Below are 144,179 nucleotides of genomic sequence, written 5' to 3' on the forward strand. Positions count from 1 at the left end.
TTGAGGAACAATAGCCTTCTGGAATTGGTCTTTACTATTTGTTGTTTGGATTGATCTTTTAGGTGAGTTAACCTTTACCTTTGGTAAAACTATGTCTCTGAGGAGAGGTTGTCCTGTGCTAATTGGTCAGGGCATATAAAGATTTAAAGACTGACACTTTGCCCCTATAAACCTAGGGTTTTTTGCAACGTGTTCACCTGCATTCACATTTCTTATGACCTTATTTACTATTTTGGATAATAAGGCTCTTTCTATATATAGCAGTGCGGAGGTCATTAATGAATCTGTAGAAGAGTATGGACCCTAATTGAATATCTTCTTTTCTTCTAGTTCCACTTTATAATTGAGGAACAATTGCCTTCTGGAATTGATCTTTACTACTTGTTGTTCGGATTGATCTTTTTGGTGAGTCAACCGTTATCTTCAGTAAAACTATACCTCTGAGGAGAGGTCGTCCTGTGTTAACTGGACAGGGCACTTAAAGATTTAAAGACTGATACTTTGCCCTTATAAAAATAGGTTTTGTAACGTGTTCACTTGCCTTTACACTTTTCATGACCTTATTCACAACTTTGGGTAATAAGGTTCTTTCTATATACGCTTGTATATATACTGTTCACGCTGTGGTAACTCATTATTCTTGGATTCTCTCTCTTTTCTCTCTGGAATTTGGTACCTTTACTTTAAACATGTTCACTCACTCTCAGCATTGTATCTGATAGGTGTGCTGTAGATCCTCATGTGACTTCTTTCAGTATCTACAGATCTCCATTTTTTTGTAAATCTTTATAGCTTTAATTCTTGTATTCTGTTGGTATACATATTCACTGGTGAAGGATTGTTTGTGTATATAAAGAGAATTGTATACATTATGGATTTGTTTATTCTGTTGTAGCCCTGAAGAAGTCATTTGGGTGACTGTACCCTCTGACGAAACACGTGTTGGCTACCTCTGTTTGAACTAGATGAAGACTATGAAGAGATTTGATGTTTTGAAGAGAAAAGAAATGGAAATTAAAGGAATTTAATCTGATGAACTTTGAAAGGACATTCATTTGATTGTGGTTACCTTTTCTCTTGGAATAACATAAGAATTGGCATATATGTGCTCGGGGACAACTTACCTTTTATTACTGAATTCTCTGGTTGCAGAGGACTTCTTTGGGGACGCAAGTGGCCGCTTTCCCCTGTTCTCTTGAGCCTTCATATGAGGAGAATACTAATTTAGTTATAGTTGCGCAAAAGTTACCCAGCCACTATCTGTTCTGTTTTGTTAATTTGGGTTTTTGCTGCAAATTAACTATTTACATCTGTATTGCGATAACTTAGGACTGAAAATGAGTTCTAGGCAGGACCGTGAGAAAGTTGCTGAGGATCTCTTTAAGAACCTGACAGCAGGATTACCTGTGAATAGAGCAGTTACTCAGGGAGTACCGAGTGTTAATGAGGGACTAAAAGCAAAATTTATCCGACTAGAGAGATTAAGGAAATTTGAAATCTCTAAATGGTGGGACGGAGCGACCCTAAAACAGTATATAAAACTGAACAGAGTGCCTAGGGGATTACGGACACACATTTTCCCTACTTACGATGACCTGGAGGCAGACTTACTGCAGGCCTGGGAAAAGGAATTGGGTGACAATAGTTTCAGACTAATGAATATCTTAATTGAGAATGCGGACCGCAAAGTGACAAAGACAGCCCTGGAAATAGACACCCTTGAGAAAGAAATTGGTGATCTAAACCTCCCGGAACCCACAAAGAAAAACTTTGACATCTTGGAAGAGATATTGGGGAGGTATGAGGATGATATTAAACAACGTAAGGCACGCCAACTAAGGCGCGATGAGATAGACTATGCCAATGGCAGAATTTTCACGTTTGCTAAAAAGTTCGACGATATTGTCAAGAGGGATCAATCAAGACCAGGGTCTAAAAACCAGACACCCAGTTGCACCAGTATGGGGTCATCTAGTAATCTCTCTAGCGGTAGCGAGGAAAATGTAAACAGTAACTCCCTTGTGGCACTACCCGATAATGCTTTTTTACGGGAAGTGCAGAGAATACGGATGGGGAACAAAGGAAGCGAAAGGAGAACCAATCAGGAAACACAATTAAAACAAGGAGAGGAAAAAGGGGAGGGAGGAGAAGCAAAGAGAAGAGAGGGGATGCATACACGCTCCTACAACAAGTCCAAGAAATAGATCATGATGAGTCTAATGAGATCCAGGTGGTTAATCTGTCAAGCAAGAGTTTGTCTAGTGAATTGAAATCTGCTTTACAAAAGGGAATGAATTACTGTCCAACTACTGTATATGATGTAACGGATGTGAAAATTGACTTATACAAATTTGTACGTCATTTGAAATTAAAAAAGTTCTTTGCAAATAATCCTAAACCTCCTGTTTCTAAATCACCTGGTGGGCCCTTTGGGGATGTTTCGATTGATGTCTTGCAGAATACTGCTCTTCTACTTTCATTGAATGATGATGTTGACACGGTCACACATCTGTCTGAGGTTGCAGCTGAGTTAGATCTCTGCACTAATTTGAGTGAAGACAGTGGTCTTAAGAACAAGTCCCGCTGGACCCCACAACTAACTAGTGGCAATAATATTGATCTGTTCCATAAGACTGTAATTATGGAAATTGATAAGTGGGACACTTACATGACTAAACATAACTTTACTCCCAGAGCATTTAATCTGACATCAAAGGAACGTAAGGCACTCACTAGTCTATCTCAAGATCCTGATATTATAGTGAGAAAAGCAGACAAAGGGGGAAATGTTATAATTATGGATAGGTCCAAATACGATGCTGAGATCCTATCCCAACTTGATAATCGGACCTGGTACAGGAAATTAGACAATAACCCTATGTTTGTGATTGTTAAGACAATAAACACTGAGCTGACCAGATGGCGGGATCGTGGGTTAATATCAGATGATGAATATCTATTCTTGAAGACAGATAAACCTCGCTACCCATGCCTGTATACTCTGCCAAAGATTCATAAAGATCTAGTAGCACCCCCGGTAGACCCATCATCTCGGGTATCGGTGGACCGACCGAGAGAATGTCCGAGTTTGTTGATGGATTTTTGCAGAGTTACGTTATCAACTTACCATCGTACATTAGGGACAGTAAACATGTACTAAATATCTTGCATGACCTAACCTGGGACCATGGGATGAAATTTGTTACTATGGACGTCTGTTCATTGTACACTAACATATTACATGAACAAGGACTGGAGGCACTTAAAAAGTTTCTATTCAGACGTCCGGTTGAACTTTTAGAACACTCAGAAATGCTACTAGAAATGTCTAATCTTATCCTTACAAATAATGCATTCCTTTTTAATGGAGATTGGTACCTGCAAACATGTGGGACTGCGATGGGTTCTAGATTTGCACCGTCCTTTGCCTGTCTCTTTATGGGATGGTTCGAGGCGGGGCATGTCTGGGGCCCATCGGGGGCTAGGTGGCAGGAGTATATCCTGTACTATGGTCGTTACATCGACGACTGTTTACTAATCTGGACAGGTACAGATGAGGACCTATCGGATTTTTTTGCCCACATGAATAACAACGCATGCAATATGACTTTTACTATGACTTCTGATCTAAATAGCATAGTGTTTCTTGATTTGGAGCTTTTTCATTGTGAGGGCAAGATACAGAGTAAAATGTATCGTAAATCTACAGCATGCAATGCTATTCTGCATGCTGATAGTACTCACCCAAATAGTCAGAAAAATGCTATCCCCTATGGGGAGATGCTAAGGGCAAGGAGAAATTGTAGTTTGGAGGAAGATTTCAAGAGGAATGTATTGGACATTGAAAAGAGGTTCAGAAATAGGGGTTACTCCAAAGATGTACTAACGAAAGCTAAAAAAAGAGTGACTAAATTAAAACACACAGATACCCTGAAAACTGTTACAAAACTAACCTCAGGTAAGGGTAATAAAATACGTCTTGTGACGAACTATCATCCATGGTCACATAAACTGTATTCGATCCTGAAAAAGAATTGGCCTCTTCTTCTAGCAGATAAAACCTTATTGGAATACATCTCCAATTCACCAAGTATTACATACAGAAAGGGTAGAACCATTCAGGGCATTATTAGCCCTAGCTACCCAAAACAAAGAGGTACACCTAAAATGTGGTTGAGGGATCTCAACATTGGCTCTTTTCCCTGTGGTGGTTGTAGCATGTGCCGGATGGCGAGTAAGGGGATTAAGGAATTCAGTTATAATGGGTCACGCACTTTTAAGATTTACCAGCATATGGATTGTTTGACAAAATTTGTAGTTTATGTGATTATCTGCAAATGTAAAAAGATCTACGTGGGTAGTACCATCCGCCCATTGAGAGAAAGAATGATAGAGCATTTTCGTGCCCTTAAGAATATGGACCAGAGATACCCGATAGGTTACCATGCAGCAAACTGTGTAGAACATAAGAAAAGTCTAGGGTTTCAATTTCACGGCCTGGAGACTATACATGGTGACTTAAGGGGTGGGGACAGAGAACAGAAATTGAGACAATGTGAAGCGAGGTGGATTCTCAAGCTTCGTGCGGTAGAATGCGGAATAAATGTGGACCAAGAACTACACTATTTCCTGTAATATATGGGCATTCATTTCTGTAATTGTGCATTGAAACTGTCTGAGATCTATTACTTCATCAGAAGAATTATCTGCTGTCTATATGTACAAACCAATATGTGTGTTAGAATGCAATTTATGTTGATTAACTGTGACCTATAATCCCTTACATCCTTAGACTTGTATATAAATGAAAATTACAATTTCACTTATGGTATTATGGAAATATGTATTACTGTAAGGGAATTGAATTATAAATTGTTTATTGGATGGGTCGAAAAGAGTGGTGTGGATTGAGGATTCAATCTACCTGAACAAATAGTTTATCTTTGCATTTATCTTCATATGCAAACCCATCTTCCTGTGTGTTTTTCTCTCCTACCTATTTTTCTTCCTTTTCCTTGTATCACCTAGAAAAACTTATGAATGGGTTTGCTTTTGTATGACCCTTTCTTTTCTAATTTGGGCACAGTGGTTCCCTTGGATACCATATGTTGGTATCAGGATACTCGTTTATGGGTTAAAATTGTTGGCTTAGCAGAGCTTACAAAGATAATAATATTGACTATTCACTCCTTCTTTTGAATCTGAGAAATTTTAAAACCTAATAGGTGTTTTTATAAATGAGTTGCAATGGTTTAAACTTTTTTCTGTGAATATGAATATGGTATCTACCTATATTGGCATTCATGCAATACCTGGATTATTTTCACGACCATCGATCTCTACCACGTTAAGATGTCGGCTGTTTAGGGTAGTATTACTCACAGTAACTCACTACGTCACTCTTAGAACTGAAGTGATGTTTTTTGCCGGAGTAGGGCACTGAAACACCGTTCAAGGAAAACGTAGAAATATAGATTTCCTTTTTTAAATGATTGTCGTCTTATAATAATTTAACTCTAAAGATTGCAGCATGTGTAACGAATGATATCGCGTTCGCCACTTTACCATTTAAAGATGGCGACCATATATTTCTGATAGAACATTAGAAGTGTCCTATGTCTATGTTTATGCCCAAAGTGAATGCACAGGCGGGCTCGTGTATTTAAACTGCCGCGTAAGGATGGCTCGGTTGTGATTGCAACGGAACCCCTTTGAAGACGTGAGGAGTACTCTCCTGGGTAAGTTCAGAGGCGCGTATATGGGCTCTTGTGGTCGATTAAGTATGCCGAGTGACTGATGGTTTCCCGGCTGGGATTCCGCCCGGTTAGGTAGTGTTTTAAACGTCGATATTGTTCGGTATGTAGATTACCGGTTTGGTTCTTCTTTTTCTTGTTGCTTTTGATTATTACGAGTGTCTATACTGTGTTACCCGAGACTGGATTACGGGTCACAGTATACTTTTGGGTTACTACAGCAGGCACGTTATTGAGTGTGACTCACCTCTATTTTAGCGGCATTTATAGGCTTAACACTTTGAGGTATTTTCCTAATGATAGCCTAGCATGGATTAGCCAGGTTTTCTTAATACGATCTTTCTCTACATATATATGAACTAACTACTTATCATGCGTATGGCTATTTGAATATATTTAGAAACACAGATTTTAATGTGATGGTTTAAAATTGAAAATATATATGGGTTTGTTTCCCTCAGATCTGAACTATACATTACCATATATGAAGAACTCAGATATATATAATGGAATGAGGTAAATGACCTGAACCTTTTATTGAAGATAAGTTTTTATTAATTTTTCCTAGCTCAAAGATATGTAATATTTATATTACATGAATAGGATGAGCCTGTGTTGTTTTTAGGCGAAATGTGTACCGATATAGCAGTGCGGAGGCTAATAATGAATATGCAGAAGAGTATGGACCCTAATTGATTATTTTCTTTCTTCCAGTTCCACTTTATAATTGAGGAACAATAGCCTTCTGGAATTGGTCTTTACTATTTGTTGTTTGGATTGATCTTTTAGGTGAGTTAACCTTTACCTTCGGTAAAACTATGTCTCTGAGGAGAGGTTGTCCTCTGCTAATTGGTCAGGGCATCTAAAGATTTAAAGACTGACACTTTGCCCCTATAAACTTAGGGTTTTTTGCAACGTGTTCACCTGCATTCACATTTCTTATGACCTTATTTACTATTTTGGATAATAAGGCTCTTTCTATATAAAGCAGTGCGGAGGTCATTAATGAATCTGTAGAAGAGTATGGACCCTAATTGAATATCTTCTTTTCTTCTAGTTCCACTTTATAATTGAGGAACAATTGCCTTCTGGAATTGATCTTTACTACTTGTTGTTCGGATTGATCTTTTTGGTGAGTCAACCGTTATCTTCAGTAAAACTATACCTCTGAGGAGAGGTCGTCCTGTGTTAACTGGACAGGGCACTTAAAGATTTAAAGACTGATACTTTGCCCTTATAAAAATAGGTTTTGTAACGTGTTCACTTGCCTTTACACTTTTCATGACCTTATTCACAACTTTGGGTAATAAGGTTCTTTCTATATACGCTTGTATATATACTGTTCACCCTGTGGTAACTCATTATTCTTGGATTCTCTCTCTTTTCTCTCTGGAATTTGGTACCTTTACTTTAAACATGTTCACTCACTCTCAGCATTGTATCTGATAGGTGTGCTGTAGATCCTCATGTGACTTCTTTCAGTATCTGTACAGATCTCCATTTTTTTGTAAATCTTTATAGCTTTAATTCTTGTATTCTGTTGGTATACATATTCACTGGTGAAGGATCGTTTGTGTATATAAAGAGAATTGTATACATTATGGATTTGTTTATTCTGTTGTAGCCCTGAAGAAGTCATTTGGGTGACTGTACCCTCTGACGAAACACGTGTTGGCTACCTCTGTTTGAACTAGATGAAGACTATGAAGAGATTTGATGTTTTGAAGAGAAAAGAAATGGAAATTAAAGGAATTTAATCTGATGAACTTTGAAAGGACATTCATTTGATTGTGGTTACCTTTTCTCTTGGAATAACATAAGAATTGGCATATATGTGCTCGGGGACAACTTACCTTTTATTACTGAATTCTCTGGTTGCAGAGGACTTCTTTGGGGACGCAAGTGGCCGCTTTCCCCTGTTCCCTTGAGCCTTCATATAAGGAGAATACTAATTTAGTTATAGTTGCGCAAAAGTTACCCAGCCACTATCTGTTCTGTTTTGTTAATTTGGGTTTTAGCTGCATATTAACTATTTACACCTGTATTGCGATAACTTAGGACTGAAAATGAGTTCTAGGCAGGAACGTGAGAAAGTTGCTGAGGATCTCTTTAAGAACCTGACAGCAGGATTACCTGTGAATAGAGCAGTTACTCAGGGAGTACCGAGAGTTAATGAGGGACTAAAAGCAAAATTTATCCGACTAGAGAGATTAAGGAAATTTGAAATCTCTAAATGGTGGGATGGAGCGACCCTAAAACAGTATATAAAACTGAACAGAGTGCCTAGGGGATTACGGGCACAAATTTTCCCTACTTACGATGACCTGGAGGCAGACTTACTGCAGGCCTGGGAAAAGGAATTGGGTGACAATAGTTTCAGACTAATGAATATCTTAATTGAGAATGCGGACCGCAAAGTGACAAAGACAGCCCTGGAAATAGACACCCTTGAGAAAGAAATTGGTGATCTAAACCTCCCGGAACCCACAAAGAAAAACTTTGACATCTTGGAAGAGATATTGGGGAGGTATGAGGATGATATTAAACAACGTAAGGCACGCAAACTAAGGCGCGATGAGATAGACTATGCCAATGGCAGAATTTTCACGTTTGCTAAAAAGTTCGACGATATTGTCAAGAGGGATCAATCAAGACCAGGGTCTAAAAACCAGACACCCAGTAGCACCAGTATGGGGTCATCTAGTAATCTCTCTAGCGGTAGCGAGGAAAATGTAAACAGTAACTCCCTTGTGGCACTACCCGATAATGCTTTTTTACGGGAAGTGCAGAGAATACGGATGGGGAACAAAGGAAGCGAAAGGAGAACCAATCAGGAAACACAATTAAAACAAGGAGAGGAAAAAGGGGAGGGAGGAGAAGCAAAGGGAAGAGAGGGGATGCATACACGCTCCTACAACAAGTCCAAGAAATAGATCATGATGAGTCTAATGAGATCCAGGTGGTTAATCTGTCAAGCAAGAGTTTGTCTAGTGAATTGAAATCTGCTTTACAAAAGGGAATGAATTACTGTCCAACTACTGTATATGATGTAACGGATGTGAAAATTGACTTATACAAATTTGTACGTCATTTGAAATTAAAAAAGTTCTTTGCAAATAATCCTAAACCTCCTGTTTCTAAATCACCTGGTGGGCCCTTTGGGGATGTTTCGATTGATGTCTTGCAGAATACTGCTCTTCTACTTTCATTGAATGATGATGTTGACACGGTCACAAATCTGTCTGAGGTTGCAGCTGAGTTAGATCTCTGCACTAATTTGAGTGAAGACAGTGGTCTTAAGAACAAGTCCCGCTGGACCCCACAACTAACTAGTGGCAATAATATTGATCTGTTCCATAAGACTGTAATTATGGAAATTGATAAGTGGGACACTTACATGACTAAACATAACTTTACTCCCAGAGCATTTAATCTGACATCAAAGGAACGTAAGGCACTCACTAGTCTATCTCAAGATCCTGATATTATTGTGAGAAAAGCAGACAAAGGGGGAAATGTGATAATTATGGATAGGTCCAAATACGATGCTGAGATCCTATCCCAACTTGATAATCGGACCTGGTACAGGAAATTAGACAATAACCCTATGTTTGTGATTGTTAAGACAATAAACACTGAGCTGACCAGATGGCGGGATCGTGGGTTAATTTCAGATGATGAATATCTATTCTTGAAGACAGATAAACCTCGCTACCCATGCCTGTATACTCTGCCAAAGATTCATAAAGATCTAGTAGCACCCCCCGGTAGACCCATCATCTCGGGTATCGGTGGACCGACCGAGAGAATGTCCGAGTTTGTTGATGGATTTTTGCAGAGTTACGTTATCAACTTACCATCGTACATTAGGGACAGTAAACATGTACTAAATATCTTGCATGACCTAACCTGGGACCATGGGATGAAATTTGTTACTATGGACGTCTGTTCATTGTACACTAACATATTACATGAACAAGGACTGGAGGCACTTAAAAAGTTTCTATTCAGACGTCCTGTTGAACTTTTAGAACACTCAGAAATGCTACTAGAAATGTCTAATCTTATCCTTACAAATAATGCATTCCTTTTTAATGGAGATTGGTACCTGCAAACATGTGGGACTGCGATGGGTTCTAGATTTGCTCCGTCCTTTGCCTGTCTCTTTATGGGATGGTTCGAGGCGGGGCCCATCGGGGGCTAGGTGGCAGGAGTATATCCTGTACTATGGTCGTTACATCGACGACTGTTTACTAATCTGGACAGGTACAGATGAGGACCTATCGGATTTTTTTGCCCACATGAATAACAACGCATGCAATATGACTTTTACTATGACTTCTGATCTAAATAGCATAGTGTTTCTTGATTTGGAGCTTTTTCATTTTGAGGGCAAGATACAGAGTAAAATGTATCGTAAATCTACAGCATGCAATGCTATTCTGCATGCTGATAGTGCTCACCCAAATAGTCAGAAAAATGCTATCCCCTATGGGGAGATGCTAAGGGCAAGGAGAAATTGTAGTTTGGAGGAAGATTTCAAGAGGAATGTATTGGACATTGAAAAGAGGTTCAGAAATCGGGGTTACTCCAAAGATGTACTAACGAAAGCTAAAAAAAGAGTGACTAAATTAAACTACACAGATACCCTGAAAACTGTTACGAAACTAACCTCAGGTAAGGGTAATAAAATACGTCTTGTGACGAACTATCATCCATGGTCACATAAACTGTATTCGATCCTGAAAAAGAATTGGCCTCTTCTTTTAGCAGATAAAACCTTATTGGAATACATCTCCAATTCACCAAGTATTACATACAGAAAGGGTAGAACCATTCAGGGCATTATTAGCCCTAGCTACCTAAAACAGAGAGGTACACCTAAAATGTGGTTGAGGGATCACAACATTGGCTCTTTTCCCTGTGGTGGTTGTAGCATGTGCCGGATGGCGAGTAAGGAGATTAAGGAATTCAGTTATAATGGGTCACGCACTTTTAAGATTTACCAGCATATGGATTGTTTGACAAAATTTGTAGTTTATGTGATTATCTGCAAATGTAAAAGATCTACGTGGGTAGTACCATCCGCACATTGAGAGAAAGAATGATAGAGCATTTTCGTGCCCTTAAGAATATGGACCAGAGATACCCGATAGGTTACCATGCAGCAAACTGTGTAGAACATAAGAAAAGTCTAGGGTTTCAATTTCACGGCCTGGAGACTATACATGGTGACTTAAGGGGTGGGGACAGAGAACAGAAATTGAGACAATGTGAAGCGAGGTGGATTCTCAAGCTTCGTGCGGTAGAATGCGGAATAAATGTGGACCTAGAACTACACTATTTCCTGTAATATATGGGCATTCATTTCTGTAATTGTGCATTGAAACTGTCTGAGATCTATTACTTCATCAGAAGAATTATCTGCTGTCTATATGTACAAACCAATATGTGTGTTAGAATGCAATTTATGTTGATTAACTGTGACCTATAATCCCTTACATCCTTAGACTTGTATATAAATGAAAATTACAATTTCACTTATGGTATTATGGAAATATGTATTACTGTAAGGGAATTGAATTATAAATTGTTTATTGGATGAGTCGAAAAGAGTGGTGTGGATTGCGGATTCAATCTACCTGAACAAATAGTTTATCTTTGCATTTATCTTCATATGCAAACCCATCTTCCTGTGTGTTTTTCTCTCCTACCTATTTTTCTTCCTTTTCCTTGTATCACCTAAAAAAACTTATGAATGGGTTTGATTTTGTATGACCCTTTCTTTTCTAATTTGGGCACAGTGGTTCCCTTGGATACCATATGTTGGTATCAGGATACTCGTTTATGGGTTCAAATTGATGGCTTAGCAGAGCTTACAAAGATAATAATATTGACTATTCACTCCTTCTTTTGAATCTGAGAAATTTTAAAACCTAATAGGTGTTTTTATAAATGAGTTGCAATGGTTTAAACTTTTTTCTGTGAATATGAATATGGTATCTACCTATATTGGCATTCATGCAATACCTGGATTCTTTTCACGACCATCGATCTCTACCACGTTAAGATGGCGGCTGTTTAGGGTAGTATTACTCACAGTAACTCATTACGTCACTCTTAGAACTGAAGTGATGTTTTTTGCCGGAGTAGGGCACTGAAACACCGTTCAAGGAAAACGTAGAAATATAGATTTCCTTTTTTAAATGATTGTCGTCTTATAATAATTTAACTCTAAAGATTGCAGCATGTGTAACGAATGATATCGCGTTCGCCACTTTACCATTTCAAGATGGCGACCATATATTTCTGATAGAACATTAGAAGTGTCCTATGTCTATGTTTATGCCCAAAGTGAATGCACAGGCGGGCTCGTGTATTTAAACTGCCGCGTAAGGATGGCTCGGTTGTGATTGCAACGGAACCCCTTTGAAGACGTGAGGAGTACTCTCCTGGGTAAGTTCAGAGGCGCGTATATGGGCTCTTGTGGTCGATTAAGTATGCCGAGTGACTGATGGTTTCCCGGCTGGGATTCCGCCCAATTAGGTAGTGTTTTAAACGTCGATATTGTTCGGTATGTAGATTACCGGTTTGGTTCTTCTTTTTCTTGTTGCTTTTGATTATTACGAGTGTCTATACTGTGTTACCCGAGACTGGATTACGGGTCACAGTATACTTTTGGGTTACTACAGCAGGCACGTTATTGAGTGTGACTCACCTCTATTTTAGCGGCATTTATAGGCTTAACACTTTGAGGTATTTTCCTAATGATAGCCTAGCATGGATTAGCCAGGTTTTCTTAATACGATCTTTCTCTACATATATATGAACTAACTACTTATCATGCGTATGGCTATTTGAATATATTTAGAAACACAGATTTTAATGTGATGGTTTAAAATTGAAAATATATATGGGTTTGTTTCCCTCAGATCTGAACTATACATTACCATATATGAAGAACTCAGATATACATAATGGAATGAGGTAAATGACCTGAACCTTTTATTGAAGATAAGTTTTTATTAATTTTTCCTAGCTCAAAGATATGTAATATTTATATTACATGAATAGGATGAGCCTGTGTTGTTTTTAGGCGAAATGTGTACCGATATAGCAGTGCGGAGGCTAATAATGAATATGCAGAAGAGTATGGACCCTAATTGATTATTTTCTTTCTTCCAGTTCCACTTTATAATTGAGGAACAATAGCCTTCTGGAATTGGTCTTTACTATTTGTTGTTTGGATTGATCTTTTAGGTGAGTTAACCTTTACCTTCGGTAAAACTATGTCTCTGAGGAGAGGTGGTCCTGTGCTAATTGGTCAGGGCATCTAAAGATTTAAAGACTGACACTTTGCCCCTATAAACTTAGGGTTTTTTGCAACGTTTTCACCTGCATTCACTTTTCTTATGACCTTATTTACTATTTTGGATAATAAGGCTCTTTCTATATATAGCAGTGCGGAGGTCATTAATGAATCTGTAAAAGAGTATGGACCCTAATTGAATATCTTCTTTTCTTCTAGTTCCACTTTATAATTGAGGAACAATTGCCTTCTGGAATTGATCTTTACTACTTGTTGTTCGGATTGATCTTTTTGGTGAGTCAACCGTTATATTCAGTAAAGGAGAGGTCGTCCTGTGTTAACTGGACAGGGCACTTAAAGATTTAAAGACTGATACTTTGCCCTTATAAAAATAGGTTTTGTAACGTGTTCACTTGCCTTTACACTTTTCATGACCTTATTCACAACTTTGGGTAATAAGGTTCTTTCTATATACGCTTGTATATATACTGTTCACGCTGTGGTAACTCATTATTCTTGGATTCTCTCTCTTTTCTCTCTGGAATTTGGTACCTTTACTTTAAACATGTTCACTCACTCTCAGCATTGTATCTGATAGGTGTGCTGTAGATCCTCATGTGACTTCTTTCAGTATCTGTACAGATCTCCATTTTTTTGTAAATCTTTATAGCTTTAATTCTTGTATTCTGTTGGTATACATATTCACTGGTGAAGGATCGTTTGTGTATATAAAGAGAATTGTATACATTATGGATTTGTTTATTCTGTTGTAGCCCTGAAGAAGTCATTTGGGTGACTGTACCCTCTGACGAAACACGTGTTGGCTACCTCTGTTTGAACAAGATGAAGACTATGAAGAGATTTTTGAAGAGAAAAGAAATGGAAATTAAAGGAATTTAATCTGATGAACTTTGAAAGGACATTCATTTGATTGTGGTTACCTTTTCTCTTGGAATAACATAAGAATTGGCATATATGTGCTCGGGGACAACTTACCTTTTATTACTGAATTCTCTGGTTGCAGAGGACTTCTTTGGGGACGCAAGTGGCCGCTTTCCCCTGTTCCCTTGAGCCTTCATATAAGGAGAATACTAATTTAGTTATAGTTGCGCAAAAGTTACCCAGCCACTATCTGTTCTGTCACGTATTAACACAGTCGGTCGAGAGACGCATGTACACTCCGGTTCCCCACCAGTGAATGAAGGCACGTCTACTCACTTCAAGCTGAACTTGTAAGTACCTCTTTATCACAGGAGGACTGCGTAACAGCGCGTTATTGATGAGAGATGGTCCACGGAACTACTTTTGTTTACTTATAGCGTTTACCCTTTTTCACACAGGCGGATCTCGCCAACGCTAGCCTCCATGTAAGTAACCCATGAGCAAAACGGGTTGCAACTTTGCACATCACAGCATGCAACGATATGAATAGCCCATTGTACACGCGTATGTTCACATTTTTAAAAAAATAATCACCACAAACCCACATTCAATGAGCACAGCTGTCAATATATTGAGCACACACCTAGTTCGCTTTCGCGCACTTAAAGAATGTTTGTAATAACTAATCTCATGAATCAAGCACGTAAATCGACACACGTGAACGTTATCTTTTCAGACACTGTCACCAAACGCTAGAGTTGATTCGATCAGAGATGATACTCTTGTATGAACAGTGGTTCAGGTATAGCATGCAGAACTCTAACCCTCATAGCATATTGATACAGTCTTCTTTAGCATATTGGAGCTCAAATATGTACTTTCTTTATTGTTTAGAATTGACCCCCTGATGAAGGGCAACAATACAGCCCAAAATGCATTGGGATAAACAAATATGGTGTTGAAAACATTAGAAGATGTATTAACCATTTGGATGAAGCTATTCAAAGCAAAAAAAGCATGAAAAACAATGATTGTGAATTAACAACATTGACAACCCGAATTTTTTGAAGACTTTATTGACATTCAGTTGAACAGAATAAACACTAAGGGTAACCCCACAGCTGTGCACGCAGGCAGCTTCCTCTATCGCAGAGGTTGCTTTGTATTAGCTTTAGGCGAAGAGGCCATAAATTCTCAGACTAAAGTGGACAACCCTGGTTTAATAAAAGACATCCCCGCTTCTGAGGTTGGGGACACCTCTGGTCCTGCGAATTGCGTTGGTGCGACAAGTGGGGCATATGTGGAGGGAGTAAAGGGGGCTGGGAACTCACTCGAGGCCCTCCTAACATCTATGAGGGAGGAAATAAGGAGCGGCTTCGTGGTCTCCAAATTAAACCAGAACGAGATCAGGGCTGCTTGTGAAACTCTCGAGAAGAAAGTAGACGGTCTCTACGAAAGAACAGAGTCCCTGGAAGGCTCCGTGGTGTCACTGAAAGCCAATTTAGAGGCAGCTGAGACCAAAATCCAAACTCTAAGGAGAGAGGGGGACGCCATGCGAGAAAGGGTTGAGTCACTGGAAAACTATTCATGTCGGAACAATCTTCGGCTCCTGAAGGTCCTAGAGGAGAAAGAAGAGGGCGACATTAAAGCTTTTGTGGTGTCATTGTTAAAAGAGTCACTAAATTTAGATGAGGCAGATGACTTTCTAGAGAGAGACATTCAGCGAATACACCGAGATCCCTTCAGTTTAAACCCCGGCAGAGTTAAACCCAGAAAGATACTAGTGAACTTCCTTACATATGCCCTGAAGGAGACAATCCTAAACCTCGCATCGAAGGCTAAATCGTTAAAGACCCCAGACTTTTCCTTTGAAGTTCGTTCAGATCTTCCTAAAATCTACTTTAGACCGACAGTGGGAACTGGGCAAAAGAATGGAGAGGTTTAGAGCATTGGGTGCAACAGTGTAGATGAGGTTCCCCCCGTTTTTGAGGGTGATGTACAACAATAAAATGTATAACATCCGATCCCCTCTCGAGGCTGACAAATTGCTGGGGGATTTTCCACGGGGGAGCAGGGGTGGGAGGGCACTGGGTGGTAGGGGAATTTTTTTTAAAATCCTCATAAGTCGGAACTCTGTAAGTGTTTTAAATGTCCTAATAAAAGTTGTTTCCAAGCCATGTGTTGTCTGAAAACGTGCCTAAGTGGTCCATGCATTAGGGAGTGTGGGTGGGATGGAGTAAATGAAGGAAAGCATTGATATGGCTTCCCTTCAATACTTATCCTGGAATGTCAATGGCCTGCACGTAAGGAGCAGAAGACATCGTATTCTTCAATATCTGAGAGACTACCCCACGCAGGTCATTGTCGTACAGGAGACACATCTCCTCAAGGCAGAGGTTACCGAAATGTTAAAAAAGCAGAAATGGATTGACAAATTTATATGCACAGACCAAAATGCAAACATAAGAGGGATCCTTTTTATTTTTAAAAAACAGGCGAAAGTCCAGATATATGACTACAAAGAGGACCACAATGGGAGATGGCTCTTATTAAGAGTATCAGTAGATGGTCTGATTTGCATATTAGTGGGCTATTATGGACCAAATCAAGATGACCCATCTTACTCACTAGGACGCATATTACCGATCGGAGCGGCTGTGAGTTCTGGCATTAATCCCCGCCAGCCACATTACTTTAAAAAACGTTATACCTGTTTTAAACGTTGACCTCTCTGTGTTGTGAAATTGATTGCGAATTTTGCACACTTTTATTCTATTTGTTGTATGTTGTGCTTTTAAATTGATTGCTAATTTGCACACCCTCATCTCACTCTACCTTAAAACTTCCTGCCGTGTCTTGCTGCCTGCACCTCGGTCCACCACGGGTTTACCCGATTGCTGTAGAGGGTGCAGGCTCACACAGGCAACAGTAACTCTTCCATCGTAGTTGGGGGCGGAGTCCCGCGACTAGTGCGGGCTCGCTGCCTATAACTGCAGACTCATTCTCCTTCCTCGCACTAGGACGCATATTACCGATCGGAGCAGCTGTGAGTTCTGGCATTAATCCCGGCCAGCCACATTACTTTAAAAAACGCTATACCTGTTTTAAACGTTGACATCTCTGTGTTGTGAAATTGATTGCAAATTTTAAACACTTTTATTCTATTTGTTGTATGTTGTGCTTTTAAATTGATTGCTAATTTGCACACCCTCATCTCACTCATCTTCTTCGGCTGCCGATCTGATCCTAGCTGGCAGGACTGGTGGCCTGTAAATATGTTCCCTCCATCGGCGGCATCTACGATGGCCAGGAATCTTGGAGTTAAAATCGATAATGGCTTAACGCTGAATCCCCAGATTCTTGGTTTAGCAGGAACATGTTTCGGCCTCCTTAAGATGCTCCGTAAGTTCCTCCCCTTGCTCTCGTTGGCACACAGGAAAACTACGGTGCAAGCCCTTATTGGATCGCGGCTTGATTATGCCAACGTCCTGTACTTGGGCCTGCCTGAGTATTTTCTTCAACGGTTACAGGTGGTTCAGAACTTTGCGGCCCGGGCCATTTTTGGCCTACATAGGCAAGCCAGAGTGTCTGACCTCCTGTACACTCTCCACTGGCTGCTTATCCGGAAGCGGATAGTCTTCAAGGCACTTACTGTGGCCTACAAGGATTTTCATGCTACGGGGGCCAAATACATTCAGAAGCGGCTGGCTTTCTATCAGCCTGCCAGATCGCTGAGGTCAGAGTCACTGGCTCTGGCTGTGGTCCCAGCTATAAGAAAAGTACGGACTGGGGGCCGATCTTTTAAACGTCTAGTGCCTCAGTTCTGGAATTCCTTGCCGATTTCTCTTCGCAGGAATACCAAACTGTTGGCCTTTAGGAAGGACCTTAAATCCTGGCTTTTTTTGATCAGTAGGCCTGCCCCCTCGTCGCCTGCCACCCTGCTACATTTGTAGGTCACTTTAAGCGCCAGGACATTCCTCGGAGTAGCTGAGCGCTTTACAAGACAACCTATCATTAACATTACCTTAAAATTTCCTGCCATGTCTTGGTGCCTGCACCTCGGTCCACCACAGGTTTATCCGATTGCTGTGGAGTGTGCAGGCTCACACAGGCAGCAGTAACTCTTCCATCGTAGTTGGGGGCGGAGTCCCGCGACTAGGGCGGGCTGGCTGCCTATAACTCACTATGTGCTACCCGTCGCGCAGCGGACGCGCGCAGCGGGCGTGCCGCTGGCGCACCGAAGGCGCCCCTAAGACAAGCCCGTCTGCGCCCGTCTGCGCCCGACCGGGGCCCGGGGCCATGCACTCTGCCCAATCCCCCCTGCACTACTTCTGTTGTAAAATGCTAGCCCTGCAAACACATCAGGCTATTTCTCCTCACACCAGCAATATCCTTAAGAAAACGATCTATTAGTTTCCAATGACGCGACTAGACCAGCCCTCACCCCCCTACCGGACCCTCCCCGACAAACTAATCCCCGTAGGGATCCCTCCCCTATGCCCTCCTCTCTACAGTCGAGTCAGTCACACAACAATTTGGATATCTGGTATCTCACACCCGATCCATGGTTAAACACCAACTTGAGATCTTCATGCTATTAGGCTCCCATAAACCAGATATATTATTTCTCACCGAAACTTGGCTACACGACGAATCCTCCCCATATTTATTGGCGGCTATTCCTAACGACTACTATGCGCTCCTCGCCAACAGAGCAGAGGCAAAAGTGGGGGGTGGAGTGGCAGCCATAATCCGGAAAAACCATAAATTCAGCTCCCTTTCTTCACCTGGTATTCCCTTGGTGGACCTTCTAGTGTTCAAACTCCACTCTTCAACCTCTCCTATTGTCTGTTCGGTAATCTATACACCCCATAGCTATATGCCCACCTTTCCTCAAGCTTTAGAAAACATTGTTGCCGAACTTTCCATCACCCACGCTAGACTTCTTGTTATTGGCGATTTTAATTTCTGGCCCGGTGATCCGCGTGAGTGCCCAACATCGACTGCTCTTACTGAACTTCTAAACGGGATGAATCTTTCACAACACATCAAGCTTCCCACTCATATAAAGGTCATAAACTTGACCAGGTCTGGTCTTCCAACGCTGATATCTCTGATCTACTGATCAGTCCGTGCTCCTGGTCAGATCATTACCTTATTTCTTTCTCCCTCCCTGTCCCCTCTCACGTCAAAACCCCGTCCTCAGGGCGCAGCAAAGTTAGAAATTGGAGCCGGGTCGACACCGCTGAACTCTGCTCCTTTCTAGCCACGTCTAAACCCGCTAGTTCCCCCCTTCCTGACTCCCATCTATCTCTCCACGCCCAAGCCGAGAACCTTAATACTTGGCTGGCCTCTGGTAGAGAGAAATTTGCCCCACTTAAGAATTTGATTCAGAAAAGACCTCATGATGCCCAACGCTGGTTCACCCCCAATTTGAAACAAATGAAACTTTCCCTGCGCCAAGCAGAACGAAAGTGGAGACAAAATTACTGTCCCACATTGAAATCCTTATTCGCAACGGCTCTCTATCAATATAAGGCTGCCATCCTGAAAGCAAAATCTGATTATTTTTCACTAAAGGTTCTCAGCGCCGATAACAAAGCCAAAGAAATATTCTCTATCATGGATGAGTTGGCCAAGCCCAATAGGATTACCCCCAAACTAGCGCCATCCCAACAGCTCTGCGACTCCCTTAATACTTATTTCTTTGATAAAATCGCCACGATTAAAGCAAGTATTCCCAAGGCCACAACCCCCCCCTACACCTGCTGAAATTTCTCATAACACATCCTCATTTGACTCATTCCCCCCTATCACACAAGACACCTTCTTCTCTCTCCTCAAAAAAGTTTGTTCTGGTTCCCCCATGGATAGCTGCCCCCCCCACATCGCTCGTGATATTTTTCTTCAGTTCCCTGAAATCCCCTTGTCTCTCCTCAATAATTCACTGTCGTCAGGCATTGTTCCCAATTGCATCAAGATGGCAGAAGTACGACCCATTCTGAAAAAACCTGGAGCAGACCCTTCCGTGCCCAGTAATTTTCGGCCCATTTCACTTCTGCCATTCCTTGCCAAGATCTTGGAGGCATATGTCACAAGTTGCATCAGCACCTTCGTGGAAAACTCACACTACCTGGACTCTCACCAGGTAGGTTTTCGACCTGAGCACGCCACGGAATCCATCTTATTAGCCGTCCATGACGAGCTGAGACTAGGCGCGGATCATAACATCCCACAGGCCCTTGTCTTCCTGGATCTGTCGGCTGCTTTCAACACTGTCGACCACAAACTTCTGGTCGAACGTGTCGAAAGCGCCGGCATTCAGGGTATCCCCCTCAAATGGATATCCTCTTTCCTTTGTAATCGTCACCAAGCTGTACGTCTATCCAACTTTACGTCCAAAGGGAAAGAACTCACCTGTGGGGTCCCTCAGGGCTCCTCCCTTTCCCCGCTTTTATTCAACCTTTACACCCGTCCACTAATATTAGACCTGCGAAAGAGAGATGTAGCCATCTTCAACTACGCTGATGACATCCAGCTTGTTTTTAACATCGACAACTCTCCCCCTGCAATTGAATCCTTTCAGTCCACTCTGACTTTCATTCAATCTTGGATGAATACAAACCAAATCAAATTAAACCCAGATAAGACCGAGTTAGTTCTCACCAGGTCCACTTCTAATCCCTGGAACCCCGACTTTTGGCCACCCACCCTTGGTCCCCCACCCATCCCTGCCGAAGCGGTCAAAAGTCTTGGTGTCTACATCAGTAGTGACCTTACCCTTAAAACTCAAATTAACTCCGTGGTATCCTCCTGCTTCTTTCACCTGCGTAGGATTAGAAATATTAGTAAATTTCTCCCCCATGAAGCCCTGGTTCAGGTCACATTGGCCCTAATAATGTCACGTATTGACTACTCTAACTCTCTGTATGCTGGGATTCCGGCCTACCTGATCCAGAGGCTTCAGCTGATCCAGAACCAGGTAGCCAGACTGGTCCATGGCCTGCACAAATTACATCAAGTCAAACCTCCTCTTAAGGGCCTTCATTGGCTCCCTGTGGTGCAGCGCTGCCTTTTTAAGATCGGCTGCCTAACCCACAGAGATTTTTCCTCTCACGGACCAATCTTCATCGCAGATAGAATCCAGTGTTACATCCCCCGCCGGACCCTCCTCTCGGCCAACGCTAATCTGCTGACTCCCCCTGTCTTCAAGTGCAAAAAACTCGGGGGTTTGAGATTTGCGTCAATCAAACCCCCCAGTTCTGGAATTCCCTTCCCTCGACGTTACGTCAAACTGAGCCCTACTCCATGTTCAGGAGATCTCTCAAAACTTGGCTGTTTTCCCAGGCTTATGACCAATAACTCCCAACTCCTTCTCATCTGCTATGCTCCTTACCATAGCGCCAAGAAACAGTCGGTGTACGAGCGCTCTATAAAACCCTTCTATCATATCATACTTGGACACGATTCGGAATCACCTGGTTACCTCCCAGGATCTGGTTATTTGGGTTGTTGATTTTAACTTAGTGCTAAACCCTAAACTTGATAAGTCACCTAACTCTAGAGCAGGAGTGCTCTCTAAATCAAGGCAAACCCTAGTATCAATAATGACACAGTTGGGCCTTGCGGATTTATGGAGGGAAATGGCAGGTTACAAAGTGGGGGGTCTCCTTTCAGAATCTGACATACAAGCATAAGTCGAGAATCGACTATGCATGTTTAGTTAATGTCTGAAAGAGTCACTGATGGAGTTAGTATACCTCCCTTCCCATCTGTCCGACCACTCAGCTATCCTTTTTACTGTAAAATCTGGCCAGCAGACTAGACATGCTTCATGGTCTTTTGACCAGACCATCTTATTAGAAGACGAGGAAGTCAGTTTTCTGGAATCAGAATCTAAATCCTTCTTGGAGATTAATCTTGGATCTGCTGTTATATCCACGGTGTGGGAGGCCATGAAAGTCTTTTTGATCAGGTGTATAACTAACGGAGCCTCCCATAAACGGAAGATGTACAGGGAGAAGATTAAAAACTGGAGATGGAAATGAGTCTTATTGATCAAAAGCTCGGCACTTCCATAGGTTCAATTGAAGAACAAGAGAAGCTGGCTGAGTTGAAAAAACAGCTTGAAATTGTATTACAAGAAAGGGTGGCTTAGAGATGGGAGGCAAGTAAGATCTCTCAGTTCGAATTTGGGGAGGCTGTAGGCAAGGTTTTGGCTTGGAAAATAAATTCTGACCAAGCACAAAACTACATTAGAGAGATAAAACTGGAAGGTGAAGCAGCATCTAGGATATCTAACTCTGATATTGGGAGCGCTTTCCACGAATTCTTTCAGGCGATATACAAGGAGGATATTACTGATGACCATGTGGCAAGGGATTCCTGGCTAGATAAAATGTACCTGCCGACTCTTTCAACATTACAGAGAGCCCACTTGGAAATGGAAATATCAGAGGCAGAAGTGGGTAAAGCTATTGGACAATTACAGCGAGGGAAGGCGGCTTGCCCAGATGGCCTGCCAGGAGAACTCTACCGTGTGTTAAGTGTATCCATCATTCCAACACTGAAGGCCCTTATTAACAGTATTCTTCTGAAGGGGGAGGTACCCCCAAAGTCGTGGAGCGAAACAACGATTGTCCTGATTCCTAAACCAGGTAAGGACTGAGTGCGGATCCTATTGACCGATTTCGCTCCTGAACAATGACTATAAAATATTTGCTACTATCATGTCAACTAGATTGGGGAGTGTAATTGGATCAATAATCCACCTAGATCAAAAAGGGTTTATTAAAGGGCGTCAGTTAGCTGATCTTACCCATGATTTGGTGGGGGCTACAGACATCGGCTCCACCTTCTCTCTTCCTTTGGCACCCTTACCCTAGACGCAACCAAGGCCTTCGATAGGGTCAATTGACCCCATCTGGCCGCGGTTATGAGAACATTTAATTTTGGAAAATGGCTTCTGTTGAGTTATCACTCTTGTACAAGGTCCCACGGGCTAGATTGCTAGTCAATGGCGCCTTGACAGAACCCTTTAAAGTTTTGCGGGGTACCAGGCAGGGATGTCCGCTTTCTCCCCTTCCCTTCAACTTATACATCGAGCTGTTTGCACAAGTTCTGAGAGAAGAGGTTAACATCCCTTCCTTTGTATTTGAGGGGTGGGAGAAGCGGGTATCCCTTTACGTCTGACCTTGATCGATCATTCCCCACGGATATTAAGAGGGCAGAGGAGTTTGGACTGATTTCGGGGTACTTAAATCAACTCAAGTAAAACGTAAATAATGGCCTGGAACATTGCCAACACACACTGGAACTGACCTCCTCTATGTGTTATCTTGGGGTTCGGATCACCCACAAGGTTGGAAACCTCGTGCAAAACAACCTAGATCAGGTCTTTAATGAATGTCAGAAGCTAATAAAATCTTGGGCTTGTCTTCCACTCACCATACTTGGGAGGATAAGTTTAATAAAGATGTCTATCCTTCCCAAATATACATTTATTTTTAACACCATCCCCCTGGCCTTTGAGGCAAAACAGAGAGAGATTAACCCCTTTATCTGGAATTACAAAGCGACCAGGTTGGCATGGAAGAAGTTGAGAAGGAGGAGGGAAAAGGGTGGGCTGGCACTTCCCGATTTACAGTACTATGTATGGGCTTTTCAGTTATCCCATTCTAGAATGTTTTGAAAACTCCATCTAGCTCGTCAATTGGGATAATATTTAAGGCCATGCTAGCAGGGGCGGACCTAGCAAATGATGGTTTTCTATTTAAATTTGGGGACCAGAATTTTTTTTTAAAAGAGAAGCTAAAGTCTTTGGCAAGAGCTTGGGCGCAGATTAAAAAGAGAATAGGGCTTTCTTACTTCTCAAACTTTGCTCCTTTGTCGGACTCCCCAGGACTACCACCATGTTTAAAAGATAGCCTGGCGAGCCCCTTGATGGATGCTGGTAATGTAAGATGGGGTGACCTGCTGGAAGTGGGTCAATGGCTGCATGGGAAGAGTTACGGGGCAGGGTAGGACCGGCACTATCCAGATTCAAACACATGCAGCTTGATAGTTGGGCTCGGCCTTGGGTAGGAAAGGTGTCCAGGTGGGGAAAATCAGTAACCTGGAACAACAGTTGGTAGAGAGGCAAGGGGGAGGCAAAGAGGTGGCTCTTTGGTAGTGGAGTATTTTGGAGGAGGTGGATGGGTAGTTTACCCTTCCCAAGGAGTTGTGGGGGGGGTGAAATTGGTTTTCAATGTGAGGAAGTATGGATAAAATGTTACACTTTCCTGTACAAAATGGTTAAGCCGGCTTGGCTTAGGCGCAACCATTTGTTCACTCTAAGGCTTTCAAAATTCCAGCCAGGAAAGAGCTGTAATAAATGTAATCTCCTCGAAGCTTCCGATGTTCATATGTTTAAGGACTGCCCTCTCATTTGTTTGTTTTGGGAAGAAGTAAAAGCATCATTAGACTCTATTCTCAACACATCATTATCCATCACTCTGCCATCAATAATTTTTGGGTTAGATAAAAGCGTCACCGGCAAGGCAAGGTCTTTCCTTTTTTATGCCATTCTGCTAGCAAGAAGGCAAATCTGTAAATATTGGGTTGATACCACGGCACCAACACACGCTGGCTGGCTGATGTCCTTGTATGAAACTTCTAAGGTGGACTTGGTCAGACCTTGCAGTAAACGAAATTTGACTTTCTGGGATTTGTTGGTTCAGTTGAGATATGATTCCCCGTTCTTTTTTTTTCCCGGGTCCTATGATTATGCCTATACCACTCCATGGACCATGGGCTGGCGGTCCCATCGGATACTGAAATTGGTCCAACAGGTTGGAAAATACCTTGATGGAGTAATTGCTAGCTCACACCCCCGCCCCATCTCTTGTCTTCTGGACTCTTCTTCCGCCATTATTTCAATCGTGTCTGGGATGGGAGACAACTAAAATCGCTTTGTTGCTCAAGGTAGGACACGCAAGGTGGTTGGCGTTTCTTGAAAAGAGGTTAAGGCAAATGAGGACAAAGAAAAAAAAACAATTGTTTGACCCTTCCTCCTGCATGCATATTTTTATCATGAAATAACTCACTTTCCTCACTAAATATTGATTTTAAAACCAATTTTATATTTTCTTGTATTTTATAACAGACATGAACTGTTTTAACAAAGTCATTCCAATCCTTACCAATCATGTCAGACCAGTCAGCATTGTGATCTTCCCACAAACTTTTCTTTGCCTCTTTCCCTCCATGTTTTATGGAATTTATTTTAGTTGGCCTTAGAACTCTGTGCACTTTACCCTTTATAACCAGTGTTAAAGTGCTTGTGCCCACTCCCCAAATATGGTAAAAGTGGCTTACACCTAGGTAGCACATTTAACTTACTTATACATTTCTTGTACAATAGCATATCATATACCCAGAGCTTGTAAAGTAATTGGAAATAGTGGGTCTGGAGCACTCATTATTCCGAATCACTTAAGTAGTGCCTTCAAACATGTCCCAGGACAGCCATTGCAGCCTGAATACAGTTTTAAACTGCCTGTTTGACCTGGCAACATAAACTCCCTTTTTATTCCATGCAACTCATTTCATACATTTTTTAAGTTTTGTATGGCCTTGTGGAAAAGACCACCTAATTCATTTTTCACTACTGTAAGGCCTACTTGTCCTATAGGTTAACATTGGGTTGCCCTATTACATATAATAAGTGTTAACTTTTGATTGGAGCAGATAAGCATTTCATGTTTGGTACCTATCTGTCATTAAAATGATCTTTAATGGTAAATTCAGATTTTAAATTATAATTTTTAAAATGACACTTTTGGAAAGTTTGCGTTTTCCATAACTTTGACATTTGGTGCCTGCAGCCTGTCCTGAGTCATATGACTGGGTTCAACTGACAATTTGACTTTGTTGATTACTCCCAGACAGACAGACAATAGAGGGGTTAGCTGTGTCTGGATAGGCCATACACTGGCAGGATAGTGAGGTGGAGTTTGGCCCACAGCCCTACTTGAAACTGAGATGGCTGTTCTCCGCTGTTATACAAAAGACTTGTCACCCCTGCATTCTTCATAAAGCCATCTTGGAGCAATGGCAGGGGAGTCAGGAAATTCCAAGCGCTTCAAAGAGAAACCTCTAGAAACTTCTCCTACTTCAAAGAAAGTACGAGGCATAGAAATAGGGCCTTCAGACCCACACTTCAGTTTACATTCTGGAGCTGCACTAGGGCTCTCAGAGGACTGCCTGCTCCTGTGGTCTTCTGTGTTCTTCAGAAGACTGATTTGCTGCTACTGAAAAGACTGCTTTGTTGCCGGGAGCCTGCCGCAAACCCTCAGAGGCTGTCCCTGCTGCATGAGCCTTGCTTCATCACCTGACCCCAGGAGTAGCAGAGTGACACCAAGAGCTAGTCTGCTAGCCTCCTGTTCACAGCTTCAGACACATAAAAGGCTTCCTACATGTTAAAACCACACCAAGACCCAAGCTGGGTGAGTGCTAAGCTCCCAAGTGTTGCCGCTCCAGGTTCTGGACCCTTGGTGGTGGTGTTAAGGGTGCCCAGATAGCAAAGAATTCCAAACTTCTGACTTGAAAGGTTTTTGGCTAAAAAACGTCTCTGAGAACCAAGGGAAGACCACGACCAACCAGCTCGTCTATCTGCCCAAGCTGCATCAAGGCCGGTCGACTTTGTGGCAGCTCCTGCTATGTTCTTCTATGCACATCACATCCTGATCAGTGGTCCTTCACCAAAGGGGTATACAGCTTTGTGGCACTCTTGTCAGCTCCAACTTCCTGCCTTGTCTCGCTGGAGGTTTTTGAGTTCCGGAAAAGTAAATCTTCAATGCGCCTTTGTCCAGCAGCTCTCTGACGATGACGCTCACTTCTCGGTCACGGCCTGCAGTCTTGCCCCCTGACATCTACCTTTGAGTAACTTTTTTTAAATGTCTTCTCAATTTGAAGGTGTTCGCTGACCAGACCCAAACTACTTGTATACGACCCACGCTCTATCAAGTTGGGCCATGTTTTTTTTAATTGAGCCAGTCTCGCGCAACTGGATGTCAGCAGTTGGTGCTTTGATCTTTTAGGTGCTAGAATTTTATTTCAAATGTAAAAATTCATAACTCTGGTTCTATCATCTGAATTTATTCGAGGAGGCTGGAAAGAATTCAGAGGTTGTTTTGGAACCATACCACTTGGTCGATTGCTATAAAGGGATCTTTGAATTATCATAGTTACAGAACACTTTTTAGAGAAAAGGAAATCCATGCAGGGAATGGAGGAATGTAGAATATTCAGCCAATTTAGTAGTGGGGCTAGAGGCACCGGGAACAGGCACATTCAATATTTCCTTACCATTGAGCAATCTTGCTTGGTCATGGAAACTAAAGACTGAGCTTAGAAAAGGGATTGACGCCATGCAAGAAAAACATGGCCGCTTTATTTATTTAAATCACTTTTCCAGGGCATGATTTTAAGAACTGAGAAAGCCATTTCCCTGCCCTCACCCAGAGGAATATTTGAACATGGCATGAGATGAGCAAAACTGGAACCTTAGGGAGAGCCTCATGTCCAAGAGTCCCAGCCCCAAAGCCAATTTCAGGCATGTGATAATTCACACAGAATGGCAAATATACACAGCTTAGATCAATTCCAAAGTTCATGCCACCAAGCAGGGTGAGGGGCCGCAGGGCTCATCTTTGAGCCCCACCCTCTTCAATTTGTACGTTCAACCACTGGCGATGTTAGCTAAGAACAGATGGCTCAGGATAGCATTGAATGCAGACGATACTCAGTTGCTAGTCACACTCTCCGATGACATCACTTGGGATGCTTGTAAGTTTCGGAGCGATCTCGAGGCCATCACGGAGTGGATGACTGCCAACTGTCTCCAGCCTAACGCCAGTAAGTCTGAAGTACTGCTGGTAGGGAGAGACTCTGAGCTGTGGAATGAGCATTGGTGGCCTGCCATGTTGGGGCTGGCACCTCCCCCTAAACAGGTGGTCTAAAACCTAGATGTTTGGATCGATACTGCCCTTACCTTTTGGACCCAAACCAAGAAGGTGGCAGGGACCTGTTTTGGGATATTGAGGGGGCTCAACCCATTGTTAGGTGTTTTTGATTCCCTTATTAGGCAGGTCATCGTCCAGGCTTTGATTCTGTCAAGACTGGACTGTGCCAGTTCTCTTTATCTGGAGGCTAACAAGTCTGAAATTGTCAGACTGCAAAGGGGCCAGAATGCGGCGGCTCGAACTCTCCTTGGCCTTCCGGGGAGATTTACTACATCTAGTGCCATTCGTCATCTTCATTGGCTGCCTGTAACAAAACTCTTAGAGTTCAAGGCTCTATGTATTACATTTAAAATCCTGAACTTCTCACCCCCAGGTATTTTGGCCAATCTGCATACATTGTACATCCCTTCCCGCTAACTTCGTTCTATGGGACAGCCTCTAGTGGTTGTCCCTCGGGTGAAGAGGGTCCGTGCTGGAGGGTGCTCCTTTTGTGTTTTGGCTTCAAAACTTTGGAATGCGCTACCTACATCCATCTGCAGCCTAAAGACCTATTTGACATTCCGAAAAGCTGTCAAAACATTCCTCTTTCCTCCATTGTAGGCTGTCTCCTTGCTACAAGCGGTGTAGTTTTCTGCCATCAGCACTGGGACGCCTCTTTGCTGGGGCAGTCGTGCTGTACAAGTGCATATAACATAACATAACATAACATAACAAAACGGACAACCAGTGGCTATGTTGCTGGCAAATGTTACTGTGGCAAATGTATTTCGTTCAGAATGGAGCAACACCTGTGACCCACATTTCAAAAGTTATGGATAGTAGAAACATTGATTACATTAAGTAGCACAAAAATGTGTTCCAAACATTTTAAACACATAGTGCATTTTTAACAAAGAAATATTAATTTCTTAGTATCTCTACTCGACCTAGCTCTTTCTGCGGGGTCACCACAGATTTTTCTCCTTTCTCAGCCTTCCTTTGCTGAACCTGTTTTTGTAGGCTTCTAAGTCCCTAGCTTCAACATTATTCTTCAAATACCCAGGGCCTGTAAGATAAATGCTACTAGTGGGCAGCAGCACTCATCATGCCACCCACTAAAGTAGCCTTTTAAAAGTGTGTCTCAGGCCTGTTAGTGCATCTACAATGCAGTTTTAAACTGTCATTGCGACCTGGCTCATTAAACATTTTACCAGGCCTATTCAGCCTTTTAAATATTTGTAAGTTACCCTTATGCTAGGCCCCGAGGATCATAGGGCAGGAGGCATGGTATTTAGTAAATAAGTAATTTCTCTGGAACACATAAAGGATACTTTTGACTGAGTTATTTCCAAGAAACGGTACTCAGTATTTTTTCATTTGTTTGTAAAAATACACACAAATGAATTCAATCACTCCGAATTTTTTTAGTGCAGAAGGTAAAATACATATTTCTAACAAAAATGTTGCTGTCAATGAAGTGAAGCCCATGTGGTTCTTTTTGAATGAATGCATTGTTTATTTGGAAATTACATATTTACAGGGATTTTTGTACTGATCATTTTTAAATGTTGACTAGTAAATTAACTGTTTCTAGGCAATTTTAGAACATGTTTTCTGTTTCTACAATGACACAGTAATGAAGAAAGATGATGAAATCTAATCTTCTGAGTGGTTACTCTATCCCACACACTGCAGTTCTTCAGATGTGTCAAGAGAAACTTCATCCACGTCTAGTTCCAAATGTCCATCAGCAGGGTCTAGTTAAGAATCTGTACAAAAAGAGTACTATTACTAATATGGAACTTAGAGTCAATTTATGCAGTGTTCACAGTTAAAGATCTCAACTTACTTTTTCTGACAAAACAATTTAAAGTGTTTGCTGCTTTTTTATGACAACTTTTGAAATTGTTTGAAACCATTTTTTATGCCATCATTCATCCAACTGGAAAACAAGAGACACTGATGCATGTCTAATTAGCAATCAGTACACTTTATATCTATTTCAAACGTGTCCTGTATTTAAAGCTCTAATATTTATGTTTCTTAAAATTGCGGAAACTCTCATTCGTCATCTTTTAGCGCTATCTGTTGTCGTACCATTTGCTTGACTTGGATAAGTACTGGAATTATGCTTATCGTGTAGCTTTCTGGACACTGACCAGAAGTGAGAACAAAATGTGTTTGAATATTGAGGTAACATATTCACTAACGACTTGTAAGAAACTTGGAAGGTAAATGTGGAGAAAGTGCTCCTGTGTCATTGGATAGGTGGACCCCCTATCACTCTATGGGATAGACTGGGTTGTATTTAATTAATGGTCATATGATTGTTACTTACTTGTTGTGGACCTTTCATCATTGGCGAACAGAACAAGATTCCTCTGTCATCCAAGACTGGACAAAACTCTCCTCATCCTTGGCAACAAATCCATCTGGCATCTGATATTCCTGTTCGTGCTCATCATCATGATGGCCACAAACACCACAAGTCTTGCCCTTCATCCACAAAGCTGGTGTAACCTTTATGATAAAGTATGAAAGAGACATCTGATATAAATATATGTAATCATGTTAATATGGTCAACAATGCAATAAGTGAATGCACAAGAATACCTTGCATGTGACTCTGTCATAGTAAAGCTTCTCAATGCCAAAGTCAGGTGCGATCAAAACGAGCCCATCAGCCTCCTTTTCCATCCTCAATTGAGGCTCTGGAATGAAAAGAAGTGTGTTATGTGTAAAATTCAAAGGAACAAGGGGAGAGGATGTGGCCTAACGGCTCGGACGGTCCATCTCAAATCTGGGGAACTGGGTTTGAGTCTCAGGAATGACGCTCAACATTCTCTGATTCTGGGCAAATCACTTAATTTCCAAGTGCCTAACAAAAATGAATGTGTCCTTGTGTAATGCAACTGGTGCTCATGTAAAGCGCTCTGATACCTTATACCTTCGGGTCAAGTTCGCGCTATATAAAGAAAGGCAGTATATAATGTACTGAGGAGCACAAGTTGCAGAGATCCAAGAAGTGCTAGAATTAGATCCAATAAGTAATAGAAATTTGCATGTTAAGAAATAAGAGGGCTTGGGCCTTTAAGGATCGGAACTGACTCATATTGTAAATTATGTTGCCCATGTAGTCTTAATTTGAAATATCTGTGTACAACTCAATGAGTTGGCTAATAAGCACGAATACAAAATGGCAGGAGTTCTACTGACCTGCAAGGATTATGCATTTTCTGGGTGTTCCAAATGTTAACAGTCCTTTCCTACCCCTAATCATCCTAGTTACACACTGAAAGACCTGAAGTTGGACTGACTCAAAAATAGCTCAAATTAATTTTAATGTTTGAGTTATTGTGTGGTTCTAGACATACAACTCGACAAAACTAAGATATTTCTTGGAAATATGATACCCACTTCGTCCAGGGGAAAGTGCTATTTTAGCATCATCAGAGCAAAATCAAATATAGACCTTGGGCTCAAGTTCTCTGCTTTACATAAACCTAGATTAGCTATAAAAAAACAGTGCTCAACATTTTGAAAATACTAGAATTTTAGGAATAAACATTTAAAGATTTTTTAACACTTCTTGCAAAGAGAGAAATTAAAACAATCAGATGAGTAACAAATGAATATAATAGGTTGTCAAGTGGATATATTTACTTAAGCAAATGTGTTGATTAATCATTTTGTTTGTGGATTTTGAAAGCCCAAAGTGCACTTATGTCTGGAAAAAGTCTAAAGAGCTAGGGATGTCTAAAGGTTGTTATAATGCTCCTTTTTGTTTTAGCAGACCAATTCTGGTCCATGTATTTGACCCATGCTCCCTTGCCGTCCACCTGAACTTTTTGATTTGACCCGGTCTAATATGACCAGATAGCACAAGTTGGCACTTCATACTTTTAAGCACTATATTTCCATTTAGCCTTTAAATATTCATAACTCCAGTTATACTTACTCCAGTTATACTTACTGGATTTTTGTCATTTGAATCCTGTTTTGTTAAATTAATTAAGCTCTTTTTTTCTCACTAGGTATTTTTTTGTGTGGTGTTTTCACTGTTTTACTGTTTGTAGTGTTACACAAATACTTTAAACTTTGCCTCTAAAGTTAAGCTGAACTGCTCTGTGCCAAGCTGCCAGAAGATGCAGAAAGATTAATTTAGGTTATGTATCTGACTTACACAGACTAGGGTTGAGGTTCCTGCCAGGGCATGGTGCATACCACCGCCAACCAGAAACGCAATTTCTAACAGTAGAGAAGGGAGCAGGGTCAAAAGAAATTATATGGAAATTAGAAGGAATGACCAGGAACAAGTTTGAATGCAATGATACAAAGCAGAGGGCCAATGGAGATCTACAAATTGTCTGTGAGCATTATGCCCTTATATTTGAATTGATATCATACACGAATATAGTACACATAAGCTATTAGTGCCATTTCTAAATATAAGCACACAATGCTTTTATCAATAGGGCAGGTTCTTTGATTACGTACCAGAATGAGATTCATATGGCAGGCTATTCACCTCAATACCATTTATGATCAGCTTCAGGGAGTCAGCAGATGGATACATGTCAATATCGCTGAAGAGGGAAAAGAACAGATTATATATATATTTGTTAAATAGCTGTTGTCTAGATAATGAAAGTCATCTGTCACTTTATGAAAAGTGTGTAGCCATTACGTACAACACTAAGGGTCTGTTCAGGTTTGGCAGATGGCTGCATTATCACAAACATGAAGGAGATCCTTTATGCCTCATCACAAGTGCCTTAGGATATAATGCACTTTTAATAAGACAGTTGGGACAGCCAGATCATATTGTTAAGTACGCCGGTGTAATCAGAATAATTTAAGTAATTCTGTGTCTGTCTTTCTGAGGAAATTACCAATATTTACACAGTTATGCTTCTTGTTTGATAAGGAGTAATTTTGGGTGGGGAATTAGCAAAGAAACTAGTTTAGCAAGTGCTACTCTTTGTGTTGTTTTGCATTTAGCACAATTTCTTAGTGTTAAATGCATCCTTGCGTCCGTTGTGGAAGCAAGGGTGCATTTTGCCCATGGAAATAGAGCTAAATACCAGGAGTAAGTTGGGGGCGAGTCCTTCCCCAAAAGCACATTTAGCTGTGCACGCTGCTATTCTTGTTCTATTGCATTCGGTTATAGATCTTAGTGTAAAATGCATACTGGCATCCACTTGGGAAGTGAGTGGGCATTTAAACACTGTATGCAGAATTATTCTGCTTGTGTAATTCTGCAGAATTTCATAGAATTCTTAGAGTAGTCGCATGATCACGCCACATGGAATTACGGGAGTTAAGCCCCCACCTACTCTAAATCAGGCACCAGGGGGGTCATTACGATGGCGGTGAATCTGCCACTGACAAACTCTCATATTATAATGGCGGGCGGGTCCGCAGCGGTCGGAAAATCAGCCTGCCATGCATCTGAAAGGCTCCTTGAGCCCGCCGGTGCGGCAGAGGCCTTCCCGCCCCAAACAAGGTGGCAGTTCCTACCAGGCACCGCCGATGGGATTACGACGTGCCTCCCCGCAAGCCTTTCCATGGCGGTTCATCTACAATAGAAAGTCTGGCGGGATGGACTTTGGGGGCACGTAGTTGGCCCCCTTTGACTTCTGGCACTGTGATATTGATTTTGGGGGGCACCTACAGTGCTCCCCTACATTTTCTTCCACCTTGTGGCATGCACCTGCGAGGTTGTGCAGGGAAATGCAAAACTTGCATTTGTTCCATTGCGATGGGAGCTGCAGCCAGCCGCTCCCACCGCAATGGAAAACATGGCATTGTGGCCGCTGTGTTGGCGGCCGCATTGTAATTCCATATGTGGGTCTGCTGCCTTATAGGCGGACGGTCCCCAACCCCGGGACAATGGCAGATGGACAGACATCTGTACGCCATCATAATCAGGCCCTTAGTTATGATTGCAAGGTGGGCTTGCACTATGAAATTTAGAGACACAAAACACTTTCTGCAAAAACAAAGGTGCTGCTACCTCTGAAGCATCAACAAATTCAAAAGGGGCTCTCCATGAATTGCTGGGCACAGACTACTCACTAATCGAGGATTTCCCGATGGCCTGGTGCACATTCCTACAAAAGAACATGTGCCAGACTGATGTTCCAGAAGGGTAAGTTGCTTAATAGAGCCCCAGGATGTGGACTTCACGTACCTCCTACACCACTGAGGTAAACAATCCTGTTCGCTGACTCAGTATTTGGCAGCGTAGACAGAAGTACACAGGCTGACTTGAAAGGGCACCATGTAAGCATTGTCTGTGTTCTTGTTTTTTTGTTCTTAACATGATAACAGTTTTCCTTGTGATGGCGTGGATCTTGTATGTGCCTTCAGTGTTTTCATGTTTATTTTGTGTTGCAGTTCTATACTACGTTTTTACAAATGCTACATTCCTCAGTTCACATTTTGTCATGCTGTTAGTACTCATAAAAAGGCCAAATTGGATAGTTGGATAATTATAAATGTCAGATGGATGTCCTACTTCTGATTCCGCATGCTGCAGTACAATCTACCCCAATCTGAAGCAGCAATGTATTTTAAGAAATCTCTCAGCCCATATCCTCTATTACATGACATTGAACTTCAAGAGGTATGCAATTGAATCCACAGATCAGTTCAGACGATGCTGGCAAAATCTCAGTCAACACTAAAAGATGGCGGGTTTGGTAAAGGGAAAAATTGCTCTTTGGTGGCCTTTTTGGATGCCTCCACTTCATTTAGTATTAACCAACACAAATCATTCTTGAGGTAATGAAATGCAGTACTTTTGCCCTTTCTGAGCCATATCCCTTTACACTATGTTTCACATAACAATGCATGCAGTTTAAATAGTTTTTGTTACAAATAGAAATACAGCGCCTAAAAGACAGATTCTTAAAACAAAATTAAATGTTAAAAAATGCTTCCAGTGGAGGCATGCTAATCATCTTCTTGAATACATTGGTCTTGAATACATTGACCTTCAGAAAATGGTGGCAGATACAAAACTCGGCTGCACCCAAAATTGGGGTCTCGTATTATATGCACATTTTATATTAATAATGTTCTCATGAGGAGACACTTTTGCCTTGTAGATTAGCACCACAAAAGGTGTAGACGGATAAAAGGTCCTTAGTTGGCCCATCACAATCGGATCAAATTGTTAACTCCTTTGGGTTATTTCAATTGAAGGTGCACATGTGTCAATTGTGTTTAATTTTGGGTGTTGTGTTTGAACAATATTTCATTTGTGGCACAGGTCAAAGCAATTTTGCTGCACATGGACTTGGTGAAATTCTGGTTCATATACCTTCAAGTCCCCTGCTTCATGCTGGTATTTTCATTCTAAATGACAGTGCTAAACTCTTGAAACTGGCAGCCTTGTTCAGCCAGAAGTATTGTCCAGAGTACATTGCTTCTGACATTCTTATTCTTATTCTTATTCTGCTGATCCTAATTCAGTATTACTTGTGCACTTTTGCAGAGAATGAATTATCCATAGAGCATTGCCCATGACTGATCTATGTTCTTCTGCAAGTTTATTTGTACCGTTTTCATTTATGCTGCTTTTTTCATAAACAAGATCCCTCTGATCAGTAATATGTCTGGATGAATTTGAGCCCACAGTAAAAAAGACTCATCTATACATTTATGAAAGTAAATGGTGATATGACATTACTATGATTACTGTGTTGGTTGCTGCAAACATTTATGTGAATACATTGCTGCTTACACTAACGAGTGTGTCCATGTGCACCAATTAACCAATGTAAACAAATGGTGAACAATGTGCCAAAAGAGGTCAAATTAGTACTGCCATATACTTTTTAAGTAAATACATCAAATCCAATCCTCAAATGAAACCATATTAGTTCATTGAGGTCATCAAACTGTGAAAACAGTATATTGATGTTTGAATAGTTGTGGCAGAAGGTTTATGAAAATACAACTGTTAGTTATTCATCTCTCCTCTCAATAGAATCACAATTATCCTAAGACAATCATATCACAAAAAATATTCTTCATACAAGAGACACAATAAACACCTATGTGCTAATCGTGGAAGATGTACCTCCAAAGATACACCACACACACTCACGTTTGAGCATTCATCTTGTAAAACTGGAAATACTCACTAGCTGCCCAGTTTGACATTGATGGCTTTCTGGTCAGGAGAGTCTTCCACTTTCTTCATCATCACCAGGAAATTCAGCTCAGGGCTACAGTCTTGGGCCAGGACATGGTAGCAGCTTCTGGCCATTGAGTAGTTAAATGCAACGTCATTGAATGTGGTGATTCTATCTTTGGAAACCGTGCAGTCACCTAAGAAATATTCAATTCAAATTCAATTAAGCATGTCATGATCTCACGCAAGAAGAAGAAAACGGAAACTCTAAATACACAGACAATGACTAACAAAAATGCTAGGACATTGACCTAAAATGCGTGTGCACATCATCAAATCGCCCTCTGTTCCCCAGCAGCACTCCTCCCACTCTTTTGAAGTGAAGCTTAGCTTTACTTCAAAGGCCCCTGCTGCTTCACACTATTCACAGCCGCCAGGCCGTGTCTCTCCCTCATCGCTGCTCTCCGAGCTCCGCCCCCTGCTGCGGCCGTGTTGCATTTCTCCTCCCACCTCCCCACAGCAATGCCCTCCGTCTTGTTTTCTCCGTCCAACCTTACTCCTGTTACTCCCTCCTGGACATCCGCACCCTCCAAAGTTAGCCTCCCGCAGTCCGAGATTCAATCTCCTTCCCCAAGCATCACCCATATCCCCATTCCTCCTGCACCTCCTTCCGTGCCCTGTGACCTTCCCCACATCACTCACTCATCCAAATTAGCCATACTGATATCTCCCAACCGCTGACCAGCATTTGCCCAAACCTGACCTGTATCCCCAAGTGTCCCAGCTTCCCACTGTACAAGCCCTGCCCCCCTTGAAGGCCACACCACCGCCAAGAACCCCCTGTCCTCCCTGCCTTCCTTACCGCAATCACCTCCCTTCCCAGACGCGCCCCGTCACCTCCCCGCCCATTTGTCCGTAGCCCTCATAGGAATTGCCACCAACCAACCGGCCTAGAAGGATGAAGGCACCAAGACTGCATAACTTATGCCCACGCCCCCACCTGCCAGTCCTCCTCCCTGATGCCCCATGAGCACTGCATTCTCCGACTGGGTCCATACCCCGCCCTTCGCCATGGCCGCAAAATGTTCTGTTGGGTTCAGACAAACGTCTGATGGAAGCCATAGTAACTAACTGCTCCCTGAAACCCCCCCTCTTGCTGCTGGTAGTCAGCTGAGAGTGCGGGGAGTGACGTATATACAAACTGGATTTCCCTTCCACAGTAGCCCTGCCTTGGTGTGCCATACCGCGCTGGTAGATGTCAGTGCACCCCTCCCCCTCTAATCCCGCCGATGGCTCTGAATAGGGCAGAAACATTTTCAATAAGCAATAAACACACCTCCATTAAACCTCCTTTGCTACGCTACTATCGCCGTGTGAGAATGGGCAGCAGGATAAGAGGGTCTCTTACTACTGCCAGGTTGGGGCATAGCTGAACACAGCTCTATTGAACTACGGCCCAGAGGGGCCCGTGAATACAGGGGAGAGGCCCCTGCTGCCAAGCCCCAGCCCTCGCCGCATCCGCACTAGCACGGGGGTGGTGGGCAAGCACATCCTGACCGCACACCCTTTTGTTCTTGAACCAGGGCTATTGGGCATCAGGTGGTTGACTGGCGTGCGGCCCGGGCTCGAAAGCTCACGGGCCAACTGAATGTGTTGCTCTTTGTCCCCCCACCAACGGATAAACAGTCCAAACGTGTTTTCTGAAAATATTAGCGCATCTGCACTAACCGCAGTGCCCCTGAGGATCATAATACTTCACCGTCAATACACAATGCGGTTGTTACACATCTTTTTGCTTTAAAAGGTTTTGGATACCTTCATTAAATCTCCTCAACCATATATTGGCAATAGATATAAGCACGTTGGCCACAGATATATTACTACATATTCTTATTCTTCGGCAGACACATGATATTAAACAATTGCCTGGTTCGCTTTTAAATTCAACTTGAACCATTCAAGTTGAATTTCAGCAGGCCGCCCAGGCCTCCAACAAACCTGTAGAGCTCTCTTCCCCTCGCAAGCCGGGAAAAACAGGCATCAATCCAGTGGCAGAGCCACTGGCCCAGACCAAAAACAATCGGCTATGGAAACCAAGGTCAACTATAATATGCGCTCATCAATATCCAAAATGCCCTCTGCACATGTGGATGCACCAATGCAGTGGGCTTGGCTCTCTGAGGCTCGGCTGATCCGCAGTAATTACTGCATAAAGTCATGCAACAATACAGATAAACCAATAAACTGTATCCACACTTCCGCAAACATAGCCAAACAGCTGTTACATCACAGATCAGTGCACAATGACTATAAAGTAAAACCTGCGGCACCACCGCCGCTGATGGGCAAAGACACAGGACAGGAGAGGGATACACTAGGGGGTGGAGAAGCTGATAATGCCCGCCCACTAATAGAAACAACAAGCATTCAAAATGCAATAGGTCTCGCCTCCTCCTACTCTTACCACTCCCTATCCTCTGATGACCCCCCTTTTTTCTTGTTCTTGATCCACCCCTTACGCCGTGTCTTACTTGACCACCTGCGTTAGTGACCCATCCCACTTCCTTTGGCGCCATTTCTGTCCCCCACCCCTTATTAGCTTCTGCATCCCGCCATCCCACCAGAGCCTAAACCCCAGTCAACTTCCCCGAGACAGCGCCTAATGACGTTTTATGCATCCCGGCTCGATTACTGTCTTCAAGTATCTGCAACGTGAACTTTCCCTCTTACCCACACACACACACACACACACACACGCACACACACACACACACTACTACTTTTATTTTTAACTTCTCTCTTGCAGCTAAACACCCTTCTTATTAACATCACTAAAGGTGTAAGCCTGACTCAAACCTTGTCTATCAGATGGTTTTTCATCTTTATCATGACATTTGCATTTGAAGTTAGAACAGTTTTTATTTTTGCGGGTCTATAATATATATATTTACAAAAGTGTTGCCTGCATTAAGAACGCACTCCACAGCAGGTAAGTTTCACACCCTTTATTTCCAAATGAAAGTGTAATTTTATCCCGACCTTTTTAAATCCTCCATCCTGACGCGATTCAAAGCTTTCCTGCTTCTTTTTCAAAGGCATCCCTGAATTCATAGCAATGTTCCTTGAACACAGTATTCTATGTGCTCATCCATTTATAGGCCTCTGGTGTGCCTTCCTTAATGGATTTTATTTGCTGTTGCACGCTGGTACTTGTAGTCACGTTCAGTAATTAAATTACACCTTCCAGTAGGTTCTGTGAACTTCAGTAACTTTAAAGGACAGATTAAGCCCTCCAGTGGGCCTCCTGTGTCTAATGAGGGGCTGCAGGAGGGGAATTTTCCAATGCAGACCCAGTAGCGCAATGGATTGGGAAAGTGAAATTGCATTCCGAGGCCCACTGGAGGGCTTAATTTGTCCTTTAAAGTTACGTGAAGTTAACAAAACCTATGTGAAGGTATAATTAATTGCCAAATGTGACTACATTTGAATGCGTGTGACTATCTTATATATATGATCAGATCATGGGCCCTTGCCGAAAGGCGTCATAGCCCATAATGAGTAAATAAAGGAAGATATATGAAACTTTAGACTGCAGTGTCGTTTTCTGGCAAAGTGATTCGGAGCTCCAGAAGCGGTTTTGGATATATTCTGTGCACTTCAGAATTTAACACTAATGGCCAAAAATGTAAACTAAAAAGCATGGAGACTAGCATTTTTTTTCAGGTCAGTTGGTAATATCTGGGGCTGAGCTTTCTGGGAATGTCAACTGGGATGTGCAAAATATAATTATGAGGAGTGTTGCTCTTTTGCTACATACAATGATAACAGGTGCCACAAAACTATTAACACAATTCTGCTTAGCGCCAGGATTGGGTAACAGTGGACAATCAAGTACTGAGAAGTTAAAAAATGCTAATGACAGGAACCTTAGAAATCATTCTAGGCCCTTTCCTTGGGAATAACGATTGGTCAAGATCAAAATGACAAAGGTGCCCAAGCCAACAGTTGCAGTGGACAGGAGTGACAATAGAAATATTGGTGACACAATTAACCCCTTAAGAGCGGCGCACGTTCAGCGGACGTCGCATGCACTACCTCGGTAGTGCTGCGTACGTCCGCTGAACGTTCCGGCCCTGTCCGCGAAATAGAACGTTCCGCACCAGCGCGGAACGATCAGCGCAGTGAAGGTGTTAAAGACTTCAGCAAGTTACACAAAGATCAGGCATGAGTGGTACAAAACATGTCTAAATCTATTATAGTCAATATCAGTGAGCAGAGGTGTGACCGACAGATGAAAGACATTTCATTTTAGCCCACCAGTAGGACAGGCCAGTTATGAGCTTTTACACGTGTCAAACTATTACAGTTTATAGCACATTAGGACAGGGGAGAGAGAGCCTGAACAGGAGTAAGGCATTACATTTCACGCCTACAATGTGAATGGCCAGAAGTGAGACCACTTGGGTATGAGTCCATTAAAGTCTATAACATGTAGAAACATGTAAAAACAGGACCAGAAGGAGACTGAACTGCCTAGGCCAACAGTCTGAAGGAAGAGATTTGACACAATTAATGACGGTGTGAAAATATTGTGTAAGCACTGAAAAAACAACTAGTGAGAAATTAATGTGACTCAGAAATGTATGAACACGAATTCCCATTGATGTTCTACATTTTCTAAAATTTTAAAACACTGAAAAATACCCACTGTAATTCATAAACATTAAACACTGAAAAAAGGGCACCCTAGTCATGCATTATTTATGCGCATTTGAAATTTAAAAAACCTCTATATGAGTAAATGAAAGAATTTTATTAGAAAAGGCACTGCTTTTTTTAGGACTTCGACTGATTTAATTTATTGATATTCCAGTGCCAATGACAGGTGTCAGAAGAGATCGTATATTTTTCATTTTGCAAAGTTTGTATTTTATGATTTTAGCATACATATCTGATATTGTCTAATGTAAGTAAACCCTAAAGAGTTAACTTCAGTATGATTTTTACATGCGAGATCAAAAGAACATGTTGATATGACTACTGGTCATATTCACCTCTCAGTTTGCCTAGGAGGTGTTCTGGGGCTTCAGCGAAAGTATTCCAGCTGGGCGACTGAATGTCCGAGGTCTGGATGGGGCGACCAGCAGGGATCGCAACAGGGAGCTGAATGGATCTGTAATAAAGTGTGAGCTGCAGAGGAAACAGTAACAAAGCATTACATTCTGATCAACTTTCTACATAGACAGGAATGTCCTGCTATATCAGCAGTTGTAATAATTACCCTTGGAATCTGCATAACTGCATCAAAGGTTCTTGGGGAGCTCAGAGAAAGGATGATTTTTGCTTGCTTAGAGGGATTTTTCTTTAACTTTTCAGAGAATCCAGCTAAAAGAGCAGCTCCTGGAACAAACTGTGCAGCCCTGTAAGTGAAAAAAATCATTAGTTTCTGATGCAGACATGGACCATGGGCTGAGGTGTCAAGATTTTCATCATGGGTTGCACTGCATTATAAACAATAAACTTGGCATAGTTAATGTAGGTCTTTGGTGAAGGCAAAAAAAGGGCTGATAGTTTCCATCTTTGCTTCTGACTCATGCTTTGTATGTAGAAATGTATGTATGTGTGTGTGTGTGTGTGTGCGTGTGTGTGTATATGTATATATATATATATATTATATATTTATAGGAAGAACAAAGGCCTGTAAGTTTTAGAAACGATCATAGATAGGCATACAGAGGGTGCCAATCTAATGGCTATGGAGCTTTGTGTAATGTCACGGTGGATAGGTAATGGATGAGTGGAAAATGTTATGTGAAGATGCATGTCTTCTGATTCAATATCCTGAGTGTGAAGGGAGTGAAGGATTGCCCTCTGGTCTTTACCCATAGTTTTCAGTCTAGTGTTGTCTTTGCTCCTGGTGTGACATTGTCTACTAGAGATTACTAGATTTGTAGCAAGCATTTCTAAGGAAAGTGGTGTGAGACATTGGGGCATCTTATTGATAGGGACATAGAATAAATCATTTTCGCAATGGCATAAGGCACCAATTTTGCTGAACGAATTTGATTAAATATTGGAAACAGGCCACTAGAGGCAATAGTACAGACAACTATATATGTTTTGTTAAAGGGTATTCTCTATTCATTCAAAGGAAAAGTAATTGGAAACATTGCTCAGAGAAAATGGATACAGAGAAGTGTAGAACTAACCAGTAAGCACAAGAGTGTGTTGTTTTGACAACATATGCAACTTTGTGGATGAACACAATCTAAGCTTTGTTGGTTTTGAGAAGACATCTTTCTTTTTGTTTGCACTGTTGCAATACGCGTATGCTTTCAACTCAACATATTTTACCCGCAGAGCTCACAGCATATTCGACCCTAGTTAAACTTCATGAGACATGGAGCGGACTTACTGATAAAAAAAATATGCACATCATCCAAAGGAGGTTATCTTTATGCAGCGCATCTACAACATAATATGTAGTACTGCTTGTTTTTGAACATGCACAATAAGTAAGTTACAATTGCAAAAAGTAAATATTACCATTTTCCAGCCGATTTCAGTTTTGATGGTATTTTTGGCCACTCAACCTTCATCCTCAAGCCCGGTTGACTGCCAAAGTGACCAGTTTCAACCTTTGCCGCAATTTTGTAGTCTTGGCAATTCTGACCCCATTTCACATAGGCCTAAAATCAGGATGTAAAAGACACCATTTATTAGAGTTGAAGTTTTCAGAGGCAGAGTAGATATTACCCTTTTCATTGTTTTCTGTGTTTTTACTGGTTGTTTTTGAATACCTCACCTGTGCCTCATGAGAGTTGACAACAACCGCATTTGCACAAGCGCGCCACCTACTGGCGGCAGCGATTTCCACTGCATAGGCCTGGATCTGGGGCTTGGAGCTGCGGTAGTCGGCGTACACGATCACCTGGTATCCTTGTTTCTTGTTGTCATTTCTCACCGCCTGAGCAGTAACTGCCAGCACTGGAGGTTTGTTGTCTCCCATAAATGCAGGCTAAAGACAGGTGACAAAAGGTGAAAGCAGCTATTTACTTGGAGCACTAAACACCCTGCATAAGTACTTTTCAAGCATGTTGAACTGTTGCATGCTTCAGAAGAGGTTGTAGAGCCCTTTAGGCTTCTTTAAACGTCTCTTGTACACCCCTACTGAGTTCCCTAGTTGGAAATTGCAAAACTATTTGAGTAGCTTTTTAGTCTCTACAAAGCACATGTAACCGGTCACATACTTGAGGATGAGCAAAATCCCACGAATCCCTACACCCTACTTCCAGACATGCCATGACATGTGACACAGTCTCTTTGTCTTTCAAATAACTATTAGACATATTTTGGTAACTTTACTACCTTCTGTGGATCTTGTAAAAACCATGCCAGGTGCCCATCACCTGTTTATGTTGAAAAGCAATACCACCCTCTCTAGTTTATTGTAAAGAATAGGCAGGCCTCTTCTTCTTTCTTTCAAACTGCAATATTGATTCTCTTACTTGTCATAAACAACAGTAATTTATATTCTAAAGTGACTCAGAAAAAAAGAATTATTTGCATTATTTGTGCTGCCATTATTTTTACTACCCACACCCCTCTAACACATCATCTAGATTAAGAACAAAACACTAATGCAGTGCTTAATTAGGTACAAAACACTGATGTATTGTCTTCATTTCATTACGAACACTAACACATCATCTAGATTATGCACAGACCAATTTGATTTTGCAGGCTTTAGGCCTTTGTGCACTTTGTCATCGCTAGCCATTGTTATCTCTCTGTAAAACATGGTAAAATTGGTTTTCACCCGATTAATATATTTAAATTACCTATAGGTCCATAGTAAAGTGGTATAACATATACCCAGGGACTGCAAATTAAATGCTACTAGCGGGCCTGCAGCACTCATTGTGCCAGCCCATTAAAACCGTTGTATGGCATTACAACGTAGGCTTTTACCACGCGTGCCATTACAATGCTGTTTTTACAACGCACGTCATTACAACGACTTGCGCTATAAGCGCTGGATAGTGGAATAGTTTAATTTTCTATTCGAACTCCAGCCCATGTTACAGTAGGGAAGGTGTTGAGATAGAAAATTAAACTATTCCCTATCCAACAGCGCCCTCCAGCGCAAGTCGTTGTAACGCCTTGCGTTGTAATAGCAGTGTTGTAACAGTAGCGTGTGGTAATACCCGCGTTGTAAAGGCTGTTCCCCCTTAAAACATGTCTCCAGCCTTCCATTTCAGCCTTTATGCGGTTTTCAGCTGTCAATTTGACCTGGCCAATTAAGGTCCCTTGCCAAGTTTTTAACACCCTTTTTATTACAAATATATCACCCCTAAGGTAGGTAGTAGTTAGCTCCTAGGCTACCGTGCATATAATTAAAAGTTGGACATGTACTTTTATATTTTGAAGTTTAACCCCTTGTCTGCTTCAGACGGCCCTCGGCTACCTGACGTCACAGTGGGCGTGTGTGGAGGACGGCCGGGGGCCATCAGAACTCCAACCCCCCGGCCGTCCGAACTCCAACCACTCAAAAAAAAAAAACGCAAAACACGAACATTTGCGCAGCGCGGAACGGTTTGAGGTAAAAAAGTAGCAACTTCATGTGGCTCCCACCTGCACAGCCCATGATTCCCTCCCAAATGGTAATGCGTGTTACAAATCTACATAACATCTGGACCATCTGATGCGTGCACATAACACTAATAATGTGTTCTGACTATACTATATAGAACAATATTAACTACACTGGTTGTTATTAAGAAAGGTAAGTGTGAGAAGTTGGCCTGGTATATGCTGTCCACTAATAAAAGTGGGAACCTTGCACCAGCCTAACGACCCTTATGATGTATGAGGTCAAAGATAAGATTTAGAAAACTATCCTAGTGGTAGCTGTGGATAGCAGCCTTCAGGCATAATGTAGAAGGAATATATAGCAGCTTGTCTTACCAGAATATTGCATCTTGAATGAATAAATGAAGGAAAGCCACACAGTAGTTATATATAAAAATTTGTATTTATAAATATAACACTCTGTACTTTTGTCTACACGAGGATTGAACACAAAGCACACAATACAAGAGCAATAGACCAGTTGTAAGTAGCTCAATACACAGTGGGCTCCAGGGGGAGACTAGACCATGTACTAAAATAATTGTATAACAGTTACAACTGAGGGACTCCACAGAGGCCGGGTGCAGTGTGTGAGCACAGCGGCAGGCTCCATACAATTCGATAGGGAAGTCGCGCTTACACTTTTAAAGTGTAAGGACCCTTCTAGGTGGACTTCGAGTGAACCCCTTGGAACTTAAGAGTTTGAAGAGCCACCCCACCCATGGATACCGAAGTACCAGAGTTGGCTATCCCAGAGAAGCCGGGTGCTTAGGTCTGAAGTGGCGTAGGAAACTGCTGTTGTTCTCAATAGAGAGCTGCAAAGAAGTACTGCTGCCGTGAAGGTGAAAAGGGTTCAGTGGAATCCAAGCCTGGATTACGGATGAAAGGAACGTGAAAGCAGGGGGGACAGAGTCTGGGTCACTTCAGAGTGGCCAGGGGCTTGGGAGACGAATGCCCACTGATGTTTGGTTCTTCAGGTGCGAAGAAGGTATGCTTAACTCTGCAGCCACAGGGACCAGGAGACGTCGAGGACAACCAGGAGCAGGATGCAAGTTGTCCCACGAAGGATGTCGAGTGCTTAGGGGTCGGTGTATGGCGGTGTTGGACTTGCTCTTTGTGGCTAAAGTTCCTTAAATTCTTGCCTTCCTCCTAAACCTTTTTCTGACATTATGTTGCCGACTTAGATGCTTTGGGCACTTTGCCAATGCTGATCAGTGTCAAAGTGCAAGTGCTCCCTTTATAAAGTGTTATGGTAATTGGTTGTCCATAATTGGTATGTTTGCCTTACTAGTAAAGTCCCTAGTAAAGTGCACTATGTTTGCCAGGGCTGGTAATGCAAATGCTACTCGTGGGCCTGCACCACAAATTGTGCCACGGCACTCACACAAGTAGCCCTAAAGAGAGAACTCAGGCCTGCCACTGCAGTGCCTGCAAGCAGTGTGCTAACTGCCTTGTTGTCCTGATAAGTGAACCCACTTGCCCGACCTTACCCTTCCCTTTCCATGTACATCAGACACCCTTATGGTAGGTCCAAGGTACCCCCCTGGGCAGGGTGCAGTGTCTCTGAAGGGTAGGACATGTACTGAGGTGTGTACCATGTCCTGACAGTGAAATACTCTCCATTTAGTTTTTCCCTGTTGCAAGGCCATCTTGCCCATAGGAGAGAATGGGGAAGGCTATGTGAAATGTTTCCAGCCTATCTTCCCATAGGCTTAAGATGGAGAGGTGACGTTTAGCGTGCCTGAACTCTTAATTTAATAACACATCTTTTTGTTAAGGGGGTTTTTGCATTGTGTGTTTAGAAACCGCGCTTTTAGAAGTGGCTGGTTTCTTTGTTCTAACAATTCTGTATGTCTCTGCCTGGTTGTGGATTGACTGTGTGGATTTAAATGTGATAGGATCTGGGGAAAGTCTTGACCCAGGGGAGGAGGCGAGACATCAACAGGCTGACCTGCATCTGGAGTGTAGGGGGGAGGAGTAGCCCCTGGAGGTGAAGACGCCTGGGCTGCTGCCATAAAAGAATGGCTCCACCTCCTGCTGAGTGATTGAGGAACCAGACCCCCAATAATCAAAGGAAGAAGGTGTCACTGGCAGGGAGACACCCAGAACTGGTTTGGACAGGGGTCAGTGCCCCCCTGAACACAAAGACTTCAAAGACATTTAGGGGTATAACTACCAGAGCTGAAACCCCTGAACGTTGGACTGACCAAGACTGAAAAGGATTGAAACTACGTCATGGTCAAGAGGAACCTCTGCCAAGGAAGAACAGCTTAAGAGACTGAAGAGAAGGATTGACCCTTGCTTTGTGTTCTGGGGCTGGCCTGCAGTATGCTGATTTAACTAAAGAGAACTAAGGGACTTTGCTGTGTGCTGTGTCCCCCTGCTTGAAAGGACTTTGCTGTGTGCTGTGTCCCGAAGTAAGTTGTCCCCAAGGGCCTGAGGAGAGCTGGCTCCCCGTTGTGGAAACTCAGGAGCATCAAAGTTTCCAAGTGTGTCTCAGCGGCGCTGTGTGCATTTGCTTTTTACAGCTTGAGACCTTATGAAGTATTGCTCCAGGACTGTGTCGGACAAAACTCAACCGAGTCTCAGCAACACTTTGTGCATGTGCGTGTGCAGTCTGAGACTGCCTTTGGGGTCCATGTTGCTGGTTGGAAAGTGCCCCGTGACTGCAGTGACCCAGCAGTATAAATTATTGTCCACGCTGCTGTGAAGTGCTTGTAGCGTGAGCCTGTATCGTAACGGAGCCTGCGGATCAAGATCGCCGCAGCCGACCTGTGCCACAAAGTGCTGAAGGATTTCGTAAAGATAAGAAAGTCCGAAGGTAATCATGATCGTTGTTCGCAAGAGGAATCTGCCCAAGATAGTCAATACTGGAGAAGGCAGCACCGTAACCTGTCCAGCTACAGTGTCGCCTTGCATCAGACCTGCGTCTTCCTCTGGAGCGCCCAGCAGGACGTCGGACAAATGGGGGGAGAGAGAGAGCGAGGCAGCGCATCCCCCTGGTAAGACTTGGACTCTGGTCTGAAGCCGCAAGTGTGGGTTGCCTGGGGAGGCACAGGAGGAGTACAGGAGTGCTCCAGTCTCTGTCCCGCTGCTTCGCATTAGACGCGCTGAGTCCTCGAGCGGCCAGGAACTGCCTGGCAGTACCGGGGCAGCCATCAGCAGTTCAGGACTGTTGTTTGTGGTTGGGGCCCAGTGGTGCCCATGCTAATGGCGAAGATTGGCCAGGTATTATTCCTGCATAACGAACTGCCTTGTTACTTGCATTAGGGATTGTATTTTTCCTGCATTACGAACTGCCTGATTACCTGCATTAAGGAGTGTGTTATACTTGCATTATGAACTGCCTTATTATATGCATTGAGGATTGAATTATTCTCGCATTACGAACTGCCTTATTATTTGCTTTAAGGAGTGCGCTATAGATGCATTATGAACTGCCTGATTACGTGCATTGAGGATTGTATTATGCTTGCATTACGAAGTGCCTGATTAAGTGCATTGAGGATTGCATTATTCTTGCATTAAGAACTGCCTGATTACTTGCATTGAGGATTGCATTATTCTTGCATTACGAACTGCATTAGTCTGACTATACAAACTGGATTACGAACTGCATAGCATTGCATTAGGACTGCATGTGAGCATCGTGAACTGCTCATTAATACCGCTCAAACCTACAAGTGTTTGGTGACCTAATAACCAGCAAAGTAAAAAATTACGAATACACATATGTTGGATTTTTATCGTTTGGTCTTACCGTATTTTTCTTCTTGATAAAGATACCGCTATTTTCATACATCAGTGTGGTGTCCATTTGTGGTGTTATCACTGTGTCACTGGGGTTGCAACTAATTTACACATTGCCTTGAAGATAAGCCTGGCTGCTCGTGCCAAGCTACCAGGGGGTGAGCAGGGGTTATCAAAGAGTGTCCCTCCTTTCCCTGACCAGAAGCAGGGGTCCCTATTTGGCCTAAGGTAACTGCCTCATCCAACTAGAGACCCCCAGCTGTAACAGGCAAGAGCACCAACAAGCCTTGGTGAAAGCAACCCATTCAGGAAGGTCAAACAGGTTAAGGTGTGGACCAACAAGGTCCATAGGACTCACAAAGCAATGGGGAGTCTGGGTATGTCTGGAGCAACTAGGAAGGCTCACAAGAAATCAAGATGACCCTCGGGCGGACTCACAGGCCGAATGACCAGGACTCACGAGGGAACCTCAAGCAAGATTGCAAAGCACCAGCCCATGTAACACTGCAAGGAGCTAGAGTTCTTTGGTGCAAATACTGCTCAGGGTCAGGACTACACCGAGTCCAATGCGCAATCTCCAGATTCGCCAGCAAGCATATGCAACTGCAATGGACGCAGTGCACAGGGGATCGGGTTATGCAGTTACCATGAGGGATACTGGCCTCAAACTCTGTGAGTGGCAGATTGAACTCAGGGACCCTCAGTTCGCAGGAGAGCAGGAGCAGCAGGGCAGTCAGTTGCGGTTAGGTGCCGGCGAATGCAGGGGAGTGATTCCTTCACTCCAAGAGAGATTCCTCAGTTGTCTTAAGTGCACCACACCACAGGACTTGCACGGAGCCTGTATGGAGCAAAGGCATAAACTAAGCTTCGGACAGAAAGAGGGACGAAGTCGAGCTGAGGTTGAGGTTCGGAGTGTCCAGACGGTCGAAGGTCAGTGGTTTCTTCTTGTAGACACCAAATGTGCCCCCAGTGCAGACTTACAGACACCCTCAGAGTGCACCCACCCAGCCCCAGTACACTAAAACTTGTCTGGGAGGTGGTCACGCCTCCCTGTGACAGAATGCCTATTGTGCTGCCTTCCTCTGCTCAAGCTTGGCTCAGCAGGAGGAGGGCAGAAATGTGTCTCTGGTCGGCAGCATCTATTTTTTGCTATTCGGTATGAGAAGGCTGGCACCAGTTAGACCAGTGACCCCACGAAGCTCGCTTCTGAAGGGTGGACTCATACCTCCCACACCAGTTATTGGTGTGGAGGTATGATTTCAAGGTATTTGATAGCCCCTTTTTACACAGGCTGCAGTAGCAGACATAGAGTTCCATTTTGCATGGCCTCTCATGGGTTGCATAATAGATGCTTCAGCCCAGGGGAGGCCTCTGGGGTACCTATGCCCTGGGTCAAAAACAGTGAGACATCAAGCATAAAGTTGGGGTAACCATAAGAAGCAGATCCTACTTTCCTACATATAAATTCATCTTGACTAGATGATGCATCAGTTATATTGCCCAAAGCTTTACCATTCCAACCAGGTGCACAAACTGCCCAAAAATAATGAAGTGTGGGACTTGCGCTAGTGTACAAAATCTCACTATTAACAGGCCATGGTAAAGCTTACACAAAACTGGAATTAAAATCCTGCTTATCTGCTAATGAATCACTCACAAGTTGCAATTCCAACCATTCTCCTGAGTTCCATTTAGAATATCACAGTTGGCCACCCAAAGCTATGCGAATATGTGATGTTACAACACCACATATTACATCGCGGTAGGTAACAAAGCGGACGTTACATCATCCACGTTGTTGCCATGCATGGCATTACAACGCAAGTCATTTCTACGACTTCCACTAGATTGCGCGCTGGACTTAGGAATAGTATAAATTACTATTCTTTCTCCAGAAAGCGCAACAGCAGGGAATGTGTTGGACTTAAAATGCAACACATTCCCTGGTGTCGCACGCCATCTAGTGCAGGTCGTTGAAACGACTTGCAATGTAATGCCATGCGTAGTAACAACGAGGACGATGTAATGTCCGCTTTGTTACCAAAGCATGTGGTACTGACATTGTTGTAAACGCTGTCTCCCAAGCTATGCATCTTGAAGTTTGAACTTCCCAAATACCTCAGCAATGATCACCAAACTTTGACCTCTGAACGTCCACCTTTTTGTTACTGGACTGACATATACAGCTGGTTATAATGTTGATGGAATATTGAACTCAAAACGTTTAAACATTTACAGGCAAAAATATCACTTTGAGTGATCATCACATTATCAAGTTCAACCTCAACCTGCCCATTGTACCCTTATCCACCACCCTCTTTCGCAAACATATCCACAATGTCATGGAACACCATAGTTGTGTTCTATAGGGCCTGTGGACCCTCTAATGGCTGTCAACCAATTCCACCTATGCCTCCCATACGCCCTTGATAAAGTGTTTCTGTTAAAGCCTCACAAAGCCAACAATACTGTGGCTGGCTTAACCTCATTGTACAGATTACTACAACTAAAACTCACACAATACAGTGGAGAATATCAGATGCCTGAATGAGAAAATACCTCTTCAGCTTTAGCACTCTAAAGCAACTACCTTAAAAGAAAAAACAAAAAAGACTACTCGAAACTCATCTACGATGCAACCAACATGCCAAACCAAAATTATCTCTTCGTATCTATTAAAGCCATTAATCAGAATGTAAATCAAAATGTGCAAATCACATTCAGGAGCGCAGAACCTGATGGAGACTTACTTGAATCCAAATAACTAGCTGCATCCCCTTATCAATTTGTTTGAGTTCCATAGCCTATACTCTGCTCATTTAACATACTTTCCCTAGAAAGAAATTACGAACCAAATAAAGTCTATCTCAGGATCACAAACTGTACTGGGGCTACTAGAAGTATTTAAAAAATCCTCTTGGTGCTGCTTTCTACCATAGCTCCCATAGTTATCATTAAGTTATTCCTATAAACTAGGGAGTTCAGAGAGAGTCAAGACTTGGAACTCCCTCCTGACCCACCTCTGCCTGACCCAGGACCACCTCGCCTTCAGGAGGCAGCTCAAGACCTGGCTGTTCGAGCAGTAGCGGACCCCCCCTCCCCTAGCGCCTTGAGACCCTCTGGGTGAGTAGTGCGCTATATAAATGCTTTGATTGATTGATTGATTGATTGATTGAGTCATACTAACTCCTGCCTCATTGATATATATATATATATATATATATATATATATATATATATATATATATATATATATATATATATATATATATATATATATATATATATATATATATATATATATATATATATATATATATATGAGATAGGCATCCCTCTTCTGAAAATGTTAATTCAGTGACCGGTTTTGGGAGGAGTGCTCAGTGATCCCTTGAATCCAAATGTTGTCAATTACCATTCTGCAGATGGAAACTGTATCTCAGGGGCAGAAACCATGTATTGAATACCTTACCACCCCCTGTCAACAATCACAAGTAGATCAATGTTTTGTAGCTTCAATTGCACATTGCATAAAGAATTGCGAAGAAGTGGGTGATTTACATTACCTATTCTTTTGTGATTCATTATTAGTTGTGCAACAGAAAGACTCTCTATGTGCCTTTTGTACAGTGAGATCAGCATTGGTGCCGTCACTAGCCCAGTGATATTGTAACTTGCAAGCTTTATGACTGAAAACTTGCTTCATACATCGGGCCCTTAGTTTTATGGTGCATACGGCAGTTACCTTCTGAGATCTTCTGGCACTGGAGCCACTGCTGCTACTGCTGCTGCTGCTCCTTGAAGAGCTGGATTGGGAGGAGGATCTTTGTCTTGAATCCCTCTTCTTAGGATTCTACATAAGAAAAATGTGGTTTATGAAAATGTATGGCTGTAGTGCAGTCTACATAAATGCTAACTGTGATAATATTTGCCGAAAGCAAAACTTAACTTTTGCAACTTTGATAGTTGTCACTTACAGATCATGGCTATATCTAAGCCACAAGAGGTAAGCCCTATGGCAGTGTGTTTCTGTATTTGTTGAAAATTAATCAGCTTTATTTCATACACTCCTACTAAAAGCAACTTGGCAGAAGACAGTCAGTACCTGTAGAAGCGTGGGAGAGCCTTCCTCCCACCAGAATCCTGTTCTGTGGAAAGTAGGATAAAGCAGGTAATGTATGAATGTCCAAACTGCACCTAAACAAACCTAAGAGCTTGCACCCTTGGAATAAACCACTTTTTACAATTGTAGCTACACCCTGCATTTTCAAGCCACATGCTAACAGAGGTAAATATAAAAGGCACTGGTAATTTGAATAAATTACTTCGGCAATGAAGGTCTCATGCTTTTTAGACTGCTGCTTCTTGGTACTAATCTTGGAGAAATGGAGTAATACACACATTAGAAAAGAAAACCCTACATGAAATCCTGCCTTCTGTTTTCCTTTGGAGGCATCTGGCACTGGATGCTTATGCCTTAGCTCTCTGGAGGCGAATTGTAAAAATTCAAATGAGGTACTAAAGAATGCACCTACTTACAATCTTATTTTGAATACCACTTACGTAATTTCTGTTTGCTGGGTGGAAATGAAGGTCATAAATATCAGGGTTCGTCTGTGGTACAAAAATGAGAACAGACACAGTAAAACACACTAGTCATTCCACTATACCTACAGATAATGCTGCACAAAAAAGCAAATATCAATTCTTCAAGCATAACATTGAAGACCAACTGCATCATCTACAAGGTTATCAACACCCACAACGTCCCAGAATGTTTAACTAAAAGCGCAGCCTTCAGCATCAAATGGACAGCAAATGTGGTTTTTAGCCGCGTTACATTTACAGGGTGATAAATCCCCCTCAAGTGAGGCTATGATATTAAATATGTCATCAGCACAGCAGCAGGTCCTCAGTGTGACATTTGGAGGTTAGAATTGTAAAATGATTTGTCAAAAAGTATATCATTCATATCATAACTGAATTGAAACATTACCTTTTTCCTGTGGGACTCGTTACTACTGCTGCTGCTGCTGCTGCTGCTTGCGCTGCTAATGCTCCATTGTTTCCTGCGATTCTGTTGATGCTGTTGTTGGCTTCCCTGGTGAGTAGCATGATGGCGTCTGTTGTTGCTTTTCCTACTGCTGCTGCTGCTACTGCTGCTGCTGCTACTGCTGCTGCTGCTGCTACTGCTGCTGTGACTCCTGCTACTACTACTGCTGCTACTGCTGCTACTGCTGCTACTGCTGCGGCTGCTACTGCTGTGGCTGCTACTGCTGCGGCTGCTACTACTGCTGCTACTGCTACGACCCTTAATTCTCCTAGAGTTTCTACCTTCTTTTTGCTCGCTGCTACTCGAGAGGCTCCTTGAATGCTGCTGTGTTTGGTGCTCTCTCTTACTAGAAGGCCGGGTACGAGAAGCTGATGAAGACAACGATGAGGAGGAAGAACTGGATGAACTAGATGAACTTAGCGGTTTTTGGGCCTTTGCAACCTCAGCAATTTTTCGATGTGGGTGCTTGAAATGTCCATGTTTTCTGTAAGTCAGGCTTCCATTTCTGACCTAAAGATTAAATAATCATATAAATGCATAATCTTTTTTAGCAATGCCGAATAGCATTGTGATAGTTTGAACATCTTTGTATTTTTTCTTTGATGCTGAAGTGCAAATATTTCAAAATCTCTTTACTCGACACTTTTACCAATGTAGAAGCAAAAATCTGAATGTACACTTTGCTCTATCTGAATAAAAAGAGACAGTACTAGCGACAAATTAAGTAACAGCGCGGTAAGAGGGTTCGCAAAAATGTTAGAAAAGGGGAACATACATAGCTAACTAGTTATAATCCTTATAAATAGATTTTATAACACGATTATTTCTTAAATGTTGTTTTACTTTTCATGTTCTGATGGAAACTAATGAATCCAGTTGTGAGGCCTAACAGTTCTATTTCCTTTCATTGAAAATGTATTATGAGTAGATTGTGGTGCAACTATACTATGAAATTAGTTACAAAATTGAAACTTGCAGATTCAATCATAGAGACCCTAATGATTACAAAAAGTAGGAAATCATTTTAGTAAAATGGTTTTTCAGAATAATTTACATATATGGATGTTAGAAATGTGGCAGTGGCCATTGCTTAGGCTAATCCATTTCCTGTAATAACACAATGGTGAAACATTTATAATGTATTATGAAATAATGATTTGATGCATTATATTTGATTTCAATTAAGTTTAATACGTTTAACCCTCATGCACGCCTTTTAAGCTTTCAACATGTTCTTTTTTGAGCTGCAATTTTCCCTTAGCAAGAAAAATTATTCATTAACATTTCTGCAAGCATTAGACTATTAGTTCTAAGCATATTTTATTTTACATGCAAAGGGCAGGCCTGGAAAGCTAAGTCCTTCACAATGAGTGCTTGGGAAAGAATAAAGGAGTAGCTAAGTGTATTGGGTGACTACATATGGAAACAAACAATACGATTAACGTACTAGTGGAGTGACACCACATCATTAAGGTGGCATAAGGACTATATAAGAAGAAACCCCAAAGGAGGGGCAAAATATATAGATTTTTTCATCTAAATGCGAGGACGTCCCTCTCACAATGCAATGATAATATTTCTTTTTATGGGACACACCTCATCACGCTTTGGATTTTATCTGTTTAGCTCAGCACCCTACTTTTTCCTATCTTATACTACTTTTTTGCTGATGCCTTTATGCAGTAGATATGGAATCATTCTTAGCCAAACAAATTGATTTTTGCCTCAAATTTCATTTTTGCCAATACTCATAGACTTGTCCTTGGATGTTAAAACTGATTCCATTTCCCTTTTGATTTTCATTTTAGATTCTGTTAAAAAGGACTGACCTATCCTTCTGCCTTTAATAATTGTAGAAGTCCATAATCTAGTATCTGAGATGTGTTTTAAACCATCCTCTTTGGATTTGAACCCCTGACTAAATGCGTAGTCTTGCACGACATTCCTTAATATTCTTGACTGAAATGCTTCAGAAATTGCTTATCTGTATAGATTTTGAAACATTAATACAAGGGAAACATCCAGAACTACGTGGCAAGAGCCACGCATTCCAGTAGCCTGCAAGTGTAACAATGTTTGCCCGAACAGCACATTTGCTGCATAAGCGTGGTTAAGGCAAATGCATCTAGTGTTCGGTATAGGTGGGGACTAGGATCAGGAGCATTGAATGGCAAGTGGACATGGTCACGTACAGGTAAGTGGAGCTGGAGCCTGATATGGGGGTTGTAGGGGGTCAGTGGCAAGTTTTTAGGGCAGGCTCGTGGGGGTCACTATCAGAGGAAGGGGTGGTGGCAAGTTTTTTAGGACTCAGGGAGGGGGAGAGAGAGGGGGAGGGGGTAAGGAGGTAGCAAGTTTTAGGGCTTGGGCTGGGAGTCGTTATCGGGGGTCAGTGGTATGTTTTTAGGGTTCAGGGTACTTTTAAGGAGAGGGCAAGTTTTAAGGCTCGGGTCTGGGTAAGAGTACTTTTAAGGAGGGGGTAAGTTTGTATGATAGGATAGAATAGGATAGGCTTGGATTTGGGGTAACTTTAAGGCCTGGGTTTTTGGGAAGTACTTAAGAAATGGGGTATTTGTAGGGCTCAGGGCAGGGGAGCAGGTAAGGGGTTGGTAATTTAGGGCTTAGGGCAGGGAGTTTGTAATTTAGGCCTTAGGGTGGGGGGGCAGGTAGGGTTTGTAATTTAGGGCTTTGAGTAGGAGTCAGAGTAGTGGCAAAATTAGCAGCACATGCATCCTTGCCATTCATGAAATTGCATGATAATGGTATGTATGGTAAGGTGATGCATGGATAAGTTGCATACATGATTTGGGCTCTGTGGTAAAGGCATGTGTGGCAGAGCCTTGCGTGCCTCTATCATACAAGCTTAATACAATAACTAAACTATTAAAAATTGCCTGAGGATAATATTGTGTCCTAATGTTCTTTTTTTTTAACTGAGTTATCTTACTCGTTTGATCGAAATGTGTTGTAGGGAGAATCAACAAATCTTTTCAAAATATCAACTGCTGCTTCTTCTGTTCTGTGTCCCAATAGCAGAGCTTCTTGTGTGTATCATTCTAGTTGGACTTAATATCTTTAAGAGATTAGGTCTTTCCATTGCAATACTTTATTTTTACAGTATGGTCCTTAAAGTAGTGTATTTGACCTCATTTCAAATTTGTGAGTTGGTCACCAATTAATGGTCCTCATTGGTTGGCTAACGTATGTTTTGGACATCGTAAATCCCACCCCTCATATTGCCGGAGAAAGATCCATTTGAGAACCATCTGCCTCTGCAGGGAGAGTAATGCTGATATCTGTATAGCTGTAAGGACCCCAGTGCAGTTAGAGGTATAAATAAGTAGTGATTTGAAAGTTTGATCTAAAAATATTTATACTGTTTGCACTGGATCAATGCCCTACTACAATACAAAAAGGTCTTTGGTATGTAACACCTTATTTTGCACTATGTACTCTGGACAAGGATGCAAGATATTTTTCAAAACAATCATTGTGAATTTGTTTTTATAAGATAGGCAGTTGATATTTTCAACAAAAACATTGCTTTAGGGAATGGTTTAGAATAGTTATTAATTACCGTAAATTCCTCATCAATTCCCAGAATTTTCTTCAGCTTCATTTGAACCACAGAGTCTTCATGTTCTTCTTCCTCATTCTCTCCCACTGTTGCCATGGTGATTATTTTAGAAGCTGATTTTAGTCCTGCCTGGATTTCCAGCAGCAGCTTTTCTATGGCTGCATCTGTATGTGCTGCAAACAACATTAATCATTAGATTAGTTTGTGCAATGTTTCATATATCTTCAAATATTAATTATGTTCACCATTCTGTAACTGAATAGTTACAAACTACTCAACAAATATTGATTACTTTGAAGTAGTATGTCTACCTGGTTTTATGATGATCTTGGCTTCGTTCTCTCCAACTAATTTGTACAGAGGTGAATTTCTGAGGAAGGCAGCATTTTGTGATTTGTACTCAAGGCAGACTTGGAAACCAAAGGTTTTGGCCTTTGCACAGACTTGATGGGCATTTGGACTACTGACGGCAGAGTGTCGATCTTCTGAAGAGTAGGCGTACTTTTTAGACAAAAGTTCTGATGATACCTCCTGATTCAAAAACACAAAGGACATTTTTCTTACATGTGTTAGTTCTTACAGTGTTTATCTTGTTCCGTTTGTGCATCATTTTATACATTAGGTAACATTAGGTTAATATGTTTATTAATCTGTGTATGTTTGTCTTTCTAGCTACCTGCTCCTAAATGTTTCTCTATGGCTCTCTGTGTCTGTCCCTCTGCCTAAGAAGTTAGATCACACTCCACTGGAATCAGAACTTATTTTGGAGATATTAAGAAAGCAATAGCTCTTCTGCAGTTCGGTGATCAATTCTCATATCAACACATGGCATGGTTTTATATAGAATTCAAATCCTGATCTTAAATCAAGAGAAACTTAGCAGTGAATCGATATACATCTAACGTGTCTGAAATGCTTTGCAATTAATCATCAACAGGGCGGCAACATTTTTAAGTGCAAGTTTAAACCACAAATCCCCCAATAGAATTAGAAGTAAAATAGGTTTCTTTTGAGATACATAGGTCCACATAAATATCACAATTACATCAAAAAATGAACAATAATTAAAAAAACTGATTTTCTGACAGTCTTTGATAAAACAACTCCCACAACAATGCAAACTCTTATATGTTTTAGATGTACAAATTAGATGCAAGTCGTACTGCATATTTTTTTACTTTCCAAATTAAATAACCGCTTCAAATAAATCCTATGGTCTTAAAAATATATCAGGCAGAACAAAAATATGTAAGTTGCTGATTTTGCCTTTCTATTCTGACTTGTTCAAATCGACCTCCAAAGATTTTCATTTATATTGAGCACGCTTGAATTGCATTAGTACATCTTTTCTCACTTTTAAAATAAGGAACAATATTCATTGAAATAATAAAGTAATATTACCATCATGCTGGCAGCTTCTCCGGAGGACTTTGCAGTTGTCCCAAAATGCTTCTTAAGAATGCTTGGCACAGCTCCTTGGGTCAATAATGGGGTCTTCTTTGCTGCATCCTGGTCTTCGACATTCCTTGTGACAGCAAACACCTGTGCTCTAGGGACACAAAGATGAAATACTGTGATTCAGTCAAATGGATTGGAGATAAGCAAGAACAACAATTAGGTGAGGCCTACAATACTCATTTAATGTATACACGATGTAATGCAAGTGTACGTTTCCAGCATAAAGGAGAACTGTGCTAAAAAAGAAGCTGATATGGCAGATTTTCTGATCCGAGTCAAGCTGTGCAAAAAGTAGGACCTTGAGCCACAATGAAAGTGGTTCCCAATAGCTTATCAGATAGGTAAAGAAGCAGCTTGTATTTGCAAGTCAGGGCAGTCTTTAACGTGTAAAGATAACCCATTTAGCTGTTTTGCAAGGTAGAGGAGACTATATGCATTTGTGACTGCTGCAACCAATGTTTGTGGGGTCATATTAGAGAACGCAACAGTAAAAAGTGGCCCTCCAAGCAACAAAACAGGTCCACCATCAGCCAAAAAGCCATGCCACAAACTGGCCTGTAAGACATGCCCTCATCGGACTGCCAGATTGCTCTATCGGCCAGTTTGACTCTGATTCTATTTGGCGTTTCATTGACTCTTCCATAGATGTACATGTACAGATATTGAATGTCCAAATTTACCTGCACATTTTACATGTCCACCTATTGTTCTCTATGATGATCCAGTATAACCAAAACTAATATTAACTTTCACTTGATGACTTTTCTCAAGGATAATTTACTGTGGTTCAAATATTGGGTGTTCCTCAGAATGTTTTAGTGCATTTCTAGTTCCAAAATATATCACAAGACAATGCATTTCTAGTTCCCAAAAATATCACGGTAATCAAATTATTTTTCAACTGAATTGCACTAGTACATATATTACACATATCTTCTGAACTCCTTATGAACTGAATTGACAATAAAGGGTAGTTTGGAAAAGCCTGAGCTCTCTATGTTTGATGTACATCAAATATGTCCAAACACTTACAGCATCACACATTGACAGCAATGGTGGCATAATGAATCTTGAGGGGGCCCCACTGCAAAGTTCATGAAGGGACACCCAAGCTCCAGACCCAGTCAGGAGCCCTCAGGCCGGAGGAACACTGGCTCTGCATATTGCTGTAGGGGTCCTCCCTGGACCTCAGGGATCCCTGCACTGTGCGAGTTGCAAGGATGCCACTAGACAGCAAGACTGAAATTGCCATAGAAACACTGCCAGGTGTCTTTGTGTAAAGGAAGAGATCCGATTGAGTTCGCTGTTTCATCAAAAAATGCTCCAATTCCAAAATGTAGGAACCTGCTCAGTGCAGCAGTTAACTTTAGAGAGGAAGTTTCAGCATCTGCGATAGAATGTAGATAAATCTTACCAGAGAGTAAAGGCCAGGCAGCCTTAGAATCACAGGTTAAAAAATCAAAATCAAAATCAAAATCGTAAATCTGTATTTGTAAAGCGCGTACTACTCACCCCTATGGGTCTCAAGGCGCTGGGGGCTGTTGTGGAAATTTACTGAGCTATCGCCCAGAGTCACAAGTTGCTGAGCTGAGCTGCAGCTGGGGAAACATCACTTACAACGCATTTATTACAACGCACTACCATTACAACGCAACCATTACAACGCAAACCATTACAACGCATTGCGCTGGGGGGCGCTCTAGGATAGGGAATATATTTAATTTACTATCCAACACCTTCCCTACTATCCGCGGGGACTGGAGTTGGAATAGTAAATTAAATAAATCACTATCCAGCGCTTAAAAGCACTATGCGTTGTAGTGGTATGCGGTGTAAAAACCGCGTTGTAACAGCAGGCGTTGTAATAGCCTGCGTTGTAATGACACCAATCCGCCGCTGGACCAGGGATCGAACCATGAGCCTCGTGCTAAGAAGTCAGCTGCAGGGCTAGACTGGGAACCAAAACCGGCCCTGGCAAAGTGCTCAGCCAGCCCCTTTCCCCCCTGGGGATTTGTGGGTGCTGCCAAGCTCTTTGCCAGGGCTGGTTTTCGTCCGTTTTTGTTACAGGGCCGATTTTGCAGCTAATCTGCAAAAACGGCCCGGTAACAAAAACAGCCCCCAGGGTCCTCAAGCCGGCCCCCCACCGGTGTGGCGCACCGGGGGATTGCCGGGTGCCCGCTACGGCCAGTCCGGCCCTGGTCAGCTGCCTTGGCCTCTGCGCCTCACCAGGGTCAAATATTCAGCAGATTGCTTACATCATTCTAGGTTTCAAGGGCCCTGATTTTAACTTTATCAACACCTTGTCTGGTAGCAACTAAAGCTGTTTATGAATGTGCGACAATTGCACACATTTGAGTACTCGTTTCACAGCTCTTAAGCCTGATTGATGGACTGCTTCTATTCTCATCATAGGCTAAAGGATATCAGTCTGAACACTGATGTTTGCTGTGTGTTTAGTGACTTGTGCCTGTTTTCGGTTTATAAATAACATTTAAACATTGGAATGTTAGTAGCTGCACTAAACACATCAGAGTAGCAGAGAGCAAACCGTGGCTGGCATAGACCATTGGCCCCCGACTTTCCAGTGCATTTTCTTCAGCTTTGCATTGTTTAATTTAGAAGATTCTCCCCTCAGTGCTCCGAGTATTGTAATTACATCTTAGTCCATGTGCTCATGTGGGCACCAGCCATGAGTGCAATATTGTGATGTAAAACCTTCAAAGTCTTCCTTATAGAGAGTTTTTGAACAATTCAGATCTTTCTAAACTTGTGATATAATTATAACAATCATTAGAGTTCTTTTAACCTTTTGCAATATCAAAGATGACACATAAATTCACAAGCACAATAGATATCAGAGAGAAACCAAACACATGCAATACCTTGTAACTAAGAGTTCATTCTCCTGCTGGCATGGTGTTGTCTCAACCTTGATGTTCATGGCTTTCATGTCAATCTTGGCTGTGAATTTCATTGGCGCATTTGCACGGACCTTGGCGTGAAACTCTATTCCTGCCTGGATGAGGTGGGTGTTGATTCCCATAGTTGCCACTGTGTGCTTGAAGATACTGAATGAGAAATTAAAAAAGCATACTATATATTATCAATAACACAAAAATGTTGGAAAAGACACCGAGCGCACCTGAAAGTGGTTTTGCTGATGTGTATGAACACACTAGCAAACTCTCACCTACCATGCCCCGGGAGACCATGTAACTTCTGTTTTGTTGGGGCATTATGTGTTACACTGGAGATTGAAAGGGAAAGCCAGGCAAAAGAGAGCCAATGTGCATTTATTTATGATATTAGCGCAAAAAGGCATTTTACCTCTGATATAAGTGAACAGCAACATGACTAGGGGACATGCGGGAGGGTAGACCGGTGACCCCGATATTTAGACATATTATGTTGGCTTTCAAACCTGCTTCTTAGGATTGAACGGCAAGATAATGTCAAAAGTGTATGGGTAAAGTACTGCAATGGAAAGGAAAAACACATCCTAATGTATACATAGTGTAAAATTGTACATTAATTTACCAACTGCTCTTTATCTCGTCCTCTGTCATGACTGATCCTGAGCCTTACCTGTGCTACCCTTTACAAACCTCACACATTGTATGAGAGCAGTTACCACCATTCTGTGTTATAAGACACCCATAAGTCTGTAAACATCTTAAAGACTCTAGATGTGTTTGTACATACTTGTTTTTGTAGGCATTTGAACTTTTCCTCTAAAATAGAGCACATGCAAGCTACCGAGACAATTCAAGTATGGAACCTTGGGTTCGTCACAAAGAATTGGACAATTATCTAAAAAACTTGGCCTCAATTACAATCATCCATTACAAGTATCTAAAGTAATTGGACACTTTGAAACAACTTTATAACAAAATGTCAAGTAACGTGAAATGTGCAACTTTAATAAATCATGGTTTTAGAATGCTGCAAAATCAAAGAAAATAGCCTTGTAATTCACAGTAAGGATGTCAAGTCAAGTCAAGTCAAAGGATTTATATAGCGCACTACATACCCGGAGGGTTTCAAGGCGCTTAGGAAGGGGAGGATTACTTGTCAAATATCCACGTTTTAAGTTGCTTTCTGAATGCTAGGTGGTTCTGGGTAAGGCGAAGGTAAGCGGGGAGAGAGTTCCATGTTTTAGCAGCCAGGTATGAAAAGGATCTGCCTCCCATGGTGGTCTTGTTGATGCGAGGTACAGTGGCGAGGGCTTGGCTGGAAGAACGTAGTTGTCGGGAGGGGGTGTAGAAGGACAGTCGTGAGTTGAGGCATTCTGGACCGATGTCGTAGAGTGATTTGTGTGCGTGGGTAAGTAGTCGGAAAGTGATCCTCTTATTGACGGGTAGCCAGTGGAGGTCTTTAAGGTGACCAGAGATGTGATCGTTGCGTGGGATGTCTAATATGAGTCTGGCTGAGGCGTTTTGGATTCGTTGGAGTTTCTTCTGGAGTTTTGCGGTGGTACCTGCGTAGAGGGTGTTTCCGTAGTCCAGTCGGCTCGTGACCAGAGCGTGGGTGACTATTTTCCTTGTTTCGGAGGGGATCCAGCTAAATGTTTTTCTGAGCATGCGAAGAATGTTGAAGCAGGAAGAGGATACGGCGCTGACTTGTCTGTTCATTGAGAGTGAAGAATCCAGGATGACGCCTAGGTTCCGTGCGTGGTCTGTCGGGATGGGTGCTTTTCCGAGGGCTTCCGGCCACCAGGAGTCGTCCCATGCAGAGGGGGATGTACCTAAGATGAGGACTTCTGTTTTGTCTGAGTTCAGTTTCAGACGGCTTTGTTTCATCCATTCGGCAACTTCTTTCATTCCTTCGTGTAGGTTGGTTTTGGCGGTGCTGGGGTCATTGGTGAGGGAAAGGATCAGTTGGGTGTCATCCGCGTACGAGATGATGTTGAGGTTGTGTTGGCGTGCGATGGCCGCGAGGGGGCTCATGTATACGTTGAAGAGGGTGGGACTGAGTGAGGATCCTTGTGGTACGCCCCAGATGATTTCAGAGGCCTCGGACTTGAATGGTGGAAGGCGGACTCTCTGGGTTCTTCCGGTGAGGAACGAGGTGATCCATTCAAGTGCTTTTCCTTGGATTCCGATGTTATTGAGGCGTTGTAAAAGGGTGCTGTGGCAGACTGTGTCGAATGCTGCAGAGAGGTCGAGGAGGATGAGGGCGACTGTGTCTCCATTGTCCAGTAGAGTTCGAATGTCGTCTGTTGCTGCGATGAGGGCGGTCTCAGTGCTGTGTTTTGCTCGGAATCCAGATTGTGAGGGGTCGAGGGATTTGTTGGCTTCGAGGAAGGCGGCGAGCTGGTTGTTGACAGCTTTCTCGATGACTTTGGCCGGGAATGGAAGAAGCGAGATGGGGCGGTAATTTTTGAGTTCGGTGGGGTCCGCTGTGGGTTTTTTCAGAAGGGCGGTGAGTTCAGCGTGTTTCCAGTCTTCCGGGAAGGTGGCGGAGTTGAAGGAGCAGTTGATGACGTCTCGGAGGTGCGGTGCTATGACGGAGTCTGCTTTGTTGAAGATGTGGTGAGGACATGGGTCTGTGGGGGATCCTGAGTGAATGGAATTCATCAAGCGGATGGTGTCCTCAGTGGAGATTGGGTTCCAGTCGTTAAGGGTGTTCACGGGGGGAAGATGATCAGCAAATGGTAGGATGGGTTGGTTTCCGGGTTGGTTGTCAAAGCTGTTGTGGATGTCTGCAATCTTGTTGTGGAAAAATGAGGCTAGGGAGTCGCAGAGGGTTTGAGAGGGGGTGATGTCGTTGGAGTTGGCCGAGGGATTGGAAAATTCCTTGACGATGTTGAAAAGTTCCTTGCTGTTGTGAGCGTTGTTGTCAAGTCGATCCTTGAATGCTGTTTTTTGGCTTTTCGGATTAGTTGGTGGTGAGTGCGGGTGGCGTTTTTGAAGGCGTCCTTGGTGCTGGTGGTTGGGTCTTTTTTCCAGGCCTTTTCAAGGGAGCGGCAGAGTTTCTTGGACTTCTTGAGATCATCGTTGAACCATGAGGCCTTCTTGCTGCCAGGTTTGTTTTGACGTTTTTTCAGTGGTGCTAAGGTGTCAGCTGTGTTGGATAGCCATAGGGTGAGGTTGGCGGCGGCTTCGTTAGCGTTAGAAGAGAGGGCTGGGGTGTTTTGAAGGAGCGATGCGGAGATTTGGTCCGTGGTGATTTTGTTCCATTTCCTTTGTAGGGTAGGTTGGAGGTGGATGCTGGGTTTTGGTTTGTTGTAGGTGAAGTGAACGCAGCTGTGGTCAGTCCAGAGGAGGTCCGTAGTGTGGCTGAAGGAGACATGGTTGCTGGATGTGAAGATGGGGTCGAGTGTGTGACCTGCGATGTGGGTGGGGGAAGTGACTAGTTGTTTAAGTCCGAGGTTGGCGAGGTTGTCCACGAGGGTGGCGGTGTTGCGGTCGTTGATCTTTTCGAGGTGAAAGTTGAGGTCTCCCAGAAGGATGTAGTCTTTGGAGGGGAGCGCGTGTGGGGTGATGAAGTCCGTGATGTCTTCACTGAATTTTGCGCGGGGTCCTGGTGGTCTGTAGAGGAGGGTGCCTCTGAGTGTGGTTTTGGGGTCGATGTGGATCTGGAAGTGTAGGTGTTCGGAGTTGGCGAGGTTGGCGTCCGAGCTGGTTGATATGCGGATTGATTTCTTATGGACGATAGCGATTCCTCCTCCTGTGTGGCTGGTACGGTCTTTGCGAGTGATCTTATAGTCTTCAGGGATGGCAATGGTGATGTCTGGTGCGGAGGAAGCATTCATCCATGTTTCCGTAAGGAAGGCGATGTCCGGAGAAATGGTGTCTAGTAGATTCCATAGGTCGATGGCGTGCCTGTGGACTGATCGGGTGTTGAGAAGGATGCATTGTAGGTGGTTGGGGTCGGGAATCTGTGGTGTGGTCGTAGCGGAGATGTTGTCGGTGCCGCTGAATTTGCAGGAGAAGCAGGAGAAAGGTCCATGGGTTTGTCCAGGGGCGGTTTGGACGCAGTTGGGAGCGCGACCGGGGTTAAGGGCTAGGAGGGTTGCGGCATCGTAGGTAATGCGGGGGGCTGGGAGGGACGGGGGACAGGGGGTCTGGCGCTGGGCGCGGTCCAGGCGCGGACGGGCGTAGACGGGCTTACCTTTGGCGCACCTTCGGCGCGGATTGGGCGCGGTCGCTGCACGTGAACGCTGCGCGCGGGAACTACTGTCATATATGGATAGTGGAGGGGGAGGGGCGAGGGCGTCTCAGCTGGGAGGCGGGGCGGGCACACGAGGACGACGACCACAACAAACAAAATGGAGGCGGAGGGGGGGAACAGAGCGGAGCGCTGGAGGACAACGCGCAAACCACGATGAAACAGCAGAAACGATCACAACACAGCGCCAATGAGTCCAATGGCAACTGGGCACAAGCAGGCAAGACAAAATGCAACTTTGCAGGCAATGAGCGGAGCGCTGGAGGCTAATGCGCAAGTCACGTTAAACACAGCACAGTCTTATAAAATACAGCGTGAAAGATTATTAGCGCTAGCTAGGCACAGGCAGGCAGGTGAAATGCAGCTTATAAGGCAATGCAGCGCTACGATACCAGGTCTCAGCAGGGGCACTGGGAGCGACCACTCGGCTCGTGAGAGAGGAGCGAGTCACGGCGAGTAGAGGGTTAGGAGCGCTACTTCTAGTCAGTGGGAGGGCGTCTCAGCTGGGAGGCGGGGCGGGCACACGAGGACGATGACCACAACAAACAAAATGGAGGCGGAGGGGGGGAACAGAGCGGAGCGCTGGAGGACAACGCGCAAACCACGATGAAACAGCAGAAACAATCACAACACAGCGCCAATGAGTCCAATGGCAACTGGGCACAAGCAGGCAAGACAAAATGCAACTTTGCAGGCAATGAGCGGAGCGCTGGAGGCTAATGCGCAAGTCACGTTAAACACAGCACAGTCTTATAAATACAGCGTGAAAGATTATTAGCGCTAGCTAGGCACAGGCAGGCAGGTGAAATGCAGCTTATAAGGCAATGCAGCGCTACGATACCAGGTCTCAGCAGGGGCACTGGGAGCGACCACTCGGCTCGTGAGAGAGGAGCGAGTCACGGCGAGTAGAGGGTTAGGAGCGCTACTTCTAGTCAGTGGGAGGGCGTCTCAGCTGGGAGGCGGGGCGGGCACACGAGGACGACGACCACAACAAACAAAATGGAGGCGGAGGGGGGGAACAGAGCGGAGCGCTGGAGGACAACATGCAAACCACTATGAAACAGCAGAAACGATCACAACACAGCGCCAATGAGTCCAATGGCAACTGGGCACAAGCAGGCAAGACAAAATGCAACTTTGCAGGCAATGAGCGGAGCGCTGGAGGCTAATGCGCAAGTCACGTTAAACACAGCACAGTCTTATAAAATACAGCGTGAAAGATTATTAGCGCTAGCTAGGCACAGGCAGGCAGGTGAAATGCAGCTTATAAGGCAATGCAGCGCTACGATACCAGGTCTCAGCAGGGGCACTGGGAGCGACCACTCGGCACACAGTAAGCACATCTCCCGGTGTCAAAGGTCCCTACCCAAGTGGAACCAAGAACTTTAAAAAGAAAAGCACTTCACAACAAGGATCCTACAAATATGCTCCAAGGTTCTATACTGACATTCCATTGAAATTCGCACCCTACTGAATTTATTTTTCAAAGAACTCAGGAAACGTCAGTTCCACAGCAGCCAGGCGAAACTTTGATGTACAAGATCACATCACCTGTCATCAAATGTCTCCTTTTCACCATTGCTTGTAGTGCTGCCATCTCCTTTGCTAGAATTCCTGCTCATCATTTGTGATCAACATTCACTCCAGGATTTGGGTCATATTACAGATTTCTATCTACTGTAACTCAGATCACCACTACCAAGTTTTAATGTATTCCTGTTGATATATATTGGATACCATGATCACACGTGTACACTCAATTCATATTGCAAGTCACTGAGGAAGTCTTTAGCTACATACAGCCACCAGCCCTTAATGCAATTTTGTTTACAATGTTACATGTGACTTGCAATATTTGCTTAAAAATATAGTTAGGACTATGTTACAGGTGTTGCATAGGCTGTGAAATTAGTTGCTCTGTCAATCAGAAAGGGGAATGTGAAAGACACTAGGGGGCAGATTTACAAGAAAGTGCCGCAGAGTGGCACCGCAAGCCCTTTGGCTGCGCCACGCTGCAGCACTTTCAGATCACAGGAATGCTACATATCTACAATGATATGTCGCATTCCTGTGCTCTCCCATGCGCTGGCGCACAAACAGCTGCCATGCGCCAGCGCAGGCACCCTTGCACCATGGTTCAAGGATGCCTGAGGCATGGGGAGATTGCTTTTGTGAAGGAAGGGGCTCCTTCCTGCACAAAAGCAATCACTGCAGGCATTTTCCTCTTTCAATGCGTGCTGTAGAATGTATTGAAAGAGGAAAATCCTTTCTCCTCGTTTCGCTCGGCTACGTCACCCCTATGGTGGTGCAGCAAACTGACTCATTTCCAGGTTTATGATTTTTCGTAAATCTGGAAGTGCATCAGTGGACATGGGTGTTGCGTGGGAACACCCGCAGCAACACCAATGTCCCACACTTAACACACAATGTGTTGCTTGAAGAGGGGTAATATTTACAAGCACAGGTTACGTCATGCAGGGTGACTTTACCTGTGCTTGTAAATATCCCTTAGCACCTTTACTACGCGGTCGTTACACAATGATACATTTACATCGCGGTCATTACAACGCAAGTCATTTTAACGACTTGCGCTGGATGGTGCTCTACAAGGAGTAGTATGAGTTACTATTCCAACACCTTCCCTACTGTAACACACACTTGAGTTGGAATAGTAAATCATACTATTCCTAAGTCAAGCGCCTCTAGCGCAAGTCGCTGTAACAACTTGCGTTGTAATAACCGTGATGTAACGTACCGCGATTTAAATGATTGCGCTGTAAAATCACATATTCCTCTCCCACTACCTAACTAACACGTTTTTGTCAGGTTGGGGCGATCACTCAAATAGAGGACAAACTTACAGATTTAAAATGATCTTTGTTCTTAAATTCAAGATTTCAAGAAGTTCTTATCACAACAGTTTATTCAAGTGCGATATAACATTAAAATGTCAGCCAACACCAGTTTCCTATAGATCAGCTTCCTCAGTTCCTCTTAGTTATGGCTCTAGTTAAGTGAAGATGCAAAATTTACAGGCAGTCATACAAAAACTGAATAGGATTGGAAGACATTTGGAAATTTGATTTTTGCTATCTAATTCAAGCAGCTGCGAATATGTGAAATCGTAATATGGGTGCATGATATTGAAATTACTTAGATTAAACAAAGAATGTTACTCATCAATGATATTACTGAAAGTTGGCAATAGATATTTTTGAGAAGCTCTGAGGAGGCAGGCCTCCTTGAAAAAGGGGTTGGCAGTAATTTTGTCTGTGTTAAGTAATACTTAAATACACCGTTGGAATTAGAAATACTTACAATCTTGAATAAAAGAACAATGAAGATTTGGGAACCCTGGGTCTGTGAATTTATCAAATTGACCTTTTTATTGAATACTAATGAGATTCTCTATTTATCATAATCTTTCTACATTTAATGTCACTATAGGGTGTTAGTATTGCTGGAAGAGATAGTGCTGGGCTAGTCACTGATATCTATACTTATTTGATAACTCAAGTGCAATACTTATTACTGGCTGGAGAGAAGTCTCATCCACCCACTGACTTCTAGGGGACTCACATTCAGCTAAGGCGTCTGATAATAACTGTCTCCTAGATGCAATATTTTCTTATCCCTAACTTTCCCAAAGACTAGGGAGGCCATTAACAAGATACCTGCACCACTGGAGCATCACTTTTTTGTGACGCTTTACTGGTGCAGGCGTCTCAATCATACCTATGAGTTAACGCAAAGCCACCCAGGCAGAATGGGGAGACTTTTTTATTTCAAAACTTTTTTCCTCTTTCCTTGCATGCTGAATTCTGCAGCACATATAGAACAAGGTAAATGCCTCCATGTATTGCTTTTGGGCTGACAGGTGTGCCAACCACAGTGCAAGGGTGCCTGCATTGGCGGTAGGTACAGAATTGTGTGGCAATGCTGGGCGAATGGACATGATGAGCTATTTTGACAGAGGCCAGCACAGCAAAATTACTTTTTGTGCTCCCCTGCACCAGAAACTCGTAAATGAGGCACTAAATGTTATGTCTAACCATTTAAGTACTTACCACAAATCTCTGGGATTAATTCACTTTATCTTATATTCAGCTCCATAATTTTCAGAAACATTAATCTTGGGTGTTAATAGTGCTAGTTTCTCACTCAATTGACTGCTCTATTTTACTGGATTATTTATTGTGCATTTTAATCTTACCTTGGAGAAACATCTGCGTGAACTTGGATATTAGATTCCAGAAGCTGCGCAAGGCTGAAATCCGAAGATGGAGAAGGAGAAACCTTCACATCAGCTGCAAAAGAAGCACAAAAATAGCAAAAAGATTATATGGAATCTTCATATATTTCTCTGCTCAACATGTGTTTTTGTTCTGGTCATCCTTCAAGAATATTAACATTTTTTGATTAAATAGGAAGGAAACATACTGTTGATGGCAGCGTTTGCCACAGCAGCAGAATATATGCTTAATTCCATGGGCAGACCAACACAGGTGGGAACAATCTGTCGAACCTCAGCTGCCAAAATCGGTTGGGCATATTGCCGAGTAACACCATTAAGAAGTTTGTTGATAACAGTCTTCACCATACTGTGCCTTGCTGCTGGTTCTTTGAGCGCCTGTGGTAAAATAAATGAACCAGAGGATCATTGAATGTGAAGTACTGCTGCTGAAGAGAACAATAATATTGTGAAATAGAGCAGTGGTTACCGTAATGGCGGTCTGAATAAATTCCTTGTCAATGTCAACAAAAGCCATCTCCTGACCAAACAGCTTGATGTAAGCTGAGATTAGTGGGGAATCTGCAGGAAGCGCCTTAAAGCCCAGCAACTGGAAAACAGAGGACACAAGTTGTTAGAATTAGGCAACAGCTTTATAAAATCAAAGTTCTTTGTTGAACTAAGTTCCCTAAGTGATAGGAAAAAGCTCCAGTGTTGTCACTAAGAGAAAATGGCAATATCAAATGGTGCTCTGTCAATGGGGTTTTGAGGATCCCTTGTTGTGAGAGCTAGAAGTGAGAGAGAAAGAGAAGGAGAAAGAGAGGGAGTGAACGATAGTGAGAGAGAATGCAGGGCCACCACATACATTTTGTAAAGTGCACTAACCACCTGTATAATATATCACTTATTAGGACATTTCAATGTTGGGAGCTCCATTGCAGGAAATGGAGTGCTCTCTTCTTTTACGGGCCAGTAAAGGCCTGCAAAGGAAAATTCCAATGTTTTTTTCAAAGGCCTCTCGGAGCCTGAGGGACTTTAAACCCCTCGAACTCCGAGAGGCCATTGTTTTATTGGTTGGAACATTCTGCCCTCTAGTGGCAGAATGTTCGAATAGCCTTAAAGACCTTCGTAGCTGGACTGTACCGGCTATTAAAGTCCTGCCCCTTTGTTAAAGTCCCTCGCCTTCGGCTTGGGCCTTTAAGCGGGTTATAATGCTATATTAGAAGATGAATGGTACATTATACTACTGTGGGGATATCTTCTGATTGCTTTAACTAACCCCTTTATTGCAAGCTTGCTCACAAAATGAGCATGTGGGCTCCAATTTAGTGCATTTGCACATGGATTTTGCCAATATTCAAATGGAATCCCACAAGAATTCAGACTAGAGTACATATGTGGACTCATATGATATCCGTCACTGAGGAGTGCTTAATAAAAAGTGGTTCTCTAATTGTCCCTGTGCACTGTGCAACTGCTCTATTTTTAGTAGCGAGTGGTAACCTCTCCACTTCTGCCGCAGGACTGTTGCACCTCCTTTGTGTAAATGGAAAACACCTGTTTAACTATCACCGCAGATGGAGCACTTTCTTTGTAAATACACATAAATAATTTGATCACATTGTAACAAGGAACAGAGAAATTAGCCAGTCTATGTAACTCTGGAAGGCACAAAGTTCAGACGAAATAAGTGGGAATTTCAAATAACACAAATCAGACTATTAAACATGGATTTGCTATTGCCTTTGAGGAACATTTTACTTTCATTGGAAATTGTAAAACACTAATTGATTGCTCCATGAGACAAAGACACAAAGATTTACAGTATTTTAAAATCTGCTGGTTCCCTGCAGATGCAGCAAAATGCACCAGACGAGGGATTATTGCAAGCAGAATGAACATCAACATACAATGACATAGTAGCTGTGTTTCTACTGACGGCTTTCAGGCTGATGGTGGATGTACACCTCATCAACCATAAATCAGTGGATTTCAAAAAGTCACTTTGAAAACATTAGCAAGAGAATCCTAGGGAGCCTCGTGTTCGGAGGTCCAGTGACAGTTTGAAATGGTAAAATTAGAGACAGTGTATTAGAAATTCAATAGAAGTAAGTTTCGACTAGCAAAATGCAATGGTCATTACGGAACCCCTGCAATAAAATGCATTGTGTAAATAATCAATTTAAAAAATGTAAAGGAATTACCTTACCGTTTTTGCAATCTGAAGGATTTTTTTGTGCATTGGGTATTCTGCAAATGGGATATTCTGTTTCTTGAGAGTTTGTTCCAGGCCTTCTGCTCTGACAGCAATCTAGTGACAAATACTTAAATATGAGTCTTGGTGTGATGATGATCCAGTAAATCAGTAAAATATTTTATCACTGATTTTTTAAACAATATATATTCAAATAATTATGTCTGCACAGTGTCTTGCACAGGAGAGGAGGTGTGATCTTGTAAGTTGTATTTTGGTTTGCAATGTTCCACTGCATTTCCTGATACATGATTTACTGTCTCTTCCTCCACCTCAGTTAAAACTACTGCAATGTATCCATGTGTTTGTTACTGGTCTAGAAGAGTGGTCTTTGACTATGACAGCCTAATAGTATTTACCTCTAGAATATCAGCCTCTGCACCAGTGATGTACCCTCGGGTTTTGGCCAGCAGTAACACAGGGAACATTGTGTTAGCGCTGTTCATGATAAAGACATCTGCAGTTGCTCCAGCCATTAGTGCATCTATAAACACAGAAATAAAAATGTGTTTTGTTGAAAAATGTTACATAGATGGTTGATCTTCCTGGCACTTTGTTATGGTACTCCTACATGCTCATGACAACTCAAGACAAAGCCTACAATTCTAAGTTTCTAATACACTTGCAATTAAAGATGCAATGTTGCACCATTATGGATAAATAGTTTTGAACATGTCATATATAAAATAATAAGAGAGAACGTTTAGTGAGTGGATTTTTATTTTCTGTTGTGCAAAGCCAGCTTATCCTTATGTGCTGAACAGCCATATTGTTGTTTCAGGAATGTGTCCAAGACCATGTGAGTCACACATCAAATTTACAAATTATGAGCATGTCAATAGTCAAGGAAGTATTACAAGTAGAAACACGTTTATATCCATGGTCACACCACTGTACACTGTAACATGCTTCATTCTGTTGAATGTATCCCATTCGAATCAAGCGACTGTTATGAGTCTGGGTAAACTCCTATTAAAAACCTCATGTCACTGTCTAGATGTTTCTTGTGCTACCAAAATCATGTTTGGTGCTTACATGAAATGAGTTGCTCTCGTTGGTGCCTCCATTAGATAATGTAGCCAAGAGTGCAGTTTCAATGTTGCAGCTTATGAACTGTGATGAGTATGTAACAGAAAAGATAAGAAGGACTGAACTCTGATATCAATAATCTGCTAAAATAATACCATTGAAGTGGAATGATGCTCGTGGTAATTCTTTCCTTCTTTTTGCATTTGAGTCAGGCAGTTTCATTATCATCTTAATCACTGTAGGATATTATTTAGTTTAAGAATCATCTGCCATGCTGTGACTTATTGGCTCTTCAAGCTAAGCACACCACATCAGCATTCCTTTATTTGCTTTTTTAGGAAGATATGATTTTATTGCATAATGTATATAAAAATCTATATACTATCTTAAATAATAAAAACAACCTCATAATTCCAATTACATTTAGGAAGATACAATTTTATTGCATAATGTATATAAAAATCAAAACAATATCTTTCATAATAAAAACAACCTCATAATTCCAATAACATAAAAATGAATATCAATCATTCATCAATCACAAATAAAATCCATGTTCTTAATGTTATGTATAAAGCCCCTAAAACGAGTTATTTGAACTGGCCTTACAGACTCAGCTCTACCAATGAAAACAAATGTAGATAAACACCCAATGGATTTATTGGATCTCCCAAGAAAACAAAACGTTGTAGCGTCTTTTCTTGTAGAAAGATTTAATTCAGAAATAAATTTCTCAAGCTCAATACTGAGGGGCAAAGGTAAAGAATCTGTGGGAAATAAATGACACAAGCAGCATTGTCTATTGTTAGCCATGATCTTGTACCATGATCCCTCAAATTGCAATACCAGAATATTAAAAAGCCTGAAACGTAAATAGCTTTTTCTGACCATATATTTCAGTTGGAATCTAAGTACGGTTGCCCTTGTTGATGACAGTTGTGAATGTATAATGTTGTCTAAGCAAGTAAGTCGCTTTCATATGACACCACTTACATCTTCTTTTTGATTATTAGTATACAGGTCATTTTAGGAACTGCAGCTAAGATTTTTACTGTGGGAAGCAGTTGATTTCGAGGTAGAGATTGTAACTCCACAACCATCGCAATCAGTTGGTTTCCTGGGTATTATATCAGATCTTCTATGAATAATCCATTTAGATTGTGCAAATATAATTGTTGACAGTCACATTAATAATGATCTAAGTTTATGTTGTTTCATATATTAAGCTGCGTAAAGAACACATTCCAATCAGATCATAGCATGTGCGGTTGAAGTCCTTAAGTTAAAAATATTTTGTAAAATTTGAATAAAAGCAATATTTAAAGCCCCCATGGTTTGTTTATTTAATCTTTTGCCACACGTGTAATGAATGGCTACATTTTTGCTGTTAGCATTGTTAACGTTGGCTCCATAGCATTCCCCCCAAATAAATGTGCATAGTGTGCAATTGCTATAACAGTAGATTTAAGCAGTACCTGTTGCTACGAGTCCCGGGCGGTATAGTGCAGGGAGAGGATGGGGGTCGAAGGACAGAGCAATGACATTTTTTACCTGGAATGCCCTGCCCACCGGCCGGCCAACCGTTCCATTGCTGGATCCTCCTTCATCTTCGTGCAGACTCCCGCCTAGCAGCAGAAAGCACCCAGCTCCCAGTCCATGGAATGCAGCGTTGTGATTGGTCTGAGTGCAGGGAATCGGCACTCAGACGGGGACAGGGAGGCTTTGTATGTTCCTCACCAGGCTGTGTAATGCAGCCTGGTAGGAACATGCAAAGTGAGCTTGAACTGTTTGGCCGGCCCAAGTGGGCCAGCCAAGCGGTCGTATAAACCACTCCTCTCCTTGCTCAGCCAGCCCTGCCTTGCCGGGAGCCATGGATAGCTATAGGAAAAATAAAATGATAATAACAGTAGGTATGAACATTTTATGTTTACTTTTGTTCAGTGGGGTGACGCTCCTCTGCCTTAGCGGAGGAGCTGCCACTGTATTTATGCCTATTCCTGATCTCTTTCAATTGTAACGGCATTGCAAGTTTATTGTCATAGTCCATCCTAAATTAGTATATTCCCTGATCTGTTCAATTTCCTTATCCAGTTGCTAGGTGAATCTTAACTTTGTCAGGTGAATCTTGACTTAAGTTTACCAAATTACATTATTTTAGTTTGGATAATATTAATTAGCAAACCATTTTTGGTGCTGCACTCTCCTAATCCTTTTACCTGTTTTAGGAGGCCAATCTTGGTTGTTGGGATATAAACAAGATTGTCCGCATAAATAACATGTGGAATTTTCTTATTGCCAAATTTTGGATGTTCCCCGCTGAACGGATTAAGTATTGAGGTTAGGCCAGAAATATAAAGTGCAAGTATCAAAGGTGACAGTGTGCAACCTTGTTTGAACCTGTTATTAGTTTTAATCTTTGTTGTCAGACCTTGGGCTCTAGTTGGCTTCACTTGGATCTAGGTGTCCGTATGGAGATAAATTAAAAAATGCAAAAGAGCACCATCTTTTCCGCACTAAAAGAAAATTTTCCATTACCTGTCTTAAAACCTTATCAACAGCAGTAGAACTGTCCACAAAACAGACAAATAAATGAGTTCTTTTTAATTTTAGTGCACCATGAATTATGGTAGTTAAAACACATAAATAAGAGATGGTGGCATACTTAGATCTAAAGCCAGTTTGATTAACCAGAAGACAATCATCTGCCTTAGCAGAAGCAAAAAGAAATAAATGGAGGTGCTTGGCTAATATATTACCATCAGCATTTAACAAAGCAATACACCGATAACTGCTAGGTTCTGATCCTGGGCCTTTCTTATATATCGGTTGAAGGTAAGAGCCTTTCCAATTTGCTGGAACATGACCATTTAAAGTGGTTTGATTAAAAAGTAGCACTAAGACATAGCCCCACATTTTCGGAACAGATTTGATAACTGTTATTGGTATGCTATTAGGGCTGGGGTCCAGGAATCTCAGCTATTCCTTCTAAGTAAGTCAACATCTTTAGCAGAAAGCGTGAAATGCCCAAAATCCTTATATCCAGATTAGGTCAATGGGGGCCAGGTGGGGTTTTGTAGTGAAGGAAAGGCAACCATCTGATGAACAAAGGTTGATCATTCAAGGGTACTATTTTGGTTCAAGGGAGAGCGTTTGCCGCCTATTCTCTTTTCTTGGATGTCATAGGTTTGAGAGGCATAGCATATCATAGGGATAGTGTAAGGTGTATGTGTATGGCAACCTCCTCATTAAAAAAGAGGACAATGTATGGGCATAAAAACAAAGGGCCTGATTTATCAAAGTATTGCATTGCCCTTGCGTCATGACACAAGGGCACACAATCCTTAAGTCAGATTTAGCAAACCACGAAGACCATCTTGCGTGGCCACACATTGTTTGGAAAATAAAATAATGCAAGGAAGTGCAAGTTTCTGTGCTGGGAATGCATTATATACGTGTAACTTGGTGTTTCCATGCACCCATCCATTATTTTGGCATATTCTCAGATTTACCAAGACAGGTAAACCTAGGAATGCATCGAAATGCTATGTAAATAGAAAGAGTAAAACAACTCTCAGGATTGTTTTTGTGTAGGAAAGTCTCCCTTCCTGCAAAAACACAATCCAATCTGTAATGCAAGCAGTCTAGCACCATGGCACAAGGGGGCCTACATTGGTCCTTGGCAGCACATAGTGCGCCATTGCAGAAAGGGAGCAGAGATGTGCTTTATGTTGGTACAGATGGCATTTTCCTGCTCTTCCCATTTGACCCAAAAAAGCGCAGCAAGTTGTCTTCCTGCATCTGCTAAATCAAATAATGATACATCTAGACCACCATGTGAAAGGTAAGCCACATGCAAAGCAGCCCCATTTTTGAGCTTCCATAGGCAACAAATTCAGCATTACAGTGGACAAAGATACATTCAGCTTGCATTATTCAGTCATTATGATGTCTTGGGGCCTAATTCACAAAGGTAAAATTACACTTTTGTCCGAGTTTACAATTTTTTTAGTATTCAAAAACTATGAGTTTAATTTTACTAATAGTAATTTTTTGACTGCTGAAACTAGGCAGTCAAGGCAGACAAGCCTTCACATAAAAAGATAGGACAGGCCTATATTTCTATGTGCAGGGTCCCTGCAATGGGTGTTAAGTCTCGGAAGTTGTAAAATTACTGTTAATAAAATTAAACTTAGTTTGTGAATACCCCAAAAATTGTAAAGTTAGATAAAAGTATATGTTTTCCTTACAGACCCAAACTTTCACACATCATTACCTACCTTAGAAACCTACAGTAGCTCCCCTTCCAGAAGAGGTATCAGTTCAAGATCCTCAGGCAAGCCTACAAAGCCCTCCATTATCAAGGTCCATTCTAAATCGACCATCGACTGAAATTCCATCAACCCTCCAGACACCTGCGCTTCTCCTCGCATGCCCTCAATCACACCCCCTGCATCCATCGCAACAGTAGTGGGAGACCCTCCTTCTCCTACATAGCCACCAAGACCATGACTTAATTTCACCCACCTCTAAACAGCACCTTCCCTGGCAGACTTCAGAAAGAGACTCAAGACCTGGAATTTTGACTGAGACTCAGCATCCTCAGTGCTTAGATACCTCTAGGGGTGACAGTGCTGGGCTATACAAATACTGATTGATTGACTGACCTTTGATAATGAAGCCCTTGATCTGAGAGTTGGTGAGCTGTATTAAAGGCTCTAAATGAGACCCTAAGTATTCGGTAAATGCCAGATTTTATCTGCAATACACTAGTGCTGGTTTATGGGAACTAGTAATGAAGGATACTAATACCATTTCAAGAGGTAGCCTCATACTAGATACAATATACAAGCCCCCTGTTTGACAGAATATAAGGCAGCTCGTTTGTGTCTGTAAAAGGTTTTGCTGAATCTGCTGACTGACAATCCAACCAAACTTTTGTAAACATTTTTAAGGTTTTTCGTGCACTTTAAATTGCACGCCACTTTATTTACGGAGCCAAAATTTGGATGGAAATTTCATGTACATCCCAGACCACTCTGAGTCAATAATGTGACTCGCTGAATCTTGCTTATTTACAATCACTCTGATATCCAGATCCCATTGGAATGGAGCTTGCTGGCTATGCTTATGAAGGCAAAAAAACTTTAATGCTGTGTTGTTGTTGTATCAAGCAAGGAGTGAAGGTTTGGAGCTCATCCATAATTGTAGGACGACTTCTGTCTGTAAACATATGACAGCCTTCTGACAGCTAGCAGAAAGAATGTTGTGACAATCAAGGGTTATGTGTCTTTCCTAAGATGCATATTATACATTAATTGTTGGTGTAGTTTTGCATTCCACTGATAAAATGTTTTTATTAATGGAACTATTTGAAAAAATATCGCAGCTTTGGAAATGTTTACGGAAAGCAACCACAACACCTGAAAATGATCTTAAGTACCCTTTAAGGACTTACGTTGGAAGGAACCCATGTGTAAGGCTTTGCTGTATCGATAGCTCATTCTGTCGAGCGCCGGGTTTAATATCTTTACAGCAACACTGGAAGCAGCTGCCCTGAAGGAAATAATGTTACCTGTCATCATTGAGATCTTGTTACAAGTATGATTACATTTTATTATAAATCTCCATTCAATAAGAACCTTGTACTTTGACACTTACACTTGATGGAGCGATGGGACTCGGTTTCTGGACAAAGCCTTCAGTTGTGAATAGACGAAGCTCGCGAGTTGCAGGTTAACTTTGCTCTCCTTGGATGCTATGTTGGCGATGGTTGTCACTAAGGCGAGACCAGGCTTGGTTTCGAACAGAACTATGGCAGCCATCATCCGGACTTCAGTACGAACCTGACGGTCCATAAAGATCTGGAGCAGAATCTCCTGAACCTACAGAGAGAAAAAAACATATGTCTATTGTACTGTATGAACTCTGCTAGTTAATGCAGTGGTATCAGGTGCTGGAAATGTACCTTTGCATATGGTTATGTATTTGGATTGATATCAAGCTTAATAACCAGAAGATGCTGTACAGTATGTAGTTACTAAAGTAGTATCTGCATACCTAGTTATTTCTACTACTGTCTAAAGTTCAGGTCACTTTTCAGGAAGTGCAGTAATATTTGATATTGCTGATGTGCAGCAAACGGTAAGTCTCCAATATCTGGATTTACCCCTAGCCAGATCCATGTAGATTTTGCTGAAACATACTATTTTATTACTCAATAGTGACCACTGAAATTCAAGAATAAGGCAGGAGTAATGCACAAATAAGGCCTACTTAGTCATAGCAAAGCCTTTGCAACCTGGGCCCTATGCCGTTCAATAAACTACATCTAAATAACCAAGCCTTGCATTCTCATTGTACTGCATAAACACAGACAAATTGTAATTTGAACTTGGCATGTCAAACTTCTATAGTTTGCCCAAAGTCCTAAGCACTCGGCTACACATTGTGGGCTCAATCCACAAACATGATGCTAGCACTTACTCCAAAATTACAGGGGCAAGCTGCCAGGTGTAGAACAAGACCACTCCTGGCCTACTCTTCAAATTTGTGAGTAACTCAGGAGTATTATAACAGCAAGTCACGCCTACTCATACACCAATCTTTATGAATCTGTCCCTCAGTTTCCAAGATGTACCATGGATGGGCATGCTAGAGTATTATTGCTCCCTTTCAATAGTCTCAAGTAGAGCAATGATTTGAAAAGAGTCCTTATTTAGATTTTTTGATGTGCTTCAACCTATTAAATGGTAGTTATGTAGTTTAGAAAACATGTCTTAAAATATGTATTTAAGTTACTATTCAACATTATCTTGATGTCTAGCTTACTATGTTAGTCTTGTTCTCAAAGCTAATCAGAATAAGTACATAAATGCTGTATGCATTGCTTGCAGTGGATTCACAATGCTGTTTCCACACATGCAGGTGTAATCTCTGTATGGAGAAGTCAACAAGTCATGACGTTTCTGTGCATTATTGAGTATTAATGAAAACCATTACAATAGAGTTGCCGGGCAGGTTATTTGTACATAGCAGTGTGAGATTAGCACTAACAAAGCTCTAACTGTGACCATGCACATATATTTTCAATGCCTTTAGCACACTTTTTAGCACAACCATACCTCAACTGGCATGAGCTAGCCTTAGGTGTATGGAAATTGCTTAGCATACCAACATCTCTCGAGGTGGTATTTTGAAAGAGGAGGCTTCACACCAGAAAAGTTTGTTTATAAAGGAAAAGGGGACTAGTGTTTATTAGTGACCTTCTCAAAACTCCTACCATATGTGGAAGAATTTTTAAAAAGGCAGATAAGGATAAACAGGTGCATTCCAGAAATGTTTTACAATCGTAGATGAAGGTTGGGCTCACTCACGTGCATTGCCTTTTGAACGTTTTGTAAATCCCGACACAGCTTTCGAAGTGTTCTTCCCAGAATGTTTGTTAATTTCAAAATATAGTTAAACAGTTGCCACACGTAGGTGTAAACCCATTTTGCAGGTTTATTTGTTTTTTCATAAATACACTTTAGGATGGTTATTTGGTGAGTTTGCCTGCGTCTCTCTTACCCTCTTTGGATCCTCCTTGGCAATGTTCCTCAGGGACATCACTGCATCAGTCTGGATCCTCACTGGGAGCTGGGAAGCACTGGAGGAGAATCCTGGAAGGAACTTCTGGATGCGCTTGATACTGGCTGGCTGTCCTGCATTACCCATGGCTTTCAGAGCCAGCGCCATGTCCTCTTCATGGGCACTGTTGGCTGCTTCAGCTGCCAGGTCATGCAGGGGCTGAAAAGAAACATAGTTTTGACAGTCTTTCACTAGCATATTCTCATTTCTTACTCCTTTCTCTTTGATTTTTGTCTGTATGGTGAGATATGCTCATGTTTTTCCGTCAAAAGTATTCTTTCTACTCCACTATGGACCACTTATAGTTTAGAAAAGGTCTTCAGTGGAGCGCTGAGGAGAATGGATGGGCAGAAAAGTAATATAGATAAGACAAGACCATGAATAAGAAGGAATCTTTGTGATAAGCTTAATATAGAGTAGATTATGGACATGTTGCAGAGTAGAGAATGCGCTTTGTTTTGGTGCTTAGTTGTAGCAACGGAGACTGAGTTATTAGAGCAAAGTTTAACTTCCATGTTGTTCATAGTTTTGACGGGAGCAATACAGAGATAATTAAAGAGGGATAGCTGTCAACAATTCAATTGTTTATCAGACAAATATACTGAGTAACATAAAAAAAATACAAAACTCATGGAAATCATTGATAACAAACTTCATTTTTGAGACTGCTTTATTCATCGCCACCCGATGGACTCTAACCCTCTAAACTGAGGTCTTGGATGAGCTGTGCAGGCTCTACAGGAGAGCATCACACCGAAATCACCATGCCCCCCATCACTCTTCTCATGTATAAAGCAAATGCTGTCATGCCTGACTCATCACCTTTCCATTTCTCTGTTTCTTCATTGCTCCATTCTACAACAATAACTTGTTATTTATTAAGCACTTCATGCAAGCATCCGTAAGCCCTGGAGATAAATGGTTCACTATCACCTAACGCTATTGCTTATCTTAACTTCTGAAGATATAGGACTTAGTTTGCCTTTTTGGGATTCATCTTGCAGCCTCCATATCAGTGACAGTAGCCATAAGTACACCATTAGCTCACTGAGCACCTTTCTGTGTTATTTTGAAACTTTCTGTGACAAAAATACCCAGCTTCCTACCACCTCTCCCAAAGACCCTCTGAATATTTCTTTCTTCCCCTTCCCAGACACAGGTTGCATTAGATTGTAATGCTGTTGCACTGCTGACAGTGACTCTTATCCACTGTCAGCATGAAGAAGTGTCGTCTGACACTGGCTATCGTGCATCATGGAGGCTTGAAACACAAGAGCATCACCTGAAATCCACCCATCTACGTTGGTGGAGGAGGCTGACGAGCTGACCAGCCTCTAAATGAGAATTTGGTTCAAATCCAGTGTTTAATATATTAGCTCCTACGAGGGCCACACACACCATCTCTGAGACGTGGACTCATTGTCTGTACTGCTGTACATGAAATTAAATTGTCCTTCAAACACATTTACTTTATATTATCAATTAAGAGAACACACTTAATCTGTGGGACATACTGACTGAAGGTGTGCCTAGTGTATATGGTGAATGCACACAGAAGGCATTTCCCTAATGTGCATTTTTTTTAAGTATCTTAACCTGGGCACTATTGTAAAATTGTAATGTTCTCCTCTTTTATCAATAACACCTATACAGATATAAGTAAATGTAGCACATGGGCACTTACAGGCAGATCATACCTGATTGTAATTATAGGAATAATGGAAGCACAATTGTCACAAATACTGTGTCCACATAATTAAACACACATGCATTAATCAGAAGCAAACGCACACTGATTGTGTTAAAAAACTAAATATATTCCATGCAATATAATATCCCTTCTCAGTGTTAAAAATGCTACTCACGGATAGGGCTTCCTCAGGACAAGAGGAGTGTGCACCGCAATACTTGTTCACCATTGACCCATAAGCCAGGATCGCAGCCTTATAGATGATAGAGGATTTCTGATGTTCTGCCACTTTCACTAAATCCTGCAAGGTCACGGACAGAGGTCAAACATTGGCATAGAGAGTATATTTTGGCATAGAGAGTATGTTTTTTTATACACCACTCATGTTCTTGAAATATTTACTACATTTTCAAAAATACCTCAGTGAGTTGTATTGTATATATTTTGCTAGTCCACAAAGCAACCATTTTGTAAATGATGTTGAAATAACATACTCAAAATAAATGACATTTTGGGTTAGTTGTTGATATATATGGTAAAGTCTATGCACCCAAGATAATATTGATGAGACCAATGTGAAATGGGTGAGTAATAGAATTGAGAGGGTAGCACACAGAACTAAAAAACAAAACATGTTTTTGTTGTGCAAAGTAGCTTAAAACAGAAGAGTGTGGAATTGAAAGTGACAATGGTAGCAAGCAGCTAGGGCTTATTGTTATAATTAGAAATGGCAGTATTTTGGGAATTCTCATTGATTAAAATACCTATGCAGAGTGCTACTCTTACCTGAGCTACTTGTAAGGTCTGGTGATCTGCTTTGGCAAACTGGACAGCCAGAGTGGCAGCCTGCGCTGCCTCCCAGGGACTCAGCTCCTCGTTGTGGATTTTCTGCTTGATAACCTTCAGTGCATCAATGGTTCCCACTGCTGGGATGGCGTTCAGAAGCCAGCGCCTGCAGGTAGCATACCAATGCCATGAGTTACACAGATACAATTCAATTGACACAAGCCATTCGTGTAACATCCTGAAAACAAATCACCTGTACTGAGGTCTGTCTGCAAACTGCTTCCATATGGCCTGGATGTTTTCATAGCTTGCAGCACGTAGAATCTGGGTGAGCTGTAGGAATTTGGCTGGAGCATCGGCATGTACCTGCTGTTGGTTATTCTGCAGTAAGTGCTGCAGGGTTTCTGCAACCTATCACAAAATGTAAAACACTTAAGTAGAAATAATATAATGTGTTTACAATCAATAACTCAGAAATAGAACATGAAACATACTATATAAGCAAACTTTCAGGAACCAAGACGCAGGAAATTGATTCTTAATTTGGAAGGTTTAAGTTTCTTAAGCAAATTATTTCTGCCCACTCACTTAGATTAGCTCTCTAAAGCCATTTCACCCTGTATCTTTAAAGTTGGGTAATTTCCAGTTCAGTAGAATGTATTACGGAAGGATTCTTGAGACATCCAGGAACATATGCAACACATAACATTTATTACATAAAACCAACCAGAAAAAGACAAAACATCGAACATTTGATGATATTTTTAAATGTTTGCCAATTTCGCCTTTTGTTCACACCCACATGTGAAAGATTGAACTCATAGCACAGCAACAATTCTTTATTGATACCCTTTTGAAGAAAAGCCTTATATAGGGCAGATCAAATGTTCATTAGTCTGTGGGCTAATTAACATTTTCAGGAACATTTGTAAACCTTTTAGAGCAAGTTGCAAACATAATGAAAGTTTAGTGTATGTTTGTGATTCTAAATTTGGATGATTAATGAAGTTCAATTTGTTAAAGTTTGTACAAATTATTATCAGGAGAGGCGAAAACAATTTTTTTGTCTGTTATAATTCCATAGATTTGAATTTGTGCATCTTTGTTCAGCCAAAATTGCGTGTAGAAAACACCAGCCCCCACATGCATCAATGTAAGGTTTTGCGATTCCTTATTTGCGAAAATTAGGGAATCGCAAATAAGGAATCGCAAAATGGGATGCAACAATTTATTCGCATAATATTTGCGATTCAGTAAAAATCGCAATGTTTACCGAATCGCAAATATTATGCGAATTCTAATTTGCGATTTCGCATTTCCCATAGAATCAATGGGAATTGCAAAATCGCAAATTAGAATTCGCAAAATGTTAATGCATTCCATGGGTGCAGGGGGGGGGTCCAAAGGACGCCTGAAATGTATTTTGAAGTGGATGTTTCACACACAAGTACATGTGTGTCTGTAACATGACAGTGTTTAAAATGCTAATTTGAGCATTTTAATTATTTTTCGCAAATTACCACGAGGTTCACCCTCGTGGTAATTTGCCCCCCCTAATTGCGAATTCGCAATTTTAAAAACAATCATGCATTGCTTTTCAGGAATCGCAAATTTGCGATTCCTTAGAAGCAATCGCATTTTTGGAAATCGCTAAAAATAGCGATTTTTCCAAAAATGATTGATGCATACTAAAAAGATATTTAGGAATCGCAAACGGACGATTTTACTGAATTGCACCGTTTGCGATTCCTAAATACCTTGATGCATGTGGCCGCAAGTGCATTTTGTATTCTTGCCGTTGGTTTAGTGGGAATAATGAAAACATATAACTTATGAAATACTTTAATGTGTTGCAGAAATCGTGAATCTGATCTTAACAGTGATAACCTGCTTTCATTTTATAACTATTATTTAAAAAAAAAACATTATGGACGTTTCTTGATTTACATGTATTTGTTTTTCCTTTTTATGAGAAGTCAATGAAATGTGGACGTTTTCAGTTTTGAAACATGACATGATATGTTCATACTAGTGTAGAGGGATGATTTAGAGATGGGCTTCTTTCTTCTCACGTAACCACTGTAGAGGTTTCAATTAGTGACCTCTATAGGGCTACAGATACTTGTAATGTGGAAATTATAGGGGACGCATATCTCAGAATAACTTTATTGCAAAACAGCAATATCAAAGAATGTGCAGATTGTTAAACCCTAGGAAATCAATGGCTTCTATAACATCAGGTAATGTTAGATATACTTTTTTTCAATTGATAAAAAGTAAGAGAAATTTGTTGAACTTTTTTGCTGAAGACTGCGTGGTCCGCTGGCTTCCACAGTGCTTTAGGGAGTGCCATAAATGTGCTTCATAACTGAGAAGCTACTGAAACTTGTGTTTGTCAAGTGGGAATAGTGGGAATCTGATCTTCAAAGGAAGATGAAACCTCTTACTGTCTAAAAGCCCTTCTCTATTATGTGTTCTCCTGTGTTGCACACATATACCCTGACTAGCAGCCCGTCCCAACAGTGTCCCGGTATCCCCGCTATTATGCTGACTCTCCTCAGCCTCTTGAGAGTTCAGTGAGTTAGAGCGTGAATGCGATGCTTCGCGTGTGTGAAAGAGCAGCCTGTTTTTTTTTTATCCCAGTTGGTACGCTGACTCTCCTCAGCCCCCGCCTGAGCACCGTAGCCATATGTTATGGTGTGTGGCGGCTCCAGAACGCATCCAGGATTTGCGGGCCATTTTCGGCCCATTTTCCACAAATGCCGCGCAAATGCCTTGCCCATCGCTGTATGCCCACGTCCCCGGCAGAATGCACACACCCACAAGGAAGTAGTGTGAAGTCTTTGTTTTTCCACGAATGCCTTGTCCATCGCTGTATGGCCATGCCCACGGCAGAACGCACACGCCCACAAGGAAGTAGTGTGAAGGCTTTGGGACATATTCCCAAGAATAGCGATAATTATCTTTATTGCTTGGTTAGCGGGAAAAAAATATCGCCGAGCACCGAGGATTTTTACCGCTGAGATACCTTGATATTATCAAGGTTTATCTCAAAAGCGGTAAAAATCCTGCAAAATGCATGAATATCGCTGAAAAATCAGCGATATCCATGCATTATCGTGACAATGCTCTTAGCCATGTTATCCACCTTCCATTGGATAACATGGCTAAGAACTGCTTTTAGCAGGCGTTAGCTTTTGGAGATATTCGATCTTAGCGTGAATATTTCCAAAAGTTGTTAATAGGAGTTAGAGATGTTAGCGACTGTTTTCAGTCGCTAACATCTTGGCACTCCCACTTTGCATGTCATTAGCGATAATTATCGCTGACATGCAAAGTAGGCCCCTAAATGCCCGCTATCGCCTACCAGCTGTCGCTAACTGGTGTTCGAGACAGCTTGGTAATAGGGCGATAAAATTATCGGGAAAAAGTCCCGCTAATGCGGCGATAATGCCCTTGGTAATATGCCCCTTTGTTTTTCGGAATTCCGTTTTAATGTCGGATTGCCGCGCCCATTGCTATATGCAAACGCCCCCAGCACAACGCCCCCAGCAGAACGCCCACGCCCACAAGGGACTACTTTGCCAGTAAGGTTCTTTTACGTTTCTAATGTATATGGTGGGCAGCTGTATAGCCTATGTCCATTTGCTGCAACTGTCCTTTCCAATTCTGTATTGGGTGTCATGATTGGTGCTGTGGTTCCTGAGATTACCCGCCTCAAAGGTTTGGGCTCTCTCTTTAATATATTAATATAGATTAGCGGTCAACAAAACTTTACTATATAAAGTTGAGTGGGAGCTGGCTTTTTCACATCTATCTGCAATTGTTCCGCAAATGTAGGCACTCAAGTGCTATGGAGCCTTTGGTCACGTTAATCTGACCACAAAAAAAAAACACTATGCTTGCCTGGATGCTAAGGAGCATCCTGTGGTTCAATTGATAGGTTTTCCTTCTGATCAATGCATTGCAACACAATTCTTTGATCATCTGAAGCTTAAAGAGTGTAAAGGTCTTTCTAACTTACAATAGGATCACACACATTCGGAATGATAACGGGCAAAAAAGCCAAATTTTCAATTGATGTATAACCAGGAGATGCTCTTAAATACCACTTTTAAATGGAAACTGGATGTTGACACTGTGCGGTAATCTTAGAGGTCTGTTTTCCATATTCTCTTTCCCATGATGCTTATGTAGAATGTGGGTTATGAACAACTGAAGTGAGGGGGGAGACTTTCATACCCAGCAGTGCAATGTGTGAGTTGATTTAATAAACTGAGTTTCTTTTAAAGTTATGCATCCTCGGAATTATATTTTTGGCAACAAGGATATGATTCGAACATAAATGTAGTCATGGAATGAGAGGAATATTTCACAAGGGCTCAACCCAAATGTGACATGTTTAGAAACTTTGTGGTATCTCTAAAAAGCTTTGCCAGAATGTGTGAGCTTGTAGATGCAAAGGATTCTCTGATCAGAGCTCAATTGGTGCGATGAACTAACGAAATCAGAATCCAAGAAAAACTGTTGGGTTAAATTCCCTCTCTTAAAGAAACTGTGGACATTGTGAAAGGGATGGACCATACTTATAGTTAGATCAAGGAAATGTTTAGCACAATAACACACAATCTTGAAAGGGTTAATAGCTCGGACTGGTACAGAGATAATCTTGACAATAACAAGTCAACTATGCAGAAGAAACTGACAGAGTATTTCAAAGCTCATCCTAATATGGGTAAGGAGTCTAAATGTAAAAGCTTTACATTTGGCAGTCCCAATCGCCCCTTCAATAGTCCCAATTCTTATGCTTAGAGTGTCACATACAGACATTGTGGGAAAAGGGGATAATTTACTTCCATATGTAAAAACAGCAAAGTATATAACTAATGTGCCTGAGATTAACCAAAGTGCTGTTCTTCGGGTAACACCTTTTATAAAGGGAGTTAAACAAATGGATGGAAAGATTGATGGAGTGGGGTGCATTACCATGTAAGAGTGCCTGGTGGAGATGGGTGGAGAAAAACTAGTGTTTTTGGCACATTCTGGTATGCCATTTTATCTGGTGGGCTATACGAATTGGAAAGACATTTTTGGATGTGAAAATATATCTCAGTTACCACTAGACATGAACCCAGAAGTATATGGTGGTTGAAGAGATTAATTTTATTGGTTATCTGGTGATGGATTTTAAATTGAAGAGAAGTGAGACTGTAGGTACTGTTTATGTATCCAAACATGGTGACAATTTGCCTAGGTACTGTCACCAAAGAGATTTAGGGATTCCCTTAATCCTAATTCTCCAGATCAAGTACTTTTGGTTGCCACCATTGGTGATTATAAAGGGATTGTTGAGATTGTGTTAAAGAGTTCAAGGATTTGCTTGTGTTGCTAAAAGAATTCAGCATAGGAGCATCTTTAAAAATTGCTAGGCCTGTTGTGCACAAAGTAAGAAGGGTACCCAAACTCATGTTGTAACTGTTGCAGGAGGAATTAAACAGGTTATTGCAAATGGGGATAATTGAAGAAATACAAGCTTCAGAAAGGTTGGCTTCCGTGTTTTTGGCTTGCATGGAGTTTTGAATGGAATAAGGATTGTGAAGAAGCTTATGCAAGTATAAAGAATGAGATTGCAAATATGCCTACATTGGGGCATTTTTCTGTAATTAAAAAAGTATTCTGACCACTGACACTAGCTTAAAAGTTCTGGGTGCAGTTTTGTCTCAAGTGGTACATGGTGAAGCAAGAGTGGTTGTATTTGCATTGAGATCACTCAATGTAGATGAATAGTGGTATTCGGTGATTAAGCTTGCATGTGGGCTGGACATCACTTTAAGTTTTTTTTTTCTGTGGGGTTTGAAGTGTTAATCGAGAATGATCGCAGACCTTTGGTCCAATCGTTAGTGTGCAGGAATATTAACCACACCAGTCCATGTATCAAATGATAGGTGGAATTATGGTGGAACTTAAATTTTACGTAGCATATATTCTAAGAGCAATGAATGTTCCAGCTGACTGTCTATACAGGTTCCCTGTCAACAGATCAGTTTTGTCTGATACTGATTTGCCTGAGATGTAGGTCATGGTATCTTCTGTTAATAAGTCATAATGGAAATTAGCCGCAGCACATGATGATGTGAAAAATAAAGTGTTGCTCTTTGTGGTCACAGGATTGCCCAAAATTACATTAATGTCTGAGGAGGCCAAAGCCTTCCTGAATTTGAGGGAGGAATTGAACATATTGGACGTCGAATTGTACCAGAGGAAACCGTTAATTCTCCCAGTTGCACTGTGGAGACAAATCATACATTTTGCTTATAAGGAGCATTTGGGGAAAACTAAAGCCAGTTTCTGAGAGAAGTATTGGTGGCCACATCTGGACAGACAAACTGAGTTAGTTCTCAGAGACTGTCTGTAATGTGCAAGTATTGACAAATCTAGGTATGTGAGAACTGTCCCGTTGGAGGTTCCAGGTGAACTCTGGAACAAACTGGGGTTGGACATAATTGGTAAATTTGAGTTGTTGCCACTTGGAGAAAGATTTATTTTGGGATTAACAGACTTTGCTTTAAAATGGGCCACTGCTTGTTGTGTGAGTTTGATAACCAGCAGGAGTGTGCTTACATATTTGAAAAGTGTGTTTGCATGTGAGGAAATATTTAAGACCACAATAGCAGCTAATGATGTCCAGTCTTGCAAGATGCAAGAATTGTGAGATGATTTTGCCATCACACCCTATCACACTGCTTTGTATTCTCCTCAAGCAAGTTGTCTTGTAGAAAGTATGAATTGTTTGATTAGGGGGTGTGCATTAAAGAGGATGGGACCATTCAAAGATGTACTGTGAGTCAAACCGTGGGCTTATTGCAAATCTTCCAACAATGTCTTAAAGGCAGGTTCACAGGATTGAAACTCAACCAATTGTAGTTGAAATATAAGAGTGATGTGGAAGGAGGGAGTTATTGCTCATGTATGGTGGGCTATTACCAAAGAAACTATAAGAGGGGATTTGCTCTCAAACATAGACTATGTGACATAGAAGGGAGTGTAGAGGAGTTGGTGTTTGTAAAAAAGACCAAGTTGGACACCTAAGGGACGATCAAGCTACATGGAACCAAAGAGAAACAATAAAGATAACTAAAATGTTTGGCAAAGTGCTGGTCTGATTGTAGCTCACTAGGTGGATAATCTTGAATTCCAGCACCTCAGTCAGATTCACAAAAGTACTGTGATAGAAACCGTTCTTACAATAATATTACTATTCCCAGATTTGTGGCTGATACTAATAGCTCATATTATAGAAGTAAACCTTCGAGCTTCAAAGAATATGTAATGACGTAATGTGTTTGTAATGTTTGTGGTGCGTAATGGTATTAAGTTATAAGGTGCTAGTAAGGTAAAAATTATCTTCCATTGTTTTGTTCTTTGTGTTAGTAACAACTATACATTTTGTTTACTTTTTGGGTTTGTTTCCCTTTGGACTGCTGAGAGACAACTTCTGCTTTCAGTTTTCTCTTTCCCATGATTCTTATGTAGAATGAGGGAGGCAACCTACTGAACAGAGGGAATAGGCTGTTGGACCAAGCTGTGCACTATGTTGGTGGATTCATTAAACCTGGGGTTTCTTTTAAGGATGAGCATCTATGGACGTATTACACTTGAGTTGATTTAAAGTTGTAGAGCAAAATTTGTTCGTGGAAACTTAGCAAGAGGTTTTGAGCTTTACATTGTTTTGTGAACTGGTTGATGAAATGTTAGATTCAGTGGCTATAATGGCCTTATATTTTCCAGAGCACGGGAAAGTGGGCTGCAAATTGACCTGGATTTTGGAGACATTTCAAAAGAGTCAGCTTTGTATTATCCAAACATGTACCTCAGCCAAGAATTTGTTAAAGCTCTTGTTAAAGTGCTTTGTGCTTCCAACTGTATTTCGAAAAGAGATTCTTGGAAATTTCTAGATGTTTATATACCTCTGAGTTATTAAATCTTTATCACACACTGTAAGAAGTTAGTATCAAATGTGGAAAAACAGCTGTGTTTGCTAAATCTGCAAAACAATTAAAGATCTGACGATGTGATAATTTCTCTTCTCCTTGTTTATGGGGCAGAGAGATGGACTGAATGTGGCAGAAAGATGTCTCAGTAAAATAGGCATGAACTAGTAAACATAATTGTGATCAACTTGAAAGAAGTTTAAACATACTAATGTGTTAGATAAAAGTAACTTCAGTTTTTTACATTTCTGTGAAATGGCAAAACGGAATGTTATAAATATTATATATTATTTTATTAAGAGAGGCTAGAATAAATAACTAAATCTAGCTACCCACTACAATCAAAGGAGACAAATTCGGACAATAAATGTAAAAGTACAGACAGATATGTACACCTCTACCTGAGCATACTTTCCTATTTATATATAAGTATTCCTGGAAAGCTGTGCCAGGTAAAAGTTTCTCAACATACTACTGGTAATGTCATGTGACATGTCCCAGGTACTTCTATTTCCCGCATGGAGATCCACATAGAATAACACTCAACAAGCAAGAAATGGAGACTGCTGTATAAATCGTTTCTCTTTAGGGAAAACATTTTTTCCTTGAGAGAAACTTCTTTCTTTACATCCCTAGTACATCTGGGGTGTATTGTCCTCTACCATTCCAATGCTGAAAGGGTGTGGCTTCCAATCCCAGAATGGGAATTGATCTAGCCTTTGTTGGAGTAAAACCCTGACCATTTCCAGGGTAGGTAGAGATTGAATCTAATCTTAGGAAAAACCACAAATGTTTAAGTTTAAGTTTGTACATATTCCAAATTTCAATGGGAAACCACACCTTGGAAAAGACATTTCCAGTCCCTTGTCTGGAATTTACCACTGCAGATGTCTCAATAGTGGAGGAGAAATCCAAAGTAATGAATGCATTTATGCCCAGAATTACTTTGTGTATTCAAGGTAATTGTAAATGTGGTATTTCTGCCCTTAAACCTATGTTTACTGTTGAAAATATGTTTGAGAATAGGCTCCAAAATATTTTTATTAACATTAAAATACATGTATGTGACAATCGAATGTTTACACTGAGTTACCTACTTGTGTCTCAGGACTCCTTATCTTCAGTAACTGAATCGGCATCTGGAACATTTCAGAAGCAAACTGGTACTGAAGACCACCCCGGTTTTGGAGCTCAGTCTCAGGAGCACTCACTCGATTGCTTTTGGTTTCCACAAAAGTGAGCACTTGTCTGAAAGAAAGGTGACGAGAAAATGTATGAACTCCTAATTTGCCTTGTCAAGGGCTAGAGCTTGCATAAGGTGAGTTAGACAGAGGACCAATGTACCAGCAATGCGTAGTGCGACATTAATATGAGAGATCTGAAAATGTCCCTTTTTCATTGCTTGTGAATCTTTCCAGAAATCAAAAACGCTTTTTTTCTTGGAGGACTGAAAATCCTTGCACTGTTCTTAGCTTTGTCTATGCACATATGAAAAATGAACATTTTACTGAAAATATAGTGTTTCTCTGCTGATATAATTGGATTAAGGCCAAGGGGGCAGAAGTGCAGTTCCTCCTTCTTCTGAATTACTCTTTTTGTGGGGTCAGATACTCCTAATTTGCAATGTAAGGAATAATCTCCATGGACTTTGCTTAATGGTGGCATTAGTCTTGATCCCCTCATCATTTGTATGGTAGATATATATAGGGGCAAGTTCTTAGTCTAAATTTCAAGGATGATGGTGTATGACTTCATTTCATTAGAATGGCTTAATGATCTGAAGATGTGTTTTTCTCTTTTTCTCTTAGTTTCTATGTACAGCTTTTGTTTTTGAAAGATGTCCTGTAAATGGAACCTGTGAACACATGGAAGCTCAAAACAAATCATTCTCATTTATTCTATCTGATGCAGCTCAACATAAAGAGGTGATGCAGATAATACTAAACAGTTACAGTTATACACTTGCAGAACTGGGAAAGAAATTCACTGGGACATGCACTAGAAAAAAGTTAAAGGAAAGTACTGTACGAACAATCAGCAATCAGCTAATGTCTGTTTGTAGACAGCACCATGGATGTCAATTCTCCAAAATGCCAGTGGTAGGGCGAGGGATATCAATTGGCTTTTTGTTTCACACTTCGAAAGAGTTCCATAAAGCTCACTCTCTAATTAAAAAAAAAACAATGTGTATCTGAGAGTACTGGTTTGTTTTGTCTTTCTACAAGGCCTATTGGCTATCCACTGCTGAGTTTGTCAAAGGCAGTGTATTCCATAACTTGGCTGCTGAAACTGACGTGGCTGATTACCTCTCCCAGTGTATTGTTCATTTTTATATAGTTTAGATATAAAGCAAACTGTCAGACCAGGTGATAGATTTCATGAATAAAGTTGTGTGCCTCAATGTGGACATCTCTCTCAAAAAGATGTTAACTGAATTTCCTAAGCACATGTGGGATACTGGTAATTGTGTTCCAAAAATCCGCTAACACTTTACGCATACATCATACGAGTTGGATAAGTTGTACAGACAGAACTAAACATGAGCGATTTCCATACCATGAGAAAATGCAATGAACGTGGAAGTCACTGTAATTTTCAGTGGATGAAACATGGACGTTGATATTAAATTACTTTGTGGTAGCCAAAACCTTAAGGGACAATATATATTTGTTTTTTCAACATTTGGACTTTCATTTTTGGCCTTCACATGTTTCTGTTGCTATTTACGTGTTTTTTTGGCCTACTTATCTGGATAGCTGTTTTTATGTTTGCAAATCTTCAATTAAAGCTGAAATTGCTATAGACATCATTATTGCTGATATCTTCTTTACAAGCACATGATATTTAACTATACTGAATGATGCACAATGATCCACAAGGTAGAATACAGGTAGTCCAGTGATTCTGTGAAAGGCACCCACCTGGCTTCCATTACAGCTGCACCATAGAGTTCATAGAATGGGGAGAATTGATACACTTGTCGTGCGGTCACTTCAGTGATCTGTGCACCATCTTCTTTGGGCTTCATCTTGTAAGTATATGTTGCAGCCCTTCTTAGATTCTTCACAATCTATTGCAAAAAAAATACAATTATCATTGGTAGTGAGGATCTAAGATTCAGTGTTCATTTCAAGTAGAGATATGTGACAAGGTCAAACCTTTTGACAAGATGAGCACTTCTCCACGTAAGCCATGCCAATGTTCTTCTCCACTTTATCCTGGCAGTTGTTCAGATCCCGGGATTTCACAACAATGATGCTGTTTGTCCTCTTGTCTTCTTGAATCACATATCGTGTATGGCAAACACCAGTGACTCCAGACTGTGGAAATCAGCAGATAAAGTAAAACAATCTGGGGCTCCATTCTGGATATTGGTTCGCCCTTATATAAACACATTTCGAAGATATATATTCAATTCTATGAATTATTAACTTTTTATGCAACATTCATTGATTGATTCAACCTACCGATCTGCAGACAATGACACAGATACAGATAGATTCCTGATTCAAGTCTAGCCGGAGGTTCTATCAGCCATTTTACTGCTTCTTAAGACTGGACAATATGTTGCTTCTAGACATGTGAGTGTTATAAATAAATGTATCACACCCAGTCTAAGGTTTCTGCAATGATTATTCTTGGATTCCAAAATATGCAAACCCCAGTTTAGCTTTTGAAGCAATTTCCTTTGATGTCAGATTCCATTAAAAAACGAATTCCTAGTTTATTCCAAGTCCGCTTGAGTAGCACCCTTTAGAGCAAGGAAACACTTAACATAAGAAACACATTTCTCAAAGTTAGAGTTGCCACCTCTCTCGAGGTCAACTGAGCACCAGGCCAGCTGAATCCAAGGTTTCGACTCGTGTACTTCTCTTCTGTGCACCACTGTAATCAGGTGCAGTAGTAATATTGGTTCCATGATCGTAAATGAAGACTACAGCTTTAAGAACACATTAAGAGGACAATTGGTTGTCTGTGCTAATTTTAAGTCCACCTATGTAGGTGTACGCACATTACTCTGGAGCACTGTGGCAAGTTTTTGTTTACATTATTTGGGTATTTAGTCATTCAGTACTTCCTCGTCTGAGTCTGTTGCTTTCTTGTCACAGGGGTGCAGAAATAACCTTATAAACTGAACAATGTTTGAAAGAGTCAAGGTTTTATGGCCTTTGTGAATTGTCCAAGTGTAGAGGAGAGTTTACCTTGAAGGGCACAAAGTAGTGGGCGGGACAGGGAAACAATCTATCTAGGGAGGAAGTTTGAATTTAATGACAGTGAGCAATTTGAGAGAAAACCTTCAAACTCCGTTGGTCCAGTAGGGGGAAATGCTTTACAAATTAGTACCGGGGTGCCTATATTATGGCAGGTACATAGTACTGAAAACTATAAATGAAACCCACACAATAAATATTGGCCAATGTAAGGCAATGGCAAGTAGGCTAGTGCGAAAGAACCAATACATTCCTCTTACTAACATGTTTGCTTGGTTTTGAAGGAATGATTTAATGGATAACTAGGCAGGTCAAGATTAACTGAATGTGCATAATCCAGCCAGGATTCAAGTATGGCACAATCTGCAAAATGTATCTCCAGATCTGTAATACATTGATGAGTGGGCTAATCCTCATGGTTTCAGAAAGGCTTACAATTGTTGCACTGTAAGTGTACCGCCATTTTTTCAACTTGTTTTGAGGTGTTTCATTAATAGTAGTTTCAGTCTTTGTATTTTTCTAAATCCTGTAAAATCTCTAAGCAAATTTATGTAAAATAATAAATGGAATAAGTACATAGTTGGATTTTAAATCCTAACGAAAAGAAACAGAATGTAGTAATATGTATGGACCTTGTTGTGTGGGGAAAGTGCAAGAGAAATTAGGGACAGATTCAATAATATCTCATGAAGTGCTCTGTCACAACCAAAGTTGCTGTGCAGCATTGCGTGAGAGGAACAGAGGAGGATAGGATCATATCTGCTAAGTTATTATGCTGCAGTTCTTGTCATAAGCGCTAGTGCACCGTTTGGCTACTTTTTGCCATGCACACACCTTTGTGAGTGAGTCCCAAAATATTATACTTAGACTTAGGCCTAAACATTTTCCACTCTGTCACCTGCACAGTATAGCCCACAAGCATAGTTAGAAAAGTCTGTAGAAAAAAAACATGTGTCTCCTTCTTTGCATCTGCTTGGAGGAGGCACATTAATTTGGCAGCAAGCCCTGTCTACAAAGTTTAGTAGACTGCATCTGCGTTAAACACCAAGGGTGGTTACATGGGACACAAAGTAACACAAAGCAGCTCATGACATCACTTTGGTTTATTTTAGACAACTTTCCAGCGTATTGAAAATTAAGTTCCAAATCAACACTCTGCACGGATTTTTATCACTTATGGTGACTTTGCACCCACAGAAATTGTTGATAAATCTGACAAATAGTATGTTGTTGACCATGTAGTCATTAATCTTTAAATAGTGTTTGGTAGCTGTGAGCGGTGCAGAGCTGATACGTTTGGAGCACAGGTGTAATTTACGTATACTACTTGGAGACTCACCGAGAATGAGGAGTGCATTATTGCTCCCTGCAGAGCAAAGGGGACCTCACCACTCATCCCCTCTCCTCAGTAAATGCTATTTGTGTATCTAAGAGGAAGCCAGCCTAGGTGAAACTATAAGGTGTCTTCCCTGGACGGATTCCATAGTTTTATGGTATACCATTTATATGTACATATGTCAAGTAGAATTATTATTGGCTCAACCTTTTGCTATAACAATATTTTGAAATTATTGACACTAACCTCCTGTAAGTCGTATACATTTTGTGTCTTCTTGATGGTGACCTGAAGCATGTTCACGATCCCTCTGTAAATGTTGAGTACAGTTTCAGACACAGCTTCTGGGGCATATATAGCTCCGATGCGTCCATGGCTGTACTCAAACTTCACTGGTTTGCTGAGTTGAGCAGCGAGAGCCTGGGTCAGCTTTGACGACCGAGTGAATGGATCCTTGGGCCAGATGCCATTGTACTCTTTGAATTCAGGGGAAGTGATCTGGAAAAGAACACATTTCTATGAATGATCTCTGTAGGTTAATTTAGACAAACGCATCAAATGGGATTGGGTCTTGGTTACAATGTCATATGATGAATATTGATTATGAAGACTTGCAATCACAGAGCCTGTATCTGTGCATCACACCATGGAAATTCTGTGGGTCCTAGGTGTAAGATTCAGCTATACCCAGCCACACATGGGTTTGTCGTAAGTAAGCAAGTCTCTGACATTTCATATATTTCATTATAGAATTTAGCATTTGCTTTAGAAACATATCACAATTCCAAATCTGATTTTGATAATTTTTTTAGATTCATCTTTCTTGGCAAAGGGCCCCGTTCCACATGACTAGAATTGTAAACCTGCTTATGAAAATAGGTTAAAACTAAATATAGGTTAAGCTGTTTACTACTTTCCAAATATCTAGTGCTAAGAGACACCCCTAGCTCTTCACATGGTTAAGCATTTTTCATAGATTCATTCATGTTTTGTATGGCTCTATTGACGTTGATTGGAGAATCTGGTCTCCAAAAAGCTCATAAATATGAACCCTTGCAGTGGAAGGCATGGAAGGATTATGAAAGGGAGGAATGGAAAGACATGGATAGATGAATGGATGGATACGAGAATGAAGGGATGAATTAAGAAAAGGGTTGATGAAAGAAGGATGGATGATGGTTGGATGGGAGAATGATGAATGGATGGAGACATAAAATACAGTTATGGATGGAAGGAAATACGTTTGCTTGGCTAGATGGAGATATGAATAAATCGATAGAGAGATGGAAGCACAGGTGTATGGATAGATGGATGGATGGCGAGAAGGATGAATGAAGAAAGAAGGAAAAAAGACAATGAAGGATGAGAGAAGGAAGGTTGGACATAAAGGAAGATAGAGAGAAGGAAGGAAAGTGGATGGAAAAATACAGAAAAGGGGATGAATAGACAGAAAAAATCCAGAAATAATAATAAAAAGAAGGGAAATAGGATGGAAAATAATAGAAAAAGAACTGTAGGGAAAGAAGTACAACAGACTGAAATAAACATGGACAGAATAAAATGTAAACATTTTAGAATTCTCTCAATAGTTCATTATCCAGATAGTCTGTCTAGTTTGTCTCTAGGTACTTAGAGGTATTTAGGAAATGGTTCAGAATAAGGTTAGTATACTTTTTTTGACAATTCCCTTTGAGAAGCAGAATAACAGATGTTTTATCCCTACCCAACTCAATGGTACTCATTTTATTGACTTCAGAATGTTGAAAGGCTGAGTGGCCCAAACAGGAGTTTCTGAGTTGTGCACATTTAGTTAGTTGAAACAAAACTATGTATCAAATGAACAGGATAAAACAGATTATTCAAAAATACTATGGCTAATAAATGCAGAGTAACAGACGTAGTTGCCTTTCCTGATCCACATACTAGTCTTTCATGTGTCTAATAGAATGAGTTTAGTGGAGGACTTGCGCTTGTGCCCACCTTGCTGCATCTCATCAATGTGTGCTTCACACTGTGTTCATTCCTACCTTGAGGAGATAGGCCTTCTGTGCGAATCCACTGATCTCCACCTTGCAGTTCAGTTTCATTCCAGATCTGGCCAGTCCAGCCTCCGGTAATCCATTCAGGATAATGGCCTCGTACTGGAAGACGTAGGTCTTACTTTGACTGAAGATAGGTTCTGGAAGAAGACACAGACATGAGCCCTGAGGCCAACATTTGTCCTAGCATTTGTGAACCAAACCACACAATCAACACAATAAGATACAAAGAGATAAAAAAAAACTTATAATTAAAAAATACATACCATAGTTGAGCTGCTCGCTGCCTGTGGGGAGAAATATCAAGTGGGCAGATGAGAAAAAGCTTAGAACAGAACTCATGCAGTGTTGCTGATCATTTTATAACATTGAATTTAATTGAATTACACTAATTTTAATTACAAAATACTTCTGCTGATTGCCCCACAATCACTCCCACTCCTGTCCAACAAACACTATAAAATAGCCATCTGGGTGAGCTACACAAAACATAAAAGAAATGATACATTAACAAGATACTTCCAAATCTTCACAATGAAAGGAGCAGAAGGGCCATCTTACCCACAAGGGCGAGCAGAAGGGCTAGGATGATTCCCCTCATGGTGACGGTGAATGGATGTGACCAGGGGCACGGCTGCTTTTATAGCAGGAAAAGGGGAGTGCGTGGCTACTCAGTCTGGGTATTTTTGCTGACTTTCAATTTCCTTATCAGTGGACTAACATTGTTTCAAATCCTGAGGCATCGAAATATAGATTGGAACGTTGTGCGTTAGTTATTGCATAGTTTCAAAAAAGTTACACTTTTACAAGCTCCATGTATTTTTGTAAATACGTTCATATTTGGACAAAATGCATGAAAATAAAAGCACCTCATTGTCTGTTAATGGGAAGGACTTGTGACATGTTTGGCAGCTTCCACTGTACATCTATGAAAGGTCTAGATAACCTTTTTTTCTGGTTATTCCGACTCGACCCGAGAGATCTTATCGAATCCAAAGAGTTGTGCAAAGTCACACGTTGTCATCCACTGGTGCCGTTTCCGTCAGAACCATTTTCAGTGTAAGCTTTCCATGATTTCTTTTTAACAAATTAAAGGCATTTATCGAATCTATCAGGTATTTATTTGTTCATCATTTAATATAGGACTTAGTATGAACTTAACACAGTGAACATGTTGTATGAAGGTACAATCTGTGTATTTTCATTAGTATTAATAATGTTAAATGTGATGTGATTTTGTACAATGTGATGTCAGAATGTACGAGTAGGTTGAATTATCCTGAGGTCTTTGTATAATAATGAGAATGTAACTACACCATGGTAATAAGTGCAGAGTGACCGGGTCTGCATTCTTGGATTATGTTTCCATTGCCTACTTGAACTCCATCCTAATAACTTAAAATGTTGGCTTGTCCCACAAACATATTTTAAAAGCTATTCGCAACAGGCACATTTTTGCTAATTGTGAAACATTTTCAGGTCCTTACTTTGAACCAAATACATTTTTGTGTGGAGCGTGCATCGCATGGAAATGTTTGTAAATCAGCAAAACTGTGGATTTTGAAAACTAGATCAAGTGCACCTATTAGAAGACCAGGATACAGTGGGAAGTCACCATCTGAGCGCCCAGGGTGCAATCGTTTGCAATATGTTGCTATAAATAGGCATGATTTTCAATTGCAAATACAACCCTTATCAGTAACCAGCAAACACCCATACTCAAGCTATTGGCCTTCGAGATTTATTGTATACCATCTGTTTTAATCAAGGAATGTAAAATTAATGTCTGTCATCATCAGAACCCAAAGTTTTATTTTTTCTTCTATTCTGACTTCAGCAATATTTCTGGCCATGGACAGGCGATACTTATTTCTTTTATGAATGCAATTCTCCCAGTGGGCTGTGGTAAACCAGTATATTGACTTTGCTTCAGCTGAAATGCCTGTTTAAAGGCATTTATCCTACCTTAGCCAAATTTGGCTTTGGGATTTTACTTCTATTGTGTTTTCGATTTACTACTGTCTGTGTGCTGCATACGTACTTTACACAGTGTCTCTAAGTTTAGCTTGACAGGGTAATGTAATGGCTTTTGTCATTTACCCTGACAAGGATTGTAACCTGAGTGGAACTCCCACTCTCCTGTGACAATAACCCAATAGTGCGCACTCACACGTGCAACTTGCTGCGCCCCACTGCATTACTCCCAAGGAGCTGGACAATAGTCGTTATTGTGGTTTAACCAAGGGCGTAGCCGTTTAATCACATAGACACAACTCCTTGTGAAATGATAAGTGACAACCTTCGTCATAGTTAAGTAAACATTGTTATGAGAACACCGTTCATAAGATCATACATAATTGTTTTGAGAAGCAGGACATAGGGTAGATGAACAGCTCATCGATTGGGCATGCAACACATCAGTATCTCTACCTTCCTTTACAAAGGAACATTTCAGAATGGTTAATGCCATGTGCCAGCAGGCCCCTTTATCCATCGCCCACACCTTCAACCAAGGGCATACCTTTATTAGTAACTTCCAGGCACCGCCTCATGGTCCATCCCTGCCATGGGATACCTGCCACCAGGCAGAGTCCCCCAAAATGTTACATTTCTGGCATCCCAGGGTAGGGCAGAAAGGTCCAGGACCACCAGCAGGTCAGTCCCCCCTCCTACCTGCCCAGTGCCCACATTAATCAACCCCCTTCCAAAGGGAAAGTCCAGCAAATCGGTCCACATTGGTGGTAGCCCTCATTTCTGCTGCAAGAATTTCCGCCACATTCTGCCTTCTTGAAAGGGTGGGTGGGTGGTTGTACGAATCCGGTATGATGGATTCCGGTGCTCAGTGAAGGGAAAAGAGGCCGATCCCTCGCCTTGCGGGGCCTTATGAGCTGCAGCCCCATGGGCGCCCTCCGATGAAGTCACACTCACAACTTTGGGATTCTAAGAATTAGACATTACCTTGGTTGGAACACAGAGAAGAGATTAAGGTTGAGGGTTCAGCATAGGTTTATGTAGTGATGTTTATGGTTAACACTGACAAGGATTGTGTTTATTACTTGATTGAGGGTCTCATCCTTCTCTATTAACAATCCAATTTCTTGCTCAAGGAGGAAGTATGTACTTTAAGGGAGTCACTAAAGTTGGCATAGCAACTACTGGTGAAGTTTACTTCACTGGTTGTGTTATGGTTGAAGTGTTTCATATTCATAGCAAACAATTACCAAAACCTTTTGGAGGAAATCCTTTTCCAATGAAATGTTGAGAGAGCAAGCATGTTCAAGAGACTGAAAATTATGTGTTAAAGAGATAAACAGCGAGAAAAGAAGAGAGGTGAGCCCTTATTTTCAAATGTTATGTATTTTCAAATGATGCTTATCTTCAATATATTGTTCGCCAATAGTGACCTCCATCTTTATGACCGAACCATCACTTGAACTAGTACATGTAAATGACCATTGTAAAACAATCAATCTCCATCTTCTCAGTCTTTTCCATCTTTTGAAAGGCAATTATAGACCTATCACCAACCTTCACATTAAATTGGTAGTGGGTCAGCTCCAACATCACATTAACAATGGAATCATATTAATCTGAACACAATCAGACTTAAAGTCATAATACATCACTGAAACTCTTCTCTGTCAATGTATGTGAGAATTGTGTAGGAATTATATATAAGGACAGTTTAAGAACCCTACTTCTCCATGACCTAATAAGGAGGGGCTATATATCACTCATAAATCTTTAACACTTATTACTTTTATAGTTTCTGCTTTCGTGTAAAATCCTTCGCTACCCATGTGCCAAGATTTGGTCCCTAAGGGGCCTATTCACAAATGTACTCTCATACTTCGGCTTTTATGTTTTAATATTCACCAGTGTCAATGTTCTACTGCAAGTCTCCACCCCTGAAATAGGGAGCCAAATTTGCAAGTGTAAAGTTATTACTATCAACTCTTCAAAATAGTTGGGGGTCTTCCTATCATAAAGTATTAAGCAAATACGTGTATTAAACTTTTAAAAAATGTGCCAAAAAGTGTTATTTTTTAATATAGATTAATGTTTGAATTTAATTTAAGGGAATACAGAATAAAAATTGCTACATCACTATTAACTGAGCACTATTAACTAAATGGTCATACTTGCTACATGATAAGGTGCTGGGGAAGTCACAATTGAAATTTTCAAACTACAACATCGCTGCTATTGGACTCTAGCATGCTTAGTTACAACAGGACTAAATCCTAATTTTAATGGCTGGAGATACAACTGTTACAAGGGTCTTCTGTGTCAACTCCTAAGGCCAATCTCTGCCTATTGAGCTGCAGCTGGAAATGCTGTTCACCAACAGCCTCTTATTCTTCCAATCCTCCAAGAAATTAGCTCTCTTACATGACATCTCTGATCTTCTAGATGTTCCCCTAACCTGGAGGCGATGGATCGGCACCCTAAACTCAGTGGCCAAATCTGCCTGGTGCGCCACTGGAAATCCATGTCTGTGCCTGCACTCAATGAACGGATGACTAAACTATACGGTCCAGATTCTTATGAGAGAATAATCCATAATGTACAAGATACAGTGGAGTTTTTCATCACGGTATGGGTTACCCTGTTGGTTATTTGATGCAATCTTGTTACCCCCACTTAGGCAAACCCCTTAAGATTATTATACCCCACAATCTGTGTTAGACCTGTCAGCCATAGGAAGGTCTTCCCCCAGGCATTTTGCCTCCCCTCTTCCATTTTTTCTTTTTAACAACAAATCTTATTGATTTTCAAGATACCATATGGGCAAGCGCAGCGAGCATCGAAGAATGTAAAGATACAATATACACTAGCAAGGCACAGTATAACATCTCCAATGGAGTCTGCAGAACAGCAGATCCTAAACCCCCTCCCCCACCCCCAACCATGCACCATACATCATTTATACAACATTACACAAACATAGTGTAGTCTTGCTCCTGTACCTCTGCACAACACCATTATCCTCTATCGGTGAATTGCTCACAACGACCTATCTATTGGGTCACGGGTAGCCACTAACTCCAGAAGTGACAGGTCTATGCTACGGTATGTGGCCCATTTGGCCCAGATCTTCTTATGTTTTTGTTGACATCCCCTAGCCTGAAATACTGCAACTTCAGAGGACAGGGACCTATCCATTGCTTTCTTCCAGGTACCTATACTGGGTGGGAGTGTTGCCTTCAAGTGTTGTGCAATGTCGCGTTTAGCTGATGCAACCCCTAGAAACAATAAATGCCTTTTATATCCGTTCCCCCCAATGTCCTCGGTACTGTGTAGGAGTATCAATCGGGGTCTGCAGGAATGCACTATGCCAGCACCAGCCCCAATCAGGACGTTATGCCCGACCAGAAGTGTTGCAGTGCCGCACAGATCAACACCGTGTGGAGAAACAACCCCTCCTCTGAATCACATCGGAGGCACATAGGGGACTGAATAGCCCCCATCTTGTAAAGACATAAATGTGTAAAGTAAATCCTGTGAAGATATTTGAACTGGATCAGTCGATAGTGGGTGGAGACCCCAGATTACCGGGTGCTAGCCAGTGCCTCGGCCCAGTCATCATCCATCAATGCGGGCACATCTGCTTCCAACGCAGCCCGGGTCTGGTGTAAAGTGGTCGTGGAGTGTGTGGTCAGTGTTTGATAGATTTGAAGGATCTTGTGGCCACCTAGAACCTTCATGAGCAGCCGGCCCTTCAACGGGTGGAACTCCAGGAGACTCGTGAGTCCCCTTATCAAAGGGGACATAGCGTGTCTGAGTTGCAAATATCTGTGAAATTGCATTTAATGGAGGCCAAAATCAGCCAATAGCTGCTGGAAGGATTTGAATGGACCCCTGCATTACGTCTCCCAACACAGAAATCCCAATGTCATCCCACTTGCGGAAACCCGCCAGAGCTGTGACTGGCCGGAGGTGTGTGCCGCGCCAAAGAGGCGTAGCACCAGTGAGTTTGTCCCACCATCTCATCTGTCGGGCCACTCGCCTACAGATCCAAATGGCCATCCTACATGCCGGGGGGAGTCCCGTCAGAGACAAGGAGCTATACAAAAAGTGGTGTAACGCGGTTTCGGCCATGAAGAGCTGTTCCACAGCATAAGCTAGGTCCGATTGTGAGCAGTACCACCAGTCATTTATCACCAGGAGATGCGAGGCCTGGTAATACACCTGTACATCTGTTGCCACTATCTCCCGCAATAGGTAGATTGGATACAGGTCGAAAGCGCCACCTGAACCGCTCCACCTCCCCAGAGAAACCTATTGAGTAATTCATTGATTTGACTAAACCAGGACGGAGGAATTGGAAAGGGGTAATTTTGCAGCCTATAGAGCAGCCGAGGCAAAGACACCATTTAAAATATGTCCAATCAACCATATAACGTCGTCTCATCCCGAAATGTAGGCAGTAACAGTGTGATATTCTGTGACCAAGCTTCGGTTGGGCACCGTGTAATAACTACCTCAAGATACCGGAAGCCTGGCTCAGCAACCACCAACTGCGAGGCCCAAGTTTGGGACCGCTGGACCCCGCAAATCAGAAACAAAATGGATTTAGATGGGTTAGCACAGAGGCCGGTGGTCTCCCCGAAGACCCTCAGAATCTGCAGCACCCGGGGCCCAGATACCCATGAATCCGACATAAAAAATAGGGTATCGTCAGCGTAAAGCGCTATCCTATCCGAGCACTCCGGACACCAATCCAAACCCTGTAGGCCTGGGTCCAGGTGGATCCATGCGGCCAGGGGCTCAAAAGCCAGTGCAAACAGCAGTGGGGAGAGCAGACAACCCTGCTGTGTGCCCCTCCGAATGGGGAAGGGGGCTGAGCAATGGCCAGCCACTCGGACCGATGCAGTGAGGTCCGTATAAAGCAATTGCATGTAGGCTCAGAATTGGGGGCCCAAGTTAACTCCCTCCAAGAGCTTAAAAAGGTACGTCCACCTTAATGAATTGAACGCCTTGTCAATACCGGCCAACAGGACTGCTGCAGGATGTCCCAGATGGTGAGCCTCCACCTCAACGTTATGAACTTGTCTGATATTATGTCTGGTAGAGCGCTCTGAAATGAAGCCCGACTGGCCAGGGTGTACCAGCTACTGTATACAGGTACTGTGGCGGTCCGCCAGGATTTTCCCCAGCAGTTTGGGCTCAATTAGCAATGAAATGAGGCAATAGGAACCCGGGTCGTCATTTCAGAATGGCAAAGCATGGTGTTAGCAATGTTTGCTTAATGCCACGCTTAGCCATTCTGTTGTAAGTATACTCCAGAGTTTGTAATGTAAACATGCATTTGGATGAATGGTTACATTAAACATTTTCAGACAAAGTAGAAATCATTCTCTCCACCCTGTTTGAATGGAATTAAATTATTTAAAATGTTGTTTGCTGCTCCAGATAAATTCCTTTTGCTCTAGTCTCTCTCCATGTGTTGGTTACAATCTTTAGGTAAATGAGTATCCTTTTTAAATGACTGGAAATATCACTCAGTAGATGAAAGGTGACAAGTTAGTTTTTACAAATTGTCAGGCATGACATTGCATCCCCTGTGCAATGATTATAATATTTAATCTGTTTGAGATAGCAACAGCAAGCATTGCTTTGTGCAAAGTATGCAGCAGATTGGGATGATATGGCAGTTTGGGCAAGTTTATGTACCTTATCTAAAACCCACAGCCATGGAAAGCGTTACATTGATATTATTGTTTTTTTAAAAGGCTCAGGCAATGTCCCCGCAGCTTTCTGACAAGTGGACTTTTACGTTCCAAGTGAAAAAAAGCAAACTACTGGTACTTTATTTGGAGGAGGATCGGTGATTGTTTGACTTATAGCAATCATCGTCTGGTAAGAAATATGATGCCATTGCTGACCCATGTACTTCTTTGTGCACTAAAGCAGAAGACTTTAAGGTCTTTCCATTGGTTGATAGAGAGCAAATGAAGTGCCTCAATGGATCACTCCTGGCTGCTGAGAATGATGTGGGCTGAATAGCTCTAGACTCTGTAGTTGTGTTAGTGTCTTAAGGATCAGAACCCTTAACTAGGTCCAGATTGCAGATTGCTCATTTTATTTTGACTCTGACATACATATTAATAAAAACATACACCAATATACATATTTATTAGTATGACTATATCTGTAGACTTTTGATGTTTGTGTGCATTCTCATATTCACTCATAGCCTTAGAAAATGTTTAGAAAAGGATGGTTTGAAAGAGTAAACATTAGACAGTACATTTAATGAAGTCTGCGAAGAATAACTGTAAAACAGGACATTTTGCAGTTTGCAGTGACAGTTGTTGGCCAACAAATTGATATTAGAATTACTGTTTGCAAAGCAGATAGGAAAAACCTCTATCCAAGGTATTAATCGACCTATGTTACCGTTTCAAACCTAATATTTACCCATTAAAATAATGGCAAGGTGAACTTAACCTTGTTAACTTGCGATGAAGATAAAAAAAGTGACAGATTCCAAGTAGGCTTTCTAGCTGAATTGCTCTTTACAGAACAGAGAATCTGGTTGTTGGGAAAGGGTTTTGTTTGCTATGGGCATGTGCCATACAGAGTGAGACGAGTTATTAAAGATTAAAATGGTAACGACTGCTTCGCAAAGTAAACACAAATTTAACAGGTCAGCTATGCTTGTATACCCCTCTTAATATCGAAATTGTGCATATATGGTGACCCAAGAAGCCTGTTAAACATCCTTCATTGTTCCTTTTTGTCTATAAGAGTTGGGCCAATGTCTGGAATCAGCTCTTGCTCGGTGGCAGGGCTTTCCTACCAACTTCCACTTCAGAAAAAAACATTTAAACAATATAAATTCACATCAAGATACGCTGAAAGATTGTAAGACATAATTTGCTAAGTTTGATTTTAACAATGTGTAATTAGATGTATGGTGTGTATATTGTAGGGTCCAAACATGATATAGCCCAACAGAGAATAACACAGCCTAACATGTCCTTATGGGGCATATTATCAAGAACAGGCGATAAAATTATCGTCGCTTTACCGTCAGGAAACTGCCGCTAAAGTGGCGATAATGGGTTTGATAATAGGCCCTTGTGAATTCCCATAGCAGCCCAGGATGTGGTGTTAACCTGGGCTGCTATGGGAATTCACAAGGACATATCATCAAGCCCAATATCGCCGCTTTAGTGGCAGTTTACTTCTGATAAAGTGGCGATAATTTTATCGCCTGTTCTTGATAATATGCCCCTATAGTTTTCTAAATCTCCATAAAAATCATCGAAATTCATAGAAAATGTTCCCTTGGACTCTTTAACTGACACTTTCACTCTTGGAAAAAAGTAAAAAAAGAAATTAGCTGTGGGAAAAACTATGGGGCATATTATCAAGGGGGTTTTTCTCCGCTTTTTTGGCTTTAAAAGCCAAGAAAGCGGAGATAAAATTATCTCCCTATTACCTAGCTGTCGCTAACACCAGTTAGCGACAGCTAGTAGGAGATAGCGACCATCTTGGGCCCCACTTTGCATGTCAGTGATATTTATCACTAATGACATGCAAAGTGGGTGTACCAAGATGTTAGCGACTGGAAACAGTCGCTAACATCGCTATCGCCTATTACCAACTTTTGGAGATATTTGCGCTAAGCGCGAATATCTCCAAAAGCTAACACCTGCCCTGAGCAGTTCTTAGCCATGTTATTCAATGGGAGGTGGATAACATGGCTAAGAGCATTAGCTCGGTAATGCATGAATATCGGTGACTTTTCAGCGATATTCATGCTTTGCGGCGATTTTTATTGCATTTGCGTTAAACCTTGGTAATACCAAGGTTTATTTGCGGTAAAAATCGCCGCAGCGCAGCGGTAAATTTTTGTCTCTAGCCAAGCAATAGCGATAATTATCGCTATTGCTTGGTAATATGCCCCTATATTATTCCAATTTTTGTCTCACTTCCTAACAGATGGTCAGTACCTGATTGTATAACCTTTTTAGGTGTTGGCATATTTTGAAATGTTTCTATTAATTTCTGCCATGCGAAACATTTCTCATGCTGGATTTATGCTTCCAACTGGTAATTATGGATATTACAACATTTATGTTTAATTGTAGTTGAAAAATGTTGCAGTTTATATAATGATTTTCATCAATTTCAAAGAATAAAAAGCATCAGTGAAAATTGTGAGTGAAAAAAAACACGAGTAAAGGGGCAGATTTATAAGTTCTGGCACATCTCTGCAAATCATCAGGGATGCGCCAGAAAAGATGCAACACGCAATTCCCTCCCTGCACCACCACCAATGCGTCACACCGTGGCTCAAGGATAGGGCGATGCACGTCGCGTCCTGTGGCCTAAAGGGCGGCGCATTGTTGGGGTCATGTCACAAGCTCGGCACGGCTCTAGCAATGCTCAGGGGCACCCTATTCCTAACATGCTGTATCACTCCTTACGCCTGCTTCAAGGTTTGGACATAGCTTGGACGTTTTGGCATAGCACAGATGTAAATGTGACTCTGTGAAATCTTGTAGATTTCACGGAGTCACTTTTACGAGGTGTTCCTGCAACGGAATGCCCACCTTGCGCCAAAACGCCCACATGAAACCCAATGCAGGTTTCATGTGGCGCAAGACTTTACAAAGTGACGCATCTCTCTAGATGCGTCACGTTGTAAATAAGGCACAACACGGCGCATGGCACACGCTGCTGCTGCGTCACAAAAGTGACGCAACGGTGGTGTAAATGTGGTGAATGGGGCTAGTAAATCTGCACCTAAATTTCTCTGACATATGGCACCTAGAAAATTAATCGAGCTGCTTTAAGCAATACACAAACAACACCGCATATTTTAGAGGATGCACTAGGTGTAGTGACAACCAAAAAAATGAAAGGTTAATATACACGATTTACAGAACACAGATCAACATGTATAACATGAACTCTCTCTCTCTGAAACAAAGCATCCTGAACAGGCTGGGTCACTTTGAGAGAATTTGGAACCCTGCGCCAACCTCTTCATTGCTGTGCCTCCGTTGTGAAGAGCGTGTCTGTCCTCCTGTGCTACTGGTTTCTTTCAAGAAAGAATAACTATGGTTGGTGGAATTTAGCAACCCACTTTCTCATGAATACTGAACTAAGTATTTCATGCAATGATCAGTGAGTGTCAACATAGGGGTCGATTCTGATTCGGGAAAGAAAACAGTCCGACGATTCTTATTTGTAGCCGTTTCCGTACGATTCGTACAAAGCTCTCCGAATTGCGTAGTACGATCCATTTCCAAAGATTCCGTCCAAATGTTTACAAACCGTACGAAAAAGTAGCGAAGAACCGTACGATACGGACTCGGCTACTGAACCGTACGCTTTGTAAACATGGAGTACGACCCGCCAAGTACGATCCTGATCGGAGACCGTGAATGCGATTCCTATGGGAAAAGTCTGTCGTGTATGAACTGCGATTTGTACGGAAAACATTGCGTATGAGTGAACCGCACAATCAAATAAAAAGCGAACCGCCTCAACGAAGCGCATGTGTACCCGGCTAATACGTCGCGTATGAGAGAACTACACAAAAAAGTTCAAAATGAACCGCCCCTCAACGAAGCGCACGCGTACTCTGTAAATAAGTTGCATATGAGAGAGCCACACAATAAAGTACGAAACGAACCCACCTCAAAAAAACACACGCGTAGCCCTAAAACAGCACAAGGAGTGTGCAAAAGATGAACACAACACCATAAAACATATATCCTGTGTACAAACCATTGGAAAGCAATGTCCTGTCCAAATCCAAAGTGGCAAACAGAGGGCCCAACTCAGACCCACCCCTTATAGCACACCCACCCAAAAATTCAAACCAAGCCACACCCACAAATGGACCAATAAAAAGGGCCCACACACACAAAGTAGCATCCTTTGCAACATACACAATTAATGTAATGTAATGATGTCTTCTAAAGCGCATGAATAACCCCACATGGGGTACCTCCGCGCTGTAGACCGCTGGGGAACCTGTCCTGGCTTTCCCTGTGAGATGGACCCTACTGGGTATCTCCAGGGTGAAACCAGGCATCCGCGGCGTATGTGGGGGGCCGCTGTGGAGATGAGGCAAGCTAATGCCAAGAGCTGCCGAGTGTGATCCCTGGTTAGAGTAGGCACCGAGGCGAGAATTATCGAGTTTGCTGACCCTGGTCCACAACCCTGTCGCATCGGGAATTGAACCATGGTCCCGGGCCGTCCTTTGCTTCCGGGTGTGCCGCCTCTAACCAGTGAGCCAACCTCTCCCTGTCTAGGGATGCCGTCCATCCCTTAGTCTTGTGAGTCTCGCCCTGTTCGAGGTTTGAAAAAGTCACACTAGGGTGGCTTAGTGAGCAAAAGAACAATTAATTAAACCCTGATCTCATGACTGGGGGTGAGGGGTTGAAAGGTTTCAGCACTCTGTCAATCATCTTGTTGTGTTGCTGTGAAAAAGTCACCTCAAGTTGAGCAGCATGTTTCTCCCTGGTTTAAACCCATTCTGTTTAGGGTGTGCCAGAGTTCCTACCGCCTTAGTCCGTCCAGTGGCCAAGATCCTACAGAGCACCTAGTAATCCAAATTGAGCAGTGATTGAGGACAATTGCACATCATGTTCAGGGGTCACTGCCGGCTTTAGGAAGTACAACCATTACTGCCTCTCTCATGGAGGGTGAAAGATACCACTGGGTCATTGACTCCACATACACTTTCAGTAATTTGGGCATCAGGAAAGTCTGATAATAGGAGTAATGATCAATTTAGAACCCATCAGTGCCTGGTACCTTCTACCAGCTCTTAGGTCTGTCCAGTTCTTTTCTCTGTAGGGGGTTAATCTTGGGGGTTTGATCCTTGCTAGGTAACCACACAATCTCCGCATATAGTACCTTTTAGTAGTTCTCCAAGGTACATTGATCTCAGCCTGTGAGTTCACTACGTGTACCGATCTCAGGTGGAGAGCCACAATTGGGCAACTCAAGATTTCTGCTTGGATGAGTCAAGTCAGTAGGTGGCCTATCCCCCTATTCATGTTGCCTCTTGAGATTTTACTTATAGGCTAGAAAAATCATAATTTGAAAATTAAATAGAATAAAGTTAAAATTAACCAACCAAAAAATATTAAAAGTTCAAAACAATTCACTACTAGCAGTTAAAGTTGAGTGTCTTTGAACCATGTCATTCAACCAACTCGCACCCTGCCAAATGGCAAAGGGATTGCAGATTTCTGGAAATAAAGAAAGGCATCAAAAATACTTTATTAATGGAGAAGCAATTATTAATGCAGTTCATAAAGATAATCTAGTAGTTATGGAACCCATTATCCCTATTGGAGAGTCGCCTATACAAACATATGTAGGGGCTAGGTCATTTTCGAATATTGATCATTTTATTTTGTCTGCAAACTGTAGGGACCTGGTGGAAAACTCTTGATCCATGTGAGCCTCCTTAGTAATCATCAGCCACTAATAATGGCCTTGAGCCTTATCCTGCCACACCAGGAAAGGGGGAAGGCAGTGGATACAAACATTAAGACTCAATGTATTATTGGAGGTTCCATAAGGTGTTCAGGCGTAGACCCTACCACTTTCATGGAGAATCTTAAGGGGAAAAACTGAGAGATTTGGATACATGATTGGCTAGCTCAGCTATAAACGTGGCAATCATAACCACATTCTGCAATATCACTATGGAAATAACAGGTGACCTAACCTCTAAAAGGAGAAAGAATGTTAGTAATTTTAACCCCAGATGGCTTAATCAGGGGTACTCAAGGTTAAATGGGGTTTTAAAAACAGCCTTGAAAATAAAACCAAGAGACGGTGCTAGGATTACCTCCTTGAGGAAAGCTTATGAAAATACTTTGAAAGAAAGGAAACTGGAGATTTGCGATGAGGCCTGAAAAAAACTATTACAGGCTGCTGAGACGCGGGATGACAATCGATTATCTGGAAAACAATCGATTATCCCTTTTTTCATTGTTCCTCCAGAAGATTGGATATTGCATTTTGAGAGTATCTTTAACCCTGATTCCGTTAAAGTAACTAAGGGTAATAATGGTAATTACATTCTAGTGGATCCTGTAAAATCATCCTCAATAATGCCAGAGGAAATCCTATCTGCCTTACAAAAAAGTGCCAATGGCATGGCCGCAGGGCCAGAGGGGGTACCCATTGATGTTTTTTAACATAACACTGATTTCTGGATCCCAATTTCATTAAATGTTTTTAATGCTGCTTTAGGGAGAGTGATCCCTGCATCCTGGGTGGAAAGTGTCATTGTAGCAATTTTTAAAAAAGGAGACAGAGGGAAGGCTAATTGTTACTGCCCCATGTCCCTTCTTGACTCCTCCTCCAAACTGATGGGGAGTATAATGCTGGGGAGGCTAGAAAATTGGACCACTGAGAATAACATCTTAACAGAGGCCCAATATGGTTTCAGAAGGGTTATTGAGATGCTGGAACAATGTGTAAATCTGGAGTTATTGATAGGGAAGTATACCGTAGCAAAGGAAGGGGTTTTACATCTTTGTATTGTTGACCTCAATAGCGCCTTTGATCTCGTGAATCACGCCAAATTATGGCAGGCATTGAAAGGGCTAGGTGCCCCTATTGACATAATTATATACTTATCCCAGATTTACACCTAACCTCTAGAGTCCAGTTTGGTACAATGGGGGAAATGCACCCCGGATTTCAGAGAAATGCGTAAAATCCGACAAGGTTGTGTTTTAGCACCTCTCTTATTTTGTCTGTATATTAATAAACTAGATTCTTTTTTACAATACCAAGCTGATGATGCCCCAAAAGTTGGGGCACGCCCCACCCCAGTACTCTTATATGCAGACTACGTCGTCCTTTATCAAGGACAGCGAATGGTCTGCAATGCTTAATTGATAACTTTTCCCTGTACATGTCTGAAAATGATCTCCAGTTAAACCTTAAAAGAACTTTTGTTATGAAATGCAGGAGTAAAAAGTGGAAGAATAGACAACCCTATGTGGGAGGGGCAGCTATAAATAGATTTTCAACTATTGTATACTTGGGTTTGATTTTTAATAGGAGTGGCACTTGGAAGATACATATAGAATCATCTAACTTAAAATTTCTAAGGGCTGCTGAGGGAATGTTTAAATTCTCTGCAAAAATAGGAAACAAACCTATTCGGGAAATTCTTGCTTTTTATCAAAGCAAGTGTGTTACAGGTGTTTGTTATGGGGCTGCTATATGGGGGAGAGCCAAAATTGTTTCCTTACAAAGTCAGGAAAACAAATTCTTGAAAAGATTGTTGGCAGTCCCTAGTTCCACAGCGAACTATATAGTACAGAAAGAACCATCTGTTCCATACCTAAGTGACTTAATGAATATGGCAGGTCTCACTTTCTGACAAGGGATATGGGCCAAAGGCGAGACTAAATTCACAAATGATTTAATCCTGGATTGCCTGGCTCTTGATCATAGCAGAAAAATTCCCTGGTAGAGCATATTTACACCCTTTTAACCAATAGAAAAACCCCTGAATCCATCCAGGATTACAGCAAAAGTGATCTGAAGTTAAGATATATGAATGTTAGGGAATGTGTAAGAGAGGTTGAAGTTAGCAAAAAACAAAGTGTTATCTTATATTGCGAATGCCCATCCGTAAGGGGCACACAAATATATTTAACGCAGGTAAGAAATATTCAACACAGATTTTATTTAACAAGGCTTAGTAGATTCAGAACACTTCACTATATTATTGCTTTCCCTGAAATGGAAAAGTGGTGCCATAAACTCTCAAACTGCCCATATGATGGAATGTCCTCCCAATCTACATTGCATTTTATACTTTTTTGAGGTTTTTATAGGGATATCCGAAATCAGTTAAAAAACCTCTGTTTTCATTTAACATCCTTTTTTATTATAAACACGCTTTTAACCTGGTATGTGGTCTAGAAAATGAGAAAATTATGAAAACTGTTATCTTGTTTATACTATTTGCAATAAGGAGAAGAATGGCGTATTCACATTTAGATGCACTGGTATATGAAAAGCCAGATGAGTGTATGTAGTTATGCTCTTTCACCGGGAAATACAACAGCACTTTGCACTTTATGTACCTATCGGAATGAGGCTAGTCTGCTTATTTTGCACTACGTATTCTACCGGAATATGCCATAGCACTTTGCACTTTATGTATCCATATGATACAGGCCATTTTGCTAATTTTGCACCGGGTATTCTACAAATGTGTGCTATCCTGGGACATTAAATTGTTCTTTGAACTTCATGTACCTATATGGTATAGGCCATTTGCCTATTTTGCACTGTGTATTATACAAATGTGTACTGTATTTTGATGTATTGATCATGACATTTGTTATTTTTAAATTTGATTGTATGTTCTTGTTTTTTAATTGTAATTGTTCCCTCTGATTAGAATATTTTTATGGTGGTATATTTTGCACCGAAGAAAGCTGATTTGACTTGACTTGACTTTATTTAATGCCCAATTCTCTTGCAACCAACTAGATCAAACAGTCCACTACATTTGTCCAGTTCTCCAAATTCAGTTTAAAAAATAGCCCAGCTCTGTTCCACCTTACTATTTTAAGAACACAAACTCCAGGTAATGAGGTTGTTGTAGACTTAATGTGATCGCCACCCTGCTCTTGAGATTGTACAGCCTTGCAGTCATTCACTTTGGGGTATTCTAGCAAGCTGAATAACCGAATAGAAGTTGGTATCTGGGATGGATATACAGGTGGGACTAGGATGTCAGGGTACTAGTTGAGGTGCTTTTGCAAAAAGGTATGGAAGAAACCGGAGGTGCAGAGTTCAGATGTCCATAAAAATAACCCAATGGCAGGGATTTGATAGAAGACAGAGAGCTGTATTGTGAGGGTTCAAGAATAAAACGCCTAATTGAGGCCTTTTTAAATTGACCGTTAAGCATTCCGATTCAAAGTCCAAGGATAGCGGCTCAATCCATAATATTTTTGCTCCATTAGAATGTCATTGTAATTATAGTTACCCCCTAGGTACTGAAAAACTTTTTTTAAAGTTGATCAGTTGTTTAATTTATCAACAAGGCTAAATGCTGCACATCTGCCAATATAATGATGTAGTAGCAGCCAGCCGGGGACACATGTATAAGAAGTGAGACTTCTTCCTATTTAGTACCTCTTTACCTGGCTGAGCCGCAATAACATGCTCGCCCTGGAGGAATGCAGGGATGGCTGAATCTGTACAGCTGGCAATAAAGTACCCCCTGGTGTCACCAGCCAGAAGAAGTCCAGAGGAGGTTATCACTGGATTGACTGGTGCTAGGGGTAAGGGCTTTAGTACAATTGGAGGTTAACCTTGGGGTCCAAGTATTGCATCTGATACCTGATCCCCTAGCCTAGCAAGTAACAGATCAATGGCCCTCAGACAATCATACAAAGCTTAGAGACTTTATTACTTAGCATCCCAGTGAATTTATTTATTTAAAAAAATGCTTGCAATATCGGGGTAGCTATTTGTACTGAGCCTTTCCATTATGAGTTTTAGGTTGTTTTCATGATCACTTTGATGCTGGTCTTGGGATGGACGCAGGTGACCTGATGTGTAACTGTGACCTATCGGGCAGTGGCAATATAACAGACTCATTGGCTGGTTTACTGGGAATAAAGTGAACTTGGGCTTCTATTGTGCTCATTTCATTTCATGTGGGAGGCAGGAGACAAACGAAGGGGTTCAGCATAAGCTTCACTAGGGGAGGAAAGTCGTCTTTTCATGTTTTCCATGTTTCAATTTGTCTCGCTATTACCCCCCACTGCACAATTTAGAAACCTCTCAATAGTTGTATGTCTCATTTAGGTAGGCAGACCTTTAGGAATTTTGTGCTTGCCCATTTTTCAGCCTAATAAAAATTGGGTGAAGGGGTGTGGTCCAGTCCTGCTTCGTCTGGCTGCGGACGGACACAAATGGGCTCACCCTTGACACTATCTTGACACAAAGAAGTGCTAAACAGAGCTGCAAATGGGCCATGCCTCAACCTCCCCCTCCTCCTTGTCCAGAAGTATGGTGATGTACTACTCAGGCCCCACAGAGCCTGATGCACTTCCCACTCTGCTAGACATGAAGAAGAGCTTTATAGCACTGCAGAAAAGCCCCACCTTCTCCTTCTTCATAGAATTATGGGCGATGTAGTACTCCCCAAAGAGTCTGATGCACTTCCCCGCGTTGAGTCACTAAGTGCATTGAGAAATGATCCTGTATCTGGGTTCATGATATTATTGATCATGTTATAAACCACAGGTTCACTGCTTCTTCTCCCCATTAAATAATACTAAATAGAAGATTGTACTCCTGCATGGATTCATAAGCGTATTACACTCTGGTCCCCCTATCTGGCTGAATAAAAATAACATAGGATTAATCAGAAAAATGGAAACTAGTACACGTCGCTCAGTGTTTATTTAATGTGTTGTGGGGGCTATGTAGTTAGCATAAGGCCACAAGTCATCAACTCTATATGTTACTGTGAATTCTCAGTGGTTTATGAACAACAAGTATCAGGTTTTGTACTTTGCATACATAGGAGCCTGTTTGATATTCAGAAATAACCCTTTCTGTTATATAGTCCCACAGACAAAGTAGGCATTTCCATGTAAATGATGATGATATTTGATGAAGGTTACAGAAATGTAAGGCAGAAACATGTATTTATTTTTCAGAAACTGTTTAAAGATATTAAATCTTGATAAGCTCAATTGAGAAATATTGTTACCAGTTGGGTGCATGAATGATAGATCCATGCTTGATACAATCCATGCTTGATACAATCCCTAATTCTAATTTAGCTTTTGGTTTCAGCCTACAGATCCTATTCCAGAGAATGTGCCTTTAGGAATTTGTAACCTACTTATTTGTTTCGAATTGTATCAGAAGTTAATACATGACATTCACTTCATATGCATTGTGTCCAAAGTACATTGCATGCTCCTAATCTCAAAAGCAGTGGGTGTTTATTGTTTTTGTTTTAAAATAATGTTTTTATTGATTTTGAAATTGAAGACAATAAAAGCAACATAAAAAGAAAGCAGATCACATATTCCAGTACCCCTATTAAGGGAATATCTCTATGAGTACATTGGCATATTAAAAAATATACAAAGAAGTGGGGAAATATGCAACGAACATACATCATGTTGGCAGTTACAGAGAACCAATCCAGGAGGCAAATTATAACCAACTGGAGGCGTTAGCAGCATATCTACAGTGTACTAAGATGGCATTCACAAAATTCAATAGTAGCAACTTGAAGAGCATCAGTCCTGGTCAACATCTGTATTTTGATGCGCTAATTGGTATTGTGTAAATAGACCCCAGAAACCCTTCAGTCGGCTGCGTGGTGGAAGCAATTCGTTATAGACATCTGATTGGGTATTACTTTATACAATATATTTTTCCCATTGTGCAATAGTAGGAACAGGACACCACATCCACCTCATTGCAAGTCTATGTTTTGCCAGAAGAAGACCTATAGCTACTAGTTTCCTAACATTCTTCCGAAGGGGCTTTGTATAACCTAGTAGTGCCAGTAGGCGGTCAGGAGAGAGGGAGAGGCCCACAATATCATTTAATACTTTAAAAATGTATACCCAAAAATCCTCAACTTGAGGACACTGCCAGGCTAAGGGAAAAAAATCGGGACCCGGATTGTACACCTTTCGCAGTTGTCCGAGTCACGCAACCCAAACCTTTGTAAACGCTGTGGAGTATGATGAACCCTGTTTAAGAATTTAAAGTGGGCTAACCTGTGACGCCCATTGATAGAGATCTAGTTAGTGACTTCACAGCAGTAATACCAGATATCAAGCAGTGGGTGTTTTAAAAGCTATTTTGTTGCACAGTGTATTCAGCATCAGTGAGAGAAATTGCTGTTTTGAAAACTAACAGAGTGCTTAAAATATAGTGGTTGTTAACTGATATTCTTGACTAAAGTTTTTGGATGTTGTATTTCGGTTCTTATATTCGCAATAAACTTTGCGAGAGCCAGGAGGAAGTGCTGACAGAAAGACGATGCAAAGCATGAGGTAGATGTTCCCTCCATCTATACCTGGTTACATTTAGCTCTCTGAGTGCATCATTTCCAAATAACAGACGGTAAATGAACCAATACAAACCCCTAGGAGAATACGGAAACTTGCTATGCAAGGTGACTTTTAAACGCTTGGTACAAGCATTGCATCCATTGATGCTGTACTGAGGATCTCTTGTGCATTGCCATTCAAGTTTTTATATTATCTATGTGTTATGTGTGAATGGTGTACACTTCAGTATTTTACTTGCCATGTATAATCAAAAGTACCTTTGTATGTAATAAATACATTGTTTGCTAAATTTTTGTTGCTTGAATACATATGTTTGATGGTTACTAAAAGTAGTAAATTGGTATGAAACATGTGGATGCTGACTCCCCACCAATTACAACATTGTCATAGTGTAAGTTCCTGTAGCTGAATAGGGTTTGACATCGTTGGTGGATAGGCTGGCTAGTTGGTTGCAGTCTATTGACAGTTCTCTAGGCAAAAAAATGCAACACATTTTTAAGTCACAGGTTTTAGGTTTAGGTAGAAGGAGTAAACTCTGACACCAGTAAAATTTCCATGACTGCAAGAACAGCACTTGAGGCTCAGTTCTCCTTCCAACTAGAGCCACCAGTAGTGTCCAGGGCAGGTTGAGTTGAAACTTGTTACCAGGACTCTTTCAGGAAAGTGGCCTTCTTGCACTTTTTGCATCCTAATACCACAACTGGCCCATGGAGTCCATTTCTTTGTCCTGGGCACAAGTGGGAGCAGGACCTCAACAGCAGGTACATTCCTTCTTTAGTCCACAAGTCCGGTATCATTCTGAAGAGGGTGGCCAGGGGTGCCACATTTATGTCTTGCACTACCTTGTGAGTGGGGGTGTCTCTTGGCCCTTCTTAACCCAATGACAAACCACAAAATGGCATGACATCCTTGGATTTTGCTATGAGTCAAGTTGGCTATTCAGTGAGATATGAAAAAAGACCTTGAGAGATCCTCGCGATCGCTACCTAACTGTAGTACCAGTGTCTATGCAATTCCAAGAGTTGGGCGAGGATGGCTCACTCACGTAATGTGACATGCTTCATTATTTGCCACCTCATGCACCCTGGTAACATGGTACTACCAGGGTGGACTCCCCCTCAGGGGAGGGCTGACCTGAGGAAGTTCTTAGATATTTCTTATCTTTTCTGGATAATTGTATGATCCAGTTTACTGATTAAAAAAACCTAAGGATAAACCACAAACGTATTCTTTATTAAGGTGGTATCCAGGTGTATTAACCCCTTCGCTGCTCATGACGAGCACAGCTCGTCATGAGGCACAGTGGAGCTGTGCTTATGACGAGCTGAGCTCATCATGAACAATGGGGTGCTAGTAGGATCAGCACAGGAGGGGAAAACCATTCGCAGCCAAGGTGTTAAAACATTAACAATGGGTAAAAAAAGGAGGCATATATTGGTATAATGACCTATATGTGTCACATCAGGGAGATAAATGTAATGCCAACATGTTTCTGCCTATTATAAGCCTACTGGTCCAAGGCATTCATCACAGCTATGTTTATGTGTCCATAAACTACAGAAAGTCTGTGCAGAATACCCATAGATGATATAGACAGAGAAAACCTACCTCTCAGTCAAAATCTTTTGGTAGAAGTAATCTAGTTCTACTGTGCTATTTGCTGCATGGTCTGTTTGGGGTGGGCCTCTCCTGTTGTCACACTTTTTGCAAGGTAGAGAATCCACTGTGATCCTACCATGCCAGTTAGAACAGTCGACTGGTATGATCAATATCGAAAAAGTTCCCAGGGGTAACCTTACCCACATTTACAGCAGCTCCTCTGTGCCCTACCGGAAACAATCCCACAGTGTCCTCCTCTGCCTAAAACCAAAATGGCAGAAGTGTGGCCATAGATCTGAGCAGTCCCTCCTCTATTTTTTAGTTTCAATCCATTTTATTGTTTTCCACATAAAAAAAAAAAGGACAGTTGTACTTTTTCTTGTACAGTTTAACACATCAATTGGTTACAATCATTGCACACCTGTAACACAGCATATATTACTACTACATTGATGATGTAGGGTACTGTGTGTGACATAGCCCCTTGTACCTCTTCAATCAGTGAGTGATTCTGTTTTGCATCCTTACAAACACTAGTAGAGTGCTTTGCCTGTTGGCTGGCCGTGTGTGTACCAATACTGGTATTGTTAACAGAGGAGTCGGGAAATAATATCGGGGACAACTAAAGTATAACTAGGGCAGGGTTTAACTTGGAGTGACACCTCTAATCCGTTGGAGTAGTGCTTCCTCGGAGCTCAGCAATATTTGGTGTGAATATGCATCTGTTTTATCGCATGTGGGCTCTGCTTGGTGTGTGTTTAATGGTCGTCTACATGGACGTGTCTGTTTTGGTATTGTTTCTGTGAGAGGACTCCCTTAGTGTTTGCTCTAGGTCTATGTTAGGGCATATCTGTCGCAGTCTCAGGTGCAGTCTCATGGGCCTCATCCCTGTTCAGCATTTCTTGTAAAATTGTGTCCCATTGTGCTGCAATTGGTATTTTGCACAATCCCACCATCTCCTCTCTATGCAGCACAACCCTTCTACCTTGGCTTACAGTTGTAATGAGCGCTTCCAAGCAAACACAGCTGGGGGTTCAGAGGAGCCCCATCATTTAGTGATCAATCATTTCGCTATGATTTATTCCAATGCGATAAGCTTGGAGGTTACACTTAAGCTTTTGGTTTTAGCATAGAGGTGCAATATCCAGGTTTCTCAGTTCAGAGGTATTGTGCGGCTTATGTTGTGCCCCAAGGAGGACACCACTTATTCCCAATACTCCCCCAAGTAAGGGCAACGCCACATCATGTGTAAAATATCTGCCTCTGCCGTTTGACATTGTGGGCTGTCAACATCAGTATTATTGTAGAATTTATTGATTTTCATTGGGGTGAGGTATGCCCTTTGGAAAATATAATATTTTATTAGGCGAAATCAGAAATTGCAAGGGACATTCTTGGCTCATTCACATATACATTAAAAAGGAAGGTTTGGGTCTTGTTTATTTGTACCAGCGGAAATGGCAGTTCAACACTGCAGACACAGGCTGCAATAGCGACATGTTTCACAAGGTTATGTTAGTGGGTGGCACCAACAGTTCTGCAGGTCCACTATCAATATTTAATTTACGTGCTCAGGGTACTCTAGGGACTTACAAGTACATTACATGTGCCAATTGGGTGTAGGACAGTTGTATCATGTTTAGGGGGAGAGCACAAGCACTTTAGCACTGGTCCTAAGGGCAACAGAAACAAGATCTGCAAAAATAGGAGGAATAAAGATAAAACGTGTGGGGAAAGACCACCTTCAATCTGACAAGCATAACATTGTGAAGATGAGTTTTTTTCTTAATTCTGTGTTTAAAATATGTATGTATTTATGCATTAATTTCTTTTTTGAGGTTATTCCCCGACATCCATAAGGATACAATTCAACATGGCACATAGCATGGGGTTTTCCCTGTCTGCTCTGAGACTATGGAAAATGCAAAGTCGACAAAAAGAACATTTCTCTCAAGGGTAAGAATTTGTAACTTTGATTGGATCGAGGAGCTACTGAGTTATTTGTTGCCTAATTACCAATGCACTATAACAATTGTTTGACCCCCAAGAAGGGGAAAACATGGCGGCCGCAGGCTAGAGTGGCACACGCGTCCTGACAGCCCTCCTCCAGCATTGCTACACTTACCGGCGCCTTAGTACGCGTTATGAGGCTCCGAGCACGAGTAATGGTCGGGTAGCAGGAAAGGAGGGAAGATTAAAGCCCCAGAGAAGTTTGGTCAGTTTATTTTGCAATTACCGGCTTCGATGTGTTTTGGTGTGGGCGTGAAACCCCTCCCCTCTGCCTTTCTGCCGCAGTGGAAGCGTGCAGCCGTGGAGCTGAGACACGGCCGCAGGGCGGCGGCTCGCGGGCTCCTTCGAGGGAACAGTGGTGGAGATAGAGGAGGCGGCCTGACGGCAGCGGCTGGGCTTCACCCCGCTTTTGCCTCCTTTCGCCCCACAGCTGACACAAAGAAGAGCGCCGTCGAGAGAGAAGCGGAGAGAGATACGGAGTTGGGTGAGGTAACCTGTGGAAGCTCCAAGATTTCTGACGGCGCAGCTGTGTACAGTGAGAGTGAGGTTGGGGGCTTGGTAAAGGGTGCAGAGACTCCCCCATCTAATCCTGGCAAGCGAATATGCAAAAGGCGGACTTCCAAAGGTAAAAAGCGGGGGAAAGGATCTAAAAATTGTGCACACTCAGAGAGGTTAATTGAGGAGGGGGAGAAGAGTGATTCAGTCCCTTCTTTACCAACAAGACAGAGTGAGGCCGAGGTTGAGGCAGTGGCCGAACCCAATATAGGTAGGCATAGTGCAGGTGGCAACCAAGGGAGTAAGAGCAAAGAGGAGGAAAAGTCTGCTAAAGCTAGTATTGGCTCTTGAAGAGGGGCTAAGAACAAGCACATATTAAACAGTGCAGTGCGCATTACCCCCCCCCCTACGTTTTTTTTTCAAAGTTTTACCGCAAGTATTGGCCATATTCCCTGAGAAGTCGATCGAGCAAGGTATTACCGCCAATATAAGGATGGCTAAGTCCTCTCCTCCCACTCAAAGTTTACCCCAGACTACATCTACTGCTGTTCCGGATGCTTTAGGTGAAGAGTGAACAATTCTTGAAAGTAGGACTCGCACAGCCTGTGCTTCGACCGAGTTTGGGCCTGATAAGTAGGTTGTGGCGTGCTACAGGGGTATCGCTGTCTGTTCCTTTCAGCGTAATAAAAACTTGCTAATACAAAGCAACCTCTGCGATAGAGGAAGCTGCGTCCGTGCACAGCTGTGGGGATACCCTTAGGGTTTATTCTGTTCAACTGAATGTCAATAAAGTTTTCAAAAAGGTTTTCAAAAAATTCGGGTTGTCAATGTTGTTTATTCACAATAATTGTTTTTCATGCTTTTTTTGCTTTGAATAGCTTCATCCAAATGGTTAACACATCTTCTAATGTTTTCAACACCATATTTGTTTATCCCAATGCATTTCGGGCTATATTGTTGCCCTTCATCAGGGGGTCAATTCTAAACAATAAAGTACATATTTGAGCACCAATATGCTAAAGAAGACTGTATCATTATGCTATGAGGGTTAGAGTTCTGCATGCTATAAGTGAACCACTGTTCATACAAGTGTATCATCTCTGATCGAATCAACTCTAGCGTGTGGTGACAGTGCCTGAAAAGATAACGTTCACGTGTGTCAATTTATATGCTTGATTCATGAGATTAGTTATCAAAAACATTCTTTGGGTGTGCGAAAGGGAACTAGGTGTGTGCTCAATATATTGACAGCTGTGCTCATTGAATGTGGGTTTGTGGTGATTATTTAAAAAAAAATCTGGACATACACGTGTACATTGAACTATTCATATCGTTGCATGCTGTGATGTAAAAAGTTGCAACCCGTTCTGCTCATGGGTTACTTACATGGCGGCTAGCGTTGGCGAGATCCGCCTGTGTAAAAAAGGGTAAACTCTATAAGTAAACAAAAGTAGGTCCATGGACCATCTCCCATCAATAACGGGCTGTTACGCAGTCCTCCTGTGATAGAGAGGTACTTACTAGTTCATCTTGAAGTGAGTAGACGTGCCTTCATTCACTGGTGGGGAACCGGAGTGTACATGCGTCTCTCGACCGACTGTGTTAATACGTGAATTGGTTAGCAACAATGACGGACTCAATCTGATGATGCTAACGTGGGGGCCATCTTGTAATGGTGAATCGGATCTAGTAAACTACAGATGTGACAAGGGAATATGCTGGTGTGATAAAGGTAAACACATAATCATAAACAATTATATATGCAGTGTTACACTGGTGAGTGATGACATATGCAATAAAAGTATAGACAAAAATAAGAATGTTAACATTCATGAATGCTGAGAGATGAAACTTAAGTAGTTCATAACATGGCTGGTGTGGATGGCTGTTGAGGTAAAGATAACACAAGAACTCCATTCTGTCATTTAATATGTGGGGCTGCATCATGGCCATGTATCGGATCCAATAGTTTTCTCTTTTCAATAGAGTGTTTTTGTTGTTCACATTAGGTTTGATAACTTCTAGTATCAAAACTTTAGTTGAGCTACTGAATGATTGTTCTCCATAAAGTGAACTGCCACTGTTGATTTGACATTCCTGGTTCTTATGTTGCTTTTGTGCTCTAAGATTCTTGTGCGTATTTTCCTCTCAGTGTGGGGCACGTAACAGAAGCCACATGGGCATTTGAGCATGTAAATGACATTAGCCGTGTTGCATGTTGTATTAACATTTAGTCTTATTTTTGTACTTTTCATTGGGTGTTGCGTGTGGTTACGATTAAATCCCCAATCTAACGGATTCTAAGGTGGATACCTTCGCCTTTACAATAGAAGACGCAACCTAAATGTATGGTTTGATTCAAGAAGAAGCAGCATACGTAACTAATGCTCATAGTAAATAAAGTAACATAAAACAACTACTGTATTTATTAAAAAAGGAGTCCAACCAAAAACTGCATGCCTCGTGAGGTACCTTTGCACCCAAAGGATCCCTAGAGGCCTCAGGGTCCCTTTGAAACCACTTTTGTGTAAGAATAACTCCCGGTTTGTTGAGAGGTGGTATGACATCCTCAACAAATGTTCACTAGACTTGATATTATTGATAATAGAGGAACTCTCAAAAGCCTTGGAAGAACTAGCACAGGAAATCTCCAATATAAAGACAGAACTGACCAATGCCATGGAAACCGCAGAGCTAGCCAAAATATTAGAGGACATTAATACACAACTTAACAAACATACAGCCAGATTCATGAAGCTTAATTGCGCTTGCAAAGGGCCAGATTCTGAGAATCTGTACCTTTGCGAGCGCAATTTTTGCATTTGGGATTCATCATCCCAATTGCAAAAATCGGTAAATGCAATTTCGCTAAATTGCGAGGAATTACATTTAAGGAATCTCTATTTGAGATTCCTTAAATGCAATTTATTAACCATTTATAAATTGCGACTTCGCAATTTCGGGCCGCTATTTACCGTGAGGTCAAACCTCGTGGTAAATAGCGAAAACTTAGAAAAATGCTTTTAAATGCATTTTTCTAAGTTGCATGTTGCACACACATATGTCCTTTGGGCATATGTGTGCGCAACACCAATGTAGATTACATTTCAGGGTGCTACAGGGTGTCCATTGGACACCCCTAGCACCCTTGAAATCGCATCCTTATTTGCGATTAGCAAATTGCTAACCGCAAATAAGGAATAACTCCCCATTCATTCCTATGGACCTAAAGGCCCATAGGAATGAATGGGGAGTTATTCCTTATTTGCGATTAGCAATTTGCTAATCGCAAATAAGGAATGTGTAGGAATCGCATTTTATTTTGCGATTCCTACATGAATCCCGTTTTGCGAGTCTGTAATAGCGATTCCTTATGAATCGCTATTAAAGACTCGCAAAACGGGTCTTTGATGAATCTAGCAGTATCTCAAGAAACACAAGAATGTAAGATACACAAATTTAAACGCAATACTATCGACTACAAGCTCGGTGAGGTATATACTTGGGCAGAAGTGTATGCCCGCCGACGCCCAAACCGTTCATACAATCCTTATTTAGAAAATGAAATATCATCATCTGACAGTGAAACGAGAACACAATCAGCACCACGAACCACCCGTCAGGAGGCATAAACACCATCCACATGTACTGCGGTTGATTTTTTAGTAGAAGGCCAAGAAGAACAGGCAGACCTAGGCGGGGCAAAACCTGCAGAAACATCCAAAATGCCAGTCGAAACCAAGAACAAGAAGGGCAGCAGGAGGAGGTAACAGAATTCGACAATCTGGTCATTATTATCTCTTCTTACCCATTGATCAAGGAGGAAAATAAAACGCTACAGAAAGGACAAACCTTCGTTCTAACGACTATGACAAACACATTAGACCTAGAGGTGAGCGCGTTCAAACTGATACGCAACATTAGATTACGTTATTATTTTCAAAATGTGGTTCCACCATCCAAGAAGAAGATATTCTAAAAGGTTTGAGACCACACAGTACGTACATGGCTCCAACGAGCCACAAAATCATAGACACTTTTGAGAATCTCATCAAACGAGATATTGCGAATTTGAGCTTTCAACAAAGCTCCAAACGGAGCATTATGACCATCCAAGAAAGAAACATTCTACACAATTTAGCCAACAACAAAATGATTACTTGCCAGAACGCAGATAAAGGCGGAGCCTTAGTAATTATGGACTCCTCACACTATTTGGCACAAGTTGAATTACATACATCGGATGTCAACACATATGCACCCCTGGAAAGTGATCCCACGTTGGAATATTCTACAGCCTTAAACAACATCATCAAACAGGCATTTGATAACGGTACCATCAATGACAAAGCACAAAGATTCCTCATTCAAAACAATCCCAAAGCACCAGTACTGTACATGGTACCAAAAATACATAAACACCCCACCAAACAACCCTTCATGGCCGATAGTATCCACTAAAGGAAGCATACACGAACCTATCGGAAAATTTCTCGATAAATATCTACAACCTTTTGTCATCACTACAGGATCATACATAAAAGATACCACTGACTTTTTAGTCAAACTCAATAGCTGATCTACTTTGTTTCAAACAGAAGAGATACTATTATGTACAGTGGATGTCGGATTTTTATATATATCCATCCCACACAGTTTAGGCTTAGAACCAATAGAACAAGTGTTAACCAACTCTACTTTGGACGGAGCTCTTGATATTTACATTGTATCACAGTTACTTTAACTTCAATGACAAGTGGTTCCTGCAACTCTGCGGTACATCCATGGGAAATTGCGCAGCTCCTGCGTATGCAAATTTATTCACGAAAGCCTTTGCGGAGACTCACCTCTTCACAGATCTCAACTGGTCAAGACATGGAAAACTTTATTTGAGATTTATTGATGACATTTTCCAACTATGGTCAGGCACCAGCCTCTCAATGCAAACTTTTTTAGACATATGGAACCAGAAGGATGAACGTATCCAGTTTATCTGGGATAGAAACCCACATCTCATACACTTTCTGTATGTAAAAATACAAGTACAGGATGGCAATATTTCTATCACTCTCTTCCGGAAGACAACAGACCGCAATTCGATACTGCATTACAATAGCTTTCACCGACCAAGCTTGAAAAAGAACTTACCGTTCTCCCAACTCTTACGCGTCAAACGCAAAGTCTCCACACCGATGGAGAGTGAAAAAGAGATGAAAACCATGATAAACAGATTTAAAACCAGAGGATATCCAGGAGACATTCTAAGAAGAGCAGAAGAACCATGCAAGAAAATCAAAAGATCAGATCTGCTGACAGTGAAAGAGAAGAAGGAGAACACAAGAATAGTAGTTGTCTCTAAATACACTATAATCAGCCATAAATACAGGAACATAATACTGAAACACTGGTCACTCTTAAGTGGGGAATCTGATTTTCAAGGATTATTTGAGCAACAACCCATCTTTGCATACACACGTGGCAGGAACCTTAAAGAAATGCTGACCAAACCAACAGCCAGTACAGTTACAATCAACCATAAAGGTTTAAAGCTGTGTTATAATTGTAGTACTTGCCACAACATTATCCCAGGAAACTACAAGCAACACCCAATCAAAGGTACAAAAATAAAACTAAAAGTTAATGTAACATGCAACACAGATAACATCATTTACATGCTCAAATGCCCATGTGGCTTCTGTTACGTGGGCCACACTGATAGGAAAAAACGCACAAGAATCTTAGAGCACAAAAGCAACATAAGAACCAGGAATGTCGAATCAACAGTGGCAGTTCACTATATGGAGAACAATCATTCAGTAGCTCAACTAAAGTTTTTGATACTAGAAGTTAGCAAACCTAATGTGAACAACAAAAACACTCTATTGAAAAGAGAAAACTATTGGATCCGATACATGGCCACGATGCAGCCCCACAGATTAAATGACAGAATGGAGTTCTTGTGTTATCTTTAACTCAACAGCCATCCACACCAGCCATGTTATGAACTACATAAGTTTCATCTCTCAGTATTCATGAATGTTAACATTCTTATTTTTGTCTATTCTTTTATTGCATATGTCATCACTCAACTGTGTAACACTGCATATATCATTGTTTATGATTATGTGTTTACCTTCATCACACCAGCATATTCCCTTGTCACATCGTTAGTTTACTAGATCCGATTCACCATTACAAGATAGTCCCCACGTTAGCATCATCAGATTAAGTCCGTCATTGCTGCTAACCAATTCACGTATTAACACAGTCGGTCGAGAGACGCATGTACACTCCGGTTCCCCACCAGTGAATGAAGGCACGTCTACTCACTTCAAGCTGAACTAGTAAGTACCTCTCTATCAAAGGAGGACTGCGTAACAGCACGGTATTGATGAAAGATGGTCCACAAAACTACTTTCGTTTACTTATAGCGTTTACCCTTTTTCACACAGGCGGATCTCGCCAACGCTAGCCGCCATGTAAGTAACCCATGAGCAAAACGGGTTGCAACTTTGCACATCACAGCATGCAACGATATGAATAGCCCATTGTACACGCGTATGTTCACATTTTTAAAAAAATAATCACCACAAACCCACATTCAATGAGCACAACTGTCAATATATTGAGCACACACCTAGTTCGCTTTCGCGCACTTAAAGAATGTTTGTGATAACTAATCTCATGAATCAAGCACGTAAATCGACACACGTGAACGTTATCTTTTCAGGCACTGTCACCACACGCTAGAGTTGATTCGATCAGAGATGATACATTTGTATGAACAGTGGTTCACGTATAGCATGCAGAACTCTAACCCTTATAGCATATTGATACAGTCTTCTTTAGCATATTGGAGCTCAAATATGTACTTTCTTTATTGATTAGAATTGAACCCCTGATGAATGGCAACAATACAGCCCAAAATGCATTGGGATAAACAAATAAGGTGTTGAAAACATTAGAAGATGTATTAATCATTTGGATGAAGCTATTCAAAGCAAAAGAAGCATGAAAAACAATGATTGTGAATAAGCAACATTGACAACCCGAATTTTTTGAAGACTTTATTGACATTCAGTTGAACAGAATAAACCCTAAGGGTAACCCCACAGCTGTGCACGCAGGCAGCTTCCTCTATCGCAGAGGTTGCTTTGTATTAGCTTTAGGCGAAGAGGCCATAAATTCTCAGACTAAAGTGGACAACCCTGGTTTAATAAAAGACATCCCCGCTTCTGAGGTTGGGGACACCTCTGGTCCTGCAAATTGCGTTGGTGCAACAAGTGGGGCATATGTGGAGGGAGTAAAGGGGGCTGGGAACTCACTCGAGGCCCTCCTAACATCTATGAGGGAGGAAATAAGGAGCGGCTTCGTGGTCTCCAAATTAAACCAGAACGAGATCAGGGCTGCTTGTGAAACTCTCGAGAAGAAAGTAGACGGTCTCTACGAAAGAACAGAGTCCCTGGAAGGCTCCGTGGGGTCACTGAAAGCCAATTTAGAGGCAGCTGAGACCAAAATCCAAACTCTAAGGAGAGAGGGGGACGCCATGCGAGAAAGGGTTGAGTCACTGGAAAACTATTCACGTTGGAACAATCTTTGGCTCCTGAAGGTCCTAGAGGAGAAAGAAGGGGGCGACATTAAAGCTTTCGTGGTGTCATTGTTAAAAGAGTCACTAAATTTAGACGAGGCAGATGACTTTCTAGAGAGAGACATCCAGCGAATACACCGAGATCCCTTCAGTTTAAACCCCGGCAGAGTTAAACCCAGAAAGATACTAGTGAACTTCCTTACATATACCCTGAAGGAGAAAATCCTAAACCTCGCATCGAAGGCTAAATCGTTAAAGACCCCAGACTTTTCCTTTGAAGATCGTTCAGATCTTCCTAAATCTACTTTAGACCGACAGTGGGAACTGGGCAAAAGAATGGAGAGGTTTAGAGCATTGGGTGCAAGAGTGTAGATGAGGTTCCCCCCGTTTTTGAGGGTGATGTACAACAATAAAATTTATAACATCCGATCCCCTCTCGAGGCTGACAAATTGCTGGGGGATTTTCCAAGGGGGGGAGCAGGGGTGGGGGGGCACTGGGTGGTAGGGGAATTTTTTTTTTAAATCCTCATAAGTCGGAACTCTGTAAGTGTTCTAAATGTCCTAATAGTAGTTGTTTCTAATCCATGTGTTGTCTGAAAACATGCCTAAGTGGTCCAGGCATTAGGGAGTGTGGGTGGGATGGAGTAAATGAAGGAAAGCATTGATATGACTTCCCTTCAATACTTATCCTGGAATGTCAATGGCCTGCACGTAAGGAGCAGAAGACATCGTATTCTTCAATATCTGAGAGAGTCCCCCACGCAGGTCATTGTCGCACAGGAGACACATCTCCTCAAGGCAGAGGTTACCAAAATGTTAAAAAAGCAGAAATGGATTGACAAATTTATATGCACAGACCAAAATGCAAACATAAGAGGGATCCTTTTTATTTTTAAAAAACAGGCGAAAGTCCAGATATTGGACTACAAAGAGGACCACAATGGGAGATGGCTCTTATTAAGAGTATCGGTAGATGGTCTGATTTGCATATTAGTGGGCTATTATGGACCAAATCAAGACGACCCATCATACTCACTTGGTCGCATATTACCGATCGGAGCGGCTGTGAGTTCTGGCATTAATCCCTGCCAGCCACATTACTTTAAAAAACGCTATACCTGTTTTAAACGTTGACCTCTCTGTGTTTTGAAATTGATTGCAAATATTGCACACTTTTATTCTATTTGTTGTATGTTGTGCTTTTAAATTGATTGCTAATTTGCACACCCTCATCTCACTCTACCTTAAAACTTCCTGCCGTGTCTTGCTGCCTGCACCTCGGTCCACCACGGGTTTACCCGATTGCTGTGGAGGGTGCAGGCTCACACAGGCAGCAGTAACTCTTCCATCGTAGGTGGGGGCGGAGTCCCGCGACTAGTGCGGGCTCGCTGCCTATAACTGCAGACTCATTCTCCTTCCTCGCACTAGGACGCATATTACGGATCGGAGCGGCTGTGAGTTCTGGCATTAATCCCGGCCAGCACCATTACTTTAAAAAACGCTAAACCTGTTTTAAACGTTGACATCTCTGTGTTGTGAAATTGATTGCAAATTTTAATCACTTTTATTCTATTTGTTGTATGTTGTGCTTTTAAATTGATTGCTAATTTGCACACCCTCATCTCACTCATCTTCTTCGGCTGCCGATCTGATCCTAGCTGGCAGGACTGGTGGCCTGTAAATATGTTCCCTCCATCAGCGGAATCTACGATGGCCAGGAATCTTGGAGTTAAAATCGATAATGGCTTAACGCTGAAGCCTCAGATTCTTGGTTTAGCAGGAACATGTTTCGGCCTCCTTAAGATGCTCCATAAGTTCCTCCCCTTGCTCTCGTTGGCACACAGGAAAACTACGGTGCAAGCCCTTATTGGATCGAGGCTTGATTATGCCAACGTCCTGTACTTGGGCCTGCCTGAGTATTTTCTTCAACGGTTACAGGTGGTTCAGAACTTTGCGGCCCGGGCCATTTTTGGCCTACATAGGCGATCCAGAGTGTCTGACCTCCTGTACACTCTCCACTGGCTGCCTATCCGGAAGCGGATAGTCTTCAAGGCACTTACTGTGGCCTACAAGGCTTTTCATGCTACGGGGGCCAAATACATTCAGAAGCGGCTGGCTCTCTATCAGCCTGCCAGGTCGCTGAGGTCAGAGTCACTGGCTCTGGCTGTGGTCCCAGCTATGAGAAAAGTACGGACTGGTGGCCGATCTTTTAAACGTCTAGCGCCTCAGTTCTGGAAGTCCTTGCCGATTTCTCTTTGCAGGAATACCAAACTGTTGGCCTTTAGGAAGGACCTTAAATCCTGGCTTTTTTTGCTCAATAGGCCTGCCCCCTCGTCGCCTGCCACCCTGCTACATTTGTAGGTCACTTTAAGCGCCAGGACACTCCTCGGAGTAGCTGAGCGCTTTACAAGACAACACCTAACATTAACATTACCGTAAACTTCCTGCCATGTCTTGGTGCCTGCACCTCGGTCCACCACAGGTTTATCCAATTGCTGTGGAGGGTGCAGGCTCACACAGGCAGCAGTAACTCTTCCATCGTAGTTGGGGGCGGAGTCCCGCGACTAGGGCGGGCTCGCTGCCTATAACTCACTATGTGCTACCCGTTGCGCAGCGGACGCGCTCAGCGGGCGTGCCGCTGGCGCACCAAAGGCGCCCCTAAGGCAAGCCCGTCTGCGCCCGTCTGCGCCCGACCGGTGCCAGGGGCCATGCACTCTGCCCAATCCCCCCTGCACTACTCCAGATGTAAAATGCTAGCCCTGCAAACACATCAGGCTATTTCTCCTCACACCAGCAATATCCTTAAGAAAACGATCTATTAGTTTCCAATGACGCGACTAGACCAGCCCTCACCCCCCTACCGGACCCTCCCTGACAAACTAATACCCGTAGGGATCCCTCCCCTATGCCCTCCCCTCTACAGTCGAGTCAGTCACACAACAATTTGGATATCTGGTATCTCAACACCCGATCCATGGTTAAACACCAACTTGAGATCTTCATGCTATTAGACTCCCATAAACCAGATATATTATTTCTCACTGAAACTTGGCTACACGACGAATCCTCCCCAAATTTATTGGCGGCTATTCCTAACGACTACTATGCGCTCCTCGCCAACAGAGCAGTGGCAAAAGTGATGGGTGGAGTGGCAGCCATAATCCGGAAAAACCATAAATTCAGCTCCTTTTCTTCACCTGGTATTCCCTTGGTGGACCTTCTAGTGTTTAAACTCCACTCTTCAACCTCTCCTATTGTATGTGCGGTAATCTATAGACCCCATAGCTATATGCCCACCTTTCCTCAAGCTTTAGGAAACATTGTTGCCGAACTTGCCATCACCCACGCTAGACTTCTTGTTATTGGCGATTTTAATTTCTGGCCCGGTGATCCGCGTGAGTGCCCAACATCGACTGCTCTTACTGAACTTCTAAACGGGATGAATCTTTCACAACACATCAAGCTTCCCACTGATATAAAGGTCATATACTTGACCAGGTCTGGTCTTCCAACGCTGATATCTCTGATCTACTGATCAGTCTGTGCTCCTGGTCAGATCATTACCTTATTTCTTTCTCCCTCCCTGTCCCCTCTCACGTCAAAACCCCGTCCTCAGGGCACAGCAAAGTTAGAAATTGGAGCCGGGTCGACACGCTGAACTCTGCTCCTTTCTAGCCATGTCTAAACCCGCTAGTTCCCCCCTCCCTGACTCCCATCTATCTCTCCACGCCCAAGCCGAGAACCTTAATACTTGGCTGGCCTCTGGTAGAGACAAATTTGCCCCACTTAAGAATTTGATTCAGAAAAGACCTCATGATGCCCAACGCTGGTTCACCCCCAATTTGAAACAAATGAAACTTTCCCAGCGCCAAGCAGAACGAAAGTGGAGACAAAATTACTGTCCCACATTGAAATCCTTATTCGTAACGGCTCTCTATCAATATAAGGCCGCCATCCTGAAAGCAAAATCTGATTATTTTTCACTTAAGGTTCTCCGCGCCGATAACAAAGCCAAATAAATATTCTCTATCGTGGATGAGTCGGCCAAGCCCGATAGGATTACCCTCAAACTAGCGCCATCCCAACAGCTCTGCGACTCCCTTAATACTTATTTCTTTGATAAAATCGCCATGATTAAAGCAAGTATTCCCAAGGCCACAACCCCCCCTACACCTGCTGAAATTTCTCATAACACATCCTCATTTGACTCGTTCCCCCCTATCACACAAGACACCTTCTTTTCTCTCCTCAAAAAAGTTTGTTCTGGTTCCCCCACGGATAGCTGCCCCCCCCCCACATCGCTCGTGATATTTTTCTTCAGTTCCCTGAAATCCAATTGTCTCTCCTCAATAATTCACTGTCGTCAGGCATTGTTCCCAATTGCATCAAGATGGCAGAAGTACGACCCATTCTGAAAAAACCTGGAGCAGACCCTTCCGTGCCCAGTAATTTTCGGCCCATTTCACTTCTGCCATTCCTTGCCAAGATCTTGGAGGCGTATGTCACAAGTTGCATCAGCACCTTTGTGGAAAACTCACACTACCTGGACTCTCACCAGGTAGGTTTTAGACCTGAGCACGCCATGGAATCAATCTTATTAGCCGCCCATGACGAGCTGAGACTAGGCGCGGATCATAACATCCCACAGGCCCTTGTCCTCCTGGATCTGTCGGCTGCTTTTGACACTGTCGACCACAAACTTCTGGTCGAATGTGTCGAAAGCGCCGGCATTCAGGGTATCCCCCTCAAATGGATATCCTCTTTCCTTTGTAATCGTCACCAAGCTGTACGTCTATCCAACTTTAAGTCCAAAGGGAAAGAACTCACCTGTGGGGTCCCTCAGGGCTCCACCCTTTCCCCGCTTTTATTCAACCTTTACATCCGTCCACTAATATTAGACCTGGGAAAGAGAGATGTAGCCATCTTCAACTACGCTGATGACATCCAGCTTGTTTTTAACATCAAAAACTCTCCCCCTGCAATTGAATCCTTTCAGTCCACTCTGACTTTCATTCAATCTTGGATGAATACAAACCAAATCAAATTAAACCCAGATAAGACCGAGTTAGTTCTCACCAGGTCCACTTCTAATCCCTGGAACCCCAACTTTTGGCCACCCACCCTTGGTCCCCCACCCATCCCTGCCGAAGCGGTCAAAAGTCTTGGTGTCCTTACCCTTAAAACTCAAATTAACTCTGTGGTATCCTCCTGCTTCTTTCACCTGCGTAGGATTAGAAAAATTAGTAAATTTCTCTCCCATGAAGCCCTGGTTCAGGTCACATTGGCCCTAATAATGTCACGTATTGACTACTCTAACTCTCTGTATGCTGGGATTCCGGCCTACCTGATCCAGAGGCTTCAGCTGATCCAAAACCAGGCAGCCAAACTGGTCCATGGCCTTCCCAAATCACATCAAGTTAAACCTCTTCTTAAGGGCCTTCATTGGCTCCCTGTGGCGCAGCGCTGCCTTTTTAAGATCGGCTGCCTAATCCACAGAGCTTTTTCCTCTCACGGACCAATCTTCATCGCAGATAGAATCCAGTGTTACATCTCCCGCCGGACCCTCCGCTCGGCCAACGCTAATCTGCTGACTCCCCCTGTCTTCAAGCGCAAAAAACTCGGGGGTTTGAGATTTGCGTCAATCTCCCCCCAGTTCTGGAATTCCCTTCCCTCGACGTTACGTCAAACTGAGCCCTACTCCATGTTCAGGAGATATCTCAAAACTTGGCTGTTTTCCCAGGCTTATGACCAATAACTCCCAACTCCTTCTCATCTGCTATGCTCCTTACCCTAGCGCCAAGAAACAGTCGGTGTACGAGCGCTCTATAAAACCCTTCTATCATATCATACTTGGACACGATTCGGAATCACCTGGTTACCTTCCAAGATCTGGTTATTTGGGTTGGTGATTTTAACTTAGTGCTAAACCCTTAACTTGATAGGTCACCTAACTCTAGAGCAGGAGTGCTCTCTAAATCAAGGCAAACCCTAGTATCAATAATGACACAGTTGGGCCGTGCGGATTTATGGAGGGAAAGGGCAGGTTACAAAGTGTGGGTCTCTTTTCAGAATCTGAAATACAAGCATAAGTCGAGAATGCAATGTTTAGTTAATGTCTGAAAGACTCACTGATGGAGTTAGTATACCTCCCTTCCCATCTGTCCGACCACTCAGCTATCCTTTTTACTGTAAAATCTGGCCAGCAGACTAGACATGCTTCATGGTCTTTTGACCGGACCATCTTATTAGAAGACGAGGAAGTCAGTTTTCTGGAAGCAGAATCTAAATCCTTCTTGGAGATTAATCTTGGATCTGCTGTTATATCCACGGTGTAGGAGGCCTTGAAAGTCTTTTTGATCAGGTGTATAACTAACAGAGCCTCCCATAAACGGAAGATGTACAGGGAGAAGATTAAAAACTGGAGATGGAAATGAGTCTTATTGATCAAAAGCTTGGCACTTCCATAGGTTCAATTGAAGAACAAGAGAAGCTGGCTGAGTTGAAAAAACAGCTTGAAATCGTATTACAAGAAAGGGTGGCTTAGAGATGGGAGGCAAGTAAGATCTCTCAGTTCAAATTTGGGGAGGCTGCAGGCAAGGTTTTGGCTTGGAAAATAAAATCTGACCAAGCACAAAACTACATTAGAGAGATAAAACTGGAAGGTGAAGCAGCATCTAGGATATCTAACTCTGATATTGGGAGCGCTTTCCAGGAATTCTTTCAGGCGATATACAAGGAGGATATTACTGATGACCATGTGGCAAGGGATTCCTCGCTAGATAAAATGTACCTGCCGACTCTTTCAACATTACAGAGAGCCCACTTGGAAATGGAAATATCAGAGGCAGAAGTGGGTAAAGCCATTGGACGATTACAGCGATGGAAGGCGGCTTGCCCAGATGGCCTGCCAGGAGAACTCTACCGTGTGTTAAGTGTATCCATCATTCCATCACTGAAGGCCCTTATTAACAGTATTCTTCTGATGGGGGAGGTACCCCCAAAGTCGTGGAGCAAAACAACGATTGTCCTGATTCCTAAACCAGGTAAGGACTGAGTGCGGATCCTATTGACCGATTTCGCTCCTGAACAATGACTATAAAATATTTGCTACTATCATGTCAACTAGATTGGGGAGTGTAATTGGATCAATAATCCACCAAGATCAAAAAGGGTTTATTAAAGGGCGTCAGTTAGCTGATCTTACCCATGATTTGGTGGGGGCTATAGACATCGGCTCCACCTTCTCTCTTCCTTTGGCACCCTTACCCTAGACGCAACCAAGGCCTTCGATAGGGTCAATTGACCCCATCTGGCCGCGGTTATGAGAACATTTAATTTTGGAAAATGGCTTCTGTTGAGTTATCACTCTTGTACAAGGTCCCACGGGCTAGATTGCTAGTCAATGGCGCCTTGACAGAACCCTTTAAAGTTATGCGGGGTACCAGGCAGGGCTGTCCGCTTTCTCCCCTTCCCTTCAACTTATACATCGAGCTGTTTGCGCAAGTTCTGAGAGAAGAGGTTAACATCCCTTCCTTTGTATTTGAGGGGTGGGAGAAGTGGGTATCCCTTTACGCAGACAATATCCTCATTTTTACGTCTGACCTTGATCGATCATTCCCCACGTATATTAAGAGGGCAGAGGAGTTTGGACTGATTTCGGGGTACTTAAATCAACTCAAGTAAAACGGAAATAATGGCCTGGAACATTGCCAACACACACTGGAACTGACCTCCTCTATGCACTATCTTGGGGTTCGGATCACCCACAAGGTTGGAAACATCGTGCAAAACAACCTAGATCAGGTCTTTAATGAATGTCGGAAGCTAATAAAATCTTGGGCTTGTCTTCCACTCACCATACTTGGGAGGATAAGTTTAATAAAGATGTCTATCCTTCCCAAATATACATTTATTTTTAACACCATCCCCCTGGCCTTTGAGGCAAAACAGAGAGAGATTAACCCCTTTATCTGGAATTACAGAGCGACCAGGTTGGCATGGAAGAAGTTGAGAAGGAGGAGGGAAAAGGCTGGGCTGGCACTTCCCGATTTACAGTACTATGTATGGGCTTTTCAGTTATCCCATTCTAGAATGCTTTTGAAAACTCAATCTAGCTTGTCAATTGGGATAATATTTAAGGCCATGCTAGCAGGGGCGGACCTAGCAAATGATGGTTTTCTATTTAAATTTGGGGACCAGAATTTTTTTTTTAAAGTGAAGCTAAAGTCTTTGGCAAGAGCTTGGGCGCAGATTAAAAAGAGAATAGGGCTTTCTTACTTCTCAAACTTTGCTCCTTTGTGGGACTCCCCAGGACTACCACCATGTTTAAAGGATAGCCTGGCGAGCCCCTTGATGGATGCTGGTATTGTAAGATGGGGTGACCTGCTGGCAGTGGGTCAATGGCTGCATGGGAAGAGTTACGGGGCAGGGTAGGACCGGCACTATCCAGATTCAAACACATGCAGCTTGATAGTTGGGCTCGGCCTTGGGTAGGAAAGGTGTCCAGGTGGGGAAAATGAGTAACCTGGAACAACAGTTGGTAGAGATACAAGGGGGAGGCAAAGAGGTGGCTCTTAGGTAGTGGAGTATTTTGGAGGAGGTGGATGGGGAGTTTACCCTTCCCAAGGAATTGTGGGGGGGGGTGAAATTGGTTTTCAATGTGAGGAAGTATGGATAAAATCTTACACTTTCCTGTACAAAATGGTTAAGCCAGCTTGGCTTAGGCGCAACCATTTGTTCACTCTAAGGCTTTCAAAATTCCAGCCAGGAAAGAGCTGTAATAAATGTAATCTCCTCGAAGCTTCCGATGTTCATATGTTTATGGACTGCCCTCTCATTTGTTTGTTTTGGGAAGAAGTAAAAGTATCATTAGACTCTATTCTCAACACATCATTATCCATCACTCTGCCATTAATAATGTTTGGGTTAGATAAAAGCGTCACCGGCAAGGCAAGGTCTTTCCTTTTTTATGCCATTCTGCTAGCAAGAAGGCAAATCTGTAAATATTGGGTTGATACCACGGCACCAACACACGCTGGCTGGCTGATGTCCTTGTATGAAACTTCTAAGGTAGACTTGGTCAGACCTTGCAGTAAACGAAATTTGACTTTCTGGGATTTGTTGGTTCAGTGGAGATATGATTTCCCGTTCTTTTTTTTTCCTGGGTCCTATGATTATGCCTATACCACTCCATGGACCATGGGCTGTCGGTCCCATCGGATACTGAAATTGGTCCAACAGGTTGGAAAATACCTTGATGGAGTAATTGCTAGCTCACACCCCCGCCCCATCTCTTGTCTTCTGGACTCTTCTTCCGCCATTATTTCAATCGTGTCTGGGATGGGAGACAACTAAAATCGCTTTGTTGCTCAAGGTAGGACACGCAAGGTGGTTGGCGTTTCTTGAAAAGAGGTTAAGGCAAATGAGGACAAAGAAAAAAAAACAATTGTTTGACCCTTATTCCTGCATGCATATTTTTATCATGAAATAACTCACTTTCCTCACAAATATTGATTTTAAAACCAATTTTATATTTTCTTGTATTTTATAACAGACATGAACTGTTTTAACAAAGTCATTCCAATCCTTACCAGTTATGTCAGACCAGTCAGCATTGTGATCTTCCCACAAACTTTTCTTTGCCTCTTTCCCTCCATGTTTTTATGGAATTTATTTTAGTTGGCCTTAGAACTCTGTGCACTTTACCCTTTATAACCAGTGTTAAAGTGATTGTGCCCACTCCCCAAATATGGTAAAAGTGGCTTACACCTAGGTAGCACATTTAACTTACTTATACATTTCTTGTACAATAGCATATCATATACCCAGAGCTTGTAAAGTAATTGGAAATAGTGGGTCTGGAGCACTTATTATTCCGAATCACTTAAGTAGTGCCTTCAAACATGTCCCAGGACAGCCATTGCAGCCTGAATGCAGTTTTAAACTGCCTGTTTGACCTGGCAACATAAACTCCCTTTTTATTCCATGCAACTCATTTCATACATTTTTTAAGTTTTGTATGGCCTCGTGGAAAAGACCACCTAATTCATTTTTCACTACTGTGAGGCCTACTTGTCCCATAGGATAACATTGGGTTGTCCTATTACATATAATAAGTGTTAACTTTTGATTGGAGCAGATAAGCATTTCATGTTTGGTACCTATCTGTCATTAAAATGATCTTTAATGGTAAATTCAGATTTTAAATTATAATTTTTAAAATGACACATTTGGAAAGTTTGCGTTTTCCATAACTTTGACATTTGGTGCCTGCAGCCTGTCCTGAGTCATATGACTGGGTTCAACTGACAATTTGACTTTGTTGATTACTCCCAGACAGACACACAATAGAGGGGTTAGGTGTGTCTGGATAGGCCATCAACTGGCAGGATAGTGAGGTGGAGCTGGGCCCACAGCCCTACTTGAAACTGAGATGGCTGTTCTCTGCTGTTATACAAAAGACTTGTCACCCCTTTATTCTTCATAAAGCCATCTTGGAGCAATGGCAGGGGAGTCAGGAAATTCCAAGCGCTTCAAAGAGAAACCTCTAGAAACTTCTCCTACTTCAAAGAAAGTACGAGGCATAGAAATAGGGCCTTCAGACCCACACTTCAGTTTACTTTCTGGAGCTGCACTAGGGCTCTCAGAGGACTGCCTGCTCCTGTGGACTTCTGTGTTCTTCAGAAGACTGATTTGCTGCTACTGAAAAGACTGCTTTGTTGCCGGGAGCCTGCCGCAAACCCTCAGAGGCTGTCCCTGCTGCATGAGCCTTGCTTCATCACCTGACCCCAGGACTAGCAGAGTGACACCAAGAGCTAGTCTGCTAGCCTCCTGTTCACAGCTTCAGACACATAAAAGGCTTCCTACATGTTAAAACCACACCAAGACCCAAGCTGGGTGAGTGCTAAGCTCCCAAGTGTTGCCGCTCCAGGTTCTGGACCCTTGGTGGTGGTGTTAAGGGTGCCCAGATAGCAAAGAATTCCAAACTTCTGACTTGAAAGGTTTTTGGCAAAAAAACGTCTCTGAGAACCAAGGGAAGACCACGACCAACCAGCTCGTCTATCTGCCCAAGCTGCATCAAGGCCGGTCGACTTTGTGGCAGCTCCTGCTATGTTCTTCTATGCGCATCACATCCTGATCAGTGGTCCTTCACCAAAGGGGTATACAGCTTTGTGGCACTCTTGTCAGCTCCAACCTCCTGCCTTGTCTCGCTGGAGGTTTTTGAGTCTTCAATGCGCCTTTGTCCAGCAGCTCTCTGACGATGACGCTCTTCTCTTGCCCCCTGACATTTACCTTTGAGTAACTTTTTTTAAATGTCTTCTCAATTTGAAGGTGTTCGCTGACCAGACCCAAGGTACTTGCATACGACCCATGCTCTATCACGTTGGGCCATGTTTTTAGGTCTCGCGACCTATCAATGTGCGCAAGCGCATCGAGCGGAGCGAGAATTCAAGTGGCGAAAACATCGTCAAACCAAAGGGCTTTCAGCCCCGCGGTTTTCATGCAGTTCACGTGAACCACGTGATTAAACATGCACGTGCATCAGGCACTCCTCCCACACCTCACAGACATCTGTTCATTTCTCCTCCCCCTCCCCAGTAGGCTTCCCCCAGGCCCCTGCTGCTTCACACCCTCATTGCCGCTCGGCCCCCTCCCATGCCCGCCGTGTCGCATTTCACCTTCCCCTCCCCTTCTCTGCCTTGCCTTCCCTCCGTCATGTTTTCTTTGTCTACACCCTCATTGCCGCTCGGCCCCCTCCCATGCCCGCCGTGTCGCATTTGAACTATAGTGAACTCCCACAGTTCGATACAACAGCTGGGCTCCCCTTTCATCCACACATCGCTCTGTACCATTCAAGCAATCTGCCTTGCCTTCCCTCCGTCTTGTTCTTTTTGTTTAAAAATACTGATCCGTCACGTGTTTTTCTTTACGAGCCTTCAAAGTGAAATGTTATTACTGTTTTGGCTTCTTTCAGCACCTCCCCCCTCCCACACCAGCACATCCCCTCTCTCTCCCCGCAAACACAGACTTGCCCTACCAGCACTCCTCCCACACCAGCACCTCCCCCCTCCCATACCAGCACCTCCCCTCTCTCTCCCCGCAAACACAGCCTTGTTCTTTTTTTCTTTTTACTTTCAAACTACTTTTTCCACTCACACACACAACGCCACTCACACATGCAACGCCACTCATACAGGCAACGCCACTCACACACGCAACGCCACTCACACACGCAACACCACTCACACACGCAACGCCACTCACACACGCAACGCCACTCACACACGCAATGCCACTCACACACGCACCACAACTCACACACGCAACACCACTCACACAGGCAACGCCACTCACACAGGCAACGCCACTCACACACGCAACGCCACTCACACATGCAACGCCACTCACACAGGCAACGCCACTCACACACGCAACGCCACTCACACACGTAACGCCACTCACACACGCAACGCCACTCACACACGCAACGCCACTCACACACACAACATGCAACGCCACTCACACATGAAACGCAACTCACACATGCAACGCCAATAACACATGTAATGCCACTCACACATGCAACGCCACTCACACATGCAACGCCACTCACACACGCAATGCCACTCATCCACGCAATGCCACTCATCAACGCAACGCCACTCACACATGCAACACCACGCACCCACGCTACACGACTAACACATGCAACGCCACTCACACATGCTACGCCACTGACACATGCAACGCCACTCACACATGCAATGCCACTCACTCAAAGCAACGCAACTCACTCACGCAACGCCACTCACATACGCAGCGCCACTCATCCACGCAACCCCACTCATCCACACAACACCACTCGCACATGCAACGCAACTCACACATGCAACGCCACTCACACATGAAACGCCACTCACACATGAAACGCAACTCACACATGCAAAGCCAATAACACATGCAACGCCACTCACACATGCAACGCCACTCACACATACAACGCCAGTCACACATGCAACGCCACTCACACATGCAACGCCACTCACACTTGCAACGACACTCACACACACAACGCCACTCACACATGCAACGCCAATCACACACGCAACGCCACTCACACACGCAACACCACTCACGTTGCCAATAGGTCTCGCAGTAGGAAAGTTGGAGCCATTACCATTGCAAATAACAATGCCTTTTATTTTTTTTTCATTTTAAAAACATAAAGGGCTTTGTCATTTACAAAACCAATAGCTCCAACTTTCCTACTGCGAGACCTATTGGCAACGCCAGTGCTTGTTTTTAATTGAGCCAGTCTCGCGCAACTGGATGTCAGCAGTTGGTGCTTTGATCTTTTAGGTGCTAGAATTTTATTTAAAAATGTAAAAATTCATAACTCTGGTTCTATCATCTGAATTTATTCGAGGAGGCTGGAAAGAATTCAGAGGTTGTTTTGGAACCATACCACTTGGTCGATTGCTATAAAGGGATCTTTGAATTATCATAGTTAC

At 42.1% G+C, this 144,179-nt stretch overlaps 1 protein-coding gene across 2 annotated transcripts; it reads right to left on the reverse strand.

Moving 5' to 3' along the window:
* Positions 1–29,418: 29,418 nt before the first annotated feature.
* LOC147747529 (vitellogenin-A2-like) lies at positions 29,419–99,562 on the reverse strand. Of its 2 annotated transcripts, XM_086953994.1 has the most exons (35): positions 99,460–99,562; positions 99,165–99,185; positions 98,887–99,038; positions 97,106–97,357; positions 94,471–94,632; positions 94,234–94,382; positions 92,410–92,560; positions 83,575–83,732; positions 83,322–83,487; positions 82,711–82,836; positions 80,786–81,004; positions 78,878–79,101; positions 78,675–78,772; positions 72,550–72,674; positions 72,146–72,247; positions 70,427–70,546; positions 70,146–70,335; positions 69,919–70,012; positions 61,418–61,603; positions 58,479–58,626; positions 57,389–57,608; positions 57,078–57,250; positions 53,717–54,013; positions 53,447–53,599; positions 53,014–53,064; positions 52,196–52,303; positions 42,875–43,087; positions 42,616–42,758; positions 41,351–41,489; positions 41,124–41,259; positions 36,080–36,266; positions 32,424–32,512; positions 30,540–30,637; positions 30,265–30,446; positions 29,419–29,695 (listed from the first exon to the last, which is right to left on the reverse strand). In XM_086953994.1, the coding sequence occupies exons 1-34, from the start codon at positions 99,497–99,499 to the stop codon at positions 30,282–30,284; spliced, it is 5,055 nt and encodes a 1,684-aa protein (XP_086810120.1). In that variant the 5' UTR covers positions 99,500–99,562; the 3' UTR covers positions 29,419–29,695; positions 30,265–30,281. The 2 variants fall into 2 exon arrangements, with proteins under 2 accessions (XP_086810120.1, XP_086810119.1); XM_086953993.1 differs by having other exon boundaries at positions 53,447–54,013.
* Between the last annotated feature and the right edge of the window lie 44,617 nt (positions 99,563–144,179).

The sequence above is a fragment of the Lissotriton vulgaris genome, chromosome 1_1, assembly GCF_964263255.1.
Source record: "Lissotriton vulgaris chromosome 1_1, aLisVul1.2, whole genome shotgun sequence".
NCBI lineage: Eukaryota > Metazoa > Chordata > Amphibia > Caudata > Salamandridae > Lissotriton > Lissotriton vulgaris.

Bases quoted from the DNA above. Each gene is read 5' to 3' on its own strand.
- LOC147747529 (XM_086953993.1), bottom strand. From the start codon at position 99,499: ATGAGGGGAATCATCCTAGCCCTTCTGCTCGCCCTTGTGG. The intron at 58,627-61,417 runs GTATTGCATGTG...TTGTGTCCCTAG, and splicing joins AATGAACTCTTAGTTACAAG to AGCACAGGTGTTTGCTGTCA. The intron at 53,065-53,446 runs GTAATGTTTCAA...TTTGTACCACAG, and splicing joins ACGAGTCCCACAGGAAAAAG to ACGAACCCTGATATTTATGA.